Raw genomic sequence first — 124591 nt, forward strand, 5'->3', positions numbered from 1 at the left:
CAGGACAGGCTCAAAAGCTACACAGAGAAACCCTGTCTTGGAAAGCCAAAAAACAAAAAACTAAAAAACAAAAGAGTGAAATAGGGCTCGTGGGTGAGGTGCTTGTTACTAAGCCTGCATGTTGGGAGAGAACCGACTCCCACAGGTTGACCTCTGACCTCCACACACACCCATATGTACTAAATAAATAAGTGCAATAAAAGAATGCAAAGTGTAACATAAAGAGCAGTGGCACTTTGAAGTCTGTGGTGTTCACTTGGAGTAGACAGTTTGCCATGGTTTGTGTTCTCTATGTCATGTCTTTTTTTTTTCTTTCTTCAAGCAACCTGTCACACAATAGGCGTGTGCCAAAAATGGGGCCTTATCCAGATTATTCTTCTTCCTCATACATTGAAGACTCCATCCATCACACTGACAGCATTGTGAAGAATATTTCCTCTGAGCACTCGATGTCCAGCACGCCTTTGACCGTAGGAGAAAAGAATCGGAACTCCATTAATTACGAGCGGCAGCAAGCACAAGCTCGAATCCCCAGCCCTGAGACAAGCGTCACCAGCCTGTCCACAAACACAACCACCACAAACACCACTGGCCTCACGCCGAGTACCGGCATGACCACCATATCCGAGATGCCATACCCAGACGAAACAAGTCTGCATGCCACAAATGTCGCACAGTCCCTTGGGCCAACCCCTGTCTGCTTACAGCTGACAGAAGAAGACTTGGAGACCAATAAGCTGGACCCAAAAGAAGTTGATAAGAACCTCAAGGAAAGCTCTGACGAGAACCTCATGGAGCATTCTCTTAAGCAGTTCAGCGGGCCAGACCCATTGAGCAGTACGAGCTCCAGCCTGCTTTATCCACTCATAAAGCTTGCCGTGGAAGTGACTGGACAGCAGGACTTCACACAGGCTGCAAATGGCCAAGCATGTTTAATACCTGATGTTCCGCCTGCTCAGATCTATCCTCTCCCGAAGCAACAGAACCTTCCTAAGAGACCTACTAGTTTGCCTTTGAACACCAAAAATTCAACAAAAGAACCCCGGCTAAAATTTGGCAGCAAGCACAAATCAAACTTGAAACAAGTGGAAACTGGAGTTGCCAAGATGAATACAGTCAGTGCAGTAGAACCTCACGTGGTGACGGTCACTATGAATGGTGTGGCAGGGAGAAGCCACGGTGTTAATTCCCACGCTGCCACAACCCAGTATGCCAACGGGGCAGTGCCATCTGGCCAGGCAGCCACCATCGTGGCACACAGGGCTCAGGAAATGCTGCAGAATCAGTTTGTCGGTGAGGAGACCCGGCTGAACATCAACTCCAGTCCTGATGAGCATGAACCGTTGCTGAGACGGGAGCAGCAAGCTGGTCATGACGAGGGGGTTCTGGATCGCTTAGTAGACAGGAGGGAACGGCCACTAGAGGGTGGCCGAACTAATTCCAATAACAACAACAACAGCAATCCGTGTTCAGAACAAGATGTACGTACACAGGGTGTTACAAGCACAGCTCCAGATCCTGGGCCATCAAAGCCCAGAAGAGCACAGAGGCCCAATTCTCTGGATCTTTCAGCCACAAATATCCTGGATGGTGGCAGTATACAGAGTAAGTGGAAGGGCCTCGGCGTGTCCTTTACCTTCATTTATCACTTCCAGAGACAGAGTGCCTGGGCCTGGGCAGAAATTGGATTATTGTAAAGTGGGGAAAAGGGGCTTTTCTTTTCTTTCTTCTTTCTTTTCCTTTGGGTCATTGATAAATTAAAAATCTGCTATCATGATAGTCAGAAGAATTACCAACTTAATCTGTGTTTTGCTTGATGGCTTCTTTATGATGTAGTTCACATGCTTGTTATGTTATGAGAGCTGAGAGTAAACAATATTTATTAGTGTCGGAGCATCAAGTGGCTACATTATGCCACTTTTACTTCTGAAACATTTGCTGTACATAGTAATATGTTAATCTACATTTAGTTTTAACTTAGTAAGTCTATATTTGTATTTTATGTGTGTTTATTTCAGACAAGGTCTCTATATGTAGCCCTAGAACTTGCTATATAGACCGGGCTAGTCTTAAACTCACAGCATGCTGGGATTAAAGGCATGTGCCACCATACCCAGTTCTTAGTAAGTCATACAAGTCAAGAGAAGTTGCAGAAAACTGAAGTTGTTCTCAGTTCCTTCATGTCATCTTGGTGTTGAGTCTCATATACAGCAGAGCATTGTGGTGTGGGGAACCTAGACAGAAAGGCTGCTGCTTGGTCCCTGCCCTACTGGGATTCCAGCCCAAGACCGGAGAGCTCACCTTCAGAATCTCCTCAGTCATTAGTACAGAAAATGATTTCTCTTTTTGTTTGCATTTATGAAAGAAAAAGTCATGTCTTATGCTTTCTTAAGCTACAGAATGGGCTGAAAGAAGGTCTCAAAACAGTAAATCTAGCCCTTTGCTGGACATGTAACTCAGAGGTAGAACACGTGCCTACTGTTCAGAAGGCCCAGGTTTTCATTTTCAGCACCACAAAGGAAAGAAAGTCTAAGCCAGGCGGTGGTGTCACACGCCTTTAATCCCAGCACTGAGGAGGCAGAGGCAGGCGGATCTGAGTTTGATGAGGCCAGCCTGGGCTGCAGAGTGAGCTCCAGGACAGTGAAGGCTACACAGAGAAACCCTGTTTTAAAATAAAAAAAAATAAAAAGAATAATTTTGAGAAGCTAAGTGGTAGTGGCACACGTCTTTAACCCCAGCACTCGGGAGGCAGAGCCAGGCGGATTTTTGTGAGTTCGAGGCCAGTCTACATAGTAAGATCCAGGACAGGCACAAAGCTACACAGAGAAACCCTGTCTTGAAAAACCAAAAAAAAAAAAGAAAAAAAGAAAAAAGGAATATTTTAATTTTCCCAGTCCCTGTGAGTTTTAGTTATTTTTTAAATTAAGTCTCAAAAATGAGTTGGTTGAATTTTGCTTAGAAAAACATTGCCAAGCATCACATATTTCAGGAAATATCTATCATTTGGTTCTACAGACTCTGGTTGGATCTGTTGGTGAAATTCAGCCTCTTTATTTTTCCATCCATTTTGGTTCGGTTTGGTTGGAGTCTTATGTAGCTCAGGCTGGCCTGTGTGGCAGCTGTGGAGTCGATGGCCTTGAGCTTCTGACACCCCTGCTTCCACTCACCACTGCCGGGGTTTGTATGGTGCCGGGGGTGAGCTCAGGGCCTTGTGTGTGCCAGACAAGCACTCTATCAGCTGCAGAGTATTTCCAGCCAGCCCCTTTACTTCTGAATATTGTCCTTCCGTAGAGCTCATTTCTTGTACTTTTATTTTCAGTAGGTGAGTCAACGCAAGACGGCAAATCAGGATCTGGTGAGAAGATCAAGAAACGTGTGAAAACTCCATACTCTCTTAAGCGGTGGCGCCCCTCCACCTGGGTCATCTCCACTGAACCCCTGGACTGTGAGGTCAACAGCAGCAGTGACAGGGTCATGCACTCTAAATCTAGCACTGCCGTGTACCTCGCGGAGGGGGGCACCGCCACAACCATGGTGTCTAAAGATATGGGGATGCATTGTCTGTGAGGGCTTTCAAGCCTATGGAGTGAATTTATTTTTTTTGCATCATTTAAACGTGCAGAAGACATTTAAAAACAAACTGCTTTACCCTGTCAGCACCCTCCCACCCATGCAACAGGACTTGCTTGAAATAGGTTCAGCTATGCAGAAATTTTAGCTTATGCTTCCATATTTTTTAATTTTGTTTTTTAAGTTTTGCACTTTTGTTTAGTCTTGCTAAAGTTATATTTGTCTGTTATGACCACATTATATGTGTGCATATCAAAAGTGGTCTCAAAATATTTTTTTAAGAAAAAAGCAAAAACAATGTATTGCTGATAATCAGTTTGGACCATTTTCTAAAGGTCATTAAAACCGAAGCAAATGAAGACAGGTTTGACTGCAGTGGTGTCTGGTATCCATGTTTTGTTTCTGGGCACAAGCTAGTTTATATGTCAGTGTGTTTTTGAACATATTATCTGTTGGACATTCTTTTCTCTTGTATTTTATTTGAATGTGCAATAGTCTTTAGACCACAGAGAAGCTTTCTTACCAGCTCTCTTCTAGCAGGGTACACATCTTCCACTGTTGAAACATTTCCCCTGTTCTTCGATGATATGAATAGTCTCTTGCTTTCTCCTCGGAGGGAATGCATAGGCACTGTGCAGAGGCTCCAAGAAGGACTTCCCAAACCCTTTTCTGAAATGCCGTTGTCTTTTAACCTCCAAACACTAAGTGTCTCCTTCCAGGCATTTCAACAAGCATGTTGGTTCTGATTTTGGAAGTTCATAAGAGAGCGTAGAACAAAACAAAAGGAAGCAAATATTAGTCTTTCCATTTTATTTTTCTACGTATGTTCATGTTCCCTATTCATTTATTTAAGAAATACTTTTTATCAGAAAATTTATAGAACCAAACTTACATGGAATTTTTAAGTAAGTAGATGGGCAAGGTGATATAGTGTAGGAACTCTGATTTTCTGACCATCACAAATTAAATTTCATTTCCTATTTATAATAACTTCAGAAAAAGTCATAGTTTTGAACCTATAGTATCTTTTATTGTTTCCCAGCAAAGCTTGGCAGCTTTATGTAAAAAACGGTTCCTCTTCCCATGACCTAAAACACTGTGTGGAAAGCTCAGTCAACCAGCATGCCCGATCCCCTGGAAGAAGGGCTTGCTGCCAGACTGGAGACTGTCGGGCAGACTAAGATTGACCCTCTTTCTTCTGCTAACTTTCTTTGCTGATCCTGGTTTCATGATTTCTCCTTTTACTGGCTTCACGTGCCCTTCAACTGGAAGAGCATCTAGTATTCATGCTGTAGCCAAGCATGCCTCTAGTGACAACCTGGAAGTCACTGTCACACTCCTTTGCTTCTTGTCACTAATGATCTCTGAAACAGGCTCTGTGTCTTTCAGAAAAGCACTTTCTGTCATTACGGGGGAATTTTCCCTAAACATTGTTTCCTGCCAGTTTGCAAGCAAATTGTTCTCATGTTTTCACATTCTCAGAATCCTTGATATCCATTATCTGATTATGTTTTACATTTTTGCAGGGGGGAGATACAAAAGTTAGTAGAAATCTCCAAATTCCTGATTTCAGTTCTCATGTCCTGAACCCCATTTTCTCATTTGTAATCCTCCACCCTTACCATTTACTAAAGACAGCCCACTTCTCCCAGTGTGCTGTCCCAGTGCTGGTGACTTCCTTGTCTGAGCCACCTTTGACCTGCCATCTGCTCTGCTGCTCCAATGTGACAGCGTTGAAAACATTTATTCAGCCGGATTGCTGACTCTCGAGTTCTCAGTTCTTAGGATTAAGATTATCTCATTTGTGCCCAGGGTTCCCTCTCACTTTTGTGTTTTATTGGCCCTTCTTGTGGTTCAGGTTAGTTTATTTGTTTTGTGTTTGTTTTCCTGACAGGGTTTCTCTGTGTAGCCTTAGCTGCCTTGGAACTTGCTCTGCAGGCCAGGCTAGCTTTGAACTCGGATTCTTAATATATATTTTTGTCTCCTGGCATACAATTTCTTTCAGACAGTCACTATTTTCTAGCTACATAACAAATAACTTGTGTCTTTCACTTATTTCTCTTGTCCAAATGGCTTTCAGATGCATTTCAGGATTTTTGTTTTTCAGTTGTGCCATGTTAAATCAGCACATTTATATCCCTTCCATCTCTAGTCTGAAGCATTGAGCACAAACGACCCTGTGAGTCCAACTGTCTCTTCCAGTCAGAACACTGTCCTACAGGCTGACATAGTTTGTACTGGGGCCAGTCAACTGTGAATTCGCCAACAGTCTTTAATGATTAATACATTATAAAATGCTTTAAAAATTAATATGCCAAATTAAAAGAAACAAGTATAGTTTCCCATCTCATGAAAATATATTTAAAACAAATAATTCCTTTCACTGATTTATGGTAACTGCTTGAAAAATAGGAAAGGTAGAAAGTATAGGTCATTTTAATAAATTTTGAAAACCATAATACACAGTATGCAAAAATCCCTTTAATAATCAATTACTTGTTAGCTTTATCTGATTCTTGAAGCTGACACTGAATTGACCTTATTTCACATAAAAAAAATTATTTGGGGGCCTTTTGAATAAAAGTCATATAGTTCAAAAATATTTCCCTGGACAGTAATCATATCACTGGAACACCAGTCCCCTTAAGAAAACACCAGTGGTGGGCTGGAGGGCGGCAAGGCCGTGAAGAATCTAGTGAGTCTAGTTCACAGCAGCTACGTTGCAACTCACCACTTCCACTGAATCCAGTTCCCTCTCTTGGCCTCCACTGCATATACATAACACCCCCCCCACACACACACAGACATACACATAATTAAAAAATAAATCTTAAAATCCTAATTGTATACCAGAACGAAGTAATGGAAAGAACTTGATTTGAATTATATATAAAATAAAATGATTTAAATTAAAAGCTAAAAAGAAATTTAAGTGTATAATTTGAAAAACACTTTTACTGTAGAAATTTGTAAAAAGACATATACTGAAAACGGGCATGTATATGCACTATTTTTTTCATCTTCAGAGTAACCATATTTTAATTAATACTCATATTTTACAAACAAGGGAACAAAAATTAAGAGAATTAATTTGTCCACGCTGACCTGGGGTAAAACCCAGGCCTGTTTCTGCACATCTCTCTCATCCACACTCGTGGTTACATTCTTCATGGACAGATGTGTGATGGACTGACATTTTGTGCTCCAGATACCTTAATGCTTTGAGAAGTTAGGTCAACATCACAAAGTCTGTAAGTATTATTGCTTAAAAGACAATTACTAATGCAATACAAAATTCGACCTACAACTTAAAATCACGTTGCTTATCTTCTAATATTCTTACATTGCAGAACTAAAGGCAGAAGTACATTTTCAGAGAAAAGCGAAGGAAGCCGTGGGAGCAGACTCCTAAAGTGATTCCATGCTAGAGTTGGAAACAGTAGTTAAATACACGTTTTCACTCTTCTCAGCCCTTTGCCTCCACCTTTAAAATGCCTGCTTTAACAATGTTAGAGAGACTGTTAAGCCAGAGAACCAAGCAAGATGTAGAAAAAATACAAGATGAATAACCTCTTTATACATCAGGTTGGTGTAGCTTCCTTCCACGTGTGTATTTGTTTCTGGAACTGTATGTTGGTTCTGGATGAGAAACCAGAGAAGGTACACTAGAGTAGCCAGGCGGTGGGAGGGAATTATCACAAATTTTGGCAGGTATTTTTATTTAAGATATTTTCAAGTTCGACTTCCAAATCCCAAAGGAATACCTGGTAGGCTGCAACTGTTAGATTGTACATTTAGTCTCTATTAACTAGTCATTTAAAATGGAAAAAAAAAATCAATGAACGTTTGTTTCCTTTTTTCATATTTACGGACATGAATATATCATTGGGAGTCACTCACTAGTATTTGATATTGTATAATATTTTATACCATATTTTATAAGCCTGTGTTGACTTAGTACTTGTCATGTGTATGACTATCCACAAGATTTTTTAAAAATATATGATTGCTTTATATCCTGAACTCCTTAAAAGATAGATTCTGAACGCATGCTAGTTGAGGTCCTAGACCCTCCATTCTGGGAAGTGTGTGACACACCCACAGGACCCCAGGACTCTCTTTTGGGCTAAGATAATTTCAGTATTCATGCCCTTAGCTAGCAGTGGGCTGTGGTGCTTCTGTTTTCCAGGAGATAAAGTTGCATTTTAACTTTTTTTTTAGATTATGAACTATGCAAACTTTGTCCAAAAACTACTTACTACCTTACATGATCCCTTCCTAACCATGCTCATTGGTTATGTGAGTCTAGCCAGTTACTCCTGAGCTACTTACACGAAGCCTGTTATCAGAAGGAGGGGTCTGCACAGGTGTCCACAGCAGCACAGGAGAGGCGGCGGCACCTGCCATTCCTCTCTGTAACTCCCCTCGTGGTTTGTGCTGACTGTCCCTCCCCTGTCTGACTGGCAGTTGTGTGTCAGGAAAGTTTCCTTCATACCTATTCCGTCTCTCTTGTTTGGTTGGAAGTGTTTCTTATCCCTGATAGGGAAAAGAGAATAAATGGTCCTCCTCTCCAGCGCTCTTTAGTCGGCTTCAAGCTTCTCAATTAACACTTCAGTCCATCAGAGAAAATCATTCCCGTTCCTATAGGTCTTTTTCTCCTCAAATCTATTTTAATTACTTTATTTATATTTAAGAGCTCATAAAATTCTATGTTATATTCAAATTAGTTGCTCCAGTTAATTTATAGCACAGTAGTTTGATAGAAGAATTCAGAGTAAAGATGTTACCATTTGATTTGGATTTAATCATCTGACCACCCAAAAACCAGCACTTAATTTTTGTATTACCTACATTTTTCTATTATAGTGTATTTTATGATTTTATATCTGCACAGATATAACTAAGAAGCCATGCATATGTAATTGTGTATCATTTTCATTAAACCTTCACCCATGTCATAATGAGTTTGAGTGTCACGATTGAGCCACAACAAATATTATACATGTTTCTTCATATCAAATACTGTATTAAACACTAAATGCAAAATTAACTTTCAAAAGCAGACCCTACACAAATCAGGTATTATCCATGGATATTTCTGTCTTTTTGTAGACCACTTTTGAAATGCTTACCATTGTTTTTGCAGCACAGAGTGGATGGACTAAAACAATTTCCATTTAACTTTTAAGTGGTTAAAGTTGGGTGTTACATAGAGGGTAAATCTTTAAGATTTATCTCGTGGCATATAGGTTTGAAAGTAAATATTCTAGAAGCTGTACTGTATGTTAAAATTATGCCCCAAATAAATCTATTGAATCTTTTTAAAAACTCCAATTTTATTATTACTATGATGTTTGAGGTGTTTCTAATGATCGTTGTAAAAATGCACATTCATTTGTAAAACTTAGTTTGCAGTCCACATTAAAATCTGGAACAGAAAGAATCTTTAGAACTAAATTGCTTCATTAGGATGTCCAGTTTGTAACTGAATTTCATGAATATTGACTGTACTTGAAATTACAACTTGACTGTTTTTTTCTTTTTAAAAGGTCCCCCCCTTTTTTATTTGTATTTTCAATTTCAGAAGTACCTTCCTGGTTTATAATCACTTTTAGACATAGTATTACTTAAAAACTCAGGGCGCCTTTTATCTGTTTGTACACTGAAAACATTCAGTTGATAGCAGACAAGCGATTAGATCTAGTTGGATATTTAAAAGTGTTTGTTGCATAGTGATATGTCATCATATTATTTGACTTAATTCACATCAACATGACATTTGATTTCATTAATCATACAAACTTGCCCAGTTCTGTAATTACTGAGTAGAAGGAAGGACTCAACTAATTGGCCACATGTTCCAGCAGATTTAAGCCTTGGCCTTAAACCGCCGGCCTAAACACCTTCTGTTCTTGGTTGTGGTTGCACCTGATGGAACAAATGTTCATTTTGCTTTGTTTTTAATAACGGAGCTTAGGAAAGTAATTCTGAGATAGAAGTTTCTTAAGAGATAATTAGCATTATAAAACGTCCTTCTAAACGTGAGCTGATGACTAGCTTTAGTGATGGCTTGATGGCTTTGAGAAGGTGATCTATGGTAACCAGTTCTTCACACCGTCAGAGCCAAACACATTTTCCTTAAGTCAGACAAACTTAAGCTCTAATTGGTCTGCTGTATATTTAAATCTTAGCAGTGGAGTTATTTGTAATCAGTCTCTTGTCTCAGGCTCCCTACCTTGGTATCAGTCTTAAGTATATAAAAAGAAACATTGTAAAGATGTATAAGATTAAGGAAACTAATGACTAAGAAATGCAACGCAAAGCAATTAGGTTTCAACTTAATAGTGAGTTGCTTGACTTCTGTGGCTTTTTTTTTTTTTCTTTCCTGGTAACATTTATTTATTTAAGCGATATTGTATGTTATGTCTTCATTTCTGTAGAGATTGTATTGTATAAGTGTTCTTGTAAGCTGGAATCATCCTGAATTTTCTGTTGCTAATTTTTCAAGTGAATTTACATGGATAACTGTAAAATACACTAACTCTTAGGGTGTGATAGCTGAAACATGGAGATGTGTAGCTGCCGTGTTGTTTTCTGAATGGAGACACACTAGCTACCGAGTATTCATTTCTGAGGATGCCTTTTGAGAAAAGAAAGGCTGACAATGTCCGCTCTTCCTCAGAACCCTCTTTCTTGTTAACGGGTATCTTTTGTTGGTGTATTTCGTTCTTACATTGCAGATAGACTACCGTGTGTGAATTTATGAATAATTACTTCATTTATCTTGCTTTTGTATAAGCCATCCGAGACCTTGCTATGCTGTATAAGTTGTGTTTGATGGAGCAGTGTATGAAATAAAGCAGATCACTTTCTTTTGTATTATCTATGGATGCCACTATGAACGCTGACATTAAGCCACTAAAGAGTTTTCTATGAATAAGTGTAAGTAAATGCTTTGATATATATAAACCTAAATAAAAAGATTGTATTGAGACAGAGACATTGGCAAAGGAAGTTTTAAGGCAGTTCTTTAGGTTTAAAAAGGCTTGCTGTAAAATGGTGCATTATTCCATTTATTAAAGATCATATTAATGACAACATTAATTTTAAAAAGATTTATTTGTTTGTTTGTCTGTTTTGTGTGCATTGGTGATTTGCCTGTATGTGTGTCTGTATAAGGGTGTTGGATCTCCTGGAACTGGAGGTTGCAGGTGGTTGTGTGCTACCATGTGGGTGTTGGGAATTGAACCTGAGTCCTCTGGGAGGGCAGCTAGTGCTCTTAACTGCTGGGCCATCTCTGCAGCCTCGTAAGTGTATTTTTTTTTTTTTTAATTTTATGAGGTCTCCAGAAATTGCTGTTGCTGATCTGATATCGCAGAGACTTTGCAGCAGAGTCAGTCCATGCTCTAACATGACTTGTATAACTTAGTGTGGTATGAAATGTCAGCTGCAACTAGAGTCATAGCTGCCGCTTTCTAGCTACTTACAACATGCCTCATGTTCCTCATGCCATGTACAGCTGTCTCACAAATACATGTTCTCTCTCTTTATAAGTGAAGAAATGGACGTTCGGAAAATTTTAATACCGTTCTTCAAGCACAGAGCCGGTAAGTGGTGAATGGGATCCCAGTGATACAGTTTGTACTTTGCTTGAACTATGGCCTTGGAGCTTTGCTTGTGGTAAGGAAAACTCATAAATGTAAATAAAGTCTGCCCAATGGTTAGGGTAGTCAAGTGGTTGGATGTTGCCCAAAGCTCCCGGTGCTCACCTCCTTCAGTCACCTAATACTGTTTTGGTGCCCAGGTGGTGGAGTGATCTTTTTGATTAGATCCTTGTTTCGGGAAGTTTCTTCTTCCTCCTCTGGTGTCTTTCTGTGTTGTCCCTGCTTCTGCCTCCAGAGTAGCTGGGACTTCGAGCTTCTGCGACCATACCAGCTAGAACACTTGCTTAAAGGGGACATGTGTTTGGGGAGCTCATGTGCCTGGCTCTGGATGGATTCAGTGTGTTGACTGCCTGTCCTGCAGTGGAATCCTGTACCAGTCTAGGGGCAAGCGTGTTCAAGGGTGTGCTTTTACCCAGCCAGGTGCCAGGGGCATTTCTTCTGGGAGAACAAATGCAGCCCGCTCCCACAGACCCTGGTGTACTCTTCAGTGATGTTTTCGGGGTCGTAGATTTGAGGTATCTTTTCCTTTTGTCTCTAGTCCGACACGCAGGGTTTCAGAGACACTACTAGAATTCTCCATAGAACTTGCTGTGGGTAAGATGACAGCTGTATCTCCTTACAGGAAATGTGGTAACTAGGATAAGCATGCAGTAATGATTCATTGGACCTTTTCATGACTTACCCAAAGTAAAATTAATTCTCATTTGTGCCTATCTGGTCTGTCTCCCAGTTTATACTCCTCTGCAAGGAACTACCTTCGGCCAGTGATTAATCTTCTCTTTATTTTATAGTGCTTTTTAAAGGCCAAATTCTTCATGCATTTATTGGTATGATTTGTTCTTCAGAAATGAAAAGATGAACTGAGAGATAAGGAAAAGTATGATATAACTCCTCCAGAAGGAGAGAGGACTCGAAGTGGCGTTGATTGTCCTAGGGAAACCCAGGGGAATGCCTGTTGGTGCTGATAGGACACCAGCTGACCAATGAAGTGACGGTGCCCGAGTCCAGCTCAGTAAAGAGTGAGCTCACCGGGACCACACATAGTAAACAGTGAGTTCACCGGGATCACCCACGAAGGAGCTGGAGTGGTTCCTGAGCAGGTTCTCCACCAAAAGACCCCAGAGACAACTGATAATAAAAATACAATATTTAGGTTGGGGATTTAGCGCAGTGGTAGAGTGCTTACCTAGCAAACGCAAGGCCCTGGGTTCAATCCTCAGCTCAAAACAAACCAATAATTAGCCAGGTGGTAATGCACACCTTTAATTCCATCATTTGGGAGGCAGATCTCTGTTAGTTCGAGGCAAGCCTGGTCTACAGAATGAGATACAGGATAGGCACCAAAACTACACAGAGAAATCCTATCTCTCAAAACCAAACAAAGTTATTAGAAATATGAAGAAAGGGGAGCTAGAGAGATGGCTTAGAGGTTGAGAGCACTGACTGCTCTTCCAGAGGACCTGGGTTTCCTACTTTTCATCATGGTGTCTCAACTATACCTCCTAGTCTAGGGAAACTGACACCTTCTTCTAATCTCCGTGGGCACCAGCCATGCATATGGTGCACAAACATACATGTAGTTACAGCAGTCATACAAAGAAAATATTTCTTTCTTCTTTTTAATTTATTTTATGTGCATTGGTGTGAAGGTGTCAGATCCCTTGGACCTGAAGTTACAGACAGTTGTAAACCACCATGAGGGTGCTGGGACTTGAACTCAGGACCTCTGGAAGAGCAGTCGGTGCTCTTAACTGCTGAGCCATCTCTCCAGCCCCAGAAAATTATTTCTTCAGGGAGGGAAAAGTTTTGAACATTAGTGTGTGGCAAACACTGGAGATTAAAAAGAACCCTGGGGGGGCTTGAGAGATGGCTCATCAGTGAAAACATTGGCTGCTCTTCTACAGGACCCAGGTTCCATCTCCAGCACCCACGTGATCGCTCACAACCATCCACTGATCACAGCCAACTCCAGTCCCAGTGGATGCGATGCCTCTTCTGGCCTCCAGGGCAGTGCACACACATACATGCAGACAAGCACCCATACATACAATAAAATAATCTCTTTAAAAAGCCTTACTTCAGTCTTAATGAATTGGGCAGTTTCCCGTTAATGACAGACCTAAGATATAGGAAGGAATTAGTTAAGAGGAACACTGGTCCTCCTGGATATAGGAAGGAATTAGTTAAGAGGAACACTGGTTCTCCAGGCTATAGGTAGGAATTAGTTAAGAGGAACACTGGTCCTCCAGGATATAGGTAGGAATTAGTTAAGAGGAACACTGGGCCTCCTGGATATAGGTAGGAATTAGTAATAGGAACACTGGTTCTCCAGGCTATAGGTAGGAATTAGTTAAGAGGAACACTGGTCCTCCAGGATATAGGTAGGAATTAGTTAAGAGGAACACTGGGCCTCCTGGATATAGGTAGGAATTAGTAATAGGAACACTGCCACTTCCACACATGTAATTGTTTTTGTTTAATTGGGTTTTTTTTTTTTTTTTTTTTTTTTTTACTCTTTGCTCTTTTGGAGTCCCAAATAAATACACGGAGAGTATTCTTACGGATGCCCAGCCTTAGCTTGGCTTATTTCTAGCCAGCTCTTCTTAAATTATCCCTGTCTACCTTTTACCTTTCTCTATTTTATATACCTTTCTTTCCCTCTTACTCTGGCTGGCTGGGTGGCTGGCCCCTGGCGTTCTCTCCTCCTTTTTCTCACTTCCACGCTTCACATTCTTCTCCTCCTATTTATTCCCTCTGTCTGCCAGCCCCACCTATCCTTTCTCCTGCCTCGCTGTTTTAGAGAGACAAAGTAACGCAACTTCACAGAGTTAAACAAATGCAACATAAAAGTGTGAACACATCTTTGCATCATTAAACAAATGTTCCACAGCCTAAACAAATGTAACACATCTTAAGCTGATATCCCCAACGTGCACAGCCCTGGGCACTGGAAAATGAGCAGGGAGGGCGAAAACCTTAAGGCTGGATTAAGAAATTAGGCATGGTGGCTTACATCTGTACTGCCAACACTCAGGAAGCTACAGCAGGATTGTTGAGCCCAGCATACCAATCTGTGCAATATAGTGAAACCCCATCTCAAAAAATTAAATTATGGAGCTGGGCAGATGGTGAACGTGCTTGCCATACAAGTGTGGAGACCTGAGTTCAGATACCCAGCACCCAGCTGGTTGTGGTACGCACCTGTAACCCCAGGACAGGGGAGATAGAGACAGGAGGATCCTGGAGCCTGCTGACCCACCATTTGAGCCAAACCAATGAGTTCCAGGTTCAGTAGAAGATCTCTAAAATGGAGAAGCAAATTAAAGAAGACAGCTGACATTAACCTGGCTTACACACACACACACACACACACACACACACACACACACACACACACCACAGCAAAAAGTAGGATTGAGGATGTTGAATGGAAGGAGGAGGGGGGAGGGAGAGACAGAGATAGAGAGACAGAGACAGAGAGACAGAGACAGAATGGCACAGCCGTCCCAGACAGGCAAGCAAGTCTGGACTCAATGCTGGGAGTCAGTGAAAGAACTTACTCAGCAGGTTTCGAAGCAGCTGACCCTATTGGTGGTGTAAAGAAAGGGCCGAGAGGAAGGGGATTGTGAATAAAGTCATGAAGACAAGCACTGACAAGACGGTGAGGACCTGCACGAGGTGAGTCAGTGTCGGAAGGCAGGCCGCAGCGGGCCAGATCAGGGCTGACGAGATCAGAAGGCCCAGCGTCTGGTCAGGCAGGGAAATGGTCCTCTCCCGGGGCCGAGAAAAATCTCAGTGTTCAGATGACAGAGGTTACCTTTAGAAGTTTGGATATATTATATATATATAGCAGGATATCTATTAAATCGAATTTTGGGCTCCGAACACACATGCAGTCACTGTCCACCTATTATTTCTGTAGAAATGTCTCCAGAATAAGGCTTTCCTGAGTAAGACATGGGAAGTCAATTTGTTTTGAGGAGGTCCATGATTTTCAGATGGATGCTTTGATGGTTAGCTTGTTTCACATAGTACATTAAGGCATTGAGGGGGTGGGGGGGCTCTAGTCTTGCTCTTTTAAAACAAATAAGAAACAGCCTTACGTTGGGAATGGTGGCACATGACAACAGCCTCAACACTCAGGATGCCGAAATACATTGTCAAAGTCAGGTGGTGGTGGCGCACCCCTTTAATTCCAGCACTCCGGAGACAGAGGCAGGCGGATCTCTGTGGGTTCGAGGCCAGCCTAATCTACAGAGTGAGATCCAGGACAGCCAGGGCTACACAGAGAAAACCTGTCTAAAAAAACAAACAAACAAAACTTCAAGGCCAGCAGCCAGGGCTATATGGCAAAACTGTTTCAAAAAACTGAAAAAAGAAGCGAGCTGACCATTCAAACCTGGTAACCTGCATTTGACCGCCATGAATCGACTCCCTGGAGCCTCCTGCCATCCCCAGGGGTACTCCGGCACACCACCACTACCTACACTTCTTTTTCTTTTTAATTGGAAATGGGTCAGAGCACCTCAGGAAGAAGAGCGAGGTTTGGCAGAGGTGACTGGGTGGCAGATGTGTGCTTTGTGTGCGCCAGGCCACAGAGAAACAGGCAAGGACAAAGTTGTTGTGAAGTGGAGACCGTACCATCCGGCTCCCCCTCCTAGCCTGGATCTTCCTATGTGTGATGTCTTCTGTGTGTGATGTCATGGGAAGTATGCTTCAGTCCCTCCTGGGGACTGAAGAAATACCCAGGTCTTTAAACGTTTTATTTTTAAGTAACTGAGTTTATTGAGCTGGCTTACCCATCACAGTGGGTGGTGCCCTGTGTGTCAGTCACTTTTCTCATCCTGTGACCAAATACCCGAGAAAAGCTGTGTGAAGGAGGGTCTGTTTCTTTGCTCAGTTTCTGGTAGAAGAGGTGTAGCCATGGGACCGCTTCCTGTCCCGGGCAATCAGAGTTGTGTCGGGGCCTGCTCACGCCTTTGTGGAACAGGGCTGTACCCATAAGGCCCCTCACCAGTGACCCCCTTTCTCTTGGGCCTCTGGGGACAGTCTACATTGAAACTGAAGTAGCCCTTAAGATCCTATCTGTAGGGGGCTAGAGAGATGACTCAGCAGCTAACACAGGCTAATCTTCCAGAGGACCCAGGGTTGATTGCCAGCACACACGTGGCAGCTCACAACCATCTGTACCTCCAGTTCCAGGGGATCGAACACACTCTTCTGGGGACTGCATGCATGTGGTAGACACACACACACACACACACACACACACACACACACACACATAGAGGCAAAACAGCCGTAACGGCCATACACATAAAAATAAGTCTTTTTTTTTTTTTTTTAAGTTGTATCTTTTCACTTTTAGAGAAGTAATTTTGAAAGAATGGCTTTGGTGGTAGCAGGCCTATAATCCTAGCACTTGGGAGACTGAAGCAGGGGGTAGAGAAAGTTTGGGATAACCTGGGTAACTTAGCAAGACCTTGTCTAAAACTCTCAAGAGATTTGCTCTTATAACACCAGATTAAAGCTCAAAGGAACTAGATTCATTTCAGAAATGATGAATTGGCTGTAATATCAACATCGGAGATGTCTTTACAGTAATGGAAGGCATGCCTCATCTGTTAGGACCCTGTGAAGAAACACACACACACACACACACACACACACACACACACACACACACACGGGCCTGCCTTTGAAACGTCTCTGAGTAACTGTATCCGTGCCTTCTTTCACAGCTTAGCAAAAAGCTACAATGTCCAAGGTAGCAAAAATAGAAAAGATACAAACATATATACAAATAACATTTTTAAAGGGCTAAGATGGGGCGATAGACTGCTTACCTAGCATGTGTGGGATGCTGGGTTTCCCCCCCAGTACTGAGGGTGTGGGGTAATGGAGGTGATGAGGTGGGTCTAGACAAGAGCCTGACTGGAAAAGCCAAAAGAAGACCAGAAAACCTGACAGTGACAATAGGTCTTCCCTCCAAACAGTCCATGGTTTCCTTATCTCTGAAATAACAGTGCTTCATTAACGGCTGTGCTGATGCCAAAATACTAGCTTTTTCATTTTCAAGGTATAGTTTTTATTTAGCTTCTATGAACATGGCCTCTTAGCTGGAGATGGAGGTCGGCGATGGAGTGCTTACCTGCTAAGATCATCCCTGGCACCGCTTAACTGTATACATACATGCATGCATTCATACATAAATCAGCCGTCTTAGTCCATCCGAGTTAGTTACTCTGGGTTCTTGAAAGCAACTTAACTGCACGTCACTTGTGAATTAGGCTGCAGGATGTGTGGCATGTATGCGGAGTGAGGTTGGACAGAATAATCAGCACAGAGGCAAAGTGTGGCTGTGAAGTGTGTAGGACTGCACTGCCCACAGACTCCACTCAGCACATGGCTTTCAGAAGAGTAAGTCTTGACGTTCAGGTATTTCAAGTGCTTTTATTTTACATTTTACTACCATTTTTGCTTTTACTTATCATATTCAGTAAAATGAGAAATATGCAAAGTCATCAACCTTTACAAATCTCCGTGGATGTAGGAAAAGGAAATTTTGTCAACCTTGACGACAGAAGTCAATCGCAAGTTTATCATCAGGGCAATATCCAGCCGTGGTCTCCAGGACCAGACGGCACCATTCCCGAGATAGTTTGACAAGGTAGCTTCATTCAAGCAGCAGTTACCCTAAAGGAGAGGTCCATGTGCCACCTGGCCACTAGGCGGCGCTCCGAGTCCATGTTCTGATTGCCGGGACATTCGTTTTCTCCTTTTGTTTGTAATGTTTTCTTTGGGGGGGTGGGGAGGCAGGGATTGAAACAGGGTTTCTTTGTGTGTCCCTGGCTGCCCTGGAACTCACTCTGTAGACCAGGCTGGCCTCGAACTCACAGAAACCTGCCCGCCTCTGCCTCCTGAGTGCCAGGATTGAAGGTGTGCAAAATTACCGCTTTTTCTTTTTTATTACATTTATTTATTGTGAGTGTGCACGTGCACTCTAGCACACAGGTGCCATGTCCGCATATGGAGGGCAAAGGACATAGGGAGGACCTGGGTCAATACCCAACAGCCCATAACTTTATTCAAAAGGGCTTTTTGGTGAGACAAAAGACCTCCCCCTGCTAGCTACAGCCAAGTGTAGACCCTTCCAAACACCTGGTATGCAGGTCCGTGGTCCAATCATCCTGTTATGCAGCCCTGCTGGGTAAAGCAAGCTCGGCTCTCACTAGGAAACCTCCGTGGGCTCCCAGTGGAAAGCCTACAGATTGGTCCTCTCCAGAAGAGTATAGGTTAAAGCCAGATTTTAACGTGTTCTCAGACTCCACCTGAGTTTTGCAATGAAATGTAAATTACAGTTTATTTTTGTGTATGGATATGTGTACATCTGTGTGTGAGGGCATGTGTGAGCTATGGCACATGAGTGAAGGACAGACTACCTTGGCTGCCAATCCTTACCTTCCACTTCAAGGCAAGGTCTCTCTTGCCTGTACCTGCACTGTGTACTCCAGACAAGCTGGCAGACAGGCTTCCTTTGTCTCTGCCTCCCATTTGCCTTGGGCATACTAGAATCCCATACAGACGTGGACCACTGAGACCGGTTTTTCGTGGGCTCCAGGGGACAGAACTCAGGTCAGCAGGCTTGCACAGCGAGTACTTGGACCAGACAACCATCTCCCTAGCCCTTCATTTACAATTTCTGAGACATCAGAAAAGGTGAGTTTCATAGAACTCTAACATTAGGCAGAATTCTATCAAAGTTTAGTCAAGTTCTGTGAGAATAATTTATAAGCAAAGTTGGGTTTTAGAGGTTTGTTTGTTTTTAATTGACTTTGGCTTTCTCAATATTTAACTTTTTGAGGAAGTAGTTTTCGGTTACTGTAGTATATTTTTCCTGCCTAAAATGTCTGCCTTAAGGGTACTGCATGGTAATGCACACTGCCTCAGCAGAGACAGAGACAGACAGATCTGTGTGAGTTCCAGGCCAGCTTGATCTACAGAACAAGTTCCAGGACATCCAGGAATACATACAGAGACTCTGTCTCAATTTTTTTTTTTCTTTCTACCTTAAAATAATATATGGACCAACATTAAGAACAAGGCTGGGAGCAGGGGGATGGTGGCATACACCTTAACCCCAGCACTCAGGAGGCAGAGGCAGGTGGAAGGCCAGAGTGCCCAGAGCCCACATAACAAAACTGGGTGTGTGGGTGCACACTTGTAACCCAGCTGGGCAGGCAGAGGCAGGGCGTCCTTTGGTCTTGTGGGCCAGCCAACCTAACGAGCCTACATGACAACTTACCAGCAGTAAGTCAGGTGGGGCATGACTCAGGAGGTCAGGTGATTGACGACAAGTCTGACCACCTGAGCTAGATCCCTGGGATCCTCATGGAAGAAGACTGAAAATAAATTGCCCACTCCTCCACAGAGTCACCGGAGCTTATTTGCACTGTGATCCCCTCATACCCAGACACACTCAAATAAATGGAAAAGAAAAAAAACAGAACAAGCTGATAGCTCGTGAGAGATGGTACTCAAAGTTGTCCTTCAGCCCCGTATGTGTGAACCCAAACATGCTAGTGTGCCTGCACACACCCTAGTGTGCACACATGCTCACACACACAGTCACTGAACAGTGTACCAGCCAGCTTTCTATTTCAACAACAGAATACTTGGGGCCGTTAATTTATAAAGAGACATCGCTCCTGGTAAACAAGACCCCTTCAGCTGGGCGGTGGTGGCGCATGCCTTTAATCCTAGCACTTGGGAGGCAGAGGCAGGCGAGTTCTGTGAGTTCGAGACCAGCCTGGTCTACAGAGTGAGATCCAGGACAGGCTCCAAAACTACACAAAGAAACCCTGTCTCGGAAAAACTAAAAAAAAACAAAACAAAACAAAACAAAAAACACAAGACCCCTTCAATGATAGAGTCAGCTATCTCCGTTTGTATCTGGCTCAGCAAGTAGTGACCTCTGACCTATAAAGAAGGCTTCCCAAGGGGTTTACAAGGACATGTTTTCTATTTCCCCATCCAAGGAGGATTTGAAGAAGTCAGACAGGCCACCCACACCGGGACTCTTCAGTTCATCTGGCATAGAATTCTTAGAATTTCAGCAAATCATGTTTGCTCTAAAATGCCTCTCGATGACTTTTGATTTTCTGTGTCTTTATACACTTCAACTACTAATGACTACATGAGAGTCTGTCCCCTAGGAAGAGAGCCGTGTGGTGAGCACAGGGGCGACCTGGCCAGCTGGGTTTTGTTTGGTCTACAAAATATTTGAAAAGTGTTTTTATGTGAATGCCTCCTGTGTGGGAGTGGGGCTTTCCCCAAACCCAGTAACTCTTGAGTTACACTCTGCAAGATTTATTCATTTATGTTACGTCCAAGTCTTTGTAAGCTTTTAGTTTGTACCTGCTCCAAGAACCTTTATTCCAGACATAACATGAGTACAAAGCCCAGAGGAAATGCTTGGCATTTTAAGTACACTGGAGAGGAGAGCCAGCCACCCACTTTGAAGCAGGAGCAGCTCGCTTGCTCTCCCCTTGACCCTTCTCTTCCACAGGGTACCACTGTTACCTACGTCTCTGTTCTCTACATTCTCTGAAACCTACATGTAAACAGGACACAGGACTCATTCATGAGTATCGATTAGTGGGAAGAAAAAACCCAAAAACCTGTATTATCCTATCCCCAAAGGGATTATCTTAGACCAAAAAAATAAAAATAAAATAAATAAACATTCAGGCTGGAAATAGAGCTGGGTGGCTGACTGGGAGGCACAGACCTCATGTTCACTCCCAGCACCATAAACAAGCAACAGAAAAGACTGTATCCCTTACGTGAGCATCACCAAGAAGATGGGGCTCTCAAAATCGGCCCCTCTGAGTCAGGCGTGGGTGCACACCTTAAGTCCCAGCATTTGAGAGGCAGAGACAGGTGATCTCAGAATCCGAGGCTTTCCCAGTCTGCATAGTGAGTTCTAGGATAGCAAGGGCTATGCAGACCCTGTTACAAAACAAAAACCCAGGCAATTTGCAAACTCTAATTGTTTTTTTTTTTTTAATTAATTTTATTTTATTTTCATTGGTGTTTGCCTGCATTTACGTCTGTGTGAGGGTGTCAGATTCCCCTGGAACCAAAGTTACAGACAGTTGTGAGCTGCCATGTGGGTGCTGGGAATTGAACCCGGGTCCTCTGGAGGAGCAGCCTGTGCTCTTAACCTCTGAGCCATCTCTCCAGCCCCCATTTGGTTATTTTTATAGAAGTTTCCCTGAAATATTAAAAACAATGCTCAGAGGAAATGGTCAAGAAAAGCAGAAAGGGAGGGTCACTCTGGAGGGAGGGTCACTCTGGGGCCAGGATCACTCTGGGGGAAGGAGGGAGGGTCACTCTGGGGGAGGGTCACTCTGGGGGAAGGAGGGAGGGTCACTCTGGGGGAGGGTCACTCTGGGGGAAGGAGGGAGGGTCACTCTGGGGGAGGGTCACTCTGGGGGAGGGTCACTCTGGGGGGGAGGGTCACTCTGGAGGGGAGGGAAATGAGACAAAGGGATTCAAGTCAGCCGCGTGGAGACGCTCATTGAGAGGAGCCCAGAAACCTGGCTCTAGTTTCGCCACTGGCTTTATGGTAAACTGAGTCACAGCAGTGTGGAGCTCTGTGCTGCTGGCCTCCCAGGCCCACCCACGGCCTTCACCTCCACAGCCAAGGCTCGGTGGCGTCAGGGCTTCTCGCCCTGCAATCCCTTTCTGGTTGTGTCTCTGCTGTTTAGTCTTCGAGTTACCACCGCCAAAGAAAACAGGGACGACGGGCTGTCTTTAAAACTAGGGGGGAGTCTCCCACAAGCTCCGAAATCCTTCCGTTCAGCCTCCTTCTCACACAGGGTTTTTCTAGACCAAAGCATGAGGGGCTTCCAGAGGTGGGTCTTCGATGAGAAGATTAGAAGGGGCCTCCAGATGTGCCGCTCTAGACATACCTGCTATGGGAAGACCCTGGCTTCGTACAGACACTGACCAGTCCTTTTAATAGGCTCTTCCCTGGTCCAAAGTCTTTTCACTCGGGCATTTATCACGAAAGTAAGCATGTACTGGTCTAAGGTGAGAGGCGCAAAGAAAACTGAGTCGTGCGGGATGGGAGGTTGCCAACTTCATAGAGACCAGCAACGTGCTGAACATCAGGTAATTCCACCCTGCCTTCTGCGGCTTTTTAAAAAGTACTTTGTGTATGTCTGGTGTGTGTGTGTGTGTGTGTGTGTGTGTGTGTGTGTGTCTGGTCTGTGTGTCTGTGTGGTCTGTGTGTGTCTGGCCTGTGTGTGTGTGTGTGTGTGTGTGTGTGTGTGTGTGTCTGGTCTGTGTGTCTGTGTGTGGTCTGTGTGTGTCTGGCCTGTGTATGTGTCTGTGTCTGTGTGTGTGTGTCTGGTCTGTGTGTCTGTGTGTGGTCTGTGTGTGTCTGGCCTGTGTATGTGTATGTGTGTGTGTGTGTGTGTGTGTATACGTGCCATGCAGGCTTGGCGGAAAGCACTTACTTGCTGAACCACCACGTTGGCCCATCCTGCATCTTTCCTAATCAACTCCATGCAAGAGTAAAACCTAAAGTGTCTCATTTGTGATCCTCTACAGCCTGTTCAACATCTCTCCGAACAGATGGTGGGGGAACAGAGGAAATTAACTCTGCCACTTAAAAAAAGGAAAGAATACACGTTTTAATATCATTTTCCTTTTTATCCCAGAACTTTTAAAGCATTTCAGACTTTGACATCTCTAAGAGATAGAGAAGAGGGAGGAGAGACAGACAGACAGACACTTGGAAAGTGAGAATAGTACCTGAAATTCAGAAAGCTCAAAGCCCTGGTCCCCTTTGATTCCCAGAGCAGACGAAGCTCCATGTCAAGAACACTGTTACCCAGAAGTTAGAGGTGAAGCATAGGGAACTCATTGTCCTGGACATGGAGCAGGCCACCGTCTCAAGGGTACAGGAAGGGGATGGGTTGGACAGGTTGTCCACTCCACAGAAAACAAACACCGCCAGACTCCGTTCCCCTGGGGCTCATGGCAAGGCCCAAGCTCCCACACCCCAGCACATAACAGTTCTACACCCGTGCCTGGCAAGTGTGGGAACCAGCATTTCTGAGATGAGTGGCCTATTTCATAGAGTTTATTGGGTCCCCCCATCTCAAACCCAGGGCTCTCACACGTACTCTATTTAATCCTATATCCTAGCCTGGGACATTTTTAAATTGTTGATTTGTGATTGCAGTCATGGTTAAACCTTGACTTTGTTGCCATATTGTGGATATGTTTGCCTTTAAAAAAAAAAAGAAAGAAAGAAAGAAAGAAAATGGATTTGTCTGGCCTTGCATCTTGTATAAATAGTTTTTACCAGCCTCAAATGTTGCTGTTGTTAATTTATTAATCTAAATATGTATTTATTTGTTGTGTGTGTGGTTTGGGGGTACACAAGGAGATTGCCAATTTTACTAAACTGGTCAGCCAACAAGTTCCAGGGATTCCCCTGCCTCCTGCCTCCTCATCCCTGGAGTTAGAGGCACACACTGCCACATCAGCTTTCTTCCCCCTCCTCCTTCTCCTTCTTTTGTTTGTTTGAGACAAGGTTTCTCTGTGTAGCCCTGGCTGTCCTGAAATCCACTCTGTAGCCCAGGCTGGCCTCGAACTCAGAGCTCCGCCTGCCTCTGCCTCCCGAGTGCCGGGATCACAGGCTCACATCAGCTTTCTGCGTGGGTGCTTAGAGTCTTGCACTTGCGTCTCACAGCCGTTCCTTCACTGACTGAGCTCTCTCTCCAGTCCTGTTGGTGTGTGTTAATTGTGTAAGATAGATTTAGTTTTCATGTCTCTGTAGAATGTCCTTTGGCCACACCCACCGCTACCTACCATCCTCTAGGCTTATATTGTTTTGATTTGGCTTCTTATGGTTTTGGGAGACAGACACAGACAGCCTCATGGGCCCCAGGTGGGTCCAGAACTGGCCATGCACATGTGCTCCCGAACCTCCTGGCTCGGCTTCCCCAGTGCTGGGATGAACCGGTATACATCACCACACCTGCCCAGCCCAATTGTTTTTGAGATTAAACTCTTCCTTATTAGTCAGTTAAAATTCTTTTTATCTTTACTCTAAGTCTTTTCTCAGGTGACTAATTCGTACATTAAACAACTATTTCTTGAGCATCTGCCCATTTGTTATATCTAACATATTTGAAACCTAAAACGGGTCATTTTTTAGCCTTCTAATACAATTAATTTACTTCTTTAGAGACGAGGTCTCACCGTGTAGCCATGGCTAGCCTGGAACTTGCTGTGTAGACCAGGCTGGCCTGGAACTCACATTGATCCACCTTGCCTTATCTGACCCACTACTCTCTTCACCAGAGAGCATGAGGCTGGAATGCTCTTCCGGTGGGCTTATAGGGTGGTCACTCAGCCCTCACTACTCACAGTTGGGAAGCAAGGGCAGCAAGCCAGGGTGCTGGCACCCAGACTCCTCTAACAAAACCCTTTTTGAAGAGATGGATTTCATTTGATCTTTGGTCAGGATTGTGGAATGCTTAGCTAAGTCCTCATCTTTGGATACAGAGTTTGGGGGGTGGGGTGTCTCTCCTCTCTGCAGTGCGTGAGCCCTGCCTTTCTTTTTGTCTTCAGAACCCTGGGCTCGGCAAAGTGCATGCAGCTAATAAATATTTGTTTGAATGAATTCGAGATCGGCCACCTCCTTGTTCACCAGCCTCACTCAGTGTACTGGACATTAAACCAGGGCATTTTGGCTGCTAGGCTCAACCACTGAGCTACATCCTGAGCCCACATTACAGGGATACAGGCATCTTAAAAATAATTTATTTAACTTTATTTTATGTGCGTTGGTGTGAAGGTGTAAGATCCCCTGGAACTGGAGTTAGAGACAGTTGTGAGCTGCCATGTGGGTGCTGGGAATTGAACCCAGGTCCTCTGGGAGAGCAGCCAGTGCTCTTAACCACTGCGCCATCTCTCCAGCCCAGCAGGCATCTTTCTGCTCAGTGGACATGCTGAAAATTCAGGGCACTTGGGTGCTCATCCTGGCTCCCCCTCACCCTACCCCCCACCCCCGAGACAAGGTTTCTCTGCCACTTTGGAGCCTGTCTTGGAACTCACTTTGTAGCTCAGGCTGGCCTCCAACTCACAGACATCCACCTGCCTTTGCCTCCCGAGTGCTGGATTAAAGGCGTGTGCCACCACCGCCCGGCTTCACCCTGGCTCTTAGCACACAAGTGGCCTTACTGAAGATATTTTTCCTCTCTCACTTTCAGTTAGCTGCCTGTTTAGTGTGTGTGTGTGTGTGTGTGTGTGTGTGTGTGTGTGTGTGTGTGTGAAAGTGTTCATATGGAAGTGAAGGACAACTTGTGGGTCCTAGGGATCAGGCTTGCTGGCGTCCCTCCCACGGAGCTAGCTCACTGGCTATTAGTTATCCTTCTTGTGAAATACGGAACTTGCACTATGTGGGTTCTAAAGTATCATTGCCTCTGAAATTCCATGATTGCACCTTGAGAATTGGAAAGGATTTACAATTTTGCCCCTCTAAAGTCAAAGTCACCCCCACTGCCCTCAGAAATGAGCTCATCCTTTGGGGTGTGTGTGATTGCGGAGGGGCCTTTTCTGTTATTTGACGGAATGATTTGGCTTTTGTTGCAGTGGTTTCGATGATTGTTCCCATCCGCCATATACCCAAGAAGCAATTGGCACAGTGGTTAATTATTGTTTGCCATTTGCCATGCCACCTGAGAAGTTACTGCAGCGTGGCTAAAGGCACTCTGTGACTCAGCTCCTTTGGGGACCTTTTCAGGTATTCTTTCGATGATCCCAGGCCTCCTCCCTCTTTCCATCCATCTGGATCTGATCCTCCTCTCTTCTTATAGAATTGGGAGAAGGGTCACAGGATCCCGAGGATTGGGGATGGGGAGGTGCCCGGGATGGGGAAAGCTGCCAGGGGCTAACTCTGCCGAGGCAGACCCCAGGGTTAGTTGAGAGCTCACTCATCTCCCCACGGGGGTTACTGAATTTTCACTGTCTCTGCAAAGTCCCCTAGACACATCCTGGAAGCTTGTCCCAGGCCGCTTTCCACTCTGTATGCCTACACGCCCAAGAACAGAGAGGTGAGGGATCAGCTTTCTGGCTCCCGCTGAAAGGATGCTCTGTTCGTCAGAAGCAGAGGCCTGCCTGGTTCTGAAAATTATCCTGATGTGCAAAGCTCCGGATTGCAGGATTACCTGTTACCTGGACTTAAAGGAACTCGGGCTCAGCGCTAGATTACTTTGCTCCTAACAGGCTCTTCTCTCTTCTCTTGGCTGTTAACACCCTCCATCACTCAACTGTTGTCCCCTGCCTGAAGCTTCCTTCCTTAAGCATGAAGGGAGGTTAAAGAGGAAGGAATCCCTGATCTCTGACCTTGAAGACTAAAAGACTGCTGTCTGGGGAGTGAAGAATTCAGAGATATAGCAAGTGCTGTACAAACACACACAGATGAACAACATGCAGGGGGTTTCCAGACATGCACAGGCATTAAGTGGCATGACCACACCTTGGGTGGAGTTAGAAAGGATGTGTTGCAAGAAAAGCTCTGCAGATTTAATTGAATATATGAACTTAGGGAACCCAGGACATTTATTTATTTATATTTATTATTATTAGTTGATTTTTTTTTTTTTTGAGACAGGGTTTCTCTGGGTAGCCTTCACTGCCCTGGAACTTGCTCTTTAGACCAGGCTGGCCTTGAACACAGAGATCTACCTGCCTCTGCACCCGGTCTGAGTTCTGGGATTAAAAATGTGGGTCACCACTGCCTAGCTCAAGGGCACTTTTAAAAAGCACAGTGATTTAAGAAAGCCCCGTTGTGCCGTAGTCGAGAAAGACAAATGTCAGAGACCAAAATAGTCCATGAGAAATGAAATATGAAAAGAGTTGTTGAGTGGAGAGAGGTGATGAGGCTAGCCCATGGAGTCGGTGCTGCACACCTGGCCAGTATGCTAAGGCTTGTGGACTTGATCAAAGTCATGGTAGATTACTGGGGGCTCCTGAGCTTGGATGACATGAATTTATCTGTGGAAGGGCCACCTACCTACTGTGTGGGAACTGCCAAGGGTAGATTAGAACTGCAGGTGTGGGGGTGAGCCAGGGACAGACTAGTGAGTTAGGCTACGAGAGGCTGAGAATCAGAGAAGCCAACAGCCACAGAGTGTTTACTATGTGACAGGCTTAGTGGAGCTCTGTAAGAGGTTAAGTAACTGGCTCCAGATCATGTGGTGAGTAAGGCCATGGCATTGAACCCGGGCACTGTGGCTTCAAAGCCACTGAGTCATTATGCCAGGCTGGCCCTCTGACGTCAAAGTGCACGGGTGGAGAACCACACAAGTGCAGACAGAGACGGAGAGTGTGACCTCTAGACTCGGGCTTCCTGGCAGTTTCTGGTGTTTTCTGTCCACGCCTGTACAATCCAGTTAAAAATGGACCTCTCCTTTCTCTTAAAAATGGTAAAAGCAGTAGCTGTATAGGATTGCTGTGACGTGTAGATGTGGAATGGCAGGGCTGGTGCTCAGCCCAGTGTCTGGCACGTAAGAGTGTTCAGTGAATGTTAACTACCAATGGAGCTGTTAGCATCGTCCTGTGTGTATGAGGCTGGAGTCCTGGCACCCTCCTTTTATAACTGGCAGAATAAGAAGGGAGTCAGGTGTCGTGGTGCCTACCTGTACCTGTTCAGCACTTAGGAGACACAAGAGGGCTAGAAATTCAGGGCCATTCTCGACTCCATACTGAGTTTGAGAGCAGCCTAGGCTATAAGAGACTATCTCTGAAACATGCACACCCCAAACATGTACATATATAACATATGTGTACGTAGTATATGTGTAGGTATGTATGCACGTATCCAATAGTATGGGGAGGGATTGTCATCATTTATAGGTCAGAGGATTGCAAGGCCTTTAGTCCACTGTCAATCTTCTCCCTAGAGAGCTTCAGGAAGAGGCTGTTATGCCCATGCATAATAGCTGTTTAGGGGCTGATCAAACAAAGCCTCGCTTTAGATTTCTAAATAAAAACTTGGTTTTTAGTAAAAGGGAGGAATCGACAAATAGTTTGTTCATGCCCGCCCCCAGTAGGGTCTCACTATGTAGCCAAACTTAGCATCAAACTTAGTACGTTTTCCACGCTGACCCCAAACTCAGCAATCCTCCTGCCTCAGTCTCCTGAGTATTGCAGTCATTGGTATGCAGCGGTGGTGGCGGTGGGGGCACCAGCTTCAACTATGCAAGTAGTTTCTTTTTTTTTTTTTTTAATTTATTTATTCATTATATATACAGAAGAGGGCGCCAGATCTCATTACAGATGGTTGTGAGCCGCTATGTGGTTGCTGGGAATTGAACTTGGGATCTCTGGAAGAGCAGATAGTGCTCTTAACCCCTGAGCCATCTCACCAGCCCGCAAGTAGTTTCTTTTATTCACATGCCAGTGGCCTGAGTCACCCCGCTGGGTACCATGGCTTAGACAATTTCCTCACCTGACAATGAGCAGTGTAAATGGGAGCTAAGGTGTGTTCTGCTCCTCTAACGGGGAGCGGTGATTTGATTCTGTGTTCTGATTAAGTGATATAGAGAAAAGACAACACATGGTGGCATACCCTGTCATCACAGCAGAGGCAGGAAGAGACTGCTGCAAGATCAAAGCCAGCCTGGTCTATATGGCTGGTTCCAAGCCAGCCAGGGCTACATAGTGAAAGTCTGTCTAAAAAAAGTTCTAATCCTTAGTGATGTAATTATCTCAGTGCTTTGAATATCCTTCACTCACACATACTTATTGACAGTGTGAAGAACACAGCACATTACAGAAGCTCAAATTCTGTTGAATCGCACATTTGCCAACACACAGCATTTAACTGCACAGCAACAATCTGTGTGGTCAGGGTAAAAGGATCCAGAGGAGAAATGAATTAGGCGCATCATGGCTTGGCTGTGTCTTCTCGCTCCTGCTTCTTCCCACTGTTAAGTAGTCCCAGCTCCCATTTGGCGACAGAGCGATTGCTATATCACAGCCATGATTGGTTTCTGGGAGTTCTTGTTGAATGATGGTTACAGAATTTGAAAGGGCGAGGCGTGTTTATTTCGTAGACTAGTCCTCAACTTTCTCCATCAAGCTGTCGCCATAGAGACAGAAAACTCAAAGACTTCCTTCTAATCATTTTGGAAGCAAAATGTCTATTTCTGGCTGAGGCTTGGCCTCTCTGGAGTTTATAAAGGGTTTCTTACCGTCTGCTATTATGTAGTATGGAACTTAAGACAGAGAGGGAGGAACCTTTCAGGGTGAGATGAGCAGCAACTTTTAAAAAGGAAAAACCCGCTCACCAGTTGGGTGACATTTGCCTGGATGCACTTCAGCTACTCTACAAGCTACTTACCCTCATGCCTGTGTGCCTGCTTCCTTCTCCTGACCTCCAGGGCAATCATCATCCTGAGGGCAGGTCCCTGTAGACAGTTCAGTCATAAACTCAGATATCAGTTACTGAAGGCCAAGCGGTTCAAGGAATTTTTTCAGTTGTTAATCCCGTAGGTTCACACAGATAAATAAGAGGAAGCACTTCTCAGAAGGTTTCCCTTTTTTTTTCTTTTCTTTTTTTTTCTTTTTGTCTTTACCACAGTACCAATGAAATGTCTTCTCCTGATGATAATCTAATGTTGTCTTCTAGAAAGAAAAAGAATTTATTTCAGTCGATTTGGTCTCTTGGAACACTAATTCCCTAAGATAGCACTTCATCAAAGGACACTGACATATAAAGCTTGTAAGTAGTGTTTTCTTGGTTCTTTTTAACCACATTAATTTTTTTCTTTGGATGCTTCCAAAACTGCACTGGAACCTACCAGTTTTGAAAATGCGTACCTGTGGGGACCATAATTTCATCTCAAGGAATTCTTCCAGAAAAATATTACCATCAAGTTTGGTCCACCTTGGGTGTGAGGGGCTCAGCCTAACTCCTGCACCCAGTTCCACCCTCTTGGGCAAATCCAATGCTACAAAAAAAGAAAAAACAACAACAACAACAGTCATTTGGAGGTGCTTTAGTGAAGCAGAGGAGCCCTGCTTGATGATTCCAAAGCAGACCCCCCAGAAGACAAAGCTCACCTGAGCTAACAATCAGCTATTATGTGGGAGTCACTTGACATTTGAGGAATGTGTCTATCATGAAAGCAGATACCAAAACAAAGGAATTTTGAGAAAGCAGCAACAATACAGAAAGATTCCTGGGTTGGGGATTTATCTCAGTGGTAGAGCACTTGCCTAGCAAGCGCAAGGCCCTGGGTTCGAGCCTCAGCTAAAAAAAAACAACAACAACACACACACACAGAGAAAGATTCCATATCTCCACGGTATGTGAGTGAACAGCAATGGAATGCCAGAATAATCAGGATCAGGGGAATGGCTCAATGGGTGAAGGTGCTTGCCTCCAAGCCGCATGACCTGAGTTCAATCCCCAGGTCCCTTGTGATGGAAAGAGAGACATGACATGCACACACATATACACAAAGTAAGTAAATAAATAGACAAATGTAATAAGAATAACCAGCAGGCAAATGTGATATTTTATTTGTACTGAGATATTATTTTATTTGTATGTTAATAAATAAAGTTGCCTGGGGGTCAGAGCTAATAGCAAGCCATAGCAGAAGCTGGGCAGTGGTGGTGCATGCCTTTAATCCCAGCACTTGGTAGGCAGAGCCAGGTGGATCTCTGTGTGTTCAAGGATACAGCCAGCATGGAGACACATGCCTTTAATCTCAATACCAACCAGAGAGACCTGGAGGTCTGTATAGACAGGCAGCGACAAGGAGGTCATGTGGTTGGGTTTACAACCAATGAGAAAACAGAACAGAAAGTCAATAAAAGGACAGACACAGGAAGTAGGTCCCTTGCTGAGGGGAAGGACAGCAGTGGCAGTGAAGGGTAAGAAAGGTTTTTAGCTCTTAGCTACTGCTCTGACCTCCTGGGCTTTTAACTCTGCATTTGGCTCTGAGTTTCTTATTTAATAAGACTGTTCATCTACATTTGGCGCTCAACGTGGCAAGAATTCATTAAAAACTGCTTGGCTTGGCAGCGGGCTCAGCTCCCTAGCTCGGCCTAGGCCCCAAGCCGGGCTGACCGTAGCTACATGTGGTTACCCACAGCTGTAGCCAGTGCCTGGGGGAGCTACCACTAATTGCAATAGCTACATGCAACTGCAGATAGGCTGCTTTAGGCCTAAACGCCAACGCACGCACGTGGTCGGAGCTTAAGGAAGCCAGAGCCCAGGCTCAAATTGGCTCAAGCAGGAACATGTGGCTGGATTTAAGCTTTTAGCCAGAACTTGTGGCTATGCTTTCTTGTTCTCTCTCTCTCTCTCTCTCTCTCTCTCTCTCTCTTTCTCTGGATTCATACCTCAGACACTATTTTTTTCCACATTAAAAAAATGGGTTTTATGTGTACATTGGAAGAAAATTGGTCTTTGTTTGATAAAATTTTAGGCAGTCTGAAAATGGAACAACTATATGAGAAAATTAATGTTGATGGGATTATGCACATTATTGCTTTCCTTATCCTTATTTTACTATTTAAAAAGGGAGACAATTTAAGTGCCAGGATAAAAGCTTTAGAAAAACCTGTTAAACCTGTTGAAATGAATTATAGAGAAATTCAGATTCAGACAGAAGAAATTAAGAGTGAAATTGTTTCAGGATTAGATTATAAGGTTATTAGATTATAAGAAAGAAAGCCTGTTTTCACACAATCACCCTTAATTATCCGGTAACCGTAATAGCAGCTAACTGGTCAAGTGAATGCACAAAATATTTGGACTACAATTGAAATGTTAGATTTACGAAGGTTTAAGGAGGCAATAGTACCTTTTGGCATGCATTCCCCATATGTAAGGCAAATGTTAAACTCCTGGTCAACTTATAATGAGATTATACCACAGGATTGGCAAGAGCAGGTACATGCTGTTCTGGAACCCAGGGCACAGCTACAGTGGCAAATGTGGTTCAAAGAGGAAGCGGAAAAACATAGAAAAACAATGGAGGGCTAAAGGTATACAAATCTACCAGGATCAGCTTGGTGGAGAAGGCCAATATGCTACAATACAAACACAATGTTTATATGATATCCAAACTCTAATTCTATGTCAAATGGCAGCCTTGAATGAATGGGACAGAGTTGAGGAACCAGGAAAGAAAACTGAATCATTTACAAAGGTTATACAGGGCCCAAAAGAATCCTTCACAGATTTCTTACAAAGACTGACCTCAGCAGTAAAGAGAATGGTCCCAAATTCAGAAGCTAGAAAGATAATAATCGAATCTTTGGCTTTTGAGAACACGAATGCAGCATGCAAGAGAATAATCAGGCCGTTAAAAGCAAGATCTGCACCCTTGGAAGATTGGATTAGAGACACGGTAAATGTTGAGGCTCATGGCCATGATGATTTGTGGATAGGAAAAGCAATTTCAAGAGGTTTGAGGAATGTCAGATGTTTTGGATGTGGAAAGCAAGGACGTTTGAAAAGGGATGGTAAACAGGGTATTTGCAGAAACAATGTTTCTTCAAGGAACAATGGCAACAGAATGCCCCTTCCTTCTGGAATGTTCAGAAGGTGTGGTAAGGGAAAACACTGGACCAACGAATGTACTTTGCCTCAGTCTTTGAGAAACTCCCCAAGGAGCCTCAGGCAGGCCCCTACAGTGAATCCAGTTAAGACCTTTCCTGCAATTGTAGAGGAGACCTCTACTCAGAGCAGTTAAATAACCAAATGCCTATTGGAATAAACCAGGCTGCTTGGGATAATGAAACAGAGAGAACATAAAATTCAGGAAAAAACATAAAGAACATTTTTTTGGCAAACTTCTATAAATGAACAAAGACCAAAATTAACAATAAAAATAAATGGTGTTTTGTTGTCTGGTCTGGTAGACACAGGTGCTGACATGACCATAACTGCACCAAAATTTTGGCATCCAACTTGGCCTTTTCAGGAGGTAAACATTCAACTGTTAGGAATTTGAACATTATCTCAAGTTAAACAGAGTGCAAGATGGCTCGAATGTATAGGCCCAGAAGGACAGAGAGGCAGATTAAAACCATATGTGGCTAACATAGCTATGAACCTGTGGGGTCGAGACCTGTTACAACAATGGAACACTCAGATTAACAGACCTCCAACCTCAGAAACAAATCATAAACTAGCACATGTTTCTGAGAGAAATATTAGAAGGTATTATTCTAATGAGTGGTCACCAGCCATCCATATTATACAAGAACAGGGCACAACAACTGATGATCTTCCAAAGACACCAGCAGCTCTACCTTTAAAATGGTTAACAGACAAGCCTGTATGGGTTCATCAGTGGCCTTTAACAACAGAGAAACTTCAGGCTTTAGAAGAGCTGATAGAAGAACAGTTAAATGCTCAGCATATTTAAGAATCAACCAGCCCTTGGAATTCTCCTGTATTTGTTATTAAAAAGAAATCTGGCAAATGGAGAATGGTAACAGACCTTAGAGCAATTAACAAAGTAATTCAGCCAATGGGCTCTCTACAATCTAGAATTCCTTTGCCTACTCTGTTACCAAAAGGATGGCCTCTCATAGTTATTGATTTAAAAGACTGCTTCTTTTCAATACCCTTACAAGAAAAAGACAGAGAAAGATTCGCTTTCACAGTGCCTACTTACAATAATTCTCAACCAGTTAAAAGATTTCAATGGAGAGTCCTCCTACAGGGAATGTTGAATAGTCCAACCCTGTGCCAATATTTTGTACAATAGCCATTGGAAGTGATACGTAAAAAATTGCTTGAATCTATAATTTATCATTATATGGATGATATTTTACTAGCTGACTCAAGTGCAGATACTTTAGAAAGAATGTTTGAAGAAGTGAAGAAAATATTGCCTTGCTGGGGATTACAAATTGCTCCTGAAAAGATACAAAGAGGAGATTCTATTAATTATTTAGGATATAAAATAGAGCTACAAAAAATTAGACCCCAAAAATGTGCAAATTAGGAGAGATCACCTACAGACTCTTAATGACTTTCAAAGATTATTTGGAGACATTTCTCATCTACGAACTATTGTTGGGGTAAAAAATGATGAACTGAATAATTTGTTCAAAACCTTAAGTGACAAGGACTTAAATAGTCCAAGAGAATTATCACCTGAAGCTGAGAAAGAATTGGCCTTGGTAGAAAAGAAAGTACATGAAGGACACGTGGATCTTATCAATCTAAAGCTGGATTGCATTTTGGTTATTTTACCTTCTAGGCATTCTCCTACAGGAATATTAATGCAGAGGAGAGATATTGTATTGGAATGGATATTTTTACCAAATAAACCAAATTAAAAATTTATATGGAAAAAAAATCTCTGACTTAATTTTGAAAGGAAAATTGAGACCATATATTAGCAGGAATAGACTCAGCAGAAATTGTCGTACCTTTAACCAAAGAGGACATTGAAAAATTATGGACAGAAAGTGAACCTTGGCAAAGAGCTTGCAGTAATTTTTTTGGGAGAAATTAATGGCAAATATCCCAAAAGCGATAGAATTGATCTTATAAAGAGAGCTGATTGGATCTTGCCTTGAATTGTACCAGAAAAACCCATATCTGGAGTTCATACATTTTATAGAGATGCATTTTATATGGCAAGTATATATTACAATAAAAAACAATCTGGAGAAAAGGGAATAATCAGTGAATAAAGGGAGCTTTTGAAAATGAAAAATATGGTTGCTGAAATAAGAAGTTCATGGAGGTTTGGAAAATGAAGACAAGGAAATTGGACTCAAAAGGTGATATATTGGTGGAAAGTAGAGGACAAAAAGACACTGTTAGGCTGAGCCAGGCAGATCTCTGTGAGTTTGAGGCCAGCCTGGTCTACAGAGTAAGTTCCAGGACAGGCGCAAAGCTACACAGAGAAACCTTGTCTCAAAAACCAAAAAGACACTTATAAATTTAATCTAGGAAGCCCCTTATTTCTTGGAAGACTGGAGATGGAGGTGAGAGGCAGCCAGAGAAGACAAGGGAGAACCAGATTATATCAGAGTTCCAACAGCAAACCTAATTCCTCCCACATGGTTCAGATTTAGATTTCCGTGAAGGGGCTCCTTACAGAGCTGTGAGCAGAAAGGATTATGGGAACAACTGAGGGTGGTGTAGAGTCTGGTGAGCAGCTACAAAGAGAAGCCGTTGCATCTCAAGCACTGGAGGGCCAGCGGGAAAGGGTAGTGTAGACTGAGTGCAGTCTGAAGGGAGGGTAGTGTAGACTGAGTCCAGTCAGAAGGAAGGGTATTGTAGACTGAGTCCAGACAGAAGGTTGGGGTAGTGTAGACTGAGTCCAGTCAGAATGAAGGGTAGTATAGACTGAGTCCAGTCAGGATGAAGGGTAGTGTAGGCTGAGTCCAGTCAGAATGAAGGGTAACGTAGACTGAGTCCAGTCAGAAGATTGGGGTAGTGTAGGCTGAGTCCAGTCAGAATGAAAGGGTAGTGTAGGCTGAGCCCAGTCAGGATGAAGGGTAGTATAGACAGCCTGAGTCCAGTCAGGATGAAGCCAGGGAGCAGAGGCCTTTGTATTGATGACAAAGTCCCTGACAAGAAGCAGTTCAAGGAAGAAAGGGTTTATTTTGGCTCATAGTTCAAGGGGACCTGTTCCATCACGGAGGATGATGGCGGGAGCAGGGGGTGGTTGGCTGCATACACCCACAGTCAGGACGCAAAGAGTGATGAACATTACTGCTCACTCACTCTCTCTTTTGTATTCCAGCCCAGGCCCCAGCCTGTGGAATGGTGCTGCACCCATTCAGATGGGTCTTCCCACCTCAATGAACCGAATCTAGACAATTTCACACATGCATGCCCAGAGGCCAACCTGATTTATGTAATCCCCCATAGGCATGCTCAGAGGCTTGTTTCCAAGGCGATTCTAGATCCTCTTAAGGAGACGGTGTAGACCACCCCAGTCTCTCGCTGTGAGGCGAAGCTGGAGCCTGTAGATGCATCTATCAATAGGAACAGCAGGAAGAATGTTCTCTCTCAATGCCAGAGAACATTAGGCGAGACAGGGGATGTGACAGTCCCCAGGGTCATCTGCAGGGCAGGGAAGGGCAGTATGTGATGGGAAATAAATTATCAAAGAAAAATACAATAACATTTTCCCACCAGGAAAACATCTGGTGTTCATCCCAGGAAATTAATAAAACAAAACAAAACAAAACAACAACAAAAAACAACAGCCATAAATGTCTAAAAAAGTTAACAAAGATACTAATCACTTGTAAGGAGGAAAGAAAAGATTATACATTAATTAGAAATGGGGATAGCATCGGATTAATCACTAACAGCTAAGAATTCTGTGTGGCTGGGGAACCTCTCTTTCAACTGTCTGAGGAAACATTATTCCCAAACCAAACCAATCAAATCCAGGCAGGGCAAAGCCTTCTGCAAACATTCAGAACCTTCCGAACTTTGACCCGCAAATCCTTTCTTAGGAATCAATTACAGGACAAAGATTCAAACAAATAGACAAAAAGGAAGGTCCTGGGCTGAGAAAGACAGGATACATGCTCAGCCAAGAAGCGAAGGGAAATCCAGGCTGACAGCTGTGCAGCTGTCCCAGAACATGGGGTGGGGAGGCTCCAGGAGGAGGCCTTGAGGAAAAAACAAACCACTAATCATTTTCAGAAGGTCCAACAATTCTTTGAGGGATTTGGAGCGCAATAAAAACAAAGCAAATTTCTATTTTTAAAAATTAGCTATTTCCCCTTGTGATGGAGGACGTAATCCAGGGTTGCTTGGGTACCAGGCAAGTAAGTGTTCTACCATTTTTTTTCCATATTCCCAGGCCCAAATCAGCCTTCCAACACTATTTGATTTTCTCTTTTTTTCTGGAGATTTATGTGTGTGTGTGTGTGTGTGTGTGTGTGTGTGTGTGTGTGTTGCATGCATGCACATGAGGGAAGGTGTCTGTGGAGGTCAGAAGAGGTAACAGAGCTACAGAAGATTGTGAGTCACACAGAGTGGGTGCTAGGAATGATCTCGTCCTCTGCAAGAACACAAATGCTCCTAATGGCGGAGCCATCTTTCCAACCTCTGGTATCCAGTTTTCTGAAACTGTAAACACATCCTTTTCTTTTTTAGTTTAATTTAATTTTGTTTGTGTGTATATGATGTGTCCGTACTTGCAGAAGCCAGAAGAGGGTGTCTGATGCCCTCAAGCTTGAGTTCCTGGTTAATGCGAGCTGCTCCACGTGGGTGCTGAGAACCCAGCTTGGGTCCTGCGGAAGAGCAGGAAGTGTTCTTAGCCGTTGGGCCGTCTTTCCAGCCCAGCTTCCTTCTTCTTAAATATAACATCTTTTATTTATTCTTTGACAACTTCATACATGTAAACAATGTGTCTTGATCACATATCCATTACCAGTTTCTCCTTCCTGCTCCCCCAGAAACTTCTAATACATTCCATGTTCCCAGGACCAAATTAGCCTAACAGTATTTGGTGTTCTTTTTTTCTGGAGGTTTCTTTTTATTTCTAATTGTGTATGTATGTGTGTATGTGTGTGTGTATTTGTGTGTGTATATATGTGTATGTGTGTGTATATGTATGTGTGTATGTGTGTGTGTATTTTTGTGTGTGTATATGTGTGTGTGTATATGTATGTGTGTGTATATGTGTATGTGTATGTGTGAGTGTATGTGGTGTGTGTGTGTATGTGTATGGGTGTGTGTATATGTATATGTGTATGTGTGTGTGTATTTGTGTGTGTGTGTATGTGTATGTGTGTGTATATGTATGTGTGTATATGTGTGTATGTGTATTTGTGAATATATGTGATGTGTGTGTATGTATGTGTATATGTGTGTGTATATGTGTGTGTATATGTGTATGTGTGTGTATATGTATGTGTGTATGTGTGTGTGTGTGTGTATGTGTGTGTGTATGTGTGAGTGTATGTGGTGTGTGTGTGTGTGTGTGTGTGTGTGTGTGTGTGTCTGTGTTCCCTTTAAGCGCTTGTACCCCCCCCCCCCCCCATAGCACAGCATTGTAAGGGAACAAAGGGAGGAGTCCAGTAAGGGCTTTCTCAAGTTTGTGCTGATTCTTTTAGAGAAAGAAGCAAACGTGGGAAACTGTTGTGAGTGGTCACCCATTCCGAACCTAATTCCTTTGCTGCGTCTTACACCTTCTCCCCAGAAGATGCTAATTCGTAGGTAGGAGGTATCCAGCAGACTCTGCTCTGTTGAGAATCACACTTACTATAGTGAAGGGGTGTAAGGAGAGTCCAAAGATCAAATCCCAATTGCAGGCAAGCTGAGTCCCCCTCTCCCAGGCCTCACACATGTTAGGCAAGCATTCTACCCTAGAATACCCCACCCCGGGCTTCTTTATTTATGCCACAAGGTGGGCATGTGCCTGTCTTATCAAGCTTTTAAAAGCGGTTTGCTGCCTGGGGTACCAGCTTGCGGCAAAAACAACTTGGTTTTACATCCTAAACGTCGTGGGTGGGTTTTGCTGCAGTGAATGAGTTTGCGTAACTGTTCATTCCATTTGCAGGAAACTGAGTACCACACACACATCATGTACTAGGCATGGGGCTACAGGAGTGAACACAAGCAGACAAGAGCTTACATTGTAATTTTTCTTAACATTTAGTGTGTGTTGGGCACTGTGCTGAGGCAGGAGAATGGCAGTCAGTCTCTTAAGTGGTCTCATTTGCTCACAGAGCTCCAAACAGAACGCCCCGATTCGTACCCTGCTCTCCGAGTGTGAGTTTTCTCCATCTGTCTTTCTGATGACTCCTTGCTCCTCTAAAAGCCAAGTGGATTCCCAGTGCAAGAGCAACAGCAAAAGCACTGATAATAAATACAAAACAGACCAACCAACAGAAAAGACAGCCAATTCTGTCAGTGCACACTTTCCTGGAAAAAGTCAGCCTCTGGCCTTCTGTTGTGCTGGCAGAGATGCAGAATGGCGAGGCCAGAATCTGTTTAGCGCTGGATGGCGGTGGCACACGCCTTTAATCCCAGCACCTGGGAAGCAGAGGCAGGCGGATCTCTTTGAGTTTGAGGCCAGCCTGGTCTACAGAGTGAGTTCTAGGACAGCCAGGGTTGTTACACAGAGAAACCCTCTCTGGAAAAAAACAAACAAACAAATAAATGGTTAGAGTCTAGGTTGTGATGAACATAATTTTGAGATATGTATTGGATTCATGCAAAGAAATGCCCCTTTGTGCTCATAAATATCCAGTTGCCTTTTGTTTCTATTTTTGGCATCTGCTGTTGCTTTCGAATTAGACATTATGCTCATATACAGGCAATGAAATGGGCCCAGCTTTATTCAAAATGAACCACGGTACTTAGAATACAATCTGACTTTCTGGCATACACCTGTAATCCCCAAACTCTGAGGACTGAGTCAGGGGGTCAACAGTTTGAGGGCAGTAGGCTTGGGAGTTGGCTCAGTAGTTAAAGCACTTCCCATGCAAATGTGAGGGCTAGAATTTGCATTTCCAGAAGCCACTTACATACTGGGTAGGTGTGCTGACCTGCCTGTAGTTCCAGAACTCAAAAGGTGAAGATGAGGGACCCTCAGGGCAAACTGGGTAGGTAATTAGCTAGCCTTATCAATGAGCTCTGGGTTCCTTTGAGAGACTCTGCCTCAGTCAATAAGGTGGAGAGCTACGGCAGAGACTCCCAACACCAACCTCCTGCCTCTACACACCTGGGCACAAGCAGACATGCACTCTCACATGTACACAAACCCACACAAAGGCAAACACACATAGCCATACACCACATACACATAAAAAATTCTTTCGATCAATTTTATTATTTTATGTGCATGACTGTTTTTGCTTGCCCATACATTTGTGCACCACATGCGCATGCATGCTGGTACTTGGGGGAAGTAGTGAGCCTCCACGTGGGGCTGGGTATTGAACCCGGGCCCTTTGCAACAATACGTGCTCTTAACCACTGAGCTAACTGTCCAGTCCCTACATACACGTTTTTTAAAAGCATAAAAGGTTAAGGCTAGCCTAGGTTACCTAGTGAGTGTGAGGCCAACCTAGGCTATATAGCAAGACCCTGTCTCAAAAGACAAAACAAACAGGTCAAAGGAATAAAGCCTGAATCCCTCATTAGGGTGTACAGACTTCTCCCTAGTCTTGCTTCTGAAGCGTCTCACCCTGCAGAGGCTGGCTTCTTCGGCTGCTTCTGCTACTGATGCTGTGCTCTCCTCCTCCTCCTTTTCTTTTGCTTCTTTAAAAAAATTATTTATTTTTGCTTTGTGTTTATTTGAGTTTTGCCATGAGTGTCAGCTGTGAGCTGCCATGTGGGTGCTGGGAATTGAACCCCGGTCCTCTGGAAGAGCAGTCAGTGCTCTTAACTGCTGAACCATTTCTTCAGCTCTTGTTGTTGTTTTGAGACAGGGTTTCTCTGTGTAGCCCTGACTGTCCTGGAACTCTCTCTGTAGACCAACCAGACTGTTCTCAAACTCAGAGATCCCTGAGTGCTGGGATTAAAGGCGTGAGCCACCACCGCCCGGCTTCTTTTTTGGTTTTTCGAGACAGGGTTTCTCTGTGTAGCTTTGGAGCCTGTCCTGGAACTCACTCTGTAGATCAGGCTGGCCTTGAACTCACAGAGATCCGCCTGCTTCTGCCTCCCGAGTGCTGGGATTAAAGGCGTGTGCCACTACTGCCTGGCTCAGATTTTCTTTTCTTGAGTTCCAAATAGCTATTTTGTCTGGAATATTCTTTCATGATAGCTCCATCTGTTAGGTCTCATCTTAAAAATCCTACCTTGAAAAAAAGGGCTTCTTACCCACTTTAGTTAGATCTTCATTGTTCTCTTTTGGCACGGGGCAATGTTCTTCGGAGAATTTTGCCATGGGCAATCATTTATGTGTGATATGTGTGTGCGCACATGTATGCCTTGTTTACTTGCTCCATGAGGCATGGAGCATGCGGAGTTGTCTACCTTTGTAGAACTGCACACGTCGAAGGCTCCTAGTGAGTGTTTGTTGAGTGAATGAATGAACGGAACACTGAACATTGAGAAAGAACCATGATGACCAAGTAATAATTGTGTTGTTACGGCCACAGCAGGGATGCTGTGAATACAGGGGAGTGAACTGGAGAGAGGAAGCAACCCCCCAGGCCTCCATGGTTTAGAAAAGCCATTAAGACTGGAGCATGTGACAAGAGGGAGGTGTGGCTCCAAGCAGAGGGTACCCGGAATTTGGGGAAATGAAAGAATACTTGAGTGGCTGGAACCTACTGAGAAAGAGTTAGGCAGAGAAGGTCCGAGAGAAGTGTGGAAAGCACTAGGCGTCATCTGAAGACAATCAAAGCTGTGCAGTGGAGTAAGGTGACGTCCGGTGTGGGTTTTTTCGATTTGTTTTGTGGTGCTGGGTATGAGACCATGGTCGGCAAGCACTCTACCTCTGAGCCCTCCTATCTCAGCTCCAAGTTTATCTGTGTATGTGTGTGTTGTCAATGCTCTGTAGTCCAAGTTGGCCTCAAATTTATGATCCTCCTGCCTTTGCCTCCCTAGCTCTGGGATTGAAGGCTTGCATGCATCACTTAGCTCAAGTTCGGCTCTTCCAAACCACACTAAGCTGGGTGTGATGACGCACACCTTTAATTTCAGAGCTTGGGAGGCAGAGGCAGGTGGATCTTTGTGAGTTCAAGGCCAGCCTGGTCTACAGAGTGAGTTTTTGGAAGTCAGAGCTACACAATGGAGAGACTCTTGTCTCAAAACAAAACAAAAAACAAAATAAGACAAAGCAAAAGAAACCAATATGGGTAGGTGGAGGGGATAAACTGTGGTGGAGATGGGGGAGGAAGTTTGGGCAAGTGAGGTGCTTGGGAAAGTAGACCATGGCAGAGGTGTTTAGGAAGACTGGCTAGGTGAATGTAGGGAAACAGAGGTCTGTCTAAAAGGGGTGCAAGTTTAGAGAATGTTCCTTTCACATGAGTTTCAGGAAGTCAAATAATAGGGCAGAATGGTATACTGGTTTTCTTGCAGGCTGGAGGAGGAGCTAAGGTGACTTCTGGAGTTTTGATTCAGACCACTGAGTGTCTTTTACTATAAGGGGAGCTATTTTGTGGCAGGTGAGTGTCCAGGGGATGATGAATCCTTGTCCAGGTTGGAGACATATACAAGATATATATAAGAGAAACTGTGTAGGCAGTTCAGTGGGAAAAAAACGTGATGGCCTGTTGGAATCTAGGCCAGACATCACTGTCCAAACTGAGAGACAAGATGGGGTCCGGAGGTACTTTCCCAATTTCAGGGTCAGAGTGCACAAGCCTTCGAGCCTTGAGGATCTAAGGTAAAGTAGCAGTCAGGTTTAATTACAGATCATGGATCAGCAATTTAAGCTTTGCTAATCCTCTTCTTAAGTAGGAAATCAGAATTCCATATTTCTTGGAGAAAATAACACCTCTACAAATCCTACCTTAAAAATGCTATCCTATTATCATTTATTTATTTATTGTTTTTTTGAGGCAGGGTTTCTCTGTGTAGCCCTGGTTGTCCTGGAACTCACTCTGTAGACCAGGCTGGCCTTGAACTCACAGAGGCCTGCCTCTGTCTCCTGAGGGCTGGGACTAAAGCTACCACCTGCCCTGCATATCATGTATTTGTTTTGCCCTCTGGTATTTTATGTGCATATTCTTGCATAATAATTCATAACATTGGCGCCCAATGTGGGGCAATACCATTGCTTTCTACTGCCCACCAGCAGTCTGAGGAGCTCTGGGATCCTGTACCATCGACATTTTTCTGACTGCAGCACTGCCGGGGACTCTTCACTCTATCAGATCGGTAAGATCTCTCCCTTCTCCTCTGGCCATTTTCTCAAAAGTGAGAATTTGTCTCGTTCTGGTACCACATGTCTTTCAGGCTTTAAGCCCTCTGGACCCCATCCCTATGCGACGGTGGCGTATGGAGATGGCTTGTGTCTCACTTGGGCTCCAAGCCCATCAGCCCCCTGCTTTTTGGATGACAGTCCACTGGGCAGCTTGTGCCTTCTTGTCGGTCCTCACTGAATTTCTGGGACACTAGAGATTCCAGCCCTCGGACCTTTTCCATCTTATTCATGGAACATGTGCCTACCTCCACAAGGGCTTAACTATCCGCCTTTGCAGTCAGACGTGGTCCCAGATACCAATCCAAATGGCTGCTTACCACCTCTCCAACATCCTGGTATTTTACAGGACCTTTGCAGCTTCTGCCAACCATCTGAAAGATGGAAGGGGGTCCCTCTTGAGCTCCAATGCATTAACTGTAAAAGTTTCCCAGAAAAACCTTTCTCCATCTGTCTTTCACGAAGTCTATTTCCCATGTGCGAATGGAAATGTGTGTTTGATATGGCCATCTATATTTCCTTCTGACTGACTTTTAAATACTTCAATTTATCTGTTCTTTATCTGCTCAGTTTATTAAAAAACAAAAAATGAAAAACAAAAACAAAAACAAAAAACCCAACACATGAACATGCGATCAGGTGCCATATTGGATAGGAGTGATCACATGGTTAGGCGGTGCCATTTTAAATAAGGGCAATCACGTGATCAAGACAGGGTTTCTCTGTGTAGTTTTGGTGCCTGTCCTGGGACTCGCTCTGTAGTCCAGGCTGGCCTCAAACTCACAGAGATCCGCCTGGCTCTGCCTCCCGAGTGCTGTGATTAAAGGTGTGTGCCACCACTGCCTGGCAAGGAGCCTTCTTAAATAAGGGCAATCACATGGTAAAGCCGCTATCTTAAATAAGGTCAAAACAGACAGGTCATATGGCCTCACCACCATCTATGAAAACTTAACAATCTCTAGAGCCCATTTTGACCTCACCCATGTTTGAGCATATTTTGCAGTTTCCTTCCTCCTGCCTGGGCCAAGGGGCTCTCCAGATATGCCAGCCCCTGCACCAGCTGGCATGCATCTGCCCAGCCCGAAGCTGCACCTGCCCAGCATGTTTTCCTGCATGGTAGATCCCTCAGGGGTCTCCCCACACATATAATAATTCCTAACAGTCATAATGATCAATTGAGTGGTATATAAATTCTGTCCAATCTCATTTTAGAAACATTTGTAGAAGGATGGAGATGGTTCCATTAAAATTAAAGGAGTTTAAAAACTACAGAAAAAAATAAGACTCATAAAAACCCATTTTCTTGGGAATTAGAAACACAGCTTAGAGGTTAAGAGCACTGGCTGCTCTTCCAGATGACCTGGGTTCAATTCCCAGCACCCACATGGCAGCTTGTAACCATCTGCAACTTTACTTCCAGGACATCCAACACCAACACCTACTTCTGGTCTCTGGTATCCATGAGTGCTGCATGCACCTGGTGCACAGGCAAAATACTTTCTGTCTGTCTTTTCTCTCTCTCTCTCTCTCTCTCTCTCTCTCTCTCTCTCTCTCACACTCACACACACACACACACACACACACACACACACAATTAAAACATTTTAAAAACATATTTCTTTCTAATAAAGAGTTAAGCAAACCCAAAAGCAAATAAGTCTGTGGATACTTTTTTTTTCTGAAATTCATGTGTTCTTATTGCGCTGTCCTGGGATTACCTTACACATGGTGACACACACTCTTCTTTTAAGCTGTGCCTTTAGCCTTTCCTGGAGTTTAAACAGACAAATTCTAGCACATTGCTTCTTGCCTATGACTTCGTAAATAAGTCACATTTCAACCTTGGGGAGAAAGTGTCAAATCTGAGTCTTCTCCTGAGAAGAGTGGGGTTCAAGCAGAGGGGAATGTTGATTTTCTTGATCCCTGACAAACAAGGACTGTCTTCAGAGAGAAACCAGAACACTAAGAACAGTACATCAGTATGTTTGCTTTGATTCTTTAACAGCAGATAATGAAGTCAAGGATTAGAATAAATGATGTTTTTATTCATTGCCATTCAACCTTAAAGACAGAACCATTCCAAGGTACCCAACTGTCCAATTCTAACCATTATACATAATACATACATACATGCATGCATACATACATACATATATCCCCGAGACAGGGTTCCTCAGTGCAGCTCTGGCTGTCCTGGAACTCACTCTGTAGACCAGGTTGGCCCTGAACTCACAGAGATCCACCTGCCTCTGTCTCCCATGTGCTGGGATTAAAGGCGTGCGCCACCTCTGCCTGGCACCCATTTTTATATTTTGATTGCTAAGATTCTCTGATGACTTCAGGATTTCAAAGTTTTCATTTACAAATAACTACAAATATCCTTTAGGATGAAGGTGGCTGCAATGATGGATCCTGGCTCTCTGTTGAAAGTTTGGCTCTAAGTTGCTGAGTTATGCAGGCTTGTTAAATGAGATGAAAAGAGACTTAGTTGGGGTTTTGGGAATTGTGATCCTGTAGGAAACACAAGTAAAAGAAAATGTGAACAAAGACTGGGGATGTCATTTAGTTTGAGCACCAACACTGCACACTGGGCATGAGGGCCCAGGCCTGGATTCTTAACATTCAGGGGCTGGACGAAGGAGGATCAGGAGTCTAAGGCCATCTGTAGATGGGAGTTTTTCTGTGTCCCACTTAGTCCTACAGCTTCTCAGACCCAAGTAAACACACGGAAGCTCATATTAATTAAAACTGCTCAGCCATTAGCTCAGGCTCATTACTGACAAGCTTTTTTTTTTTTTTTTTTTTTTAACCAGAGCTGAGGATCGAACCCAGGGCCTTAAGCTTGCTAGGCAAGAGCTCTACCACTGAGCTAAATCCCTACCCCCTACTGACTAGCTCTTACACTTAAACTCAGCCCATTTCTGTTAATCTATATGTTGCACATTTTCCGTGGCTTTACCTGCATGCCATTACATGCTATATTGGACTGAATATTTTAACATTTGATCTACCAAAGCTTATCTGCTGACATCAATTCTTTAGCTTAATAGAAAGGAGAGGTCCTTAGTTCAGTGACACACAGAACAAATGATCAGAGGGCCCAGGACACTGGAATATATTTCTAGAGGAAGCCATTGGCCATTCACACTTGAGTGGAACTGTAAGAATTAATAACAGGCAGTATCCCTCACACTTAGTTGGAGAGTAAGTATTTATTTTTCTGAGGTTTTGTTTTTTGGGATGAACACATATCATATCCATAGTGATGAATCAATGAAAGAATAGAGACTAGAAAAGGAATATTGAGAACTTCCTGCCCAGCACATTTTCATTAAATCCTTGGTTAATAGTCAGAACTGTATGTAGGAGATAGTATTGCTTAGCTGTACCTTGCAAATAAGAAACATGGCTAGGGATGTACCCAAGATCACAGACTATGTGGTGGGTCTGAATCCCTCTAGGATCCTAGGAACCTAAAGGCTTTCCACAGGAACCCAGTAGGACTTGAGGCCTACCACCCATTTCCAGTGCCATCTCACCCATATTTAAGAGAACTTTTTAGAATGTACATCTATTAAAGCAGCAAAGGGATCAAGGACATGCATGCACAGGGTGTATGTCGAGTTTTTCACTGAAGAGGAACCTGTGTATTACTTCAGAACTTCCCACCTTTCAGAGCCCTTACAAAAACTATCGAGACTTATTTTCACCACCAGACTAACGATGGATGGTGGGTGGGCCAATGAAACGGCTCAGCCCGATCACTTAAGTTTGATCCCCTGACTGATAATGGTGGAAGAGAACAGGTTGTCCTCTGACCTCCACAGGCATGCACATGCATCTACACACACCCACTGTATAAATGTAATATAGCAATAAATAAAATATGGGTGGCGTACCCAGCTCTGTTTCAAATAGTTTGGAGCAAAATAGAGGCCCCAGCACTTTGCACACTTGCAAGCTAATAGCCATCCTTCTAAGGTATATGGGAACCGTGAAGTAATTGATTAAATTCTTGATGACTTGAGCTCTATATAGGAGGGTAGTCGCAACACCATTTGATAGCAACTGCACAGATGCCATGTAATCTGCAAATGTAATCTTCCAGAGATTTGGATCTTTGTAGAGCTCAAACAAACAAACAAAAAAAACCCAGAAAGAAGGATGTAAAATGCCGGTAAGATTAAATTTCTTTTTATTTCCCAGCCCTGCCTATAGGCAGCTGAAATTAGGACAGAACAAAAAAACCGGGGTCCCCGAGAGACCTGCGGACGTGTTAACTCACAGCTGCCACGGTGGTAAGGAAATGAGTTAGAGGAGGACCATCCCCGGGGGACGCTGTGGTCCGGGACGGTCCGTAGTCCCTCTGGCCGTAATTCCAGTCTTGAGTCCCCAGGGGCTCCCTCCAGCGGGGAGCAGGGACGCGCGTGGCGGGGCGCGCGCCGACGCGGACACTCACGTGTACACACACACACACACACACACACACACACACACACACACGCAAACACGCACGCGTCCCCCCCCCCACCCCCCACCTCCTGCCACGGCCGGCTTCCTCCACCACCGGCTACCCTCCCCGGAGGAGGAGGAGAGGAGGAGGAGGAGGAGGACGAGGAGGGGGGGCGGGCCTCTTTCTCTTTAAAGAGCAGACGCAGCCTCGGGAGCCGAGCCGCGCGCAGCCAATCAGCGGGGCCGAGCGGCTCGAGCGCCCTGACGCCGCGCCAATCAGCGGCGGCGGGGGGCGGGGCCCCCGCAGGAGACACTATTGTTGATGAGGAGCCGCGGCGGCGGCGGCTGCTGCACCACCTCGTCGCGGGCCGCCGCTGCTGCCCGCGCGCCGCGCCCCCACCCCGGGTCCCTCCAGTCCGGCTTCGTCACCCGCCGCGGCTCAGGCCTCCCCTCGGGCCCCGAGCAGCCGGGTCCCGCCGCCCAGCACTCCCGACCCGCTGCCCGCGGGCCGCCGTCTCCGGGGCGGCGCGGGGCGGGGGAGGGAACCATGTCCCAGCGGGTGAGGCGCAATGGGTCTCCCACGCCCGCCGGCGCCCTCGCGGGTGGTGGCGCGGTCGGCCCGGCCGGGGGCCCCGGGAGCCGCCTGCAGCCCATGAGGGCGACCGTGCCGTTCCAGCTCAAGCAGCAGCAGCAGCAGCAGCAGCAACATGGCAGCCCCACGCGGGGCGGCGGCGGCGGCAACAACGGCGGCAACAACGGCGGCTGCGGAGGCGCTTCAGGCCCCTCGGGTGGCGGCGGCGGCGGCGGCGGCGGCCCGCGCACCGCCTCGCGCAGCACCAGCCCCACGCGCGGCGGTGGCGGCGGCGGCGGCGGCGGCGGGAGCGCGGCAGCGGCGGCGGCGGCGCGCACCAGCCCCACGGTGGCCACGCAGACGGGCGCGTCCGTGACGTCCACGCGCGGCACCAGCCCCACGCGCGGCACGGCGCCCGGGCCCCGAAGCAGTCCTCCGCGACCGCAGCCGCCGCCGCCGCCGCCGCCCCTGCTGGGCACCGTGTCGTCGCCCAGCTCGTCGCCCACCCACCTGTGGCCCGGCGAGGTGAGCGCGGCCCCACCGCCCGCCCGTGTCCGCCACCGGAGGAGGTCCCCGGAGCAGGGCCGGCCCTCGGCGGAGAAGAGGAGCCCCAGCGCCCCGGTGTGCAAAGCAGGTACGCGGAGGGCAGGGGGTCCCGGGGCGCGGAGCAGGGACTGCGGCGCTCCGGCGGGGCGGGGCGGGGCGGGGCGGGGCGGGGCGTGCGGTCCGCCACCCCCTGCGTCGTGCCCGAGCGAGCGGGTCGCCGCGGTGGAGGTGCAGCCGCTAACCTTGGGCCTGGACGGGTTTGTGGACGTCGTAACCCCCCCACCCTACCCCGGGGGGTCTGGCTTTTGCGTCGCTGCGGCTCACAGTGGCTAGAGGGTGAGGCTCGGGCTGGTCTGTCACTTTGGTTTCAGTGACGTGGTTAAGGCTTGCAAATAGCGCAGGGGTGCTGCTGCTGCTGCTGCTGCTGCTGCTGCTGCTGCTGCTGCTGCTGCTGCTGCTGCTGCTCGGTGTTTCTGTTCCACAAAACAGTTTCGGGGCTGGAGGACCGAATGCCACACAGCAAAGGCGGATTTGGGTCCTTGGAGAGTGGTGAAGCTGGGAGCCGATTTTTTTGTTTGTTTGTTTGTTTGTTTGCGTTTCGTAAGACGTAATGGTTAGCAAGAAGGGAGAAGTTAAGGTTGCTTTGGGGTGTGTGCATAGGTATATGTTTATGTATGTATGTGTTTGTGTGTATGTGTGTGTGTGTGTTTACCTACGCTCACATGCATCTACATATATACGTAAATGGCAGCTAGCTAGCCTGAGGGTTTGGGTGTATTTCTGAGATACTGGTTTTATTTCTCTCTTATTGTTTGCTTTTTTATTTTTTTTCCCCTCCCTGAAACAGCCTCACAAGCCCCGGCTGGCCTGGAAGTCGCTGTGTATCCCAGGCTGGCTTTGATCTGTCTGCCTCTGCCTCCCTAGTGCTGGGATTAAAGGCGTACCCATCATGACTGGCCCCCTCTTATTGTTGTGTACCTGACAGGTTTTTTTTTTTTTTTCTTTTTTTGGGGGGGGGCGGTGTGGTTTCGAGACAGGGTTTCTCTGTGTAGTTTGGTGCCTGTCCTGGAACTCACTTGGTAGCCCAGGCTGGCCTCGAACTCACAGAGATCCTCCTGCCTCTGCCTCCCGAGTGCTGGGATTACAGGCGTGCACCACCTCCCTCCACCAGGCTAATTCACTTTTTCCTAACCAGGTCAGTAATGTGAAGTGATTTAAGAAATGTAGAATAATGTAATCTCTTTACTTTTTTAAATAAATGTTTTAGAAGTTTTTATTACATCTTATTTCTTGTGTGTGCGCACGTGGTCGCCTGCGTATTTCCATGGCATCCAGTGGAGGTCAAGGGATAGCTTGTAGGAGTTTGGTCTTTCCTTCTGCCATGTGGGGTCCAGGACATCCAACTCTGGTTTCAGGCTTGATGGCCTGATGAGCCATCCCACCAACCCGGTGAAGGGTTTTAGACAATACCTCTTTAAGAAAGATTGCCCAGAAAATGTTTGGTAGTGTTTTCTAATTAGAACCAGAGAACAGTTTTAAACCTTTTGGGAATACAAAATGCTTCTGGGTCATTTTTCTTTCTGTTTTTGAAACAGGGCCCCCTGTAGCCTCCGCTAGACTGGAACTTACTATGTGGATAGGCTGTCCTCACTAACTGCCTCTGCCTCCTGAATGCTGGGGTTAAAAGTGGGCACTACTTTACCTAGCTACAAAATGCTTTTAAAAAATGTTAGGAGGACTCCTTCGCTTGCAGTGCTGGGCAAGTGGTTTTCATACAAGACCTCATTTCAGCGTTCACACTGGCCTTTATACAGGTTAAGAACAAGTGGTGGCCGGTGAGATGTGACTCAGCTTGTACTCCAGAGAACATGCCTTCAAATTATATCAAGGAAAATAGCTTCTAGTATATAAGAGCATGTCTGGAAAATGCACTGCACACCAAAATTACATGTGTGTAGTTGTTGAATCTGCTGAACAAGATTTCTGCAGTTTGCCTTTGACTTTCCGGAGCCGGGATAGTGCATCTGGTAACATGGAAGATGAGCTGCTTAAGCGGGCAAGGGATGCGGAGGAGGAGGCAGGGCCCCTCAGTCTGATTGCAGAATATATCCCTCTTACAAGTTGATACTCAGCACACCCCGAGGAGAACTTGGTTAGGTTAAATGGTCAAAATGTCAAGGAGGGTGCCCCTTTCCATTGGTTTCTAGGAGGCCTTATTTCCAGGGATTCCAGGCTCATTCATATTTTCCAAAGCCCTCCCGCCCCTCAAAAACCAAAACAACCAAAACCCGAGAGAAATGAGTAGGTAACTCTTTAACTAGGTGTGAGGGATATGGCTTGTTAGTAGGCCTTTCAGTCTTACTGAGGTGTAAATGCCTGATGGCTTCTCTTTTGGAATATATTCTTGTTACACTCTAGTTACATCTGTACAAAGTGGGGAGAATATTTTCAGTTTTAGATCTTTCTAGCACAGACTGCTGTGACTAAATCATTCGAGGTTTTATATGACTAAATCTAGAAAGAGACACTGTGGTTGCCAGACCCCCTTTTTGATTAAAGAGTCCCACCAGTTTGCAAGCTTAATGAAATGTAAAAGCTCTTACTGTAGAAACGAAGGTGCTTTTTTTTATGTAGGTCTGTAACCCTCACGTGACCTAAATGCTTGAGTTAATTCCATGAGGTTGCTAGCTTTTAGGGGTCTCATTGTGTGAGCAGAGTATCCCATCTGCGCTAGAGGTCCAGTATCACAGAGTTCCTAAGTTGGAGATCTTGGGATCTCTAGCTGGTTGATTATTTCTCTGGGAGCTAATCACTGACTGATAAAGAATGTCTTTCTCTTGACTGTGATGAAGTTCCCCCAAGCACTCGTGTAAATGGCCGATCTCTCAGTACCTGCTGTTTTCTTTGCTAAGTGGCTCGTCTGAAGGTAACTAGGCAGTGGGCTAATTGTGAAGTTTATTTGTGCTTTTCCTTTTACATGACTTTATCTAATTCCATTAAAGGTGAAGAGGCAGCATCTGAACAGTTGGGTACCTGTGTTCAGTCAGCCAATGTGGTATAGAGAAGTGAATAACATGTCAGTGATAGAGTCCACGGTTGCATAAAGTTTCTTTATTCATTGTGTGTGTGTGTGTGTGTGGCGTGCATGTGTGGGTACACACACGCTATGGTCACATATGTGATGGTCCAGATGGCAGTCTGCTGGAGTCTGGCCTGTTTTTCTGCCCTTGGTTCCAGAGGATTGAACTCAGGTCATCAGGCATGGTGACAGACACCTTTACCTGCTGAGCCATCTCACCAGTTTTGGTTTTATTTAGGTTTTCATTACATTTTATTAATTTTAATCTGTGTGTGTGTGTGTGTGTGTGTGTGTGTGTGTGTGTGTCTGTGTGTCCGTCCTCATGGATGCCAGGGTTCATGTTGCATTTTTCTAATTATTATTTATCAATAAAAAATCAGGAGTCAGATAATGGGGTAAGAACTTGAATGATCAGAACAGTGGTGGAGACACCACCAGTGACCTCCTATCTCTTCCGTTTCTCCATCCAAAAAGGACTGAGATCTTCTCTAAGCCCTGCCGTATTACTTCCTGTCTGTCTATCTATCCTCAGTCCTCCAAAACCTCTATGGTTAATTTTGGTCAGCTGGTAGCTAGCTCTGACCTCTGATTCAAAGCAAACTTTATTGTCAGAATGCAATCAAAATATCACAACAGGTTAATGTGTGGAGGTCAGGGGGCAACCTTTGGGAGCTGATTCTTTCTTCCCACCATGAAGATCCCAGTGATCAAACTTGTTAAGCTTGGTGGCGGGCATCTTTCTCCCTGCAAAGCCATCTCTGGCCCCCTCCTTTTATTTTTAATCAACTAATAATCATTTATCTTTATGAGATACTGTTTGTTTTCTGTACATAAATACATCATAGAATGATCATTTTAGGCAAATTGATATATCATCTACCATTTCATACTTAGTATTATGATATATGTAAGATTTAAGTATATCTAAGATCCATTTTATTTTATTATTATTATTATTATTATTTTTTTTTTTGGTTTTTTCGAGACAGGGTTTCTCTGTGTAGCTTTGTGCCTTTCCTGGAACTCACTGTGGAGACCAGGCTGGCCTCGAACTCACAAAGATCCACCTGCCTCTGCCTCCCAAGTGCTGGGATCAAAGGCGTGCGCCACCACCGCCCGGCCTAAGATCCATTTTAAAAAATTGTGTGTGTGTGTATGTATACAAACACATGTGTTACCCATTATTGTGGAGATGAAAGGACAGTTTTCAGGCAATTTTCTGTTTTCCCGTGCTGATTCTGGGGATTGATCTCAGGTCATTGGGTTTGGCGGCAAGTACCTTTACCCTTTGGGCTGTCTTGCTAGCTGTAAAATCCACTGTAATTCAGTAGACTACTGTACAGTTGAGGGGTTAAAGGTGCTGTCTATTTGAAAGTAAAGTCTACCTGTAACTTTTGACTCCTCCTAAACTTAACAGCTAAAAATCGGCCTGCAGTTATCGGAAGGCTTACTAGAAATAGAAACATTAAATTTAACCTATTTTGTTTATTATATATTTTATATGTGATGAAATAAAATCCATGGGAACTTAGATGACTTTTTACTGCCGCAGGCAATGTGCCAGAGAGACGAAGCGCTCAGGTGGAGGTGGTCGCATCCTGCTCTTTTCTGGAAACTTGAGCTCACTGCAGTAGCCGCAGAAGGTGGCCTCTGCTTTATCACAGCAGTGCTGTGATGCCATAGTGAATTGTGTGTAGTTACGGTTTGACACTGTATTCTCATTGCTAACCTACACTTCTCTGGAGAATAGAGCCATGCTTGGGGTTTGCATGTGTAGGGATTGACAAGTGTTAACTTTTTATAATAGGTTTATGTGTTTTACAGTAGTGATAAAACAGACTACTATCACTTGCAGGTAGTAGTAAAACATGGGGTACACATTTTATGCCTTTGTGGTTGATATAAGCCAACATTTAACCTATTTTGTGATATTTCTAGTCTATGCAGTGGTTCTATGAGCTTTTTCAAATTTTTGCAGTCTCCACCACCAAAATCCTATGAAAATGGACCTGAGCAGTTCAGACCTGTGTGATTCAGTGTTAACTGCACATTACTAATAGCCATAGCCATCTATGAATCTCTGCCATCTGGCTGTCCCTTGTGTTCTTTATAACAAATTGGTAATGTGTATAAATGAATTATTTTTCTGAGTTCTGTAAACCACTCTGGAGTATTACCAAACCTTAGAAGGTGTTCCTGTGATCTGTTTTTTTGTTTGTTTTTGTTTTTTGAGACAGGGTTTCTCTGTGTAGCTTTGCGCCTTTCCTGGATCTCGCTTTGTAGACCAGGCTGGCCTCGAACTTTCTCTTAGAGAAGGTGGCTTTTGTTGTTGTTGTTGTTTGTTTTGTTTTTCGAGACAGGGTTTCCCTGTGTAGCCCCTTGTTGTCCTGGATCTCACTCTGTAGACCCAGGCTGGCCCTGAACTCAACAGAGCTCTGCCTGCCTCTGCCTCCCGAGCGCTGGAATTAAGGGTGGCTTTTGACTTTGGTTGGAAAAGGAAGAACCAACCTTGACAGTTGTCTTAGAGGAGTGCCAGTACATGCCATGTTCAGTCGTGTGTCACTTAAAATACACTCTAGGGGAGTACCGGAGTAGGCAAAGAGTAGAAGGACATCCTTCAGAACGACCCTGAGAAAAATAACGTGAACTGTTGCAGTGGGAACTGAAGTGAACCAGTGTTCCCATAGTTAATATTTGCTCCGGAGCCAGACTGCCATGGTTCAGATCCTGCCGTGAGTGCACTGACTGACTAGCTGTTGAACTTAGGCAGGTTGTTCACTGCCTGCAGCAGAGGATGGTCAGGAGGATACAGTTCTTGTAGCCTGTGTGTGGTAGTGCTCGCCCTTAATCCCAGCAGTTAGGACAGAGGAGGGAAGTATCTCTGTGAGTTCAGATTAGGCTGGTCTACATAAGGAGTTCCAGACTCTGCCTCAAAAACAAAAACTTAAAAAAAGATCCTTGTAAACTGACTATAGGGTATAGTCTTTTTCGTGTTAGGTATTTCTATATCATCTTTGCCATCTTCCAGAGGCAAATGTTAATTTATTATTTGTTGTATTAATGTTCTTATTACGGTATGGGTTGTAGTGTAGGTTTAGGATGAATGAAGTAAGAATTTTGAGATGGAAGAATCTAGAGGGTAGTAATTTACAAAGGCATCAACACCTGAATTGAGATGTGGGAATGGTATCCATGGGAATGATCAAAACGACATTTTGTTTTGTTTTTTCCAAGACAGGGTTTCTCTGTGTAGCTTTGGAGCCTATCCTGAAGATGGTCTCGAACTCACAGAGATCCACTTGCCTCTGAATACTGGGACGACAGGGCATCACCACCTCCTGCCCCAAATGACCTTTTGTTGTGGTAATGTGTTGGATGTAGGGATTGAGAAAAGGAATTGAGGATGGCAGTTGGATTGGTTCTACTAATTGCTGGGAAGCTAATTTGGAGTAAAGAAAGAAGCTGAACTCTTAGACACCTTTTGTGCCTTCCTTCAGGAAATCTATGTAATTTTCTATAATGTGGCTAGTAACACTTTTAGAACTCGTGGGTGAAGTTTGAAAAGGTGATTAGAAATTGGGACTCACTCATTTCGGTTCAGAATGCATCTTCCATTAAACACTTTCTGCTGAGTGTTTGCATAGAGACACACCTGAAAGAACCGATGGCTGGAATGTATGTTCAGTGATGGAGACAAGGCTAGGGTAGAACTCTGGAAGGAAACAAGCATGTCAGGGTGTGGGTTTCTGTTTCTTGAGACAAGGGTTCACCATGTAGCCCAGGCTTGGCCTTGACTCGCCAGCCCCAGCTTCCCCAGGGTTGGAGATTGCAGGTGTTCGAGATCATGCCCGCTTGAAAGAGCGAACAGCCAGAGAGGAACTCTGGGAACTCAGTAGGAGGAGAGAGAGATTAGTACCGAGAAAGTGGAAGGCAAGCCTGTGTTTAAGGCAGACGTGTTAAAGAGTTTTTAGATTCTGTGAAGAGAACGATAAGCATGGCTTTTGAATTGACATGTAGGTCAGTTGATGATGGCTGAAAGCAGTGTGGGTCACAGAGCAGATCAAAGTAGTGAGTGAGGGGATAGAGACTGTGTCAGAACACCACAGCATTTTAAGAAGAGAAGGTTTCATTGTTTGTTTTCTTTTTCTGGTTGTTTGTTGACTCCCCCCTTTTTGTTCACAGTTTGATAGTATGGTCCATTGTATTGGGAAAATTTTATGGTCTCAGTGTATGAGGAAGCTGGTCACATTGAGTGTGTAGTCAGGAAACACAAGGACAGATAGAAGGAAACAAACACAGACAGTGACTGATGCTCAATTCCTCTTCTCCTTTTTATTCAGTTCAGGATCCCAACCCATAGAAGGATGCTGCCCATATTTAGAGTGGGTCGTTCTACCTCAATTAATTGGGTCTAGAAACTCCCTCATAGACATGCCCAGAGGTTTATATCCTGAGTGATTGTAGAGCCAAGTTAACAATACAATACAAATCCACCCCTGTAACCTGCTACCCAAATACCACTTTTAAGCCATAATCGCCCCTCCCCTCGTTCCCATAGGCTCTGGGGAAACAGTTCTCTAGGTAGGGGATTGCTAGTGTAGGGCACCTGTTCTTCAGCGCAGTCTCAATTTAGACACTCAAGTGAATTTAACAAGATGGAACCTTCAGTGGGCGGAGTCTTGCTGTCAGGGCACCTTTCCTAATATCCCAAATGGTTCTTACTTATTTTTTAATGGGGGCTAAGCTTTTTAACAAGACAGCTGCTTTTAAAACTGCCTTGTTTGTAACTTTGTAGTCACACTCTTTCCCTTACCAAATTGTGTGTTTTCTCATCTCTCTGCTGTACCTGTTGCTCTCTTTCCTATAGACCTGAATGAAAGTAGTGAGTAGTAACCATGACACAGCCTGAATGCTATTTGCCTTGGAATTTTCCTCTGCCAAACACAGTAGTTCACCACTTTCGAATTTAATACCACTCAAGTTCTTAGGACATGGGCAGAGTGCAGCCAGGTTCTTTGCCAAAATAGAACCTGAACAGACTGCAGCCCAAATCCTGTTAGAGTCCTCATTCTCCTTTGAAACCTCCTGAGCCAGGTCCTCATTGCTCGAGCCTATCTGAGGAGTCTTTCAGGCTCCATCAGAATGACCTGTTGGGCTGACCGTGCTTACGGAGTTTGAAAGTCTTGTAGCCCAGGGTCCTGAACTCTTCCACATTCCTCCTCCAAACCAGTTCCTAAGAGCCAGAGTCAGGGTTGTCACTGGCCCTCCACCACCCTGTCCTGTGACACTGGCCTGTCAGGGTTGTCACTGGCCCTCCACCACCCTGTCCTGTGACACTCTCCCGTCACTTGTTGCTGAGACAGAGTACCTGACTAAAGCAACTTAAGAACGGAATTGTGTTGTCTCAGGATGTGAGGGTCAGTTCAGTAACTCGGAGGAATGGTCACCATGTGAGGGTCGGTTCAGGACGGAAGAGGAATGGCAAGGCAGGAATGTGAAGGGATGGTGACATTGGGTCTGCCGGTGCCACTTTGCTTTTTATTTTATTTTTTATTTTTTTGCTTTTTATTTTTTATTCAGTCCAGGACCCCAGCCCATGGACTGGTGTGACCCACAGTTAGGGTAGACCTTCCCACACCAGTTAACACAGTCTAGACCTGTCTCTTAGCATGCTCACTGGCTTGTCTCCTGAGTAATTTAAGATCCTGTCAGGTTCACAGTGACTATGAACCCTTTTAAATTGCTCCGTGTGGTGATATTTTGTTTGTGCTCTGACAAATAAAGCTTGCCTGGAGATGAGAGTGCAGAGCTAGCCACTAGTTAAGCCTAGAGGCCAGGCGGTGGTGGCACACACCTTTACACCCAGCTGAAGAGTTGTTGTTCAAGGCCACTCTGCGCTGCACAAGATTGATCCAGTCTAAAAGAGAACCAGCAGGTAGGTGGCGGCTCACCCCTGGAAGAAGGCTCTAGTGACTGGCTCCTTTATTTCTCTCAGATTTACCCCCATACCAGTTTACCGATTGGAATTGGCGCTACAGCTCTGAGGTCAGAGGAAGGCAGCCAACGGAACGAGGCGGTGTTCGTTTGTTACAGGACGAGGGCTCTCAGCATGCGTTCGCAGGACAAAGTGCAGGTCCAGGGCGGACGCTCATGAAAGGTGGACAGGTGATGGGCTCTAGCACGGAGTCCAGAAGTCTCAGAAACCACTGACACCACCTTTCACTTACTAAGGAGGGAAACGGGTGTGGGTGTGGTTCAGGATGACAGACAACAGCAAGGGAAGGAAGTCGAGAAAGGCGGCGGCGGCGGCGGCGGCTTCTGTCTTTAACGGACTGGGAGAAAAAATAGCATGCTTGTCTGCTTAAAAAAGACATTTTAGAAATGCTGCATTTTAAAATTAACCTTTTCATCAGGTCTAATCACAGACTACCTGTAAACAATGAAGTCACCAATAGCACTGCACTTGTAATCAAGGCACACTTCTATTGTCTCCCCTGCAGCCCTTAGAGCAAGAATTTCCACCTCTTGGGACTCTTTCATGTCTAACATTCAGACATGCGTATGACGTGTTGATCAAATCTGCCTCCCCTTTCCGCCTCTTGGGGCTCATTTTTGGTGCTTATTTATTGTTGTTTTAAGAAGGTTTTTCCTCAGTCTGTGGTCTATTCCTACAGAAAATGCAGGCTTACCGGTGGCCTTAGTTAGTGTTCTGTTACTGGGAAGAGACACCATGACCACGGCAACTCCTGTAAAGGAAGACATTCAGTTGGGGCTGGCTGACAGTTCAGAGGTTCAGTCCATTATCATTATGGTGGGGAGCATGGCAGCATGCAGGCAGATGTGGTGCTGGAGAGGTAGCTGAGAGTTCTCCGTCTGGGTCAGCAGCAGCAGGAAGAGAGAGTGCCACATTTGTTTTGGTTTGAGCATCTGAGACCTCACAGCCCACCCTCAGTGACACACTTCCCCCAACAAGGCCACGCCTCCTAATAGTGCCACTCTATGAGCCTGTGGGGCCATTTTCTTTCGGACCACGACACAGTGGTTACTCATTATTAATATTTAAATTCTGACTGTGCAGGTGCTGTTTGTATCAGAACCTTGTGGTGTGCTGTAGTTGTGTGTCTTCCTTGATAATGTTTTATATTCCTTGAGGTGAATTGCTTTGTTGTCTTTATTTTCTGTTATCTAACAAATTTATTCTGGAACTTGATAATGGAAACTTTGAAATATTTAAAAATGTATCAGGTTTCCACCTGTCTTCGGAACTGTTCTATTGTGAAGTGACACCATGACCAAGGCAACTCTTTTTTTTTTTTCCTTAAATAATTTATTTATTCTTATTTTATGTACATTGGTGTTTTTCTTGCATGTATGTCTGTGTGAGGGTGTCAGATCTTGGAGTTACAGACAGTTGTGAGCTGCCATGTGGGAGCTGGGAATTGAACCCAGGTTCTCTGGAAGACCAGTCAGTGCTCTTAACTTCTGAGCCATCTCTCCAGCCCCTAAGGCAACTGTATTATAAAAGAAAGCATTTAATTGGGGCCTTGATTACAGTTTCAGAGGCTTAGTTCATTATCATCATGGTGGGGAGCATGGCAGTAGGCAGACATGGTGCTGGAGAAGTAGCTGAGAGCTACATCTTGATCTGCAAGCAGACAGACAGAGAGAGAGAGAGAGAGAGAGAGAGAGAGAGAGAGAAAGAAAGAGAGAGAGACACACACGAAAGGAAGGAAGGGAGAGAGGGGGGAGAGACTAGGCCTGGCATTGGCTTTTGAAACCTCAAAACCTACTCCCAGAGACACATTTCCTCTAGCAAGGCCTTATCTACTCCAACAAGGCCACACCTTGTAATCCTTCTCTAATATTACTACTCTCTGGTGATTAAGCAAATATATGAGCCTGTGGTAGCCCTTCTTATTCCAACCACCACACCACACCACTCTTTCATTCTGTTCCAAACTGGCCTGTGGATCTGGTCTATGACATGGTTATTATCCTGGAACTTCCCTGAGAATTCTCTTTGTATATTCTGTTTGGATACTCTTAATTTTGGCAAATACTGCACTTACAGGTGTCCACCACCACTCATGGTTTATACATTGATGGGGATCAAACTCAGGGCTTCCTGCATGCTAGGCAAACACTAAGTTGAGCTATTCTCCAAGCCCTCTAATATTCTTTCACATTAAAGTTGTTGTGAATTTATTGAGTTAAATCTACCTTCAGCTTATTGATTAGAAGTGTGATATTTTTAATTGGTCCGTTTCTATTTGTGAGCTTAAAGTAGTAATATTTTTGGGTGAGGGAATAAAATGAAGTATTTTTGGAGCTCTTGCCTTCAGAGAGCTAACTCTGTAATTGTGCAGTTTGTCTTGCTTACCAAAATGTCTCCCCCTCATTTCGTCCACCCGCCCTTTCTTTCTTTGCAGTTACGTGACTACGTTGAAGTTTATAAGTAGTAAAAATACAATAAGCATTTACTCCTGTTTGATTTCCAGATCATGTCATAGAAATCTAGTTGACCGTTTGTTATAAGAAACAGTTTTGGGTGATTCTGTATTTGTACAAATGTGACTGCCCCATAAGTTTATTACAGACTAAAGATGATGGTGAACATTTACATTATTTTCAGCCTTTTTTTAATTACAAAGAAATGAGTTTCAGTGTAATGTTTTCATACATATCATCTTTTTGTTGTCCTTTCTCACTCCTTGATCCCCCACTCCCTTCTCCCAGATAGTTTGCCTTCTGTTTTCATGATGCATATTTCCCAGTAACACCCCCACCCCCATTTTTGAGACAGGGTCTCAGCCTTCTCTGACCTCAAACTCACTGTGTAGTTAAGGATGGCCTTGAACTTCTTATGCTTTAGTCTCTGCCTCCTAACGCGGGGATTATAGGTGTGTCCACGATGTTTATGCAGCGCTAGGAGCACTCTACCAACCAAGCTACACCCCTAGCCCACTTTCCACTTCTTTTAAGATAGGGTCTCAAGTAGCCTAGGCTAGCCTTGAGCTCAATAGGTAGCCTCTGCTTCCCAAGTGCTGAGATTACAGGTTTGTACCGCCATGTCCATTATTACCCTCTCTTGTGCCTTCCTCCTGACTCTTTAGAGCTTTGTCCTTCTCTAGTGTCCTTTCTCCTTTTGTGTTGTGTGTGTGTGTGTGTGTGTGTGTGTGTGCGCACAGATAATACAAATGTGGTATTTTTCTTTCTGAATCTGGCCTATTTTGCTTAACGTCTTTTTCTCCAGTCTAATTTCTGAATGTCATAATTTCATTCTTATAAACTGAATGAAATTCCACTTTGCATATGTACCATGTTTTCTTCATCTATTCATCTGGTGGGGGCGTTTAGGCTGGCTGATACACTTCTTAGCTACTGTGAAGATGGTAGCAAGAAATAAGGATGTGCACATCTCTGGGGGCTGATTTACATCCTTTGGTTATGGTGTACCTCTGTGATATGACAGTTTTCTCTTTTCTTTTGAGGAATCTCATTAATCTCGGTGGCTGGCAGCTAAGTGTCCAAGCAGCGCTTGTTGCAAGGGTTCTTCTTTGCCCACATCCTCACCAGCTTTTGTTGGCACTGTCTTCTTGGTGACGGTCATTCTGAACAGGGTGGCATGAGGTCTCAAAACAGCAGTGGTGGTGGTGGTGGGTGCATCTTCCTCGTGGCTAAAGAGTTGAACTCTTTTCCAAATATTTAACACCCACTTGTACTCGTTTTGGGAGCTGGAGTTCTTACAGATTCTACATATTAATCTCCTGTTAGTGTAGTTGGTAAAGATTTTCAGACAAGGTTCCGTGGGCTACTGAGAAGAATGCATTCTATTTTTGTTGAATGGGATACTATATAGATATGTTAGGTTCATTTGATCTGTGGTGCAGTTTAACTTTGAAGTTTGTTTGTTGATGATTTTGTTTGTTTGAAAACCCTGTTGAAGATGACAGGGGTATCAAAGTCATCTATAATTACTGCGTCAGTATCTGTCAGACTTTTAATGCCCATTAGCGTTTGTTACATTTAATTGGGAGCCCCAACATCTAGCACAGTAAATTTATATTTTTATTTATCTATCTATCTATCTATCTATTTATTTATTTATTTACTTTAAATTTTTTTTTGAGCTGAGGATCGAACCCAGGGCCTTGTGCTTGCTAGGCAAACGTTCTACCACTGAGCTAAATCCTCAACCCTACATTTTTTATTTATTAATATGTAGTGACCTTCATCTCTGATTAATTTTGTTTTGAAGTCTGCCTTTCCAGATATAATAATAGTCATGTCAGCTTGCCTCTGCCTCCCAAGTGCTGGGATTAAAGCTGTGTGCTACCATCACCCAGCTAGATAGGTTTTGATCTAGTCAGGCAATCTGCATGTCTTTATTGGTGAGTTAAGACTATTTGCTTTTTAAGGTTCTTGAGACATACTTACTGATTTCTGTAATCAGTTTCTTGGTTGGGTTCTTTCTCCCTTATTTATAGGGATTTGCTTGTACTATGTTGGACATGATTGCTAGTTCTCGTTTATACATCTATTCCTCTCATGAAATTATTTTCTGTGCTCTTCAAGATTGAATAGTATTCCTTCCAGCATGTCCAGCAGTGCTGCTTTAGTTTGTGCATGTCATGAATGTCCCCTGTCTTCTCCCAGTTTAAAGATTCATTTATTGTGTGCACCACAGGAGATGAGAGGGACTTGCAGGAATCTGTTCTTTACTCCCCATATGGGTCCTAGGGTCAATCTCAGGTTGTCAGGCAAGCTCCTTGGCCCACTGTCAGCCTTCTCACCAGCTCCCTTCCCTTAATTTTACAGACACTGCCGGAGGGGTGGTACAGAGGAAACAGCCATTTGGTCACAAGGCAGTTTAGGGAGTGAGAGCAAGCTGGGCCATTTCAGTTTAGCTGGCCACTCTAAGAAATGGTCTTGCCGCCCTTATTCTGCTTGCTTTTGGTGTCTGGAGGTAATGGTTGGTGAAGAGACTGGGTGAAGTAGACACCTAGTACAGCTGAGCCACAGAGAAAGAGCATTGAGTGACATTTCAGAGTGACTACAAGGAGGGCAAGCCGTGTTGTCAGAAGTAAAATGTCTGTCCTGTCCTGTCTTCTGTGTATGTTCAGCAAGTCAGTTCTAATTGTTTTGTTTGTTTTTTTGAGAAACGTCATCTATCTTAGGATTTCTCTGAGTTCGGGGCCAGGGTGGTCGACAGAGTGAGTTCCAGGATAGCCAGAGCTGCAGAGTAAGCGCGTTTCAGAAAAAGAACAAAGCATTGCTTATTGTAGCAGGGGTTGGGTGGGGAGCCCTTTCGTCTTTTAAAGAACAAAGTACTTGCTGTCTTAGGATGTCTGTTGCTGTGAAGAGACACCATGACCACAGCAACTCTTACAAGGAAAACATTTAATTGAGGGTGGCAGCTTACAGTTTCAGAGGTTCAGTCCATTATCATCATGGGGTGGGACATGGCGGAGTGCAGGCGGACATGGTACTGGAGAAGGACTGAGTTCTGCATCCTGATCTGGAGGCAACAGGGGGGACTGTGTCCCACACTGGGTGGAGCTTGAGCATATGTGACCCACTTCCTCCAACAAGGCCATACCACCTAATATTAGTGCCCCTTCCTATGGGCCAAACATTCACACACATGAGTCTGTGGGGCCGCACCCATTCAAACCACCTCATGTCAGTCATGTGACGTGTGGGTGGTCTTTGTTTCAGTGCCGAAGTGTAACATTGTTCTGTTTCAGTTGTGGGAAATACTAGTGTTGATAACAACCAGGAGGATACAGTTTGCTCTGCTGACTTTGTTTCTGTAACTGAAGCAGAAGATGATTCCCTCCTAAATTCTCTAGTTCATTTTTTTCTGGAAGCTATTCTGTTAATTGAATTAAATTTGAAATATAAAAAATTATTCCTGGAAATATTTGGCAAAGAAGAGACATAGCTGAGAAAAAGTTCTTTATATCGTTTTAGATGGAGTTTTTAGGCATGTCATTGTGAAAGTATTTTCTTAAACCATCCTCCAGAAAGAGGAAAAAACAAACAAGCAAACCCATACTAGATGAACATTGCCATTTGCTTGTTCTGGAGAGGGTAGGGTGAGTGGTGATGGCTAGCTCAGGCTAGCCCTGATCTTAGGATCCTTGTGCTTCCAGTGAAGGAATCACAAGTGCATGCTGCTTTGTGTGGCTTCCTTCCCTCCTTAGCTTTGAAATCTTTAACCACTGAATGCCCTATTGGCCCAAAATCGGAGCAGTGTGAAAGCAATTGCCTCGTACGATTTCTCCGATTCTTTCTGTTGTTTGCTAAGGTGGTGGTTTCCAGGGCTATGGTAGTAAATGCCAGTCCAGCCTTTAAACTCAGTAGAAAGATAGTAGGATTGGGAAATCTCTGAGTAACCGAGAACGGATAGATCTGGTGACAAGATAAAATGCTTTCCAGGATTCTTCCACTGAATGATTCATGTCAGTGAGGTTGGCCTCTTTCTGAACTACTCTCGTTCTTGCACCTTATTCAGTGAGGCAGGGTTTGTTTAGGAAAACAGCTCACCAGTGTGGTTAGTCTTGCTCACTGCTTGCTCCAGGAATTCTGTCTTTACCTTCTGAGGCTGGAATTACAGGTGGGTGGCCATGCCCGCTTGCCTTTACATGGGTTTTTGGGTAGCAGCACTTTAACCACTGAGCCGTCTTCCCAGGCCCTGTTTGACTTTTTGAGATACAAACTTTGTTCATTTTTGCTGGAATTCTGTTCTCTATGTATGCATCATAATTGAATACATATTAAATATATAAGAAAGGTGGCAGGAAATGAGAGGGAGGTATATGTATAGCTTAATATTTGAAATTCTAACACACTCGTGTATTATAGCAGAGACAACTCTTTTTTTTTTTTTTTTTGGTTTTTCGAGACAGGGTTTCTCTGTGTAGTTTTGCGCCTTTCCTGGAACTCACTTGGTAGCCCAGGCTGGCCTCGAACTCACAGAGATCTGCCTGGCTCTGCCTTCTGAGTGCTGGGATTACAGGTGTGCACCACCACCTGGCTTCTAGTTTTTAAAAAATATTTTTATTTTATTGCTTATTTGTTCATATATGTATATGTTTGTAGGCACCCTCAGAGGGCATTGGACCCCCTGGACTTACAGGTGATGATAAGCCATCTGATTTTGGGGTGCTGGAAACCGAACTCCAGTCCTCTGGAAGACCAACATGCCCCTTAACTGCTAAGTCATCTCTCCATCACCTAATTAATTGTGTGTGTGTGTGTGTGTGTGTGTGTGTGTGTGTGTGTATGTGTGTGTGTGTGTGCGCGCGCGTGCTGTGGTGTGAATGTGGAAATCAAAACACAACTTTGGAAACTGTTCTCGTCCACCTCTTCATGCGTTGCAGGGATCAAAGAAGTTGTCAGGTTTAATTTACATTTTTATAAGTACTGAAAAGACTTCTACCTGTGTGTGGTGGGTCAAGCCTGTAATCTTTCCAAGGCCAGCCTGGTTTATCTAGTGAGTTCCAAACTAGCCTGGTCTACAAAGTGAGACCCTCGTCTCAAACAATCCAAAAAAAAAATCTTAAGGATCCAAAAGAAAAGAATGCTGTAAAGACTTCATTTGTAGAGAAGGAAGCTGGAAGTTCAGAGCGAAGCTGCACCCCCAAAGCCAAGAACTTGCGTTCAGTAATTAGCAGCTTGGGGGATTTCCTTCCTTTCCTTTTATTTTTTCCTTTTTCTTCCCCCTCACCCTTAATTCTTTTCTTGATTATTTTTGAGACATGTCTATTGTGTAGCCTAGATTGACTTTGAGCTCATTCCTCCTGGAATGCCCTTCCATGCCCAGCCATGCCCTTCCATGCCTAGCCATGCCCTGCCATACCCAGCCATGCCCTTCCATGCCTAGCCATACCCAGCCATGCCCTTCCATGCCTAGCCATGCCCTGCCATACCCAGCCATGCCCTTCCATGCCTAGCCATACCCAGCCATGCCCTTCCATGCCTAGCCATGCCCTGCCGTGCCATGCCCTGCCATGCCATGCCCAGCCATGTCCTGCCATACCCAGCCATGCCCAGCCATGTCCTGCCATACCCAGCCAGCCCAGCCAGTTGAGGGATTTAATCTAGTCTGCTGACAGAGCCTGTGTTTTCACCACTGTATTCTACTGCCTGTTTGTAGGCATACCAGGGGGTGAGGTAGGAAGGGTAGTCCCTGGCAAAGTTGGGCAAGGTTCAGATGCTGTATTAAGATAAACCATTTTTTAAAAGGTAAATATGTTAATTATTTTCCTATAGGCATTCCACAGTGTATAGATTGTATACTATTTTTGTCAGAAAAAAGTGAAAACTGTAAGAACAACCAAACTGCTGTAGTGATGGTCGTGGGAAACAAAGTGTTAAGTGGTATTGAATCGTCTAGGAGTGCTGTCCCTCAGGACCTTCGCTTCTCATCTCTCCAGCTGAACCAGTCTTCAGATACTTGAGTTCTTCCCTCCTTTTCAGATGTCATCTTGTCCAAGCCTTCTGTAACGTGTGTGTAAAGTATCAGCCCCACACAGAACGCTTCTCCCTTCCCTGTGCTGCAGGTGTTAGCACCTGGTGTGTTTGTTGGCTTCATGTGTCTCACGTCCTCTGTTAAAGCAGAAGCTTCCCAACCGCAGAGACCTTTTTCTTCTCTTCATTTCCGTATCTGTAATAGATGGTCAGTGAATGACTACCATGGAAATGAGGCAACCCTGAAGGGTCAGTTGGGAAAGCTGGTCCAGATTGGAGTGCACTCTTTCAGTGTGTAAGGCGGGCAGTTCTATACAGGTCACATGGAAGGAGAAAGAGTTGAAGCGAAAGATGTGGATGTTAACATGCACAGTATCGTGAGTACATTGGCTGCCTAATTCTAAAAGTGCCTCTTGAAGGATGAAACTAAAAGCTTTGTTGAAATTGTGCATATTGTGTATTTTGTTCCTTTATTATCACTCTTTGAGAACAGATGTTAACACACAGGTTTTTTGAATGCTAATGTATAATTTTAGTGTATGTGTGCTTTAAATTTTATTTTTAATTCTTTGCAAGATAGAACACAGAAAGAGGTCTTGGCATACTAGGGTAGTGTACACTTTGATTATAGTTGACTGAAACTACATGCTAGAGGGCTAAGTCCACACTTCATTGTAAAGCATTTCCTCTTACCGTTTGCTTTACATTTTAATTTAAGGAGAAAAACGTTGCTAATGCCTGTAGTACAGTGATGAATTAAGGGCTAGTCATTCTAGGTGTGGCACACCCTGGTAATTTCTTCTGTGGCTGAGGCAGGACGATCACAAGTTCAAGGCCAGTCTGAGCTAGGTGTTAACCTAGGGAGCTAGCACCAGATTTTGTTGTTGTATTTTTTAAAGTCAGGTTGGGTGGCTCACATCTGTGAATCCCAGCACTTGAGAGGCTAAGGCTAGAGGATTGCAGCAAGTTCCAGGCAAGACCTGGTCTACATATGAATTCCAGACTAGTCAGGGCTGCATAGCTAGACTGTAGGTCAAAAAAACTAAGCCAGAACAATAAAAGGGCTGGTCATTCTAGACTTTTTAAAGCTTTTGCTTCGTTTCTTTCTCTTCATAAGCAACCTTAAAAAGATTATGTCTAACTTCTTTTTCTTTGCCATTTAGACTAACTATCCAGTGTGGGTTCTACCTGATGACTTTATCTTGAAGTACAGTGCTCTCTACATGTTAGGTGTTTCTCTGTTCTTATTTGCATATGCACACGTAGGTCACATACATATGTGGGATACCTTTTATTTGTTCTTTGACAGTTTCATACAAGTAAACAATGATCTTGGTCATACCCATCCCAGCTCCTCTCTCTCCTACTCCATTCCCCGCAGAAACCCCAACACACCCTTCTTCCTTCACATTCTCTCCCCGTTTGGGGGGAGCTCACTGAGTCATTTAGTGTTGCCTGCTGGAATATTGCCTGTTCTTGTGTAGGTCACCACACCTGTCATGAGTTCTTGAACACAAGGGCCATGCCGTGTCCAGAAGATGGTATTTCACAGGACTCCTTCCATCTCTCCCTCTCCCTCTCCCTCCTCTCTCTCTCTCTCTGTCTCTCTCTCTCTCTCTCTCTCTCTGTCTCTCTCTCTCTCTCTCTCTCTGTGTGTGTGTGTGTGTGTGTGTGTGTGTGTGTGTGTGTTAGGGCTGAACACCCAGAAGTTACTTACTGTGGGTACTTGGATCAGTTATGAGTCTCTGCATGAGCTTATGACACTGGAAAACTTTAAAACCTGCATAAGGTTGAGGGCATCTCTAATCCGTGTATTGAAACATAAATATTTAGAAGACAGTTTGACAGCTTGTCTATTTAACAAGACAACATTAGAATTTTCCCAGCTATGGCCTATGACCTTCTGAGCCATATAGTAGGATATTGACCAGGTTTAAAGTACCAGACATGAATCCTGTCCTGTGGAGCAGGCCCCAAATCCAATCCAAAAGTGATGAGTTACTCCATAACTTCATGTCAATCTGTTGTACTGGTGGGCTCATCTTACCTGGCAAGTTGGTATTGTAGAGTTCAACGTTTGCTGATGGTTTTTCTGTTCAGTTGTCACAGCAACTCAGCTAAACCATGTTTTCTCCAGCTCTCTGAAGAGAGTGTTTTTGTTTCTTGTAGTTCTTATTTATTTATTTGTTTGTTTTTCAAGACAGGGTTTCTCTGTGTAGATTTTTGGATCAAGCGCCCCCCACTCCTCCACTGGCTCTTGGTTGGTCTCACTTCCCGGTGCCGGTTCCCTTTTGTATTATCCTCACCTTGACTGTGAGTTGGACTGAGTGACTCAATTCTTAGGAAGGTTGTATCTTCAAATAATGAGCTGTTGCCTCTGAGACTAAGTTGTGAAAAGGTTGTCTTGTTTCTTTCCTTCTCTCTTCTCTCTTTTGTTTGTTGTTTGTTTGTTTCAAGACAGGTTGACACTGAAGGATTTTGTTCATCATAGTAGACAAATTCTCTTGCACACAGACTGCTGTGTGACATCACACCATCCTGAATGTACCCAGTCTTGGCTGATCTCTGAAGCAAAGCAAGGTTGGATGAGAGAACAAAATTGTTGGTATATATAATTCTTCTGGAATCTGAGGAAGATGTGCGTGAGGGCTCAAAAAGAAGTGAAAAGCTGTCCTAAAAACCAGTACCTGCTCTGTGGATGCAGACAGTGCAGACACACTTAATTTCAGTAGCATGGAATAGCATAGGAACAAGGTGATGTGACTAAGGCAGCGTCGGAAGGTGTTAAACATACCACTGGGCTTCTTTTTGATGCTTATAGTAAAATGCAGGAAGTACCTGTGAGTCTCCTTCTAGCATTGTGGACATACCATTCTTACAGTATTTATTATAATGTATGGACTTGATTATTCTCACTGAGCTGTGAGTGGCCTTTAAACTACTTTTCTACATCTTGCAGTTGGGATTATCAGATATAGAATATAAATGCCTAAAGATACTGAATGTTTATGATTGTGTACACCATTGTATACTCAGTACCTGTAAGAGTGTTTGCTCAGAACAGATGCTTAATGAAGATTTATTAAATTAACTGAGTGTCCTAGTTTCTGTTGCTGTGATAAACACCACAGCCGAAGGAAGCCGCTTCAGGGAGGGAAGAATCGCTGCAGTTTGCACTTCCAGGTCACAGTCCACCGTCACGGGAAGTCAGGAACTGAAGTAGAAACACACCGGGAAAACCACTTACTGGCTCACTCTTGGCTCATGCTCAGGTCACTAGCTTTCTGTCTTTCCTTAAAACAAGAAGCCAGAAATACACACTGGAGAAAAGACAGCATCTTCCATAAATGTTGCTGGTCAAACTGGATGGCTGCATGTAGAAGAAGAATCTAAATAGGTCCATACATAACACCCTGTTCAAACTCAACACCAAGTGGACCAAAGGCTTTGTGGTGGTTTGAATAGGAACGGCCCCCGGAGGGTCCTGTATTTGAATGCTCGGTCACTAGGGAATGGCCCTACTTGACAGGGATTGGGAGGTGTGGTCTTGTTAGAGGAAGTGTGTCACTGGGGGTGGGCTTTGAGGTTTCAAAAGCTCAAACCAAGCTCAGTGTCCTTGACTTCCTGCTTCTTTCGGATTCGGATGTAGAATTATCAACTCCAGCAGCATGTCTGCTTGCCTGTTCCCTGCCGTAATGTACTAAGCCTCTGAAACTAAGCCAGCCCCAATGCTTTCTTTTGTAAGAGCTGCTGTGGTCATAGTGTCTTCACAGCAATAGAGCACTGACTGAGACAGACCTCAACATAAAATAAATACATTGAAGCTGATAGACGAGAAAGTGGGAATACACTTGAACTCATTGATACAGGGGAAGACTTTCTGAACAGAGCACCCTTAGCACAGGCACTAAGATCAACACTTACTAAATGCGACCTCATGAAATTGAAAAGCTTCTGTATGGCAGAGGACACCATCCAGGCTACATAATAGGAGAAGATCTTTAACAATTACACATCTAATAGAAGATTAGCATCTAAAATATATTAAAAATAAAACACCTGAACATAAGAAAACAACCCAATTATAAATGTACAGAGCCAAGCAGAGAGTTCTCAAAAGATGAAATACAAAGGGCTGAGCAACGAAGAAATGTTCAGCATCCTTAGTCACCAGGGAAATGCAAATCAAAACTACATTGAGATTTCATTGTGCACCAGTCAGAATGGATAAGTTCAATAAAACAAATGGCAGCTAATGGTGGTGAAGAGATGGGGGGATGGGAACACTGTCCGTTGCTGATGGAAGTGCAAACTTGTACAGCCACTATGGAAATCAGTGTCATGGTTCCTTAGGAAGCAGGGACTAGATCTACCTCAAGGTCTAGCCATACTACTTGTCCTAGTTAGGGTGTCTATTGCTGTGAAGAGACACCATGAACACAGCACCTCTTATAAGGAAAACATTTAATTGAGGCTGGCTTCCAGTTTTAGAGGTTAAGTCCATTATCATCATGGTGGGACATGGCGGTGTGCAGGCAGACATGGTGCTGGAGAAGGAGCTGAGAGTTCTACATCTTGATCTGCAGGCAGCAGGAGACTGTCACAGTAGGCCTAGCTTGAGCATGTAATATCTCAAGGCCCGCCTCCATAGTGACACACTTCCTCCAACATGGGCCTTACCTCCTAATAGTGCCACTCCCTATGGGCCAAGCATTCAAACACATGGTCTGTGGGGCCATTCCTATTCAAACCACCATACCACTCTTGGGCATATACCCAAAGGATTCTGTATCTTAGTACAGAGACACTTGCTCATCCATGTTCATGGCTGCTCTGTTCATAATAGCCAGAAATTGAAAACAGCCTAGATGTTCATCAAACTGATGAATAGATAATGAAATTGTGGTGCACTTAAACAATGGGCTATTATTCCGCTGTTTAAAAAATGAAATTTGTATGTTAAATGGGTGAAGCGAGAAAAAAAATCATCCTGAGTGAGGTAGCTCAGACCAAAAAAGACAAATCCCGTGGTTTTTTTCTATGTGGACATTAGCTTTTAAGCCTTCAGTATGCATGCTGCAGTCCACATGGCCACAGAGGGTAGATACCTAGTAAGGGACTAGCCGGGAGGGGAGGGTTCCCCAAGGGAGGGGAAACAGAACATGTTGTCATGGAGAGACTGGGTTGCGGGGAGACTGGAGAGAGAGGGAGGGTTAAATTGGGGGTGATGGAAGAGAAGGGCAAGGGGGAAACAACTAAGACCAAGGGCCATCTGAGGGTCACACGGAAAACTGCTAATGTAGAGGCTTTTATATACATGTGGAGTCACCAGATAACGAGGAAAACAATGACCCGCTTGACATCTTATGTCACCAGGTGAAACCTCCAGTGCTAGGAATGGATTACATCTAGCTGAGTTGTCAGCCAAAGGGGCCCCATAGAGACCCCAGGCATCTCAGACTATTGTCAAGGCTATTGATTGCTCTCTGCAAATTGACGATTAGGCCCTATTGCAGAAGCCAACACTTAATGTATCTTATTCAACACAGAGAAGTCAAGCTGGTGCCTAACTGGAGACTGCCCCCCATGACTAAGCCTTCATGGTTCTAGAAGGTCCTCTGTACACTACCAGAGGAGAAAGGTAGCCATCAACCCAGCTTCAGACCCTGACCACAACTGTGACCTGCCTGGGAGATGGATACTCTGGTGCAGCAGTGGGGGTGAATACGGATGTTGTGGGAGTAACCATCCACTCTGATTGGACTTAAGGACCGCTCCCTGGGATGGATCTCACTGGCCAGCAGTGCTGCAGTGGCCGAGACCCTGAGGCTGGGTAGGTCATGGATCTAGGGAAGAGCAAAGACTACTTACTGTTCAGCTAACGGAGCACAGCAGAAAAGTAAATCCTAGCGACACCCTGCTATACCCATACATCAGTGCCTTGTTCAGCCACAGTCAAAGAAGCTGCTGCTGCTTGCAGTAGATGGGACCTAACTTAGAGACCAACAACTGGACAGTGGGCAGAGAGTGAGGGAGTTTGGAGTACTCAGTCCTAAATGGAATGTCTTCATCAAATCCCTCCCCTCATGGCTCAGGCATCTATGCATAAGAAGAAGTGGAAAGATTATAAGAGTGAGCAGTGATGCATGACTTTAAGGAAATGGTATCTTCTAGCCACAGCAGCACCTAAGCACATACAGACTCATTGAGATCGGCAGCATGCGTAGACTCAAGCCTGACCGCACCTAAGCATGTACAGACTCATTGAGATCGGCAACATGCGTAGACTCAAGCCTGACCGCACCTAAGCATGTACAGACTCACTGAGATCGGCAACATGCAAAGACTCAAGCCTGACGAGGTCCCAGTGCTGAGAGGGAGAAGTGGACAAGGACTCTTCATTCCTAACCAAGAAGCCAGCTGCAGTTGATACCCAATTGCAAAAAGGAGAAATTAGTTTTCTCCAGTTGAATATCACTAGCATATTAACCAGACTTAAGAGTAGGCCCTATACCCAGGAATATTTGGCCAACACAAAATGAACTCTGGTATTTTCATTGAGTATATGTCTCATAGTATATTGTTTGGACTTCTTTTTTTGTCTTATGGGTCTTTTCCTTATGTATTTTATTTTTTACATTTATTTATTGGTATATTTTTTTAAATGTGCCTTGGTGTTTTGCCTGCGTGTCTATCTGTGTGAGGGTGTGGGATCCCCTGAAACTGGAATTACAGACAGGCTTGAGCTGCCATGTGGGTGATGGCAATTGAACTGGGATCCGCTGGAAGAACATCCAGTGCTCTTAACTGCTGAGCCATCTCTCCAGCCCCTCTTTGTGTATTTTAGTTTCTGCTTTTGTTTATTTGCATGCATGCATGCATTCATTCATTCATTCATTCTTGAGACAGGGTTTCTCTGTGTATCTCTGGTTGTCCTGGAACTCACTCTGTAGATCAGGCTGTCCTCAAACTCGGGGATCTGCCTGCCTCTGTCTGGGATTAAAGATGTGTGCCACCACCTGGCTTGGTTTCTGTCTTTGTGGAGGTATTTTGTGTATGTTTCTTGTTTGTTTTTTAAAGACAAAGCTAGAAAGGGTATGTATAGTGGGGAAGATCTGGGAGGAGATGGGGAGGGGAAAAGCATGATCAGAGTATGTTGTTTGAAAAAACGTTTTCAGTTAAAAATGTGTGCATGTGTGTGTGTGTGTGTGCGCGCACACACACTACAGTGTACATTAAAAGTTAGAGGACAGCTTCGAGACATCTGATCTCTTCCCTCATGTGGGTGTAGGGGGCTGACTCATGTCCTCAGGTTTCACCTTTACCTCTGGCTGCCCCTCATTTCTTTCTTACACAGTTGAGGCCCACCTGCCTAGGGATGGTGCCACCTACAGTATGCTATGCCCTCCACAGTCAGTTATCAATCAAGACAACAATGTACAGACATGCCCACAGGCCAAGCCGATTGAAGCAAATTTCATTGGTTGATTGATTATTGTTGTTGTTTGTTATACAGAGCCTCTTTATGTAGCCCTGGATGTCCTGGAACTCGATCTGTTGACCAGGCTGGCCTTAATCTCATAGACAGAGATCCTTTGGCTCTGTCTTCTGAATGCTGGGATTAAAGGCGTGAGCCACCATGCCCAGGGTGAAGCAGTTTATAACTGAATTTCCCTCTTTCCTGGTGACTTTAGGTTGTTTCAAGTCAACAATAAAAACTAAGACATGACCTCATGAATCTCCAATTCAAGGTATCAATGTGAGATTTAAATGAAGTGATGTGTAGAAAGCAATTAGACAATGCCTAGCAAGTGTTAATTGCTCAGTGTTGGTTGTGTTTAGCTATTTTATTATATAGTCCTTGATTCATAGAAAACTACAATGAATAAAACAATTCCTGAAGAGAAAGATTTGTTTATAGTTTCGGGTGACAAATTATAAGCCAGTTGAATTTTGAAATATGAGTCCTTGGACATGAAGATACTTTTTTTTCCTGGCTGTGATGGTGAAATTGTCTCTCCTGCAGTAAACAGGAAGCAAACTGGACAAAAGATAGGAAGCAACAGTGTGTTTGCGAGTGTACAAAACAGCTTATTGTAGGGAAAACGGACCGTGCTCAGGTATGAGAGAGCAGTGTTTAAAGGACTGCTGGGGAAGAAAACTCTCTGAAGGGCTGGGGTGGTGACACTGCCCAGAGAGACCATGCGCCAGTGCACATGCGTAGGTGAGCTGGGACAGACCTTTTAATCCGAGGAGTGATGAGTCACCTGTTTCCGACCTCACACAGGAATCCGTGGGAATGGGACGCCTGAGAGGAGCGACCTTGTGGTGAGGTGAACTCTGACTGCTCTGGACTTCTTCCAGAAGACATTCAGACCACAGTGCATGCAGGGGCTTCTCAGAACATGTTGCCTGAGTAGATGGAGGAGGTAGACGTAGGCTTGAGGGAGATTACAGTGACTGGAAAGAGCTGGACCAGGTGTCACAGAAGAGGGAGTGGCGTAAAAACAAACCCTCAAAATCTTCAGAAGAGTCTCCTTCAGTCTTTGCTAAAGGAGTTATGTAGAACTTGCCTACCAAGAGACTCCCTTGAGGCTGGACATGGAATGACCCGAGGGACCTCTATATCGAGTGATTTTCCAAGCCGGGTGTTTGAACACTGACCAGAGTTAGTGGAGTCTCTAGATGGACCATGCCTTGAGAGTAAGATTAAATCTAGAAAAAGGTGACTCCCATTTTATTTCTTAAAGTAAGATCAACACAAGCTTTAAAAGGTCAAGCTGATCTACAGATTTTGTAACTGACTTTCAGAACAAAGCCCGACAATATTTAAAGGATGATAGAAAAATCCAGATACTTCAGAACAATATTTGGAATCTAATAAAGCAATTTCAATGAAGAATATGTGAACTTTAATGAAGAGATGATAGAATCAAAGAAATAAATGAAATAAACAGACAAGTTTTATTTAGGTGTGTGTGTGTGTGTGTGTGTGTGTGTGTGTGTGTGAGAGAGAGAGAGAGAGAGAGAGAGAGAGAGCGAGCGCGCGCGCGAGAGCACACTAGAGAGAATGTGAATCTGAGAAGAGTGTGTGAAGCTCAGAGGACAACTTTGTGGAGACTGATAAAAAAAATCATTGAACTTGAAGGCGTAATGATAGAGACTACTTATAAAACACAGAATAAAGACTCAAAGAAACAACATGGGTAGAGTTGTACTTCCAGAAGAAAGGTGGGGGAAAAGAGAACTGACAGAGGACGATTGAAAATTTTCACCTTTATAAAAGCTAACCTAATAAGATCATTGAAGAAGTTCAGTTAATCCTGAGAATAATCACACAGAAGATCATTTAATGCAGATCGTAATCAAACAGCTGAGAACTTGTGATGGATAAAAATAGCTAAGAAAATATGGTATTGAGGAACAACAAAAAATGACAGATTTCTTGGCAAAACCAAAATAAGGCAGAAAACAGAATGGAATATTTTGAAATGCTAGGAAGTAAAATGTAAATCTGTATTGAATACCACACACAGTCAAAGTATCCTTTAAAAGCTATGTCATTTTTCATACATGGGAAATTTTCCTCCCGGAAATAAGGGTGGCTCTTTGTGGGGAAGGAAAATGATATCAGATGGAAATTTACCTTACAAAGGAATAAAGGGCACCAGAAGTAGCAGATGAGTGAGGTAAATGCATTTTTATTATTACTGGATTTCTTTATAAGATCATTGCTGTATTTCAGACTTACAATATACTGTGGCTCTATAATGTATCCATAGGATACATGACAGCAGTCATAGAAAGAATAGGACAGTGGTGGAAATGCAGTCTTAAGGGTCTTATGTTGCATGCAAAGTGATATCATTTAATTGAAGATATTCTGTGATAAGGTAAATAAGCACATGATAAAAAGCTCTAGAGCAATCAAGCAAAACTTCAAAGAAAAATTAAGTTAGTGTGTCTGTAGATGTTTAACTAGCCAAAGTTATGCAAAGGGAGAGAAAGAACAGACAGATGGGACAGAAAAAATAAGTAGCAAGATGGTAGATTGATATGGCTATATTAATTGGTCTAAACATTTTGATAAAAATACAGATTATCAACTGGATGTGGTGATGCATGCTTGTAACCTTAGCACTTGGTAGGTGGAGGCCTGACAATCACAAGTTTTTTTTGTTTTTTTTTTTTGTTTTTTGTTTTTTGAGCTGAGGACCGAACCCAGGGCCTTGTGCTTGCTAGGCAAGCACTCTACCACTGAGCTAAATCCCCAACCTCACGATCACAAGTTTTAAGGCCAGTCACTGTTACATATTGAATTTGAAGCTAGCCTGGGCTACAGGACCCTGTCAGAGGAACAGAACAGACTTTAGGAATATTACCAAGGAGAGAAAGGACCATTTCTGCTGTAGTATCCCCCAAACACCCTATATTAGATGTTCAATCCTAGATCCAGCATTTTAAATTATTTCTACTTTATGTGCATGGATGTTTTGCCTGCATGTTTGTTAATGTGTACCACTTGTAGAGAGAGGTTAGAAGAGAGCATTGGGTCCCTTGGAACTGGAGTTAAAGGTGTTTGTGAGCCACCCTGTGGGTGCTGGAAATTGAACCCAGGTCCTCTGGAAGAGCAGCCAGTGTTCTTAACTACTGAGCTATCAGAGGATAGCCTGTTGGGAATTTGGGGGTGGAGGGGGGTGGGCGCCGTTAGTTTTACTTACAGTCCTTCCATTTTTATGCTTGAAAAGTTTTCCCTCTTTTTCTAAACAAGTGTGTCTACCCTTTCTATGTGTTGATTTTGTGGATAATAGAAGTTATAAAGATATACAGCTCTAACATAGCAAGGGCCACAGATCTTGTGTAAAGGAATATCTAGAGGTCATGATTTCAGATGCTGTGCTAGTGCCATGGAAGTTACAAAGAACCAGTTTGTCTGGAACTGGTAGTTGGGAGCTCTGAATTCCAGAGCCCAAGGCATTGATTGAAAATTTCAGTGCCACGCCTTGCCGTGCATAGTCTCTTCATAGGCTTTGTTTTTAAAGAACAAGTAAAGCATGTTTGAGCCATTGTTTGGATTTACTTTGAATAGAAAAGTGTCTGAATTTATTGCACACACCTGTTGTTGATGGAAGACACATTACAGGGCATTCTCTTCCCTGCATATCAAGTCCACCACATTTGCGATAAGTGGCTTTTCCTCATAACCGAGAACATTAATTTTTTGCCCCATTGGCCATTTACAGAGATACTTTTATATGTCAGGTGTCTTAGCACTGGGATGAAGCAGGATTGCTGCTTTACACTGTTGCTGTTGGAGGAGCACAGGACCTTTGCTTGTTCACATTGCAGCAGCACATGGGAGTGGGTGCTTTTGACCTAGCTTTTGTTTCTTGGGTTTGGGTGGCTATTAAAGGAAGATTTTCTAGAGGAATGTCTTCTGAATTGAGATCGAAAGGTTGAACATGACTTACCCAGACTAAAGGAAGGGATGTGAGGGTGATCAAGCAGAGAAGACCTGGAGGCGTGGCACACTAGGGACTGCCACTGACAAGGCCCAGAGGATTGAGGCTGCAGATAATCTGCCAGATCGGAAAGGGTCTGGTTGGCTGTCAGAGGCTCTTCCTCGCTCTGGACGACCTTATAAAATACAGCATTTGTTCACTGACACATCTTTTCTTCAAGATTCCCTACCCCCCTCTTCATAATTAGTTAGGGAAACAAATTTGTCAGTTTTCAGAACTTGGACTGAAAGAGAATAATGAGGTAGGCGTATAAACTGTTCTCAGCAGGCTGCGACTTACTCTTTATATTTTCCAGGGTTTACCATTGCCTCATCGGCTTTAGTCAATGTTTAAATGAGTACTTTAAGGGAAGAGGTGGGATTCAAAACAGAAAATGCTCAGTATTTTAAAAGTTTTAAAGATAGATCTATCTGTCTGTCTGTCTATCTATCATCTATCTATTTTTGGTTTTTTGAGACAGAGTTTCTCTGTGTAGCTTTGGTGCCTGTCCTGGATCTCGCTCTGTAGACCAGGCTGGCCTGGAACTCACAGAGATCCACCTGGCTCTGCCTTCTGAGTACTTAGGATTAAAGGCGTATGTCACCACTGCCCAGTGAAAGATTTATTTTTATCATTTTAAATTATGTATATATTTGTGTGTCTGTGCACACAAGTGCAGGTTCCTATGGAGGCCAGAGTCATCGGGTCCCCCTGGAGTTAGAGACTGCCAGAGGTGTTTTCTGGGACTTAAATTCAGCTCTCTATAAGACCAGTATGTGCTTTTAACTACTGAGCCACCTTTCCAGCCCCTTTTAAAGTTTTTTTTTTTAATTGCATTATTTGTGTGTGTGTGTGTGTGTGTGTGTGTGTGTGTGTGTGTGTGAGAGAGAGAGAGAGAGAGAGAGAGAGAGAGAGAGAGAGAGAGAGAGTGAGTGAGTCAGTTCTTGCCTTCCACTGTGTGGGTCTTGGATCAAACTCAGATCTTTAGGCTTGGTGGCAAGTGCCTTTACAGGTTGAGCAATCTCATTGACCACAAGAAAATGTTTAGGATTTTACTTGTGACCATATGTAACTCTTTGTTCTCTGTGTGATTATAAAATAAAATAACAATTGCAATGATCTGGGGCATGGGTTTGGTAGAAGTTAACTCTTGGATAATTGGAAGTCCTTGAAATGAAATCAGGCCCATTTGTAAGGTTAGTTTGATTAGTGTGCTGACAGAACTGAAGCAGTAACTGGTCTTGTTGGTGAAGAAGTGTACCAGACAACTTTAATCTGTTCGACGTCCCATGAATAGACACAGGTCTACATAATTGTGTGTGTTCTTTTTGCCCCTCCATGAGACAGCTAGCTGTCTTGCAACTATCCCAGGTGGTGATTATCTAGTTAGAACATGTATGAACATGTGTAGTTATTGCTTTTCGTTTCTCACAATAATTCAGGTACATATTTTCTCGAGTTTATGGACAAGACATTTTTGTTGAATCAAAACATGCTATAAGAGGAAGTTGTACGTACATGCAGAGATATAGTTATTTTGGTTTTTTGAGACAAGGTTTCTCTGTGATAGTTAGCTTTTTACAACAGGCATTGCTGCAGTGAAATATTGCCATTGGGAAAGCAAATTATTATGTGAGACATATGTGTCGAAGCAGTTCTTGTGATGATTACCAACACAGCTGCCGCAACCATTGTGTTAGTGCAGATGACTCTTCTATAACTAAAACTTTATACTTAGTAGTCTCACACACACATGACCTTAACAAGAGCAAGGTACTGGCCATTATGTAAGACAAATTGCTAAACAGTCTTATTAATAAAAAAAAAAAAAACCCAGAGCCAGATATTGGGGTAAAACCTGAGAGAGCAGAAAGAAGCCAGCCACGTTCTTACCACTTGAAATCCTCAGCCCAAAAGAGATACTTCCTGTATACCCATGCCTATATGCCTTTCTGTTCTACATCTCACTTCCTCTCTCCACCCAGCTACATCACTTCCTATCTATCTGTACAGCCCTCTAGACCTCTATGGTTAGTGCTGGGATTCAGGGTGTGTGTTGCCACACCTGGCTCTGTTCCCCAGTGTGGCCTTGAACTCACAGAGATCCAGATGGATCTCTGCCTCCCAAATGCTAGGATTAAAGGCATGTGCTACTATTGCTTCACTTCTGTGTGTAATATAGTGGCTGGCTTTTTCCTCTGATCCTCAGATAAGCTTTATTAGGGTGCACAATGTTTTGGGGACAAAATATCAACACACCATTATGTAGAACTAGAGTGATAACGTTGTTAATATAATCTTACATGTTTCTTTGTGCCCATTTGTATGTGTACTTCCTTCCCTTTCCTCTGTTAGTAGTAAGTGTCTCCCTCTGTCATCCTCCCTCCCGTTCACCTGTTTCACGTGAGTCCTGTGATGTCATTCTTAGGATCTTGCTCTGGCTGAGTCCCTTCGGTTTGCTTATGGAGGGTTGTATTGCTTACTTGTGATGCTGAAGAAACCCTAGTTTTGGGTCACACCGTGGTCAAGGGATTTGGGAGATAAAAAGCAGTTCAGTTTTGGGGCCGACAAGCATTAGGGGAAATTTACTATGAAGTTGCAGTTTGAAGCTGAGTATTGGCCCATGCTCACTGTGTGTTCAGAGTTGGTACTGAATCCTGTGTTGTTTTCTTTATTCTATTCGTGGTCGTCTTAATCCTCATATTGTCATCTAGTGCTTTGGTTTGCGTTTGTTTTAAGATCTCTGAGTTAGGAGTTACTGCTACAACAGTGTCTTATAGTAGGGTTGCTTTGACGCTTCTTAGGCTCTTGGCTCTAGTTCCTTCTTTCTGTGCTATTTTCCTTAAAAAATAATTCTGTCAGAGATTGTCTTTGGTTGTCAAGTCGTCTTTGATTGCCAGTGTTTCACCCTTTGGATGTGGGTGTACATGTGCCACAACAGATGTGTTTGGGGAGTCAGTTGTTGGGGGCCCTGGGATTGAACAGGTTGCCAGGCTTCGTGACATATGCTCTGCTTGCTGAGCCATCTTGCTGGCCCGGGGTATCACAGTTGAACTGTTTTCTTAGTGCATGAAGTTATCTCAGTGTCTTCAGCCCCTGCCCTCTGCTCTTGCCCACGGAACGGTTCATCCTTTTCCTCTTGTGTGCCTGTAAGGGTGTTTTGTTTTTCAGTCTGCAGGAGCGCATGCTTTCACCACGGTGTGTGTGTCTAGATCCTGCTTCTGTTTCATTCCGAAGATCATGTCTTTCATCAGTTCTGGAAAACAGCCGTTATCCTTTTGAACGTTATCTTTTCTTACTGATTTCTCGAATTTACACTCCGTGCACACTGTAATGACTATCTCATTAGTTTCTCCCTCCCACTTCTTAAGTTCCACTTGTATCTCTATTTCATGTTTGTGCTATCTGGTTGGGCAATTTCTTTTACATCGCTCGGTTCACTAATTCATTCTGTTAACCCTTCCCCCTTGTTTTGATTTTTGGTGTTTGTTTTCAGACAGGAGCTTACTATATAGCCTCCACTGGCCTAGAACTTGGTGCGTTGCAGTCCTGTCTGGCCTTAAACTCCTGCCTCGGCCTACCAGGTGCTGCTGCGATTAAAGGCTTATGCCATCACGTCTAGCCCACGAATTCTTTTAAACTTTATTTAACGTTTAATGTACCTGTCAGGCTTTATTTTTACTTTTGCTTTTATTTATGTAGTTGGAACAGGATCAAACCCAGGGCCTCATGAATGCTAGGGATGTGCTTTATTTACTACTGAACAGAAGTCCTTTTAAAATGATTTATTACTCTGTGTGTGTGTGTGTGTGTGTGTGTGTGTGTGTGTGTGTAGTATGATAGGTATGTATGGGCACACCTATGTCACAGCTTTTGTGTGTGTGTAGGTCCAAAGACAACTTTGTAGAGTTGATTCTTTTCTTCCATCTGTATGTGGTTTCTGGGAATTGGCTCAGGTCCTCAGGCTTCATCGGCAAGTACCTTCAGTGACGCACCATCTCACTGCTAGGCAGCTGTCTGCCCGTCCCTCTCCAGTCGAGGCCTTTTGCACTGTACTTTTTAAGGTCTTTGTTCACACTTGTCTTCTTAGAGTCAGACTTAGTGTGTGCGTAGCTAGCTGTTAAAGAGACACACTCGACTGAAGGGTGAAGGTTCTGAACTAACAGCATCGATTATTTCAGAACACATGGTGTAAATGAAGTTATAGTATATAGCCATTTGTAATCAACTGTGAGTTGTGTTATCAATACCTCGTTCTATAAAGTGGAAAACTTAGTTTCTTCGTTTCCTCCTGAACTTTTTTTATTTTTATTTTTTTTAAACAAACACTTTTGCTTTTTACCTAGGTGACAAAACACGGCCACCTTCCTCAAGCCCCTCCAGCATTATCCGGCGCACTTCTTCCCTGGATACACTTGCAGCTCCATACCTTGCTGGGCACTGGCCCCGAGACAGTCGTGGGCAAGCTGCACCCTGCATGAGGGACAAAGCCACACAGGTAGGTTTCTCTTCCTTGTTCTCCTCGGAAGCATTTAGTGCACGTCAGAATCTCCTCAGAGGCGCTTCCAGATACTCTGCTGAATTATGTGGAATGGACATTTCAAAAAGTTCTCAAAAGTAATTCCTATACAGATAGATAATTGTGGGTGTACTTTCCCCCACTTATTGCTTAGAAGTTGGAATTTGGACTTGAAAATTTCTAATAGTAGGATTTCTCTGCATACCACTGAACAGTTTTGTGTCAGAAAAATCCTCCATGTATTGGTAAACTACATTATATTGCAGATACTCTTCTTTTCTTAAACGTGTGTGTCTGTGTACCTGTGTCTGCATGCTTATGCCATGTTGTGCGTATGGACAAGAGAGTCAGTTCTCTTTCCATGTTTCCGTGAACTCTGGGGAGGAAACACAGGCCATCAGCAGTGCACCTTTATAAGCCCTTCACTGGCCCCGTCGCTAATAGATCCCGTAAATGTAAACATCTCAAAAATGGAAGTCTGAAAAGCCAAGTTTCCTGCTTTTACATTTATGAGACTGATTCATTAAAGGAATCTTAGAAAGTCATTCATATAATGATTCATAAATTTATAGTTGAAGAATTGAAGTCTGTATTGCACAGGCATTTTCATGAGTGCATGCTAGTTTGGAGTTTCTTTTTATAATATTACCACATTGTAATTAATTAAATATTTGTATAATCCTGTATTCATCGTTTTTCATACTTAGTAGATGGTGAATCCTGGTGAGGTAAAGCTGTGTCTGGCTTATTGTTCTTTTCTCAGGGTTACACCTGGCATAGTAAGTGCTTAGGGAGCATTTGCAAAGCAGTGGATCAGCAGCACAGGATTGCATTCTTGTTAATGGAGAATGAAAGACTTTAAAGACTTCGAATATTGTTGGGATCAGCCAGCTAGTGTCTCAAATTTACACTGTTAGTAGCTGGTAATAATCCATCCTAGCATTTTTGGAGAGAATATCTTTGTTCAAAGGCAAGCACACACGGGTTGGGGTGGTTTAGAATTTTCATGTGGTTATCTAGGATTCCGGGTGTTCCTGCGGACTTGTGTTTTCTGGTAGGATACTCTTGAAGCTGAGTTCTCCTGTTAGGGCAGATGGTTAGGGTTTGGGGTTGGTTGTTCTGAGGTTTCTACTCCAGGAGCAAATAAAGGAAAGAAATGAAATGATTCTGTTCCTCAGAAAGCAGTGTCTTTAAAAAAAAAAAAAAAAAAAAAAAAAAAAAACTTTATTGACAAGCAATTCACATAGTATATAATTTTACTGTTTGCACAATTTGATAGACTTTAGTCCAGCATCCTCATAGGCCTGTGACACCATCACCACTTCCTGTTTTGGAACATGCTGTCTTCAGTTTCATACATAGATATCATGTATGGTGATTACATTCCACCTTATTTTTTTACATGAACATAATATTTGCAATTGTAACCATTTTTAAGTTCACAATTCAGTGGCATGAATTACATTCAAGATATGAATTACACTCATATTCATTAATTACACTCACGGTATTAATTACATTTGTGGTATTCATTGATTACATTCACAGTATTCATTCAATAACTATTTATGAGAAAGCAGTGTTTTTTCTGAAATAGTTAAAAGCCTTCCATAGAACTCTATTTACAATCTGTAACTGCTATACTTGGAGCAAAACAGTGAGAAAAATTAGCACAGTTTCCACGTGGCTTTTCTATGTAATAACATGTCACTTGTGTTTGTTTGGGTTTCCTTAACCCTCTCTGCTGTCTCAGGGTCCATGGCTCAGGTCTCCTGAAGAGTTAGTGAGAATACACTGTGCCTTTGTGAACTTGCTCTGCACACGCAGTTCAGGAAGCCTTTTCACTTGCCAATGGGGCTTGGGTTAACCTGTAACTCTCATATCTGGGTGCCTATAAATTGGGAATATTAAGGGTACAAACAAGCACATATATAACTTTCAGCATGGTCAGGATTGATTGTAAAATCTCTGAGAATAGTACAATAATAGTTGAATACCTCAATTTTTTTTTCACAGATGCCCCCTTTTGGTATAGAGGCCCTTTGGAAGGGGAGCTAATAAAAATTCATTATATTCCTTATTGACAGGCACTTCATGTTAACTATTAGATCAACTGTGTAGAAGAACATTAGTAAAAATGTATACCGCTTTAAAATTATAATAATAATAATTTTTAAAGGGGCTGTAGAGGACTCAGTAAAGTGTTTGTCACATGAGCTTAAGAAGCTAAATACCTATTCCCCAGAACCCACTAAGCACAGCTCCGTCTAGTATAGCAGCGGGAATCTATAATCTCAGTGAAGATGGGGAGGCAGAGTCATGAGGGCTCTTAGAGATGCTGGCCATCCTGTCTGCCCAGCGAGCTCCAGGTTCAGTGAGAGACCCAGTCTCAAAGAGTAAGGGGGAGTGGCAGCAGCTAGCAGCACAGTGGCCCAAGATGACCAACGGGACAGGAAGAGGAGGAGCTGCGGAAACATGGCCTGAAGGTGGCCGTCCCAGCCGCACATTGCTCTCCAAGATCCACGTGCTCCACAGGTCTGTCTCCCATGTCCTCCTTGTTGTTAGCCAGACTCAGGAAACCTCAAGAAATTGTACAAGGACCAGAAGTACAAGCTCCTGGACCTGTGGCCCAAGAAGATGAGACCCCTGTGCCACCAGCTACCCCACACCAAGAGAAGCTGTCAGCCAGCAAGCAGCAGCAGCAGCCTAGAGAGGGGCTGAACACGCTTCCCAAGTGCAGTAGTCAAGTCCCAGGAGTCTGCGACAGTCGGCACAGACCGGCCCAGAGCAGGGTCTGAGGGGGACACCTGCAGCTGGCTTCTCACCTCCACATGCACACACAAACACATACGTCTCACACATTTTTTTAAATCACAATAAACTACATAATCTATGAAATTTATTGTTTTTGACTATTTAACAAGATTTTGTTGAGACAAAATTTTTTTTTGCACTAAAAAAATGTGATTGGAAACTATACCCTGCAGACAGGAGTTATTCAAAGACATTTTATCCCATTGGCCAGGACAGGATAGACAGTGTTGGAAACATGAAGTCTGGCTCCAGCTGCTTTAGGAAGACTGTCTTGTACTTGGAGTATTTTTGTGTGCCACAGCTGCAAGGTGACTTAAAAGGCAACTAGCAATGTGCCTGAGTTGCAGGTCCTAGGATTAGTTAAAAAGTTCCTCACTGATCCCAAGAAGATGCTGGAGCATTGAAACAGACTGTGGCTCTTACAGATAAGCAATGTTGAAGCCATTGAGATAACTACATCCAAAAATTATAGAGTCAGGCTTGGGTATATTGTAGGAAGATGCCAGTGTCCCCACGACTCTGGAAGATGTCATGTAACTGAACTGATAGGCAGAGTAACGGTAAACCTCTGAAGTCCTGGATGATAACAGCTGTGAGCCCAACCCCGTCTACAGTTTCCCGTGGGTTCTCCTTTCTTTGTGTTTTGTCTCTTTGTTTGGTTTTGTCTTAATGGAAACCATGTTCTATAGCATCCTTGATTGAATCTCATCTAAGACATCTTCCAGAAGAGTGGCATCACCTGGCTTTTCATTCCCTTCATTCACTATTGCACTATTCCAGAAGGTGTGTGTCAGCTCCTTTCTGTCCACTCATACGCCATGATCTCTAGCATTTGGAATCCTTGTTCAAAATGCTTCCCTCCCTTTTCTGTGTGTAAATTATTGCATCAAAATTATATTTGTCTGTGGGATCTATAGTTGCTACAAGATCCCTGTCTGCATGGAGAGGAGTTCCATTGCTTCACGTCACAGTGCAGATAGAAGAGGGTCACCAGTCCCAGAGAGAGTGACCTTTCCTCTTATTGTTGTCTGTCGGAGTCTTATGCTTAAAGTCTAGCAACTTTAATACATCTTGAGTTTTTCCACAATCAAATGATTCTGCTGAATATTCATCAGTGTATTCCTAGATACTTGTGAATCTGAATATATTCTTCAATGCTCAAATCCCAAAATCTTTGCCATAGTAATTGATGGAAAAATTTATGTTCCAGTTTTGCTATAATTTTTATCTTTTGTTACTTCTTTATTAATTATGAATAACTTCAAAGAGATGCTATAAAGGATGTTACTGAAGTTTTTCTTCCTAACTAGACAGTTGGAAACCAGTTCCTAGGAGACCAAACTATATGTCCCAGTCTCCAAAATAAATTATTCTTGTTTTGTTTTGTTTTTCAAGACAGGGTTTCTCAGTATGGCCTGGCTGTCCTGGAACTCTCTGTAGACCAGAACTGGCCTCAAAACTCAGAGATCCACCTACCTCTGCCCCTCCAATGCTGGAACTAAAGGCGTGCACCGACACTCCCAGCTTAAAAATAAGCTATTCTTTTACTTACTGTCCCGAACCTTTTAGGCTTGCAATAAAATTTCCTATAATGGTGAATTGCAAATGTCCAACATGAAATTTTTTGGCACCATCAGGTGAAATGAATTTAACCACAATCTTCTGGGGAGGAAGAGACAAAAGCTGCCCCTTTAATCTGTGTTCTGGGCTGTGTTCAATTACTTGCTGCAGCAGTGCCTGTGTTAATGATTTCTGTTTAGTTGCTTGCACTCAGCACTGTGCCACGTTTAAGCTTCTCTGCCAGTCTCTTGACTTGAACTGGAATATCTAGTCTTGACATGTCATTGTTGTCTCCAATAAAAATTCACAGAAAGCTGAAAATTTGCTACTTCTTTATTTCGAAACTGGAACTTCAGATTCTGATTGAACTTTTTCTGGTCAAAGAGCCGATACACTAGAAAGCAGACAGGTGATCACCGGGTGCTGCACTCCATGCCAGCCCAACCTCCCTCTCTACATGTCCTGCCCCCATGCCAGTTTAAAACTGACAGATACCTATTTCTGGGCCAGCATGATGGCTCAGTGGGTAAAGGTGTTTGCCACCAGAGCCTGATGGCTTGCCTTCAACCCCCCAGAGCCTCCGACAAGTTGTCCTCTGACCTCCATACAGCTCGGTGACACTCCCGCACGTACCCACACCCATCCACATACACTCTGCATAGATAAATGTAATGAAATTTAAAACATACCAGTTACTGTAATTCATATCTTTTCAAAAGAAAAATTAAATTCATCAAGGATAAGTAACTTGTCTGAGATGTCACAAACATTTTATAACTTGTAGGATTTAGGCCTGGTGTTTAACATCAACACATATGCACTAAACTCTGAATTATGTTGCATAATGGAATGTCTTTTAGATTTAAAAGTTTTAATACTGAATTCTCATTAATTTTGTGATGGGTATTTTTGTTGTTGTTTTGAGGTTTTTTTTTTTGTTGTTGTTGTTTTGTTATTTTGAGTCAAGATCTTACTGTGTATCCTTGGCTGGCCTAGAACTTCCTATGTAGATCAATCAGACTGTCCTCAAACTCATAGAATGCTCCTTTTGTGCGCTGGGAGTAAAGGCATGTGCCACTCTGCCAGGTGTTCCAGGTGTTTAGACTGTTGACATAGAGCCTGCAGACCCTCCTGTGAGAAAGCAGAAACAGCAGGGCTAGTTGGAGGTTCCCAGTGGGAGGTGGGATTTAGAGTGGCATGGTGGTCACTGTCTGAACTGAATCTTGAGGTATTCTGAGTGGAGTCCTGTTAGCCTTAGGGAGCTAAGCGTGGGCAGGTGACTAGTTAGAATCACAGTTTCTTGATTTGGGAAAACCTTGCATTTTTATTTGTAGCACAAATCCTAATTGGTCTTAATAATAAAATCCCGGAGCCAGATATCAGGGTAAATGCTGAGAGATCAGAGATGAAGGAGCCAGCCACCAGCCACTGGTTACCTTGCCAACTCCCATGTTCATTTTTTCAAATAGCCGAATAGGAGCCAGGCCTAAGTAAATATGGGTGTGTCTTAGGGTTTCCATTGCTGTGAAGACACCAGGACCGCGGCAACTCTTCAGAGGAAACAGTTGATCAGGGTGGAGGCTACAGTTTCAGAAGTCCAGTCCATTATCACCACGATGGGGAGCATGGCGGCATGCAGGCAGATGTGGTGCTGGAGTAGCTGAGAGTCCAATCTTGCAGGCAGCAGGAGGTCAACTGGGACACTGGGCAGTATGCTGAGTGTAGGGAACCTCAAAGCCCACCCCCACAGTGACACACTTCCTCCAACAAGGCCAGCTCTCCCAAAGTGCCTCTCCCTTTGGAGGCTGTTTTCTTTCACACCACAGTTTGTGTCGTTCAGGTCTTTTCCTTGAGAGCAGTGCTGTAAGGAATAGTGTAGCCGTCTCATTTTGTGAAGGTGTGCATGGGGACGGGGAGATGGCAGCTCAGTGGGCAGTGTTTTTGCTGTACAAGTGGGAGGGTCTGGATTTGAGTCCCAGAACCAAAGTCAGAAGGCTGGTGGTGGCGCACGCCTTGATCCCAGCACACGGGAGTCAGAGCCAGGCAGATCTCTGAGTTTAGGCCAGCCTGGTCTACATAGCCAGTTCCAGGACAGCCAGGACTACACAGAGAAACCCTGTCTTGGGAAAAAAAGGAAAAAGACAAGGAAATGGCCTGGCAGTGGTGGCACGCACCTTTAATCCCAGCACACGGAGGCAGAGGCAGAAGGATCTCTGTGAGTTCGAGGCCAGCCTGGTCTACAGAGTGAGATTCAGGAAAGGCTCCAGAACTACGCAGTGAAACCCTGTCTCAAAAGACACCCCCCCCCCAAAAAAAAAGAAAGAAGGAAGGAAGGAAGGAAGAAAAAGACGAGGAAACAGAAAAAGGTGGCAGTGGTGGCACATTCTTGTAATACCCGTGCTGAGGAGGCAGAGACAGGTAGATCCCTGGGGTTGCTGGCTAGCCAGTGTTGCCTGTTTGGTGAGTCTCAAACCAGTAAGAGACTGTCTCAAAAAATAAGACGAACAGCTCCTGAGGAATTTTCAGTTGAGATGGTCTACTCTTGCTTCCACGCACAAGTCCCCCCTTCCACGTGAACATATAGACACATACACATGCACAGAGATGTACATTTGGCAGGGTAAATTACCAGAAGAGTTGGATTGCTCAGCAGTGTTTGACTTGTAACTGACACCAGCCAAAGCTTTCTCAAAAGACTGTCCTAATTTATACCTGCACCATCAATGTAGGAATGTGTGTTATCCACACTTCACAGTCATAGTTAAGTTTAAACTTGATTTCTCTTATTTTTCATGGGGTTGAGCATATTTTCTCATGTCAAGAATTTCCAGGCAGTGGTGGCGCATGCCTTTAATCCCAGCACTTGGGAGGCAGAGGCAGGAGGATCTCTGTGAGTTCGAGGGCAGCCTGGGCTACCAAATGAGTTCTAGGAAAAGTCGCAAAGCTACACAGGGAAACCCTGTCTTGAAAAACCAAAAAAAAAAAAAAAAAAAAAAAAAAAATTTACTTATATTTGTATTTTCTGAAACTTAAGTTCCAAATTTGATATAACCATCAAAAATTAATGTTTTTGAGGCTGTTCTGTACACATACTCTAGGCAAGAGTAAACAGTAGCAGGTTGAAGTTATGGGCTTTGGAGTTAAGTTTATTTTTGCTTCCTAGCCTTGAGAACCTAGGAACCTTATATAACCTCTCATTGTCGTAGTTTATCTTCAAGATTTATAGAATGTTTAATAATGCCTGGTAAAAGCACAGGAATCTATCTTTTTTTTTTTTTTTCCCCTCAAGATGGGTTTCTTTGTGTAGCTATCTGTCCTGGATCTCGCTCTGTAGACCAGGCTGGCCTTGAACTCACAGAGATCTTCCTGCCTCTGCCTCTGCCTCCCGAGTGCTGGGATTAAAGGCATGTGCTACGACACCCAGCCTAAGAACACAGGAATACTAATCACTAATACTGCTGCCGTGCTTCTCTGTACTCTGCTCTGTTAACGGTCTACTTATAGATTCGTAAGGATAAGACTGAACGTACAGTAATGGAAATGAAAGAGAGGTCAAAGTATCAATTATAATTACCTAGTGCTGAGAGGCTTTGGGTAGTTTGTGGTGTTTGAAATATTCTGGAGAAGTGGCCCAGTGCTTCAGAGCTCTGTTCTTGCACCCACATGGTGACTCACAATCACCTACAGGCACACAAGGTGCACATACATACATGCAGGCAAAACACTTACACACATAAAATAAATCTTAAAAGATTAAAATATGCTGTAATATACTTCAATTTTTATGTAGCATACATTATTTAATAGATAAAGTCTGATGCAGTATTGTTAAGTACTTGTTGTCAACATGACTGTTTTCCTCTACAATAGACCGAGAGTACGTGGGCCGAAGAATATGCTGAAAAGAAGAAAGGGTCTCATAAGCGCTCAGCATCCTGGGGCAGCACCGAACAGCTTAAAGAGGTTAGTAATGTGCTTTGTGGACGCAGAAATTTGGCTTTTCCAGTTGGCTAGTTCCTTAAAAGTCATAGACTGCAAAGATTTGTCCTTTTCCTGGCACAGGAAGGTATTATGTGTGTATGTAGAGTATGTGTGTGTCTGTGCATGAACATGTGGAGACCAAAGGTCCGTGTCAGGTGTCGGCTACTTTCACTCTCTACCTTATTGAGATAAGGTCTCTGACTGAACCTCTCACTGTTTTGGTTGTGCGGAGTAGCTAGTGCACCCCATCTGTCTGTGTTATACCTCCTATTAATCCCATTGAATGAGAGTAAAGACTATCACCCATTTTTTTTTTGGTCAATTTAAACAAGCTTTATTTTCTGTCAGACAGTGCTATCTCCCCATAGCAGGGTTTGAAAATACAGCATTGAGGGGCTGGAGAGATGGTTCAAAGGTTAAGAGCACTGCTTAACCTTCCAAAGGTCCTGAGTTCAATTCCCAGCAACCACATGGTGGCTCACAACCATCTATAATGAGACCTGGTGCCCTCTTCTGGCCTGCAGGCACACATACAGATAGAGGACTATATACATAATAAATTAATAAATCTTAAAAAAAAAAAAGAAAATACAGCATTGAACATAGGAAAAAGTGGGACTTCTATTACCCCCCGAACTACAAAGCCCAGCGGGTTTTCATGGGTTGGGGGATTTCCAGAGGAATTTCAGAATTATTTGCAGAAGATTTCTTATCGGGGTGTATTCAAGGTATGAGTCAAACTCCATAGGTTAGGGAGCATGGCAAATTCCAGAGACAGGTTAGAGCATTTGGAATTTTGCAGCACACTGCTGTAGATATCACTCTGTATGCTGTGAATGTGTTGCTCTGATTTGGTTTATAAATAAAATGCTGATTGGCCAGCAGCCAGGCAGGAAGTATAGTACAGGCGGGACAAAGAGAGAGGAGAATGCTGGGAACAGGAAGGCTGAGTCAGGAGTCGCCAGCCAGACACAGAGGCAGCAAGATGTAAAAGTACCAGTAAGCCACAAGCCACGTGGCAACTTACAGATGAGTAGAAATGGGTTACTTTAAGATATAAGAACAGTTAGCCAGAAGCCTGCCACGGCCACACAGTTTGTAAGTAATATAGGTCCTTGTGTGTTTACTTGGGTCTGAGCGGCTGCAGGAGCTGGGTGGACACAGGGAAACTCCAGCCACAGCAACAGAATTGAACTTGTTCTGACCCTGTAACAAAGTGGCTTCCGTCCTTAAGATGGAGTCAGGCCAGTCCTTCATCCCCCTCGTCTTACGTATCCCTTTGAACTCTTTGATAGGAAACAGCCATTTATATCTGTTGTAGGAGCTGATAATGCCAGCAGAGGGCAAGTAGCTGAGCGCTTTTTCTTTGGTGAGAGACAAAATTTGTATTGTGACTAGCTTTTCTCTAATTATGTCTGATTGGTTAGCATAGAAAGTATAAATTTTCCTTAAAGCCGTCTCTTTGTTTTATAAAGAACAGGTTGAGTGCCTTAACATATTGTAGAACTATTTTAACTAATGATCTACCTGTTGATGGATCTTAGTCTATTTGGTTTTAACAGGTACCTTTCTGATAATGAAGGAGCCGGGTTTGTCAATAGGCATTTATATATATATATACACATAAATACATATTTCCCCCTTTGTCAGGGAGTTTCCTTTGGATTTAACATTCCAGCCTTTGTTGAGGATAAGGGGCAATGTATTCTCTTCTGCAACTGCTTCCTGCTGAAATTAGGATGTCATTGTCAGGGCCCAGGGAGACCAGAACATTAGTCAAAGGCTGGGAGGAGATTCAGGCAATGAGATACTTATTTCATCAGAAGCATCTGGTTTGTTGACCCAGCAGAAGAGACAGGGTGCAGTCATGTTGGCTGGACTGGTTCATATCAGTTTCCAGCAAGTCTAGGGCTTTCTGGTCCTGTAGGACTACTAGGGCTGGCATGGTATAAATCACCTCTGGAGCAGTATGCAGTCCACAGCTGGTTTCTAGATGGTGTACACCAGCCAGGTGGAACCCTGCCAAGACAGATGCAGACGGGGGACAGACATTCAAGCAGAAGAACGTAAAGGAAACTTCCATTTGGAGCTTCCAGGCCCATAGTCCTGGTAGTTGAGAGAGGAGAGGAGTCCCAAGACCACGGGGGAGAGATTCCACCCTCAGGAATAGGCAGGTGGGAGACTTAGGCTGTTGGTTGGCAGGTGTACTTCCCTGGAGTCCGTTTGGCCCTTGAGAGATAGAGCCACGTCTTAGGACTTCCACTCCTGAAGCTTACATGAATTACTAGTTTGCAAAAAGACATCACAGCTTTTTGATATATTAGTGTTACCATTGTTTGCGCTCTGTACTGAAATCCTCCTTGTAGAAAAAGCAGCTAACAGGTGTCAATAAAACAGCTGGAGTAGACTCATGTTTTTGAGTCATAGAAACTATGGCTCAGGGTTAACAAGCATGAACATTCTTTATTGTCCAGAGGGCTGGATGTAGATTGGACAGAGATGTTTTTAGCATCTTCCAGTCTGTATTTAAATGACTACTAAAGGAGATTTAAAGTCTCGAGTTTGTGACTGATAACAGTAGTCGGTGCTTACCAGCTTACCAGAACTCTGTTGATCAGCGTTAACTCTGAACCTTTGAATCTTAGTAAATCATAGTGTAGAGTAACTGGTATTTATATCATAAATTATTTCCTTAGATTTTTGTGATTTATTTAAAAGTTTTTTATCCTCAGATCTTTATAACTTATATTTATCTTAGAATATTTTCTTTCCTTTTTTTTTAAAGATTTATTTATTTATTTATTATGTATACAGAAGAGGGCGCCAGATCTCATTACAGATGGTTGTGAGCCACCATGTGGGTGCTAGGAATTGAACTCAGGACCTCTGGAAGAACAGTCAGTGCTCTTAACATCTAAGCCATGTCTCCAGCCCCCAGAATATTTTCTTAGATTCTCAGAACTTATAAAAATTTAAAATATTTTTTAATCAGTTGTTTACCACGAGATATAAGTAGTTGATTATTGAGAGCAGTCATTGAAAAGCATATTCCTTTAAATAGTAAAAGTTGTTGGGCAGTGGTGGCACATGCCTTTAATCCCAGCATTCAGGAGGCAGAGGCAGGTGGATCTCTAAGTTGGAGGCCAGCCTGGTCTGCAGAGTGAGTTCCAGGAGAGCCAAGTCTACACAGAGAAACTCTGTCTTGATAAAACAAAACAACAAATTACAGAGACTTGCTGGCTACCTGGATGGTTACCCCAATAGACTCCAAGAACAGTGTTGTTGGGGCCAGAGGTCAGCTTTTGGCTGTCGTACGGGACAGCATTGCATTTTCACTTGCTGCAAAGGACAGCACAGCCCTTAAGGCTCTTTCCTGCAGAGAAGAAATTTGGGACAGTTGATCCCACTTTGACTTAGGTGTAGTAGGGCAGCCAACCCAACAGTGTTTACAGTTTGAGAAGTGCCTTGGCACAGGCGAGGCACAGGGCAGTATTTCCCAGTGGTAAGTGCCACCGCAGTCCAGGTCTGTGCCCGTTGTCATCTTTGGAGACCTTAGGGTCACTGCTAGGAGCTGTCATCTCTATCATAAGAAGCTCTTTTTCCCTTTTATTTGTTTGTTTATTTTTGGTTTTTCAAGAAAGGGTTTCTCTGTGTAACTTTGTGCCTTTCCTGGAACTGGCTTTGGAGACCAGGCTGGCCTCGAACTCACAGAGATCCGCATGCCTCTGCCTCCTGAGTGCTGGGATTAAAGGCGTGCGTCACCACTGCCTGGCTTTTTTTTTTTCCCCCTTTTAATTAAACATTTTAAATGCCACATTCAGTAGATCTCTGAAAAGTTTTGAGGTCCATCTATTTAGTATACCTGATTTAAATGAACTGTTTGTTTTTAGTTATTTGCTTTAAACTTAACCCTGAAAACATAGATAGGAGGCTAAACAGATCTTATTCCTGTAAATAAGTTCCATTTGTACCCAGCATGACTATAAGCATGTTCTGAACATATTAAAGAATTTGGTTATTTATCTTTCTCCTTTGAGACAGGGTTTCTCTGTGTAACAGTTCTGGCTGTCCTAGAACTCACTTTGTAGACCAGGCTAGCCTTGAACTGACAGATCTGCCTACTTCTGCCTCCCGACTGCTGGGATTAAAGGCGTGCACCACCACCGCCCATCTCGAATTTGGTCACTTATAAAGTGACTATCAACCCACATTTTAATTATTTTTTATTTGTCTATAACAAGTTAGTAGCTTTTATATAAGATTGGGATTCAAACTTAATTTTAAATTGATTAGCATTCTTATTATAATATTAGTTCTTAGAAACATTGAACTTGTAGGAGTTTTAGACAGGGTGTGCTGTAATTGAACAGCAAATAGTAACCACTGATGCTTCATCTGTGTCCAGCAGTAAGAACCAGTCCTTAGCTTTTACACAGTTTGCCTCCAATAACCAGCACCTATATATCAGAGTATCTGGGCCTTCATCCTATCAGGTAGTCCTGTAGAGCTGGCGGCAGGCTTGTGCACATTATCAAAGGCAGTATCTTTGCTCTAGAGCTCCCCAGGGACCAGCACTTCGGGAATCCTCATTTCCCTGTGTTTTTATTTTTTGTCTTTTATTCATTATCTTCCTACTGTCGTGCTTTGGAGCCTGTGTTTAGCCATTTTCATTTAGAACCTTAGTTTAAGAACCCACTTCTATGAGGACCTTTTAAGACTTTCATTGGCTCTTCAGGTGATGAAAGCCACATTCACATCTGTAGATCTCTAAGGCTACCTAGAAATCATTTCACGTTACAATCTGACGATGTCTGGCAGCAAAAGTCCTTTTTTGGGGGAGGGGGGCACATAAAATAACAGAAGTACCTCACAGGGCAGAGGGAGAAGCTTGCTGGGCACAGTGACAGACTTGGGTTGGCTTGTGTGCTTTTTCCTTAAGACAGAAGGAAACTGTCTTAAGTTTTTGTGTTTATAGTTGTGGCCCTAACTCTTGAGCTTCTTTATCTTTCATGTACAGTAATAAAGATTTTTGTCTGTCTTTGTCCAAGACCCTGGCCATATCCTATCTCATGACATTAAACCTCTGCTGCTGCTTCCAAGACCCATCAGGGATGCTGGTCGCTAATGACTGTCAGGCCAGAGAGGCCAGCAGCCCTAACCAGGAGGTTAGACTCAGCCTGGGCTGATTCTTTTCCACGAGACAGTTTCTTTTATCTCTTACTTGGGCTTGCTTACTTCTCTATTTAAGTGTAAACTACAATTAGCAAAATTATTAGAATTTTTGCATAAAGTAAATGACAACATCTCTGGTCTGATAAATGCAGACAGTGAATTTGAGGACGTTTAAAGATAAGCACTTGGTTCAGTCCATGATGTTTGAGATAAAGTTGACACCCAAAAGACCTATTATTCAGTTTATTTTTAAGAGCAAGTAGTTATTGACCATTATCTGAGTTATACACCCATGTGTAGATTTTTAATTATCAACCCTGTTTTAAGTTATTTGTTACACTTTATAAATCTTTAACCAGACTCAGTTACATACAATCTTGAGATACAGAAAGTTCATGTACTAGTTTTATAAATCTTGAGATGACGTTTATCTTCCAGCAGAAGTCTTAGGAAGTTAGTGAGGTCTGCAGTCCTTTTCTCCCTGGCTGTTTTGATTTGCTCTCTTTCTTGTCCTCACCCCAAGGGGCTCACCAGTCATAGGACAGACGGGAAACTTTTAAAAGAGAAGCAGGAGTCATAACCCAGTTCATAGCTAGCTTTTCATAAAACTGAACAGCATAAAACGATATTTCAGTATTATCATATATCTGAATCCCTGCTAAAGTGAATTCAGTGACCAGGGGGAGGGACCAGAGCAGCCTGAGAACAGAGAAGATGACCATGGCAAGTAGCCAAAGCCCAAGCAGCACTGCTCAGTCTCCCTGCCTACTCCTCTCTGTGTGGTTTTTATGTGCAGCTGGGGTCTAGGAAGCAGGAGGGAGGGCAGTGGAGAAGGCTTCACTTCCGGGAGTCTGTAGAGGAACTGCCAGCGGCAAAGCAGATCTTGGAGCCCGCCCTTGCTGCCTGCCCGTCCCTGTCCAGCTCTCTGCCCAGGCCATCTAGCCCTTGCTGTCTGACTGTAAAATACAAATACTTTAATAGGAATATGCATGTTATTAATCTGATGGTGCAAGGCTTGTGTTAAATACAGTCTGTATGTACTTAAAATATATATAAGGACATCAGATTTATAAAATGAATGTGATTAAGAAACTGACATTTTTTCTGCATGTGATAGTGCTTTTGAGATTTAGTAACTCAGCATAGCCAACTTTTTCTTTTTATCTTTTTTTCCCCCTTGTTTTTGATTTTTCCAGACAGGATTTCTCTATGTAGCCCTGGCTGTCCTGGAACTCACTCTGTGGACTAGTCTGGCCTTCAGCTCACTGAGATTTGCCTTCCTCTGCCTCCCAAGTGCTGGGGTTAAAGGTGGGAGCCACCACTGTCTGGCTTCAGCATAACCAACTTGATTATAGATGGCTCTGTGTTGTGATTATTGTTTTCTGTGTCTATAATTAATGGCACTGCATTTCACCCATAATAGGAGTGGATGAGAAACATGCGGTCAAAGGATAATGATGAGATAGCCATTGAATCTTCATTTGTAGCCAGGCATGGCGGCACACGCGTGTAGTTCCAGCACTTGGGAGGTGGAAGCAGGAGGATCAAGACTTGAAGGCTAGTCTTAGTGTGGTGGTTTGAGGCGTCTCCCTTAATCTCAAGCCTTTGATTGCCTGGTCCCCAGTGGATGATAGAGTTGCGGGGTAGGTTTAGGAGCTGTGGCCTTGCTAGAGAAAGTATGTCACTGGGAACAGGCTTTGAGGCTTCAAGGTCATGTGCCATTCCCCCTTTGCTCAAGCTTGTAATAAAAGATGTAAGCTCTCAGCTTCTTGTTTCAGTCACTGTGCTTTGCTGTACCATCGTGGACCCTATCCCTCTAGAACTAACTGCAAACCCAAGTAGACTCCTATATTGCCTTGGTCATGATACTTCACAGCAATGCAAACGGAGTTAATACATTTGCTGATGAGATCCTGGCTGAGAAAACAGCAAACTGTATCTGCTACTTAAAGATTTCATCTTAAGTGTAGTACGTGGCTTGGTCTTCTAGTTTCCTTCCTGTTGCTCTGATAAACACTTTGGCCAGAAACAATTTGATTAAAAATAAAGGTTTTCTGGACTTAAGGTGAGAGACAGGGAGGAGAGGGAAAAGATGAATGTGGACCCAGGAACAGGCTCATCATATTTCATCAAAACATAGAAGCAGGGAGAGACTAGAAAGTGAAGTAAGCCTATAAAAGCTCAAAGCCTGCCGGCCCCAAGTGATGTGCTTCCTCCATCACCTCCTCCATCACCTCCTCCATCATCTCCTCCATCACCGCCTCACACAGCACCATCAGCTTGGGTCCAAGTGTTCAAACACATAAGCTATAGAGGATGTTTCTCATTGAAACTAACACACTTGGCTTGGTTTGTAAATGTCATTTAATTTTTGTATTTGTAAAAATAGTGAAACTCGTCAGGTGGTGGTGCATTCCTTTAATCCCAGCAGCCGGGGTGGAGGCAGGCGGACCTCTGTGAGTTTGAGGCCAGCCTGGTCTGTAGGACAGGGCTAGGTCTATAGGATAGCCAGGGCTGTTACACAGAGAAATTCTATCTCAAAAAACAAAACAAAAATTTTAAAGCTCAGTACAGAAATCGAAATAAAAATTGGTTAATGGTAAAGGCAAAAGAGAATAAGTTGTTTCTAAGCACATTTTAATGCTGAAAACTGGTTAGTATTTAAGAAGCTTCAAGATTAAAGACAGTGTTGAGTATACTTTTGTTTCACCTTAAATCTATACATATATGTGTGAATATGTATATAAAAATATTGTTCAATTAGATTTTGTAATATGGTTTAAAATTTCAAAGTATTAAGGGTAAATTTTATTGCTTCTTATTAAGCAAGAATGTGTTTTTTTAGCATAAAAAACACTCTGGTTCTGCCTGTTTTTTTTCTTTTTGCAGATTGCAAAATTACGCCAGCAATTGCAGAGAAGCAAACACAGCAGTCGTCATCATCGAGATAAAGAGAGACAGTCTCCGTTCCATGGCAACCATGCAGCTATTAACCAGAGCCAGGTAAGGAAAGAAACTGCTTTCCTTGTAGGTGGATTCTAATTGTTTAGGGCAGAATGTCTAAAACCATGTTTGGAACAATGGTTTAAGTACTAAGTCACAGCTTTCCCATTTCCCAGATTTACAAAATGGTATTTCATTTAGGAGACATACCCAGTTACACATTTTTTAAAAAAGAGTCTTTATTTATTTACTTTGGGACTTTTTTTCTCCTCCAGACGGGGTCTCTTTACACAACCCCAGCTGTCCTGGAAGTCACTGTGTAGACCAGGCTGGCCTCTAACTCAAAGAGATCACTTGCTTCTTTCCTGAGTGCTGGGATTAAAGGTGTGCACCGTGCTCAGCTCCAGTTACACATTTTGATTTAGTCCACTTTGCTGAAGCAGTATGCTGAAGTGTGGCATTGAACAGACCTTTATCCTTTCTAAGTTTCAGTTGTATAACCTGAAAATGGGGAGGAATAATTCCTGTCTCAGTGTCTTCTGGGAGGAACAGATAACTGGTTTGATCCTATGGAAGAGCAAGTGGGTCACACATAGAGCTTTTCTCTGGATTTAGATGGCTAGATAGAGTTCTTGGTATGAAGAGAGCAGGTTTATTTATGTCACGCCCTGTGATTGAATCTTTCAAATCCCAAAAGCAAAGTTTTAGGATTACAGGAGCCTGCATTCAGTTTTCTGTCAGAGCAGTAGACAGTGATCCTGGAAGGTGGAAGGAACCTGGAAGGCTAGTTCTGTGACTCTCAGATCATACTTAAGACTCGATTAGCTGGTGGAAGCAATCTATCCCACCACCTGTCTGTAAGTCAAGTTTTACAAGATGAAGGCCATCTTGTTCTTTAGGTACTGTCTTTGGCCCCATTCTTAGTACAACAGCACCACTGAGTGGTTGTGGTAGAGAACGAGATCCAGGACAGGAGCCACAACTACACAGAGTAACCATGACTCCAAAAACAAAAAAATCCCTTTTTGAGTGGATATTCTCATGATTGTTACTATGTGTAGGTTGTATGCAATAGAAAATATGAGTAAAGGATAGTTTTTAAAATAACTTTGAGTGTTGTAAGTTTGTAGTTTGGTTTTACTTTCTAGTAGCTTTTCCCCAAGTGTAAAATTGTACTTAAAAAATATGATTGGGAGTGTGGCTTGAGAGAGTGTACTGCTCTTGCAGAGGAGCCCCCAACTTGTAACTCCAGCTCTAGGGAATCTAATTCTTACAGTCTTCCTAGGCATCTGTATTCACATGCCTGTACTTGTACACCACCACACACACAAATAATCAAATATAAAATAAATCTTAGAAAATAGAAATATGATTGGATACTTATGTTAAAACACACAATTTTGTTTTTGAGAAATTGAAATGTTAACTGTCAACAAAGAGATGTAAAATTTAATATGTAATAAAATATAATAACTGTCAACATTGGAATGTTAACAGAAATTACCATCTGTACATTCAGAGGGCTGGAGACTCATGATTTTACATCCTCGTCCTTTCTAATTCATCCATAAGAACTCTGTTAATTTCTTTAAAAGTAAGGCTGCTTTGTATTCCCCATCATATGTTCTTTCAAGGTCAATTTAGGGTTAAGATTGAATTTTATCAAATTAAATGATGCATTATAGGAGTTGATCAGGTTTTGAAATGATTTTTTTTAATACCATTTTATTAATGTGAAATATTTTAGTTGGATGTCCTGACAGAAGCCTGTAATCTCAGTATGTGGGGAGGCTGAGACATAGTTATATGTAGCAAGAATTTCTTCCAAAAACAAGCATAAATGTACCAGGCATAGTGGTACACACCGTTAATCCCAGCATTCTTGAGGCAGAGGCAAGAGGATCTCAGAGTTCAAGGTCTGCTTAGTCTACAGACTGAGTAGCAGGACAGCCAGGACTAAATTACACTTCTTTATTATTATTGGTTTTGTTTGTATGTATGTATGTTTGTTTGTTTTTCAAGGCAGGGTTTCTCTGTGTAGTTTTGGTGTCTGTCCTGGAACTCACTCTGTAGACCAGGCTGGCCTTCGAACTCACAGAGATCAACCTGGCTCTGCCTCCCAAGTGCTGGGATTAAAGGCGTGCGCCCACCACCACCCAGCTTCATTCATTCTTTTAGTGTTTCTCACTGAGCCAGGAACAATTTTTTTTTTTTATTTTTTAATTCTGGTCAAGTTTAGTATGTTGTGTTTTTCAATCACATGGGGTCACTTTTTAGTGTCATATCTTAAGATATTTTTGTTTTTTAAAGTAACTTTGAACTCACGTTGGAACAGCCTTGTTCTAATACAGATTTCTTTCTTCTCTCTTCATGACTATCTGTGAGAGTCAGAACTTCTTGAGGGAAGGAGTAAGGTCGCCTCTCAAGGTGCCTCTGATGTTTCCCCTGGGTTATCTGAGGTCGGTGAAGGACTCTTAGAGCGCTCTTAAAAGAACGTGAAGCCGGGCGGTGGTGGCGCACGCCTTTGATCCCAGCACTCAGGAGGCAGAGCCAGGCGGATCTCTGTGAGTTCGAGGCCAGCCTGGTCTACAGAGTGAGCTCCAGGACAGGCACCAAAACTACACAGAGAAACCCTGTCTCAAAAAAGCAAAAAAACAAACAAACAAAAAAAGAATGTGAAATTTCTTCAGAATATAAAGTGAAAAATCAGATGTAGTCTCACAATGTAGAGAAACCTGTTTTCAGTATTTGTGGGTGGATTGTTTGTTTGGTAGAATATTAAATTCAGCTTCAATTCTGTAATTCTATGTTAGCTGCTCACAGTCTCAGTTTAAAAATATAAAGTGGGGATATCAAAATCGCCTGTTTCATACAACATTTGTAAAGTTAAACAATGTACATAAAGTGCTTAGAACAGGGGCTGGAGGTATAAAGTGTTTGTCTAGCATACACCAAGCCCAGCATAGTGGTACATGCCTGTAATCCCCTCACTTGGGAGGTGGTGGCAGGATGCCCAGAAATTTGAGGCTAGCTTAGGATAAATGAGACAAAATAAATAAAGTGCTTAGAAGAGTGCTTAGAACATAATAAAGTGTGTACTAGTTGATATTTTATTTTAAAAAGCAAAATATCAAGCAATATATATGTATATTTTGTAAAATAAATACATTTTATGAAAACTATTTAATTAAAAATGAAGCATCGGGCTATAGAGATGGCTCAGAGGTTAAGAGCACTGGCTGCTCTTCCAGAGGTCCTGAGTTCAATTCCCAGCAACCACATGGTGGCTCACAACCATCTGTAATGAGATCTGGCGCCTCTTCTGGCCTGCAGGCATACACACAGTGCAAGCAGAACAATAAATCTTTAAAAAAGAAAAAAATGACATGTCAAGCCATATATATGTATTTATATATATATACACAAAAACAAATAGTATCTTAGACATGACACTAAAAGTAAGCCTGCATGAATGAAAAACATGAGATACTAAACCAGAACTTACAATAGTTTTATTTGTTTGGCTCTGAGAGAGACATTAAGAATGTACGGATGTATAAATGAATGAATGAATGAACAGATGTATGAATGAATGAATGAATGACCAGATGTATAAATGAATGAATGAATGAATGAACGAACGAACGAACGAACGAACGAACAAACGAACAAACAAACAAACAAGGAAGCTGGGCGGTGGTGGTGCACGCCTGTAATCCCAGCACTCGGGAGGCAGAGGCAGGTGGATCTCTCTGAGTTCGAGGCCAGCCTGGTCTACAGAGCTAGTCCAGGACAGGCTCCAAAGCTACAGAGAAACCCTGTCTCAAAAAACAAACAAACAAACAAACAAACAAAAGAATGTACATATAACTCTACATTGTGCCTCCCCCCAGTATTAAATGTTTTTGGTCCAATTGTTGGTTTATCAAAAGACTGATTTAGGGATAGGGTGGAGATACTGTAGCTCGAACCTCTTTTTTTTTTTTGGAGCTGAGGATCGAACCCAGGGCCTTGTGCTTGCTAGGCAAGCGCTCTACCACTGAGCTAACTCCCCACCCCCAGATCAAACTTCTTACATGTTAGACAGGTACTTATGTCGACTGAGCTATACCCTCAACCCCAAGAGTGATACGTGGTATTATACCTAGTCGACGATGCTTCATTATCCTCTGTTGTTAACCACTGTCATTTTCCAAACTTTTAATACTGTGCACCAGTATAAATGAATAAGAGTAATGTGTCAGCCACAACTGATAAACTTAGGGGCTGGAGAGATGGCCCAGTGGTTAAGAGCACTAGCTGCTCTTTCAGGGAATGAAGGTTCAATCCAATGCCCTCTTCTAGTCTCCACAGGCACTGCATGTTCATGGTGCACAGACATAGCAAAGGCAAAACACCCATGCACATTAAAGAAACATTTTTAAAAGATAATTTACCAAGTGTTAATATTTCCTAAAATTTAAGATACAATTTTAAAACATTTGCATTATTACTGGCACTTTGGAGTAAGATATAAATCTAATATGTACATGTATACAAAGAAGTTGGTATGAATGCATGTATGTGCATGTGAACATATATGCAGGTTTTGAAGTCTAGAATATGGTGGACCGTTTTCATTATTTATATTGTATTTTTATCGTTTTAATAGTTTGTAGCATAAAGATTAATATCTTAAGTCATTTTTGCATGTTGAGTGGATGACTAATTGTAAGGACGAAGAGCACCTTCAGATCTAAAGTAAGTGGTTTGATGTCTGTTACTAACCTCTGCTTTATAGCCCTCAGCTAGACAGGGCATTGTGTTAGGTTATAGTGAACACAGCTTGTTTGTGTTTAGGAAGTTGCATGTGGAATTCATATTGGTTAACACCAGCATTTCAGTGGCCATAGAGGGATTTGCTGTACCTGCTTTGAAATTTTCCAGATTAAAAACTATATGAATACCTTTTTTGATTGGAAAAAAAAACCAACCAACCAAGTCTTCTGGGAAGTTTAGCAGCCATTCCGTGTTTTACAAACGTACTCAACTACAGCTGAATGACAAAGCAGTGACCTAGTACATTCAAGTCCCAGAATTTGATCCCCAGTATATGGGGGTGACAGGAGAAAGAAAAATACTCAAGAATGTAGGAATTCAGAAATACTTTCTTAATACGATACTATTCAAAAACACCCCTTAACTTCAGAGCCAGTGTTATTAATAGAGATTGTAGGAGACCTTTCCACTGAGCTCAGTAAGAAAAGGCAAGCATCTCAGGAAGTTCACTTGTGTTCAGAATATAGTATGAGTAGTGTATTAGCTAATGCAGTTAGAAAAGAAGACACCTTGATTACAGCCATGAGAATTCGCAATAAAGACAAGACTCAGGGCCGGAGAGATGACTCAGCAGCTAAGAAGGGTGGCTGCTCTCGCAGTGGGCTTGAGTTCAGCTCCCAGCACCTACATATTGCTCACACCCACCTGTAATTCCCACTTGCAGGGGATCCATCACCTTCTGACTTCTGAGGGCGGTGGACACCCATGCAGTGCACTTTCAGGCAAAATGCCTATCCACATAAAATAAAAATAAATACATCTTAAAGGAAAAAGAAAAGAGACTCAAATTATAAAATAGGATGCTTGGAAAATTTCAGAAAATCAGTAAAAACCAGTCAAGATTTTTGGTAAGGATGTAGCCTAGAGTACTAATCTATCAGCACACATCATATGTATAAAAAAATGACTGCTAGTTAGAAGACAAAACTGTCAAGAAAACCTATTTTATAGTAACAGCAACACCGACTACTTAATGAATAAGAACTTTTAAATATTTATTTTTTATTTGTTCATTCATTCATTTATTGAGGCAGGGTCTCTCTATATTCCCCTGGCTGGTCTAGAAATGGCTGTGTAGACCAGTCTGGGCTGGAACTCAGAGATCTGTCTCCTGTGTAGTGGGATTAAAGGTTTATACCACAATGCCTGAATGCATGAATAAGAACTTTGTGAAACATACTCAGGAAAGTTTAGTGTAATGCTGGAAAGACAGTGTAGACTTGAAGAAATTTTGACACCTTCCTCAGGCTTGAGAGATGTGTTCATGTAGCATTTCCTAATTTAATTTTCAAGCATAACACAGTGTCAATAAGAATACTAGAATACTAGTATCAGCAAGTGTTACTGTGGTCATTAGAAAGCTTGCTACTAAAGTCTATAGGGAAAAGCAGCATTTGAGTATAACCAGGAAAATTAACAGGATATTAAGGTCTACCAGGCACCAAAAGTTACTTTAAAGCTTACAATTTAAACTGCAGTGATCAACCAGGCTGGTGGCACACATCTTTAATCCCAACACTTGGTGGAGGGGCAGAAGCAGGAGCATCCTTGTGAGTTCAAGGGTGTTCTGCTCTACAGACTGTGTTCTAGGCCAGCCAGGACTACACAGAGACCCTGTCTCAAAAACAACCTACATGTCTTCCATCTATGGAAGGATGCATTGACATAGACCTCTAATCTCGGTACTCAAGATGCTGAGGCAGAAGGATCATGAATTTGAGACCTACCTAAGTTAAATAGCTTAATGCCTCATTTGTTGTCCCTCACCCCACCCCACCCCGAGAAAACTACCCAGTAAAAGCAACAACAACAACCTACCCGTTGAACAGCTAAACATAGATATTTGGGGGCTGGAGAGAGAGCTCAGTGATTAAGAGCAACAACTGCTCTTGCAAAGGACCCACATTTGGTTCCCGGCACCCACATGGTGGCTCACAACAGGCTATAACTTCAGTTCTGGAGGATCTTACACCTCTTCTGGCCTCTGGTTGCTTCTCCATGCACATGATTCACATTCATACACAGAAATAAAATTTAAGAGAGAGACTTAATGTTTTCTTTTGGTAGTAGATGTTGAGATTGGAAGAGGGAATAGAAAAAGGAGTTAAAAATAAGAACAAACGAGGCGTTAGAGAGATGGTTGCTTGATTGAGAGCATTGGCTGCTCTTCCAGAGGATCTGGGTTCAGGTCCTGACATTCGAATGTCCTCTAGTGGCCTGTGTGGGCACTGCATACATGCGATGCACAGACACATGCAGACAAACAGTAATACACTTAGAAAAAACAAAATATATTTTAAGAAATAAATTAAAAGTGAGTAAATAATATGAGAAGCTTGGGGGTATAGTGAAAACAAGATGTGTGAACAGAGGGATTAAAATAGGAAAGAGTAGTTAAGAAGCAATGTGTCCGTTACGGACAGAACACAGGGCAAGTGCTCTTGCCTCATTTCAAAACCATGAATTAGGGTGCTGAGCCCTTCCTTACAGATGAAGGGGGGTACCTGCCCAGGAGGTAGGGTGCTGAGCCCCACCTCTGAGGGCTCTACACTAACAACAGCTGGGAGCCATTGCAAAGTAGATTTCCTTTGGCTTCTTTCTCACTGTGTTTACTCTTGTTTGTTTGTGTAAACAGAACAGAAGTAAGAGTAGAGATAGCAGTTCATTCTGAATTTGTGTCAGACAGTAAGATTATCCACTGAATGAAGCTGGAGCTCAGGGACTGGAGATGGGTTGGCAGCGTCTCTTTGGCTACTCTCCAGGGAGATGAGAGTGAGTTTTCGTGGTAGATCCCATCAGATAGGACAGTGAGCCCTGACACACCTTCACCAGTGACCCTGCCAGATACCCCACAGACCCTGCTTGATATTTTATTTTGAGCCTCTTGTTAGGAGGTCAGGCAATATACTACAATTTAATCTGGTGCTTATTCTTAAAAAGTAACACTGTGACTATGGAAACGCTTCCAGTAAGAAAATTAGAGATGAATTTCTGAAAAAAAGAAAATTGTATTCATTTATTAGTTTTTAAAGACAGGTTTTTTTCTGTGTAGCTCTGGCTGTCCTGGAACTCATTTTGTAGACTATGCTGCCCTGAAACTCAAGAGATCCACTTGCTTCTGTCTCCTAAATGTTGGGATTAAAGACGTGTACCACCACCGCCCAGCTTTAATTTTATTTTTTTGTTTCCTGAGCTGAACATATTAAAACCATTATAGTAGTGGTACAAATGAATAAATGCTACAGGAAAGTTATTAGCAGTTTGTCACTCGTGTTGTTATATATAGACTTTGGAAGGGTTCTACCATGTGAATCCTGGATGTGGAACTCCATTGTCAGGCTTGGTGGCAGGCTCCTTTCCACACTCAGCCATCTCACTGGCCCATGAAAGTGTTTCTGGGGTTCATACTCTTGGAGTGTTTGCCGTTATCATAATGGCATTTGTAGTGTATCACAGATGTGGGTAAATTTCTGAGAGTTCGTCTTCGCTGTCTGGGGTTTGAGCTTTAGATACATTTCATATATCCTAAGATGCAAGTCCGCTTGCTGTCAGGTTCTTGAGTCTATGGCTATTGTCATTTGGACTTGATTTTGAGTTACGGCACCTTGAAAACTCTTCATCCCTCTTCGCCTTTGCTTAAGGCTCCTGCTCCAAAGAGCACACTTGTGCCCGTCATCCCCATCGCCAAGTCGACAGGCTCTCGGTTCCGGAACAGCGTGGAAGGACTGAACCAGGAGATCGAGATCATAATTAAGGAAACTGGGGAGAAGGAAGAGCAGCTGATTGTAAGTAGTCTTCATTGTCGAAGGGCCTTGCTGTGAACTCCAGAGCAAGGGACAATTGTCATTCTGTTGTCTGTATCTAAGTTCCTTCTTGAGAGAATGAAAATTTAACTTTTGTAAGAAATAAAAAACCGTGGCCATGAAAGTAGCTGGAGAATTTTAATTTCTTTGCATTTCACAGAATGAACTGGGCTGCCTTAGGTTCAGATCTTCTAACAGAAACGGTTTTTCTTTTCTCTGTAGAAAACACCAGATGGGTACTATCCTCTTCATTTGCTGAAACTCCCTGTAACAAGCCTGAGTTGCAGTTTTATGGAGGGCGGGCAGATTGTTTCTAAGGAGGAACCTTCCTGCTCCCTGTGGCCAAGAGTGTTTGACCTGCCGGCTCTGTGATTGTCCTCACTGTCTGGTCTGAGTTGCTAGGCTGCATCTTCGTGAAGTGCACTCAGAAATGATCTACTTAGCCATTTTACACAGAAAAATTGCTATTTAAACTTAAAAAATGTATCTGTCACAGAGTATATTTATCTCAGCATCTGTTCTTTAGTGAGGAGGGAATTAGTTTGAAGAAATACTTCACTGTTGTGGAATGTTATTTTAACTGTAAAGATGTGCTGCATTCGTTTATGTTGCATTTGTTGAACTCTGTGAAGCTGTGCTACTGTGCCTGTCTAAAACACCTGATGGTCTAATAAGGAGCTGAATGGCCAAAAGCTAGGCAGGAGGAAGGACAGGCGGGGCTGGCAGGCAGAGAGAGTAAATAGGAGGAGACATCTAGACTGCTAGGAGAATAGAGTGAGGATCGAGAAAAGGAGCCAGCCGTCCAGCCACACAACCAGCCAGGAAAGCAAGATACATAGAATAAAGAAAGGTAAAAAGCATAGAGGCAAAATGAGGATAAAGAGAAAAGGAATATTTCAAGTTAAAATGCTGACTAGAAACTAGCCTAGCTAAGGCCGAGCATTCATAAGTAAGAATAAGTCTCAGTGTAATTATTTGGGAGCTGGATGTTGAGCCTCCAAAGAGTTTTTTTTTTTGTTTGTTTTTTAAAAAGCGGGTTGGGGATTTAGCTCAGTGGTAGAGTGCTTGGCGCAAGACCCTGGGTTCGATCCTCAGCTCAAAAAAAAAAAAAAAAAGCTACACTTCACAGATGTATAAAATTCTCCCCTTGAGGGTGAAGGCAGCTGGGTGTGGTTGGTCCCCTGTAGCCCTAGTTCCAAGGTCTTCAGCTGGCTTATATAACTGAAATCCTGTCTCAAACAAAGAGATGAAAGCTTAGTTTAGGTTTAAAAATACACATTGCTGGCTCCATTCTGTGGGATTGAGTAGGCTTTCCTTCACTAATTAGAGCTAAGTAAACCAAAGGTGGAGAGGGTACTTGTTTGCCTGCTGAGTGAGCCCCACAAGCTTTCCTGAGTGACTCCTCCTTGATCTCATCCTGTAATTAGAACTGCTGTGATTAACCTTTCACTCATTAGGGGGAATGGGCAGGAGGGCACAGGAACCAAGGGCCCACCTAATACTGCTAATTCTCACTTTTACCTTGGCCCCTACCAGGAACTTCGTAGCACACCTAAATATCTCCTTTACCGTGGTAATTTTCTCTAGTAATTTTAGAAGTAGCAGTACATGGTATCATTCAGTGCAGTACATTTATTCAGCAAACATTGACCTCCCGTGTGCTATGCCCTAAGAAGACAAATATGTCAGAGCAGGGTAGGCATGGAAGCCACTAGTGGGAGAGGCCCAGGAATAGAAGGGTGGATGCTTGCTTACTTATTTTTGAAGTGTTGTTTTGATGTGGCCCGGCTGCCCTGAGAATCAGAACCCTCCTGCTTCAGCCTCCCAAGGGCTGGGCGTATAGGTTTGTGGCACGTTGTGGCTTAGCATTTGATTGGGTTTCTGACCACAGAGGAATGTTGACATAGGGTACATTGCTGGTAAAGTTCAAGGTCAAGAGTGTAAACATCTGCTTTTACCTTTTGTAACAGCCCCAGGATATTCCCGATGGTCACCGTGCACCTCCGCCCCTGGCCCAGAGGAGCAGCAGTACTCGGAGCATCGACACCCAGACCCCTGGGGGCGCGGACAAGGGGAGCAACAACAGCAGCCGCTCCCAGTCTGTGTCCCCCACCTCCTTCCTCACCATCTCGAATGAGGGCAGCGAGGAGAGTCCCTGCTCAGCCGATGACCTGCTTGCTGATCCCAGGGATAAAGGTACAATGGGTGGAGCTGCAGTGGTGGGTGATAATGGACGTCTCCGTTCTTATCCTGGATTCTGTTGGTTCTCCATGGGACATACGTGTCTGAGGAGTGGGGTCTAGCAGGAGTTCAGAACAGGTGGAGCACAACACAGCTTTGCTGAGGTGCTGACGGTGGTCTAGTTCAGGGTTTTGTTTGTACTTTCATAGCATTTATGGTGAATATGGCTTCCTTAGTAGTGTCTAGCACGGTGGTTCTCAACCTTCCTAAAGCTGCTACACTTTAACACAGTTCCTTATGCTGTGATGACGCCTGACCAGAAAATTATTTTCATTGCTGCTTCATAGCTGTAATTTTGCTACGGTTAGGAATTATGATGTAAATACTTTTGGAGATAGAGGTTTATTGGGGTCGAAACCCACAGGTTGAAAACTCCTGGACTAGATAATTATTTTCCTGAAAAGCACTTTGTTCTTGATCATTTGACTAGTTGGAATTTTATTACCTTAATATTTCTTAATTAAATGTGAAGCCTTCAATTTAGGAGGAAACTTTCTTTAGGAAACTTCTTATAAGGATTAACTTGCTTTATCTCAAAGCAAAATGAGTGTTCAAAGCAAACTTTCAAAGTTTGGAGGGTACTGAGACTGGGAAGGTGGTCCACTGGTTAAAAGCACTTGCTCTTGCAGAGGACCATGATTTAGTTCCCAGCACCCACATGAAGTTGTTCACATCCATCTATAACTCCAGTTGCAGGGGACTCTTCTGGTTTCTCTGGTACTGCATGTATGTAGGTACACATGCAAACAAGTGGCCAACACATGCATGTGAGAATCTGGACAATTATAAAGATTGGAGGTACTTCTACAGTAAAAATAACTAAAATCAGAAGCAATTTAAATATTAAGTACAAAAGCTTACCTTTGAAAAGAAATATGGGCCCAGTGGTGGTGATGCATGCCTTTAATCCCAGCACTGGAGATGCAGAGAGAGGTAGGCCAATCTGTGCATTCTAGGCCAGCCAGAGCTGCATAGTTAGATCCTGGTTCAAAACACTTAAAAATAAGGTTGTGCAGGGTTGGGGATTTAGCTCACTGGTAGAGTGCTTGCCTAGCAAGCGCAAGGCCCTGAGTTCAATCCTCAACTCCACAAAAAAAGAAAAAAGAAAAATAAGGTGGTGCCCACTAGTAGAAGACATTTGATGCCCTCTGGTATCCACATGCATGTGATAGGGCATGGGCATGTGCACCACACTCACCCCATATACATACAATTTAAGATAAAATAAATCTTGGGACTAAGAAGATGGCTTGATCGATAAAGTTCCTGGTATACATACCTGAAGCCTCAAGTTTGGATCCAAAGCACCCATGTAAAAGGTGGACCTCTATTAATATATGCATTCCCGTCCCACACATGTATGCAAGGATTGAGTCTTGTTGATTTTTTTATGTTGATGATATTGAGCATCTCCAGCATTTTTGGGAGTTGATTGGCATTCTGAGTATATAATTGTCAATGCTGAGAATGCTGCTTTGCATGAGTTCATAGTATATAATAGTAGAAGTATGTGTATGGCCATTTCAGAAATTGTTTTGTCCTTATCTCCAACCAATGCCATTTAGTTATTTTTTTAAAGTGAAACTGAATTCAGAGACACAAACATCAATTTTAAAACTAAAAACGCAAACATACACTCTTGAATACCACATCCTGAAGAATTGCAAGAAAAAAATCTTAGGCATTTTTCTTTTCCACAGTAAAAACACTAGTTCATAACTTAAAATTGTGAATGTAAGCTTGAGGGTTTCAGGCAGTCTGGATTCATGTGGTGTGAAGGCATGTGCAGAGCAGAGTCTGAATGCTTTTGTTCAAGCCCAGGCTGCAGTGGAGGTGTGCTGGGCTGTAGCAGCAATCCTAAAGAGTCTTATAATAAAATCAAACTCTGAGCCAGGTATTGGGGTGAATGCTGGAAGATTAGAGAAGCAGAACAAGCCACAGCTACCTCACCTCTACAGTTCCTCAGCTGATCCTGTTTCCTCAGACTGCAAGCTTCTGTGTCCTTATCCAAATGGGTCTCATCTGAACTGCTGCTCAAAAGCCTGAAAGCTTAACCAGCCAAATGCTGCTAGTTTCTGGTCCTCACGCCTTATATACCTTCCTGTTTTCTACCATCACTCCCTGGGATTAAAGGCGTGAGTCACCATGCTTGGCTGTATCCTTGAACAGATGGATTTCTGCCTCTGGAATGCTAGGACTAAAGGCGTGTGCTACCATTGCCTATCCTCTATGTTTAATATTGTGGCTGTTCTGTTCTCTGACCCCAGATAAGTTTATTAGGGTGCACAGTATTTCAGGGAACACAATACCACCACACTGGGCAGCAGGGTCAGAGGTTTTTTTGGGGTTTATTCTGCACTAAGAAACCATTTATTCTTGCCAGTGTTTTGGTAACCCCACATTCAATTATGAGATACCATATTGGGGTCACAACCCATAGTTTAAGAAACTGAGTTTTAAAGCAGGCTGTGATGGCATACACCTGTAATCCCAGCACTTAAGAGGGGGTTTTGAATTGCAGTTGTAGACTGTTACTAATCAGACTTTTTTTAAAAAATGTGTTAACCTGGCGGTGGTGGTGGTGGCTCATGCCTTTGATCCCAGCACTTGGAGGCAGAGGCAGGCGGATCTCTGAGTTTGAGGCCAGCCTGGTCTACAAAGCAAGTTTCAGAACAGCCTCCAAAGCTACAGAGAAACCCTGTCTCAAAAAGCCAAAGGTGGTGGTGGGGGGGGGAGAGCGTTAGATTCTAGGTTGGATCAATAAAAGCTGTTAAAATTTGCACCTTGGTTTCCCATCCTTTCAGCTTTACCTGTCCTGTTTACCCAATTCTTGGTGCCTTTCTTTCTTTCTTTCTTTCTTTCTTTCTTTCTTTCTTTCTTTCTTTCTTTCTTCCTTTCTTTTTTTTAAAGAAAGAAATGACTGATGGCTCCTGTGAATTTATTTTATTAAAAAAACAGGGTCACAGCACTATTTCCAGTAAGAAATTTATAGTTTAGCTGACAGATTGAAAATTTTAGAACACTTACATAACATACCAAGAAATTGAAATGAGTGTAGTATGAACTGAGGACTCCAGCCTTGAGCACAAGTGACAGTCATGAAGTGTTCTGTCTGATAGTGGGAACTGGGAAGGAAGTGTTGGAAAACTGAGTAGAGTTTATTTCTCGTAGGTGATGAAAGCTTGTGTGCTCCTCTCTGACCTCAAGCAGAGACCCACCAGAGGGGCAGCAGTTGAGACTGGGAAGTTTGCAGGGCAGGCCAAGAGTTAACAGCAAGCAACTGTTGGAGAGTCATTTCGGATGCAGGTGCTGGGGGAAACAGATGCTGTGTGAGTACATGGCGTATCAGTGAGGCAGCAGACAGTGTGTGGATGGAGTGATGCAGGTATACACTAGGACTATTCTGAGTAGAGTCAGGAGCATGTGGCTGTTAGAGCGATGTCAGTGAAGAATGCACTCGCCCTGCCTTCAAGTAGTTCCTGTGCAGAAGGCCAGCAGTATTAATTATGGTATCATCGCGATGCATTTTATAATAGTGTTTTAATAATTCAATGTCATTTTTTTACAGAGAATGGAAACAACTCTCCTTTGCCAAAATATGCAACCTCACCAAAACCTAATAACAGTTACATGTTCAAAAGGGAACCTCCAGAGGGCTGTGAAAGGGTTAAAGTCTTTGAGGAGTGCTCGTAAGTACCCCACTAACACACTTTTAAGTTAGAATTTTCAGACAAGTTGTGAGAGCAGTGTGGTAGTTCCAGATCTGACACTCAGATCATGTAATTGTTAGTATTCTGAAATGTTAGCCCAGAATTCCAGTAACCCATGTATCATACTACAGAGCAATACTTAAGATCTGCTAACATCCAGTTATTCCGAGTTCCTCGATTCTTGGCTGTCGAAAGAGCATCTTCCTTGATATGTCCCCCTCCCCTCCCTTCCCCTCCCCTCCAGAGTTGTAATCCCAGCACTCAGGCTGGAAGCAGAAGGGTCAGAAGTTCAAGGTCATCTTTAGCTACATAGTGAATTCAAGGACAGCCTAAGAGACTGTCAAAAAAGAGAGAAAGCTTTATTTTGAAGGAGGCATAAACATTTATCATCTCTAATAAACCTACCTTCAAGGGAAATTTAGGCATTATCTTAGTACAGAAATGTAGCATTGACGTTATTACAAGCGATAGTCTAGGTAAAAATTGAATGTGTGTTCTTACCATAAAACCCCTGGAAACACTGTGGCATTGCTAGTGTTTCGGCTGACTTAAATGCTGTGCTTGCTTTGTTCTTTGGCTGCACTGGCAAAACCATGTCAGTCAGTGGAATCTGCAGACCCAGTGCACTGTAGGTGGAGGAGCCTCGTCTCCAAGTCTGCTATTTACCCTGTCAAAGTCTGGCTCAGGTTTGAGGAGGAACCTTCCTCCTTTCAGACTCCTGACTCCCTACTACAGATTCGCTCTCCTTATATTGCCTCTAAACCTTTACAAACCATATTTATCATGTTTGTCAAAGTCTCCTGCAGTCACCTATGCCAAGTACAGTTTTTCAGTAAGTAAATACATGGACCCCTTCTCTAAATAATGTTTGAAATCCATAAATAATGTCACATTACAAAGGAGACTAATTATATTGAAATGGTTTTGTCTATTGAGCCCACCTCCAAAAGAGCTCTCAGTTTGTGTCTGTTTCTAGAGAATTTGGACTTTGTTCTTAGAGTCCCTACAGCTTGGCATACTGCCATCTGTATTGAACTCAGTTGTCCTTGGGAGAGATGAGAATAGTACTTTAAAAAACTAGTGACTGCCGGGCATTGGGAGGCAGAGGCAGGCGGATCTCTGTGAGTTCAGGGCCAGCCTGGGCTACAGAGCGAGTTCCAGGACAGCCTCCAAAGCTACAGAGAGAAACCCTGTCTCAAAAAAACAAAAACAAAAAACCTAGTGACTAATTCTGTGTAAGTGCATGGGCGAGTGTGCTGCTGTGTGTGTGCAGAGGTTAGAGGACAGTTGCAGGAATCAGTTCTCGTCTGTCATTGGATCCCAGGGATTGAACTCGAGGTGTCAGGCTTGGCAGCCTTCACCTTCATCCATCTTGTCTCAGTGGAGGACAGTCTTTTTATCACAGGGTCTTTTCCGTCAAAGTTGTCTCGTACACGTTCTCTCCCCTTGATTTTATTTTAATTCTGTGATAGTTCCATGTTATTTTAACAGTTTAATTTTTGCAATTTTTAAATTAAAAAAAAAAACTTTTTTGGGGGTGGGGGATAATTTTTAGAGGGCCTGGCAACAGGGAAGAATCTTGCTTCATTGAAAATTTTGAAGACTGGCTGGAGAGATGCTCAGAGATTAAGAGCACTGGCTGCTCTTCCAGAGGTCCTGAGTTCAATTCCCAGCTACTCACAACCATCTATGAGATCTGGTGTCCTCTTCTGGCATGTAGGCATGCAGGCAGGCAGAATACCATATACATAATAAATAAACCTGGAGAGAGAGAGAGAGAGAGAGAGAGAGAGAGAGAGAGAGAGAGAGAGAGAGAGAGTGTGTGTGTGTGCCTCTTCCAGAGAACACAGGTTTAATTCCCAGCATCCACATGGCAGCTCACAACTGTCTGTAACTCTGCAAGGCACCCAACACCCATGGCAAATACCAGTGCACATTGAAAAAAAAAAAAAAACTTTGAAGACTGAGCTCAATGGTTAAGGCCCTGGGTGTTTACATCCCCAACATCACAACAGCACGCTTTCTGTTATTTTGATTTCACATTCACCTTATATTTCTGAAAATCTTAATAGTTGGCTCAGAAGAATGCCTGAGAAATTTTTAATTATACTTGGAAAAGCTGGTGTGGAAGTGCTTGCTTTAAGCCTAGCACTATAGAGACAGAGGCAGGAGGATCTCTGAGTCCAAGGTCAACCTGGTCTACAGAGCAAGTTTCAGGACAGCCAGGGCCACATGGTAAGATTCTTTTCGAACAAAACAAAACAACAAAAAAAAAAACCCAGGACAAACAAGCAAAAAAGAATACTTGAGAACCTTTGCTCATCAAGAAGTAGTCCTGTAGGGATGTAATTTAGCAAAAACAAAACCAGACTCTATGTAGTCAATTTTTTTGTCATCTCTTTTCAGACTCTTAGAAAAGTCATATTGGAAAACATATTTGTCTCTATACATGTTTTCTTTTGCTTTAAGAAATCCACATCTTATTTACCTATTTTTTAAAAAATGTGTCTGTATTTAAAAAGTGGCAAATTATTTCCAGTACTCAGTGACTTACAGTAGTGGATTGTCTGTTTTGTATCCAGGCCAAAACAACTTCATGAAATTCCAGCCTTTTACTGTCCTGACAAAAACAAGGTGAATTTCATTCCTAAAAGTGGCTCTGCTTTCTGCCTCGTGAGCATCCTCAAGCCGCTTCTCCCCACACCAGATCTTACCCTCAAGGGCTCTGGTCACAGCCTGACGGTCACCACTGGCATGACAACCACTCTGCTTCAGCCCATCTCCATGGCCTCCCTGTCTGCAAACACAGAGCAGGACAGGGTGTCTCGAGGAACCAGCACAGTCCTGCCATCCACCTCTCTCCATGCACCACCAGAACCAATTGAGGAAGCCGAAGGATAGGTCCCAGTTCCGGTGCTGGTTCCTGGGAACCCCTGAAGATCACGTGACTGTGATGGTATCGTGTCCTCCTGGTTGGCTGTGAAGTGCTTTGGCTTTTCCAGTGATGTGTGACACAGAGGCTGCTGGAAGAATGCGTCCCCTGTGAGTGCTCTGCCCTACGCATGAAGGCCGCTGCCGCAGTGCTGAAACATGGAAGGTCTCTTTGCTTTCGGAGGAACAAAACCACATTTTCATTTGTTTTCAAATTAGACTCGTTTAAAAACAAACATGAAACCTAATCCCTGAAACACGATTTCTGAAGGGAGATGTGATTGATGCAGCAAGAAAACCATCTTTTATATAAAGTGACTATTTTATAATACCAATGTTACATTTTCTGAAAGTAGCAAACAGGATGTTGAGAAGATTTCTTTGGTGGCCTCTGTTTCTTCTTCCCCTTTTCTAGGTGTTGCTTTTCTCAGCTGTTTTCAGCTTCGGGACCAAAGGGATTGTTGACGTTTCCCCAGCGATGGTACTCTGATGACATTCTCCTCCCAGATAAGAATCGATAGGTAAATGCATTGAAACCAAGTGCATATAAAAAGATGAAAAGCAATATTCGTACACTATGTGATTTATGTTTTTTGATGTCAAAAGTTTGTGCTTTGGGTGAAGTATTTGTACGACTGCTGTTTTCTGCACTATGCTGCTCACATCTCAGTGTGTGGTCAGAAAAGAGACAGACTGAAGACAGGCGCTTTAACACGAGGGCTTGGTTCGACAGTCAGTGAGCCAAAAGAAGCCCAAGTGTGGGTCGTTATCCAGGAGTATGGCGCCCTCTGGTCTTCTGTGAACGGTGTCCTTTTACCTTGAATCATCACTGTATCATAGCCCCAAGAGACCCTGAAATGGCTGTGCATGGATTTCCTCCTCTGCTCTCGTGGTGGTGTTGTCTTGTGGATTTGGTCAGGGTTAGTAGTTTGCCAGGAGTGTAATCCATTGAGTAGCAACTGGTAGCCGAAGAGTCCCGAGGAGTAACCTTCTTTGTTAGGGTTGGCACTGAGATTTGTTGCTCCCAACATTCTACACACCGGGGGAAGTAGACAAGAGGTTTGGAGCTTAAACAGCGGGTACCTTTGGAAAATTGATTCCGTTTTGCATTGGGGCTCATCTGATAACCATCGCCAGTGTCCCGTGACAGTATTTAATTTCTAGGTGTGTGGTTTAAGGAGCCGCTCTTTGGAAGTGAATTCCATCAGTGTTGGTAAAGCGTTGTTTAGTACTGTCACACACTAACCTACGCTGCTACATGCAACAGAGAAGTTTGAAGCCCGAGAGAGTGGGCTACCACTTGGAAGGCTAGTTCCAGTCACTGGTCTCATCATTCCTCAAGCCCTCAAGGTGCTAGCAGAGCGTTTCCCATTTCCAGGTGTTAGTTACCTCCGGGTGTCTGGGCACTTTACCGTAGTAGGCTCTGCCTCATTTTAACTGGGGATGTTGTAGGTTAGTCAGATAAATTTGAACATCTGTGTCAATCCATCAGGTTTTTGTTGGGAAGACTGATAAATTTTGGTACTTTCACCATCCAAAGCTTCACATCCTGGGCACTGGCAAATTGTAGCTTCTAAGTCAGTAAAAAATCTCTGTTGTTTGGGGTAAAGACTTTTTGGTTGAGGTTTTTTCAGGTTTGGAAGGGGTTTTTTGTACCTTGACTTCTTTTTTTAGTTTTTCTGCCTTGTCATGCCTTTTGACTTTACTATTTTTATCAGTATCAGAAGTATAGAAGAAAGGCACCTGGCAGTGAGTTGAGTTGATCTAAAAGGAGAAGGAAGCATTTAAAAGCAAGAGTTTTTGTTTTATTTTGTTTAGATGGGCTCATATTCTGTAGTCCTAGCTGGCATGGCACTTGCTATGTGGACCAGGCTGGCCTGGAACTCAGATCTACCAACCTCTGCCTCCCAAGCACTGAGATTAAAGGTGTGGGCTACCACACCCTGCTCGTCATCTTTTAATCCTGTGGGGTCCCCCCACTTGAATTCTGTTCAGTTGATGTTTGTTTTGTTTTTTCTTTATTGTGCACCGCCTCATCTCTAGCTTTACAAGTAGAGAGTTCCTCTAATCGATTCCTCTCCACTGTGTTGGACTTGTTAGGCAGATGATGGACTTCTGCAGTCACACCTGTCCTCGAGGTAACACAGAGGGGCACAGGTCTCAGGCCAGTCTGCTCTTAGAACTTTAGTCTGAGGTTTGGCTGGAAGAAGATTGTGAATTTGCAAGTACATGAATTGTATGGTGACCAAACACTTTGAGTTTTGGAGTAATAGAACCTGAGATCTGAAGAACAACAAAAAAGGTCTAGGTCCAAAAACAACTCTCCACTGCCAGGGCCAAAGGGCTAATCTTTAAACATACGAGCTTTATTGAAGTCTTAATCCACCTAGCTGTTTCATTTAACTCTGAATTCCCAGGTGGTTGGTTTTACAGAAGGGTCTGCTCTCAGTAGCGTGGGTCCGTGACTGTGGTGGTTCTGTAGAGACTGTACAGTGGTAGAGTAGCTTCCCGGGGATTGAACCCAGGGCCTCGAGCATGCTGAGCAAGTACTGTCCCTAAATTCCTAACTAAAAAGACTTCCATTGCAGTAAAAGTGGGTGGCATGTAGTTTTTGGCCAAAGGAGCTGTTCCCTAGTTATTTGTCTGTCTGTCTGTCTGTCTTTACCCTCAAGCTGTTCTGTCCTGCCATGGTAAATGTGCAGGTTTACTGTCTCTGAGACAGTAAGTCTGTTGCTTATCATTGCTCCATGGCAGTCGTGTTTTTAAAAATAGTTTTGCTTTCTTTGGTTAAATATGGTGTCAAAATATGAATGTCAAAAGTTCTTTCTATACCAGATTCTTCATTTTGTTTACAGTGTTTCTTAGACGATAGGACCATAACCAGATCTGCCTCTGAGAGGATGCAGTTGCTGACTGGGGTGTATCTGGACACAGGGAAAGGCTGCTTGTTTTTATTTTTATTGTTTATGTTTTGATTAAAGAAACAGTTGGCTTTTCATAGAAGAAGGTATAAAAAAAAATGGCAGAATGTACAGCTTTCTCTGTGTCTGGGATTAGAACTGAGACGTTAAGGTTTTCTTTGAAGGAAACGAAATTCAAATTGTCACTACTAAATCTGTAAAGTTGAGATTCAGTCCTTAATGTTGGGTTTGGGGTGTGTCAAAACTGGACCAATGAAAGTGCTGAATTTGCAAGATAAAGCCAAGATACTTAACTGCACTTTAAGGCTTCTGGGCACTCTGCCTTCGTTAGCTAGCGACTGACCGCCCCGCAGAGTGGCTCTGAACAGTGTTTTGTTTATACAGTCCTGTTGCAGATATATAATTTATGTTTTTTAAACTCCGCATCTTTGTCTCTGTTGGCGTCGATCTTTTTTAATGCAGTTTTTTAAAGTTATAACACAATTCCCCCGAAAGCAGCATTTCCAGCGGTGGTAAGTGGTGATGTTGTGGACTGTGTTCCTGCAGCAAGCGATGCCTGCTGTCTCACAGGAAGTAGAACGCCCGCGTTCAATAAAGTCTGTTGTTCTTGAGGTTTTCCGTGTGTTTTTCTGAATGTTGCCGCAAATTTAAATTCCATTTCTTCTTAGCATTTCTAGCCTGATGTAGCATATGTATAGTATATTCTCTTCCACAAGTTGATAGACAAATACATGTACACAAGGCTATTCTTGGACACCCTGCCTGCTCTAGAGCTGAATGCAGCCTGTCCTCAAGGTAAGTGAAAAGCAGATGTGGCCACACGGAAAGCACACTAACACGGATTCACTCATAAGCTACCCACTGTCTCCATGTTTGTTGCAGATAGCTGGGGAAGTCAGTATTCTGTAGTACATGGAGAAGACTTTTTCGTTTAATTATTGCAAGATTGATCTCAGAGGTGTGGAGTCTGTATCCATGGAATAAAGCTGGCCAGGTCAGATCAGTGAAAATTGTCATGTAATCACCTATAAGGAGGAGGCATATTTATAAGTAAAAGTAGCTTGATCATCAGATTTGTTAAAATTAGTAAAGTATATATTTCTGAGCCAGGAATGGTGGTACACACTACAATCTCTGCACATGGAATGCTGAGATAGGACTTTTACAAGTTCAAGGCCAGCCTGGGCTATGTTGTGAGATTATTTCAAGATAAACTAGAAAGATGGCTCAGCTGTTAGGAGCACTGGCTGCTCTTCCAGAGGGCCTGGGTTCAGTTCCCAGCCCCACATGGTGCAGTTTTCAACCATACTAAAACCTCATAAACATGTTACTGACCTCTTTCTAAAATTCCAACACTTGCAAGGGAGAGGCAGGCGGATCTCTTGAGTTCGAGGCCAGCCTGGTCTACAGAATGAGTTCCAGGACAGCTAGAGCTACACAGAGAAACCCTGTCTGGAAACAACAGCAAAAAGATAAGTACAAAATAAATATGCAGGGGTGGGGATTTAGCTCAGTGGTAGAGTGCTTGCCTAGCAAGCGCAAGGCCTTGGGTTTGATCCTCAGCTCTGGCAAAATAAATAAAAATAAAATAAATATGCGGGGTGTGTGTGTGTGTGTGTGTGTGTGTGTGTGTGTGTGTGTGTGTGTGTGTCTGCCTGCTGCAGATAGGACCTAGGACCTTGCATATACCACACATGCGTTCACATACACTACCACTTAACTGTAACTCTTACCCCACACACACATACACCTGCTGCTTTCTTTCAATTTCTAACTAACTAAATTTCACGTATCAGCCACAGATTCCCCCATCCTCCTTCCTCCCCCCCCACACACCTGCTGCTTCTTGAGATAGTTGTTGTTTTGTTTTGTTTTGTTTTTCGAGACAGGGTTTCTCTGTAGCTTTGGAGCCTGTCCTGGACTAGCTCTGTAGACCAGGCTGGCCTCGAACTCACAGAGATCCACCTGCCTCTGCCTCCCGAGTGCTGGGATTACAGGCGTGCGCCACCACTGCCCGGCTTGAGACAGTTCTTACTCCTAAGTTGCCCAAGGTAGCCTCAGACTCACTATGCAGGCCAGTCTGATCTCCTGCCTCAGTTTCCTGTGTGTTTGGGATTATAAATGTGTGCTGCTACACCCAGGTTAAGTTATCTTTTAAAATTTTCTAATACAACATGGTACTATTAGGACAATGAATGGCTTTTGTATCTCTTTGGTTCAGTGTTTTTTAAACAGTGGTTTAGTCTTGAATTAAATAAGACTGCCTAGCAGAATAGAAAAGTTTTCTCCTGAGGAGACTATTTTTGTGTTAAAATTTTGTTTTTGTTTTTGTTTTTTTTTTCTCCAGTATAGGCAATTGAGCTCTGGGTTTGGGTATGTTTGGGGAGTTAACACCTCATAAAACTGTTAGAGATACACAGCAGGGTACAATGTAAAACTGTTTCTTAAGAGTATGATGAAAATGAAGCAAAAAAATACTGCATTAGATGCAACTTCTGTTATGTTTTGGGGGTTGCTAATGGAACTAAAAGCATTTAATTGCGGACTTAGCGTTTTGGAGGGTTAGTCCATGGTCATCAACACAAGAAGCAGACAGGCATGGTGCTGGAGCAGAAGCTGAGAGTTTCACAACCTAATCCGCTGGCAGCAGGCAGAAAGAGAGAGATAGATACTGGGCCTGACGTGGGCTTTTGAAACCTTAAACCCTCCAGTAAAGAACCCCTGAAAAACCACACCACCTAATCCTTCCCAAACAGTGCCACAGTAAAGAACCCCTGAAAAACCACACCACCTAATCCTTCCCAAACAGTGCCACAGTAAAGAACCCCTGAAAAACCACACCACCTAATCCTTCCCAAACAGTGCCACTCCCTGGTGACTAAGCATTTTCATTCAAACTACACTTGGTTTGATTTAAGTCCTTTTGAAACATACATTGTAAAAAGATTTGTCATGAATGCTGTGATCATAAAAAACCAGTGTCTTTCTCCACCCGCCTGGAGTAGCCTTGCTAGAGAGGCTTCGGGTAGTCTGGGGACAAAGCCCTGGGTGGGACCACAGTTCAGGTGGTAAGTTCTGCCACTGCTACCTAGTGGTCGTGGGACTTGGAGCCTAAAGCCACCTTTTTGAACTTGATTTTCAGTTGTACAACTAAGGAACTGCTGTCGCTTGAGTGGGGTGTTAAAAGATGACAGCTGTAAGCGAACATCTTCCTTTTTATGTCAGGTGAGTGTTATCTTAAGACAGGAAGGAGGGATTGGTAATGGAATTGGTCTCCAGTTCACTTTTAGCTTCTCGGGTCTAATCTAGTCAAAGCATGCAGCTGAAAAGTGACAGTTTTTAGCAGCCCCAAAGCTGTTGTCAGGCACTTAATTGTTATTTCACTCTTGTGACCTCCCCAAGAAGCAAGGAGCCAACCCAGGTCCTGTGTGGGAAATGTCGATCTGTTTTCCTGCAGTGTCCACATCCAGGTCTTACTCTGGAACATGCAGCCTGGCGTTACTCACCTGCGCCAGCAACGCTGGCTATAATCAAATCATCTGGTCGCCACTGCTACTGCTGCTGGGAGCGGAGCCTGGTTCAGAGCACCAGAGAAAGGCCCCCGCTGGGATACCAGTTCATGACCGAAGAAGTTGGTGACACGTTCTCTCTGGTTTCTAATTTTGCTATATCTAAGGAAATGAGAAATGTTTTTCTTTAGCCTAGGGAGCTGGCCTTTAGAGATTCTGACACGCTCTTCTGTTACATTTGTCATCTTTTCCTTGCTGAGACCCTGACAGTGCTGCTTGTTAACGTTGGGCTGTGGTATCAGTGCGGCCCCTTGAGCATGCTAGAGTATTCAACAATGAGCTATATCCCCCACATCAAAAGGTAACAAATCACCACCAGTGACGGCGCACCCCTTCAATCCCAGCCCTCAGGAAACAGGTATGCAGATCTCTGTGAGTTCGAGTCCAGCCCAGGTAGTATACAGTTCTCGGACAGCGAAAGCTACACAGAGAAACCCTGTCTCAAAAAACCAGTTATAGCCAGGCGGTGGTGGCACAGGCCTTTAATCCCAGCACTTGGGAGGCAGAGACCAGGCGGATCTTTGTGAGTTCGAGGCCAGTCTGGGCTACAGAGCGAGATCCAGGACAGGCACAAAGCTACACAAAGAAACCCTGTCTCGAAAAACCAAAAAAAAAGAAAAACCAGTTATAATAAACGCTTCAAAGTCTTGACTATTAGCATCAAGCTGGTCTTACTTTGAATTTGTATTTACTCTTTGGCCAGTAACTTGTTATTTACACCAGCGAGTAGAGGAGTATGTGTATGTGTTGACTAAATGTCAAAGGCACAGCTGGGGTGTGACTCAGTGGCATGATCCTTGGTGCCTGCTGAGTCCCTGGGTTCTATCCTCAGCACCAGATGAGAAAAAGAGTCCACTGTACTCGGTAGCTTTTCAAACGGTGCAGAGGAGATGGAAAGATAGAACCCTCATTAGCCCATTTTCTCCTCAGCCTGGGCACAGGCGCATTTAAACTTCCTATGATGTGTTTGAATGCGTTATTTCCAGTACTAGTGGACTAGTATTTTTAGTTTAATTTTCTCCCAGGTTTCTTTATTGCAAGAATCAAGGCTGTTTCATTGCTCAAAGTATAGCCCTGCCACTCTAGAAGACAGAAACAATTCAATTTTGGCTCTTTTTTTTTTTTTTAATTGAAATTTTTTTCATATATTTTGATCACTTTTGACTTCCTGGTCTTTTACTTGTTTTGATTTTCATTTTTGTATTTTGGGGAGTTTTGTGTGCCTTTCTGTTCTGTCTTCAACAAATCAGGCTAAATACAATGGTATTTCACAGGTTATTATTTCTAGATTCTATTTCAGATTTTGATATTTGATCAAATTCATTATGGAAAACAGACCACTCTCTTCTGTGTCTTAGATTGAACTTTCACATGTGGCTTTTTTGTTTGTTTGTTTTTGTTTGTTTGACACAGGGTTTCTCTTCATAGCCCTGGTTGTCCTGGAACTCACTCTGTAGACCAGGTTGGCCTTGAACTCACAGAGATCCACCTGCCTCTGCCTCCCAAGTGCTGGGATTGAAGGCATGAGCGACCACTGCCTGGTTTAAAACTCAAATTTTTAAATCCGAAAATAGTTGCGCTTGAACACTTTAGAAAACCTTGCTTTATGTGCTGTAATCTTTACTACAAGAAGCTCAGAAAGGGAGCTTTGGCCTAATGCTGTCTGTGAGCCTCGTAGATTTCTAGATCTCTAAGATAGGGAATATGGCCAGGCATGGTGGCGCACGCCTTTAACTCCAGCACTCAGGAGGCAGAGGCAGGTGGATCTCTCTGAGTTCGAGGCCAGCCTGGTCTACAGAGCGAGATCCAGGACAGCCAGGGCTACACAGAAA

The 124591-nt window shown here is 43.5% G+C and overlaps 2 protein-coding genes and 1 pseudogene across 2 annotated transcripts in view; 2 read left to right on the plus strand and 1 right to left on the minus strand.

The window, feature by feature from the left end:
- Bmpr2 (bone morphogenetic protein receptor type 2) overlaps positions 1–5480 on the plus strand; it is a 92693-nt gene extending 87213 nt beyond the window's left edge. Inside the window, exons 12-13 of the mRNA XM_036172854.1 lie at positions 323–1605; positions 3320–5480. Coding sequence (XP_036028747.1) covers positions 323–1605; positions 3320–3567 — 1531 coding nt within the window. The 3' untranslated portion in view covers positions 3568–5480. The remainder of the gene's footprint in view (positions 1–322; positions 1606–3319) is intronic.
- Positions 5481–47904: 42424 nt separating this feature from the next.
- On the plus strand, positions 47905–119801 carry Fam117b (family with sequence similarity 117 member B). The gene is made up of 8 exons (XM_036173148.1): positions 47905–48810; positions 82124–82275; positions 90541–90633; positions 98713–98826; positions 107226–107369; positions 109358–109583; positions 113197–113317; positions 115921–119801. Exons 1-8 carry the CDS (start codon positions 47928–47930, stop codon positions 116237–116239), a joined length of 2052 nt encoding a protein of 683 aa, XP_036029041.1. The 5' UTR covers positions 47905–47927; the 3' UTR covers positions 116240–119801.
- On the minus strand, positions 85271–88121 carry LOC118573346 (annotated as a pseudogene).
- Positions 119802–124591: the final 4790 nt, after the last annotated feature.

This window comes from Onychomys torridus, chromosome 23 (genome assembly GCF_903995425.1).
Source record: "Onychomys torridus chromosome 23, mOncTor1.1, whole genome shotgun sequence".
NCBI lineage: Eukaryota > Metazoa > Chordata > Mammalia > Rodentia > Cricetidae > Onychomys > Onychomys torridus.

What these genes read in the sequence shown, in the direction of transcription:
- Fam117b (XM_036173148.1), top strand. Translation starts at nt 47,928, where the DNA reads ATGAGGAGCCGCGGCGGCGGCGGCTGCTGCACCACCTCGTCGCGGGCC. An exon ending in CGCCCCGGTGTGCAAAGCAG is followed by an intron (nt 48,811 to 82,123) that starts GTACGCGGAGGG and finishes CTTTTTACCTAG; the next exon opens with GTGACAAAACACGGCCACCT. An exon ending in TGCTGATCCCAGGGATAAAG is followed by an intron (nt 109,584 to 113,196) that starts GTACAATGGGTG and finishes ATTTTTTTACAG; the next exon opens with AGAATGGAAACAACTCTCCT.